The 144,179-nt window shown below is 40.7% G+C and overlaps 7 protein-coding genes and 1 long non-coding RNA gene across 14 annotated transcripts; 3 read left to right on the top strand and 5 right to left on the bottom strand.

The window, feature by feature from the left end:
* Positions 1-870: 870 nt before the first annotated feature.
* LOC148340293 (sodium channel protein type 2 subunit alpha-like) lies at positions 871-29,347 on the bottom strand. Its single transcript, XM_088290905.1, has 27 exons — positions 28,992-29,347; positions 25,981-26,297; positions 24,763-24,880; positions 24,535-24,625; positions 23,468-23,596; positions 20,928-21,019; positions 19,586-19,876; positions 17,954-18,017; positions 17,699-17,840; positions 17,394-17,600; positions 16,433-16,711; positions 15,245-15,586; positions 14,140-14,254; positions 13,697-13,935; positions 13,439-13,612; positions 13,003-13,359; positions 11,839-12,366; positions 7,695-7,830; positions 6,922-7,076; positions 6,648-6,821; positions 6,355-6,477; positions 5,436-5,711; positions 3,212-3,265; positions 2,973-3,110; positions 2,779-2,883; positions 2,418-2,688; positions 871-2,333 (listed from the first exon to the last, which is right to left on the bottom strand). Exons 2-27 carry the CDS (start codon positions 26,245-26,247, stop codon positions 1,150-1,152), a joined length of 6,051 nt encoding a protein of 2,016 aa, XP_088147031.1. The 5' UTR covers positions 26,248-26,297; positions 28,992-29,347; the 3' UTR covers positions 871-1,149.
* A 1,256-nt stretch (positions 29,348-30,603) lies between these two features.
* On the top strand, positions 30,604-36,362 carry LOC148340292 (cordon-bleu protein-like 1). Of its 2 annotated transcripts, none has more exons than XM_088290116.1 (7): positions 30,604-30,751; positions 31,608-31,761; positions 32,172-32,445; positions 33,114-33,223; positions 33,688-33,873; positions 33,945-34,044; positions 34,367-36,362. In XM_088290116.1, exons 2-7 carry the CDS (start codon positions 31,726-31,728, stop codon positions 34,384-34,386), a joined length of 726 nt encoding a protein of 241 aa, XP_088146242.1. In that variant the 5' UTR covers positions 30,604-30,751; positions 31,608-31,725; the 3' UTR covers positions 34,387-36,362. The 2 variants fall into 2 exon arrangements, with proteins under 2 accessions (XP_088146242.1, XP_088146244.1); XM_088290118.1 differs by lacking the exon at positions 30,604-30,751 and adding an exon at positions 31,868-31,965 and having other exon boundaries at positions 31,632-31,761.
* Positions 35,540-43,251, bottom strand: LOC148340291 (putative pleckstrin homology domain-containing family N member 1). Its single transcript, XM_088290115.1, has 11 exons — positions 42,470-43,251; positions 40,382-40,499; positions 39,286-39,432; positions 38,927-39,013; positions 38,777-38,858; positions 38,169-38,305; positions 37,928-38,074; positions 37,714-37,800; positions 36,024-36,099; positions 35,870-35,946; positions 35,540-35,800 (listed from the first exon to the last, which is right to left on the bottom strand). The coding sequence occupies exons 1-11, from the start codon at positions 42,673-42,675 to the stop codon at positions 35,681-35,683; spliced, it is 1,284 nt and encodes a 427-aa protein (XP_088146241.1). The 5' UTR covers positions 42,676-43,251; the 3' UTR covers positions 35,540-35,680.
* Positions 43,252-43,975: 724 nt separating this feature from the next.
* Positions 43,976-78,848, bottom strand: ttll10 (tubulin tyrosine ligase-like family, member 10). Its single transcript, XM_088290114.1, is given in 14 exon segments — positions 43,976-44,763; positions 44,765-44,945; positions 45,019-45,112; positions 45,202-45,318; positions 46,299-46,439; positions 46,554-46,725; positions 47,695-47,881; positions 48,532-48,617; positions 49,901-50,021; positions 50,113-50,231; positions 50,718-50,799; positions 50,899-51,139; positions 77,209-77,289; positions 78,809-78,848. Coding segments are annotated over 12 exon segments (1,644 nt in total). The 5' UTR covers positions 51,131-51,139; positions 77,209-77,289; positions 78,809-78,848; the 3' UTR covers positions 43,976-44,651.
* LOC148340290 (uncharacterized) lies at positions 52,031-53,886 on the top strand. The gene is made up of 4 exons (XR_015842506.1): positions 52,031-52,081; positions 52,438-52,460; positions 52,537-52,549; positions 52,660-53,886. It is a non-coding gene; the product is annotated as an uncharacterized LOC148340290 (long non-coding RNA).
* A 2,174-nt stretch (positions 78,849-81,022) lies between the features above and the next one.
* On the bottom strand, positions 81,023-128,380 carry mib2 (MIB E3 ubiquitin protein ligase 2). Of its 4 annotated transcripts, none has more exons than XM_088290607.1 (19): positions 128,234-128,380; positions 112,037-112,420; positions 110,802-110,973; positions 100,526-100,632; positions 99,475-99,669; positions 99,169-99,311; positions 97,663-97,770; positions 97,067-97,171; positions 96,746-96,908; positions 96,093-96,226; positions 93,308-93,456; positions 92,512-92,668; positions 91,546-91,700; positions 88,130-88,256; positions 87,765-88,046; positions 85,130-85,308; positions 84,846-85,039; positions 84,082-84,147; positions 81,023-83,215 (listed from the first exon to the last, which is right to left on the bottom strand). In XM_088290607.1, exons 2-19 carry the CDS (start codon positions 112,257-112,259, stop codon positions 82,974-82,976), a joined length of 2,901 nt encoding a protein of 966 aa, XP_088146733.1. In that variant the 5' UTR covers positions 112,260-112,420; positions 128,234-128,380; the 3' UTR covers positions 81,023-82,973. The 4 variants fall into 4 exon arrangements, with proteins under 4 accessions (XP_088146733.1, XP_088146732.1, XP_088146731.1 ...); XM_088290606.1 differs by lacking the exon at positions 128,234-128,380 and adding an exon at positions 118,354-118,507 and having other exon boundaries at positions 96,093-96,220; XM_088290605.1 differs by lacking the exon at positions 128,234-128,380 and adding an exon at positions 118,354-118,506.
* Positions 128,381-129,316: 936 nt separating this feature from the next.
* On the bottom strand, positions 129,317-135,736 carry ubiad1 (UbiA prenyltransferase domain containing 1). 3 transcript variants are annotated; one of them, XM_088291300.1, is made up of 4 exons: positions 135,464-135,736; positions 134,332-134,568; positions 131,278-131,904; positions 129,317-130,173 (listed from the first exon to the last, which is right to left on the bottom strand). In XM_088291300.1, the coding sequence occupies exons 3-4, from the start codon at positions 131,843-131,845 to the stop codon at positions 129,686-129,688; spliced, it is 1,056 nt and encodes a 351-aa protein (XP_088147426.1). In that variant the 5' UTR covers positions 131,846-131,904; positions 134,332-134,568; positions 135,464-135,736; the 3' UTR covers positions 129,317-129,685. The 3 variants fall into 3 exon arrangements, with proteins under 3 accessions (XP_088147426.1, XP_088147425.1, XP_088147424.1); XM_088291299.1 differs by having other exon boundaries at positions 134,332-135,736; XM_088291298.1 differs by lacking the exons at positions 134,332-134,568; positions 135,464-135,736 and adding an exon at positions 133,369-133,598.
* Positions 135,204-143,805, top strand: mmp23ba (matrix metallopeptidase 23ba). Its single transcript, XM_088291297.1, has 8 exons — positions 135,204-135,729; positions 138,407-138,543; positions 139,584-139,723; positions 140,911-141,078; positions 141,159-141,323; positions 142,423-142,533; positions 143,268-143,394; positions 143,480-143,805. Exons 1-8 carry the CDS (start codon positions 135,550-135,552, stop codon positions 143,652-143,654), a joined length of 1,203 nt encoding a protein of 400 aa, XP_088147423.1. The 5' UTR covers positions 135,204-135,549; the 3' UTR covers positions 143,655-143,805.
* The last annotated feature ends 374 nt before the right edge of the window (positions 143,806-144,179 follow it).

Below are 144,179 nucleotides of genomic sequence, written 5' to 3'. Positions count from 1 at the left end.
TTTTGAGTTTTTGGGTAGTTTTTCTCCCCCCTCAAGCGACAGCCTTTGATGATGAGATTTGAAACTTGATAAACAGGAGGGATATGTTAAAGAAATTTAAGTTTGTATGTTCATCTGTTAGTTTTGTTGTTTAGTTTGTCATCTTAGCAAGTTTCAAACTATAACTAATCTTACAGGCCCCCTTTGTTGCACATGCATTCGTATCTTTCTGGCCTCAAATTGAACTGTCCTATGGGTGCCAGGTACGGCTCCTCGCGAATGTGACTCCCCAACGCCAGAGCCCTTTTCTGTGAACACCTCCCTTGAGGTGTTGATGACCTCTTAGACCCTTAGCAGATAAAGAGAGACTCACTCGCTTCTAAGGCCGTAACTTATGACTTGGGGAGGTTCAGCACAAGGCTTGGTACCTCTAAAGCAACAATATCGTCATGGCCAGAGAGATAACTTGTATGTGTCAGGCCTTGTGAAAATACACCATACACCAAAAGATGTCTTGTAATCTGAAACCATTAGAATAGGCTGGAAGAGTGTGATGGAGTCAAATGTCAAGTTTCCCATTCTGTATTGCATATTCAAATTGCTTATGCTGATGCAAATAAAAACCATGTGTGCAGTCGAACACGCTGGCTTCGCCTCGGAGTTCGAGGGCTGCCCCGCGCGTAAATGACAGACAAACTTGGCTGGTTGATTCATTTGTTCAGGCTTGTTTTGATAGAAACATCCCTAACAGGTCTTCAGCCAGACAAGAGTGGATAAGTTATAAAGTATTTTGCTGTCTTGCGATTTACCGGTCAAAAAACTAACAAATAAAATTTTATCCTCAGCCCAACCAAAAGAAGAAAAAAGCAGAGTAGTTTTGTGTAATACAGCCATTTTTAAATGAATGATACTGTATTTATAGCAGCAGCAGCAGCACTAACTACAGACAACTTAATAGTACACTGAAGTGTGTCAGTTAAAACAACCAAACAGAAGATCACAAGTGTTTGCACGAGTCATTTCAGTCGGGTAATGTCTTCTGGATGATTTGCTCCCTTCAGATGTCCTTGTGGATTCACTTTATACACAACATACTTGCCTTCCTCTACATGTAGCCTTCGTCAACTCCTAGCAGTCAACATACAAACACACGACAATGGGAAAAAAAATCTATTTCTTTTGCTCTTTCAAGTCTTTTTTCTTCTCACAGTTTTCTTTCTCATATTTGTCTTTATCAGATTTTGTCACACTGTTATAAGAGGGAGGGGAAGCTGTGGATGGGGTCATGTCAGTTTTGTCCGAGGTGGAGTTCTCATTGAATTTACTGATGACCATCACGTCCTTGTCTGGGTCACGTAAGCCCTCTTTGAGCTGCTCTTTGTAGAGTGCTGAGGCTTTCTTCATGGCCATGCAAATCATGTAGCGGCGGAAGGCTCTCTGGATGATGACAGAGGACATGTCTTCCTGCTTGCGGCGGAGAGTGGTGGTGATTGGCTCGTATGACACCTTTGAAGGATTGGATGCCATAAAGCGATCCTCCATCTGCCCGCGCAACACATCCATCTCACCGCCTTCCCCGAGTACTCGCTTCGTGAAGGCAAACAGGATGTCAAGGCAGTGGATGCGCTCGCCACTGACCATCGGCAAGTCCATGGAGATGAGCTGAATCATGTTCGGCTTGGCCATACGCAACGGCGGGTCGAGCGCGTCGGCAAAGTCCGAGAGTTTGCTGTACTCCACGAACTGCGTGGCGTCGGGATCAAAACGCTCCCAGACTTCGTAAAACATCTCAAAGTCGTCCTCGCTCAGTGGCTCGGCACTCTCTTCCGTTGCCACGCTGAAGTTCTCCAGGATGACGGCAATGTACATGTTGACCACGATAAGGAAGCAAATGATGATGTAGCTGACGAAAAAGAAGATACCCACTGATGGGTTGCCACAGTTGCCTTTGTAGTAGTTGCCCGGGTGCTCCATTTGGCTATCGCAGTCAGGTTCCCGCTTGTTCAAGATGGGGGCCAGCAGACCATCCCACCCGGCTGAGGTAGTGATCTGGAACAAGCAGATCATACTATTCCCAAAAGTCTCGAAATTGAACATGTCGTCGATTCCAGACTCCCTTTTAACGTAGGCAAAGTTGGACATGCCGAAAATTGCGTAGATGAACATGACCAAGAACAAGAGGAGACCGATATTAAATAGGGCAGGAAGTGACATCATCAGGGCGAAGAGGAGTGTCCGAATGCCCTTGGCACCCTTGATCAGGCGGAGAATGCGGCCGATCCTGGCCAGACGGATCACTCGGAATAAAGTCGGGGACACAAAGTATTTCTCGATCACTTCTGACAAAAACATACCTGCAAAATTAAGAACATCCAATTAGCGCATTTGATTACAGGTGAATCAAAAAGAGGACAAAATAAAAATAATGATGTCCTTACCTACAATTGACAAGATCACCACCACAAAATCAAAAATATTCCAACCTATGGTGAAATAATAATGACGCAAGGAGATCATCTTTAGGACACACTCCCCTGTGAAGAGCACAATGAAGACCAAGTTGATCCGGTAAAGAATGTGGTCCATGTCTGCGGTCTGGTCGTCTGTCTCCACCATCATAGTCACCATATTTAGGCAGATGAGAATCATGATAACAATGTCGAAAGCCTGCTTCGTTATGCAGTCAAACACGCAGCCTTGAAATGCATTCTGAGAGCCAAACAGAACAAGAAACAAAAACAATGGATTCAAATCGCCAGGATCATCAATGGTCAGGATGAGAATGTCGAGAAAACTTACTGCGGGTCGAGGAATTGGTTTTTGTGGTTTCTTGGAGCCTAACTTCTTCATAGCATTGTAATATTTCTTCTGTTCCTCTGTCATGAAGATATCTTGTCCTCCAAAGTATAGAAAACACAACAAAAGATGGTTATTACCACAGAAATGACACACGTGGCAGCTCAAGTGACATTTCCCTGAAGAAGACTACTTATCTTTTTCTTCTGCTGGTTGAAGTTGTCAATGATAACACCAATAAACAGGTTGAGTGTAAAAAAGGATCCAAAGATGATGAAGATGACAAAGTACAAGTACATATACAAGTTCACTTCATATTTGGGCTGATCTTCCAGCTAGAACGATGCAGAGAGAGAGAATAAATGTCATTGGTGTTTGTAAATTAAATTGCTACATTTTTATGTCGAATTGATTTTATAATTTGGATGAAGCTTACATTGCGAGAATCCACAGCTGCATACATAATGTCCATCCAGCCCTTAAATGTTGCCTAACGACAGATAAGTCAATATTAGTGATATTCGTCCATCTACACTCCTCTACCAAATGATTGGAACAGTGAAAACAATGATGCTACTTTGAAAAAAAAAATGATGAAAATGAACCAGGATCAACATTTCAGCTTCGGATTCCAAATGTTTCCATGTTGATCTGATTAACAACTTAATATGGTCTGTTTGAAACTGTTTTTGATATATGAATGAGAGGTGTGTTTTGTTGGCCAGGTGTGTGTGTGTCCTATTACATTATTATGATTAATCAAACAACAAATAGAGAGTTGTCAGTTGGGTAAACAACAAGGTGAGAAGATGAAAGTGAAGATTTAAAAAAACAAAAACAAAACACTCAATATCGTTTTTTCAATGCACTTTAGAAGAAAGTCTGTTTCCCCAACATTGTTGCACTAAGGCACCCATTTTACTTAAAAAATGTCACCACACCACCTCAAAGCAGAAATGTCACAAAAATGCAATGACTAAAATAATGCTGACCTTGTCTTTACTCACAATACTCAGTGTGAAATCTGAGCCTGGTTAGTGGAAAACAAATCTGATATGCTCACGGGAAGTCATGACTTATTATTTGGTACTGTACATACAGATAGCTTGCCTAATTTTAATAAACATTTTGTCAGTGCATCTACAAAAGTGATAGAAAAGTGGTGGCCCGCAACTATACTCTAAGTGGCCCTTCAATCAATGTTAGAAAAATTAAATACATACAAAAAATGGGGTGGTGGGGTATTAAACATGTTCCTCCACTACTGTATAGTTTGAAGTTGTAATATCACCATTCACAACTAGATGGCAGACATTGCTTAACTGTGCTTGCACTGGGTCTCATACTGCCCTATACAACAATGTGAGTAGGCTTAATCATTTGGAACGACGTGCAGGACAAACACATTACCTGAATAATAATACAATTTTCAGTGAGTTATTTTTCATGACAAAAATGCACAAAATGAGTTCTTGCAAGCAATGTTCATTTGCTCTTCAGGAGTTTTCTGTCCCTAGATTGTAATTTTTGCACACTGGGAAAAAATACAGTATGTGGTTTTCTTTTCACTGTTGGAACTTTTTGTTGTAGAAGGCTGGTTCGTTTGTACATGCATTGAGCATGAAACATGTTAAGATACTGTGATGCACATGGGTTTAATGAAAAACAAATGCATGCATGTATTGTGTCCATGTTCAAAATTGCACTTTTGAAATGCATCTCGTTCGGAAGTGTCTGGTCCAATATAAATTTGTGCATATACTTAGTAATTAACATCCCTGATCTATGACATCAGGCTTTACACTGAACCGGTTACATGCTTTTAAGGATGAAGAGCGAGTCTATATTATTGAGCCATGGGAAATGTATTTCATGCCGCTAAAAAGCGTTGGTAAATGACTGCTTTTGCAATGTATAAACGGGTCCTATGTCGTTGGCAATGTTCAGCATGATCAACTTGGTAATCGCCTTCCACCATGCTCTTTTCTTGACATATGCAAAACAATGTGAAATGATTCACTGAAAGCGCATGTTGTCTGTGGGAGTCCGTTATGTCCGTTTAAAATACTGAAATCATTTGGTTGTGCGACTAGTCTTGGTTTCCGCAGCCTTTAAGAACACTTTGCAGTCGCTGCAATTCTAATGAATGACGAAACTGCCTCTCAAGTAAACTAGTTCCATGCTATTCGCCACCATTTCTTCAGTGTAAAACAGTTCATGTCAGCAGGCTAAGGGAAAAAATAAAAACTGTCTCAACAACACCATTTATCAATTTTAAATGATTAATTACGTAGCCCTAACCCTAAATGAAGCAAGTCAAATGGGCACTGAAAGGTGTTACAGCAAGAGGAGAAGGAAGAAAGAATGGTGATGTCAAGCTTAATGCAGTTATAGTTGTAAGCAAAGGACTAACAGCATTATTTTCATATAATGCTATCTCGCGTATCAGACCATGAGGGGAAAAAAGCTGAAATTTTGCTCTGTTTTCTAACATTTGTCTTTTGAGGTCACGCACAATTGTCTTCAGTGCAGCTGAAGTGAAGGAATTGGCTTCACTGTTTCAAACCTTTTGAATAATATCTTCCTACATTTAACTGTTACCGACCTATAATGTTGAATGAGACATAAAAATGCATGCTGGAACTCTGCGAACACCTCACCACTTGCAACAACGCCAAATAACCAGCGCCGACGTTGTCAAAATTAATTTTGACGTTCTTCCACCGGGCGCTGTCGTTGACCAGATTCAGGCAGTCGGACTTGTTGTTGACCACCTCGATGGGGAAGACCTTGTCAGTGGTGGTGTTGACGCAGTAGTAGTATTTCCCTGCGAACAGGTTGACCCCCATGATGCTGAAGATGAGCCAAAAGATGAGGCAGACCAGCAGCACATTCATGATGGAGGGGATGGCCCCCAGTAGTGCGTTCACCACAACCTGGACAGGTTCAAAATACAGACAAATTCAGCACCTTCTTGTTGCGTAAATGGAGGGGGCTCTCCTTGCCGAAATAAAGACTGCTTAATTTTGGATTAGTGGCCATTACAATCATCTGATCACTTGACTCATTTGTTTGACATAGGCTATATAAAAAGGCTACATTTATTGAGTGATGTCTGCACACAAAAGCTTTTCCTACCAAGACAGTTAAGAACATGAAGGTTGATTCAGTTAAGTTTACAATTTCATAGGAAAAAAAGCAAAACAGAAAAAAACCTTAGAGGCAGGATGAGGTCACAACATTTTGTCTGACTGTAAATGAAAAAAGACACACAACAAAGAAAAAAGATTACAGGTCACATTTACAAGGCACCAAACAAGCAGCGTCAAAAAGCAATGTCTGCAATGCATCAACACAATGTAAAAAGAAACATGCACATAGAAGAAGTACAGAGTTGAATTGGAAGGAGAACATGCAGTTAAATTCAAATTACACTTTTTAAATGTATGTAGTCTTGTATCCATTGCTACACAATGGTAAAGAAAACAACTTTTCCAAAGATGTCTAATGGAGAACTTTTTTGCGTCACAATTCCTTTGCCACTTTACAAAGTTTGGATTAAACGCGAATCTTACATACCCTCATGCCCTCGAACCGAGATAGGGCTCTCAGTGGCCGGAGGGCTCGCAGTGTCCTGAGGGATTTGATGGCGGTGAGCTCGGAGTAGCCCAGAGCATTGGCCACAAGGCTGACTAGGGACACCTAAAAGGACAAGGAGGATGACATCAGAGGTGACAACATTGGAAGTTTTATTGCAATCTAAATATAGCATGGAAGTGTCCCGAGACATTAGGTTTACTACTTTGGGCATTTTGCATTTAAAAATATCTTATATGAGTAAACCAGACTTCATCCCAAGCTATTTTACATACGTCAACAATGAGGAAGTCGAGCCAGCACCAGGCATTGGTGAAGTACTTGACAAAGCCGTAGGCCACCCACTTCAACAGCATCTCCAGAATGAAGACATACGTAAAGACCTTGTCTGCGTACTCCAACATCGTTTTGATGGTCCTCCTCTGTTCGATGTAAACGTCCTCAAAAGCCTGAGCAAAATGTAAGAAACAAGTAAAAAATGCTACGTTTAAATGGGAATGACTGGACTTTGAGCTGGGTAAGCATGAGTGAAAGTTGATTTCAACTCACCAATGCACCACTGCTGAGCAGGATCATAAAAATGATGAAGGATTCAAACCAGTTGTGCTCCACTATTACAAAACAGGTTTTCCGGAGTGTCCACCAGCTCTTAAACCCGGCTGCTTCCTCATTGACCTGGCAACACTGGAATCTGCTTACGCATCCTACATTTGAAGAGAAGAACACAAATAAAACATTGATTTTCAAACAGAAATGGATTTTCTTTCGGATTTTATTTACTCTTGCGGCAGCCACCCACCTTGGGGATTGACCGCTGCAGAGCACTAACCGCTGAGTTTCAAAAGTTCAGGCTACTATTTGGCCTTTCAACTTTATTAGAAGGTATCCAAAGTGAGTTTTCACAACAAGCTGGCATTCATTATACATAAATATTAATATTTTCATATTTGGGGTCGGGTGTTGAGGCTGTACGTACCTTTCGAAATATATGCCCACCTGTACATCAGAAGGATGCGCATGAATCTATTACAGAGTTACTGCAACTAATACACTTATACCAACTGGGGTTCACTGGTTATAAATTCCATCCTCACACACAACTGAGCAGAATATTTTGCACATTACAAATTGTAGCCACGTCGGACAAAATGCCAGGTTGAATTATTGAGCAAGAGGAACACACACACACACACACACACACGACTGTATTTTCTAACCTGATGAGCATTTGCATTCACTGTCACTCAGATGTGAGTTTAACAGACCACATGGGTAGTTCTGTCCCACTTTTCCTTGACCTAACATACTTGTAGCCACCTCACCCTCAGTAAAGCAGGCTTCTGGGTCCATCGACTCCTCTGGCTCCATTTCCACCGAATCAGCCCCATCTCCTGGAGGCCGAATATCAACAGTGCTGCCTTCTGAAGAGCTAAGATGTTGGGGCTCTGTGTCAAGTTTCTGCATGGACAAGGTAAGGTGCACCAAGTTAAAGTGCAAATGTAGAGTTGTTCCAGGACCAAATGTCCTGATTAGTGTTATTCTCTTCTCAGACTAGGCACGGTCAAAACAGAGTTGGACTCTTTTTGAATGTCGTCCTCATTGTCATCACATGCAACAGTGATCAAATGTACCTACAGGCTATGACATGGCATGTGTTGAAGGCTCAAATCAGATCATATTTCGAAACACATGACATGGGGAGTTGGACATTACTGGAATGCAACTGTGGGTACGTTTGATGTGACCTCAGTTTGAGGAAGAGTGCATGCAGTATTCCAGTGCATCATCAATCCAAGCCTGAAATTGGACCAAGCAAAATATGTGCGGCATTTTCACGTCTACTGAGAAATTAACAACCCAGATTAATTTGTATTCAATTTATCTGCTTACGTTTTCAAAAATGTACTATTTTATTGCATATATGCCTGCCCCCAAAGTACAATAACCCACCAAAAGTTCGGATTACCAATTTTCCTCAGTGACATGAAAATACATTATTTCCATTCCTTGAAAGCAGTGTTTAAGCTTTTTCTGTTATGTTTTAAGTCGATAGATGACAACATTAGCTTACCAGCAAAAACCAGCGCTGTGCACTGTTTATAAGACAGCATGTAGTCCGGTGTTTTAGTTTTTCCCACGTATATAACATGGCGTAAGGTAAAAATGTAGCAGCTAGAGCATTTGACGAATGTGAAACGTGCCAGTGTTGTTTGTCGTCTTGCAGTTTTGATGGGGAAAACCTGGTATTGCATGCAACTAGAGACTTCCGTTTTGAAACATGTCATCCTATACAGTGCAGCAGCCCTGATTGCAGTGTGACCCAGCTAATATAGTACATGGGAATGATGGAAGCATGCTTCTCATGTGTGCATCGATTTCTGAAAGGATGCTGCCTTACGCTACCTTGGTACTCGTTTTTGCCTCAATGGGTAATGGATTCTATGAGGTGATGCCTGGATATGCTTTTATCCGTAGCAGCTTAGCTTGACCACTTTGAACCTTTGGGACAGGAGGATCGCTATTCCAAGAGGGTGTTTATGCTGATTATTGATTATTGGGGTTATTTTTACTATTTAACACAAAAGATTAATGTGTTTTGATACCATACAACTGGAGTCTCCAAATCCGGTCCTTGTGAAATCCCTATCATGCATGTTTTAGATGTTGCCCCTCCTCCAACACACCTCATTCAAATGATCAACTCATCAGCAAGCTCATCTGAAGCCCGATTATGATCTTGATCATTTGAATCAGGTGTGTTGGAGGAGGGAGACATCTAAAACATGCAGGATAAGGGCCGTTGAGCACCGCAGTTGTTGACCCTGCCCTACAGAATGTGTTTTATAGCAAAAATATAAAAATAAAAATCCATTCCATTATCAAAAATATCACAGGAATGACATTATCTTATTTCATATATTGAAAAGTTATGGTAAGGAATGTGCACCTTGATTTATGACCCTCATTTCTGATCCTGAAATAAAAGAGTGAATGTGCTGAGAGACCCAGCCATCCAATATCTAAGCCGCTTCTCCTCAGGAGGGTCGCAGGCGTGCTGGAGCCTATCCCAGCAGTTTTTGGGCAAGAGGCAGGGTACACCCTGAGCTGGTCGCCAGCCAGTTGCAGGGCACAAATAAACAAACAACCATTCACACTCACATTTTCACCTAGGGACAATTTAGGGTCTTCAATTAACCTACCATGAATTTTTCTGGAATGTGAAACCAAGAGTACCCAGAGAAAACCCACACAGGCATGGGGAGAACATGCAAATTCCACATATGAAGGGCGGAGCCTGGAATCGAACCCACGGCCAATGCACCGCAGGAGGATGTTCTAACTCGTCGACCACAATGCCGCCATTTAAATAGAGAATAATGACTCACTACCGACACCATAGACATCAATGACCTTATGTAACCAAATATGGCTTATAAAGCAGCTTAAACCCTTACACCAGGACCTGACCCTATGCCCTACAAAAGTCCTTATAGTAGAAAAGCCATCTAGGTTTTGTAATTCAATTCCAGTAACAATTTAGTATTTTAAATAAATATTATTCAGGGCCGCTACAAATGATTTGGCGCCAGGAATTTGGCCACTTTGCGTCAATGCAGTAAATCTATTTTTTTAGGATTAGAATTGCCATCACTGTTGAATTCACTTCCTCCTTGGTACAAACCTCCTTGGTCCCTTGGCCCATTCATATTGGCTTTACATTGTCTTGTTAAGGTTTGGTGTTACTGTTGCAGATAAATTTGACTGATGCACAGGAAGGAAGCATGCTGGAGAAATTTCCAATAGAACAATCCATGTGTCTTCATACAAATTTTAGAAAATCAAACAAGGTTATATTATAGGGTCTCAATTCAAATGAAAACAGTATTTTCTCCCGCAATACATGTAAATGAACTGAATCATACATAAACCTTCTTGGAATTCTACAGCTGAGTTATATAAGGTCAACAATGTTTATGATGTCAAGAGACAATACAATTCATAAATTAATTAATCAGAAAATTGGTAATTAGGGTCATATATCAGAGCCATGTTAAACTACAGCAAAATTAATTCAAAGATTTTTTTGCTCACGTTTCCAATTCTTCCTGTTTTTCAACTGTTACATGTAGGTCAAAGCCAACAAATTAAGAAGGTCAAGAAAACAAAACAATTACAGTGTGTACGTGTATTGCTGAATAGGGAAAAGTTGTGAATAAAGGAAAGTGGGTTGTGGGTGGGGCGGAGGGCAAGACCAGGCAAAGAACAAAAATGGGCAGTCATTAAAAGTATGAGGAAAAAAATGCCTGTTCGTAAATGACATTGGCAGTCCTCATGGGTAGTGCTATTATACAATAAAGTGGTCTTACAGTTCTTCTCTCACTGAAAACCTTGAGAGCATCTGTGAAATGGCTGCAATAACAAACGGTGGGAGTAAAACAGTAAGTCACGCACACCACAAGCCAGCATTCAACCTCATGTCTGTGTTCAGAATTGTGTGAGGACTTTCTTGCATAAGAGAGATTGTACATAAACAGCGCACATCAACTATTAATATTCTCTTCTCGGTGTTTTGCAGAGTGCAAAGACCTGTACCTATAAAATTATGGTTAAAGAGGCAGGTGACATCCTCAAGGCCTGTTAGCACCAAGTGCAAGATAGTAATGAGGTGCCAGATGTTGGTTGCCATCATGTCAAAATGCGCTACGGACAAAGCCACGGTTCAAGTGAGACACAGAGCCACCAGATCCAACAGAAGACGCTGCAGTGGAAAATACATATCACTGCCACCTACAGGACACAATGTTTCTCAACTGAGAGCCATTATAGGTTGCTCCGTACGACTTAAGAATGAGATCTGGGAAATAACGTGGCAAGAATAGCTTATTTAATTTTACTTGGAGTTTAAATTGAATTTCTTCTCGCCAGCAGAGGGAGGAAGTTGAGATCACCGTTCAGGCATTCCTCAATTAAATTTGCATCATCTGTGATTTTTCACAATGACCTGCTTTTGCTGGTTTGTTTTTACAATAAATGGTCAAGGTGAATTCAAGTCATCAGCTGGAAAGGCAGGAGCTCATCCATAAAGTTACAGTTCAAGTCCCGCTGTGGACAACGCTTGTCGGCATCCTGACTACTGTTGCTGCCCCCTCCAGGATGCTATCGAACCCTTCCACCCATCACCCTGCCCTATCATGGTCAAGCTTGCATTTCATCTGAAGTCTGTATACTACAGCTGTAGCAACATATATCATCTGACATTGTGGCAACCTGGAAACAAGAAACACAACGATAGCACCGTACGATACCATACCACATTGCGTGACTGGGGCTACACTATTTCGGTACGTCAGAACTACAAACAAAAATCTTGAGGAATACTCGTAAAATGTAGCCTTCGCCAAAGTCAACATTATTGAACTGTACAGATCAAAACATCAAGACATAAAGACAGTAGTCTAATCTTACCTCTTTGCTGCCCTCCACATCTGAGGAATCGCTGCTTAAGTCCTCTGTGTTAAGGTTCTCGAAGTCTGACTCACCCACAGCAATTGGTACTGTGACTGTCAGGCTCGGGTTGTGAATAAATGACATGTAGTGACAGTCATCTATGGGGTACTTTTCGGTGCTATCCCCGTCAATGCTCCCCACAACCAGGCCGCCTCCTGGACGCCCGTTGCCCTCAGCTGTGATGTACACCCCACCAGGGTCTTTGGTCATTTCCACTGTTGTGTGATTGGTGATGCAGTTGCCTTTGCCATTGCTGTGTAGTTCTTCGAGGGGTTTGCTCTCTTCATGCAGGCTGGAGCCCTTCCCGTCCCCACCGAAGATCAGCCTCTGGAGGAACTGTCGGACAGTGGATTTTAAAAAGGCAATGCCGCGCTGGATACGGCCTACAGCAATTTGCAAGTTGTTCATCTCGCTGTCGTCGTCAGTTGCTGCCAAGTTGTCAGCGCTGAATGAGCTCAGGAGCAGAGCCAAGAACAGGTTTAGAACCTAATAAGAACATGAAAAAAACAACAACATGAAAGACTGATATTGATTGGGCTGGATTAGATTACAAATATATAGTCTACAGTATAAACTAATTATATGATATAAATTAGAGTTCCTCTTTTGTAAATGAGAGGTTCTCTTTTGGTAGACACCGGTCTGTATTCCAACCCTGGCACATTTCTACAAGGACCAAGACGCTAATAGATTACTTTGATAAATACTTGATAAGTAGTCCTTTTAAAACCTGCATTATAATGATAAAATAGAAACACTAAGACCAATCGTAGACTCTGAAACTCTCGTGTGTGACGATGCACCCAATCAGACTACGTATTCACAGCAGGTTTGCAAGTGGGTGTGCAAGGCAGCCCAGCAATGAGGTGTTGAAACAATAAAGCAACGAAGAAAAAAGGGTGTTAAAGCTGTTTGCTGTTAATATTGTTTCAGATTGGTTGTTTACAAGATATATTTGCAAATACTGTATATCAACAACTTGAAATGCTTAACCACACTTTTTGTATTTCAAGATGCCCAGCTGAAAAGCTCTGGCTTGCACTAATTACTCAGGACGCATTTGTGACCGCTGACTTAATGTGATGTTTGAAAAAAAAAAAAAGTAACAAAGGAGATGCATACCACCAAGTTTCCGATGACCATAACCATCATGAAGACAATTAGACACATTGTTGGTCCAGCTACCTCCATACAGTCCCACATGGTCTCTATCCACTCTCCACACAGCACTCGGAACACGATGAGAAAGGAGTGGAAGAAATCATGCATGTGCCAGCGTGGTAGCTGACAATCATCATTTATGTTACAGACGAACTCCTTGTAGCTCTTGCCAAAAAGCTGCATGCCCACCACAGCAAAGATAAAGACAATGATGGCGAGCACCAGAGTCAAGTTCCCCAGAGCCCCCACTGAGTTACCAATGATCTTGATCAACATGTTCAGAGTTGGCCAGGATTTAGCCAGCTTGAATACCCTTAGCTGAAACAAGAGCACAGAAAAAAATCTGCATTATATTTTGGATTTGGATTGTGAAGACTTTTTTTTTAATGTCACTTACCAGTCGGAAGGATCTGAGCACAGACAGACCCTCTACATTGGCCAAACCCAGCTCCATCAGACTCAGACTAACAATAATGCCATCAAAAATGTTCCAGCCCTCTTGGAAGTAATAGTAAGGGTCAAGGGCGATGACCTTGAGACACATCTCTGCTGTGAAAATGCCAGTAAATACCTATTTGGAAAAAGGGGTAGAAAACAATTTTATATATCAGTAGGCAGTAAGGGGAAGGGTGGTTGTTCAAAAGTTACCAGATACCTGGTTTCCAACAGAAAGGACATTGTTGAATTCTTTCGTCATCGGGTAATGCTCCATGGCCATAAAAAGTGTGTTGAGAACGATGCAAATTGTGATGGTCAGATCTACAAATGGGTCCATGACCACCATGTTGACAAACTCCTTGATTTTAAGCCATCCAGGGCAACAATCCCAGATCAAACAAGTGTTGGCAAATCGATACCAGCAGGGGGGAAATTTCTGTCTCGACTCTTCAAGCTCTGGAAGAGAGACATTGAAATGAAATGCAAAATCACAAAGGGTGCAGTAGGAATGAAATAGATCAGTTGATATTATTTGTGATTTATTATTCTATAGCTCATTAAGTGTCCCTTGACAATGCTTTAACATTTGAAATGTGAAGAGTAAGCGAAGTTCGGGGCTTGGCCCTCAATTTGAAACCTGTTAAGGGTAAGACTTCTGACCTTCCATGGTGTTGGTGAGGATGCTGGCCACACTCATGGCTCTTTGCCTGCCTCCTGGTTCATCTAAATAATCAACAGAGCGTTGCTTTCTCACCTCAGTGTCTGTAGTGGTACCCTAGAGAAAAATGCACAGTCCAAGATACTGATGTAATACTTGACCGAGTTGACTACAGAGTCATAAGAGAACAACAATGTAGAGTCCCATCAAGATGGTTACCAATTTCCCCCCCAAGTAGTGTCTTACCAGGTTCACCCAAAGGTAAGGCCGTGCAAGGCAGAGAGAAATAGACTTGAAAGTGCCAGTTAGCATGTGTATGGTCAAAGTTCATGACAGTGCAAAAATACCACACAAATATTGCTCCACCTCTCGATAAAAAGTAAGAGGCAACATGCCTAGTTTGTCAGAAGGCAATGGATTCAAAAAAATAAAAATGATGTTTAGCCTAACCCTCACTCCCAACAATACATTTGTGTACACCACTTCTTAAAATAGCTGAAAAAAATTCAAACGCAAACAGGCAAGACTTGTCAAGTCATGTGGTTTAAGTCTAATGCCGACGTCTGACTCCACAAATGTAGACCAATATTGTAGTAATAAAGTAGTTTCTCGCAGCCGATTTTGAGTTTACGCATCGTAGACCGTGAAGTGCGTCATACTTGACCATTGGTCACTTGGTGTCTGGGACGCTTCACAACCACCGCAACGAAAGTCTGGCATGTCAGAAATGTTGTACGTCTTGCTGCATAGTGTGACATGTCCTACGTCATCCTTAGATGGACAGAATCTTGACGGAAAGATGTGACAATCGGGCGGGGTCCGGTGGAAGACGGACTGGTAGTGTGACATCTTGCCCGGTCCAAGACACAAAGCAATATTATCGTGTAGTTTGACATTGTGACCATTGTGAACGACAAAAAAAAGTTGTGTTTTGAGAAGGCCATAAGACAAGTCTGATGAATACCGAGTCAACGCAAAGTCAGTCTACATTTTAACCGAGCAAATTCATAGCACTAAAATTGTCGACTTCGGTCCAACCATGTGACTCAAGTCCCCAACTCGGCCAATTAATGCATAAATGGGTAAATAAAAGATTAACTGAGTCACCTCAGGCAGCAGGAGACCAACAGGAGAGTTAGTTACAGATGTTCCTCCAACGAGCGAAACAACACCGTTGCAGTCCACCGCGCAATGCATTTTGCCATTGGCAGGAAGCATTACACGAGGTACTCTGAGGCTCGTCTGGCTGATGGCGCTGCAACGACGCTCGAGGCGACGTGGCAAGAACAAGGAGCCTCGGCGGCTGTCACTCTCCTCAAAGGTGCTGTGCTCGTCATCCGCAAAGTCGTTTTCGGAGCCCATGTCGCGTACTCGTCCACGGAAGCTAAAGAGGCTGGCTTGGCTGTTCCTTCGTGGTGAGAGGAGTGATCCACGGACACTGAGCAGAGACTATGAAAGAAAGTTTCTGTGAGCTTTTTCAAGAAGTTATTTCTCACAGATTGTACAGAATAGATCCTGCTAACAGATGTGGCTAAGTGGCATCTACGTTGGCAGGGGTGATGTTCCAGTCAAAGGCATTGGAAAATAACTCAAGAGGGCCGAAACCACCTCTTCATTGTTCAGTAACATTGGCAAAGCAAGATGGCTACCAATTGTGAGTCCACCATATATAAGTCTGTATTGACTCTTTGCATCTGGCCTGTTTTGGTAGAAGATTCCTCCCAGCCTCCCACTAAATTATGCAAATGTCAAACTCGGAGAATATTACTGGTCCAATGTGAAGTGTCCAGCAATTTTACTGGTGAGAGGTCAGACGATGAAGCTTGTTCGTAAAAATCTATACATTAACCGCGTCTCATTTAAAGCCAAAAGTAACGTTTTATAATCGGGAAATTATAGTAATTGCCAATGTTAATAGTTTAACCGGTAGCTGTAACACAAACTATGATCACAAAAAGCTTATATAACGTGAGCCACTACAATATCCTTCAAAAGTAAATGTCTTACTGATTTTTTTTTTTTACTTAAAAAAAAGGAATGCGATGAAGACTCCATAATTCACACCAACCTGAGCTCCCCTCTGTGAAATTTAATTCTCAGTTAAGGTCTTCTGTACAAATGTCTTGCAGCTATCTGATGCCGATAAACTAGTGCATGCTTTTGCAACTTATGTAGGCTGAGTACTGACCAGAATGAAGAGATTATTTAGACTCTGAAATTAAAAATGCAACGACAATTCTTTCCTCACTACACGCTATACAACTGAGAGTGAAAGTGTGTAAGAGTAAATTGTACCTGATTGGGTGAGGAGCATCTCTTCTCATAGGAAAGTCGGTTAGCATCCATGGAGAAGTGGAAGGATCTGTTGATGCTGTCCACTGTTACAGACTTATGGAACTTGTTGCATGCACCCCTCTCCTCCTCCTCTTCCTCTTTCTGTTTCCTTTTCTTCCGCCTGTTGCGTCGCTCTTTTGCACTTTTCGAACTGAGCTTGGATGTCACAGAGGAGGACTCTGAGGTGGGGCCCCCCCTTCCGCTGAACTCGCCGCTCTCCAAGGCTGCTGCCGCGGCAACCTGTTAGCCAATCGGAAAACAAGACACAGTTGTCATGGCAACCCGGTGGTTGTCTAAAAGGCTTGGGCAAATGAGTATGAAGAGAACGCCCGGTAGCTGAAAGCAGACATGGCAGCGCTGACAAATCAGCCGCTGGTCTCTGAATCTTTGTGTTATTTATTGGTTGACATTCACATTTACTTGGGTGGTACTGTATCTCCGACAGACTTATTTATCGTCTTTGTCACTGCCCTGTTGAGGTTTTAAGGCTTTCACGTTTGTCTTCAAATTTTAAGGGTCACTTGGAGATGCTGGCATGGGAAGATGTTTTTGGTGACATTTCCTTTAGCTGTGTGTTGCCGCTGGCTGGTGTTTGCTCTTTTTCACAGATGCTTACGCAGCTGACAAATAGTACTGTACGATTCAGAATACATTGTCCAACTAAATTTAAATATTCTCATTTTTCTTCTTTTCAATTTTTTCAATACTAATTAAAATTAGATGGGGATCAAATATTTAGTATTTTTTTCCTCAATGATTTATAAACAATAGTCCAGTAATCCAGTCACTCAAACTGGAAATTCACCATCATCCAACTTCTCTATTCCTTTATATGTTTTTCTCAGACAGAAAAATGCAATAATCCTGATAGATGCCCAACAGAAAATACTGAAGATTGTGTCAAAGTAAAAATGTTCTGTGCCTGTGCTTCCTCCTGCTGCCTCTTCAGCTGCTCCAACATGGCCTGGAACTCCTCCTCTTTTTGTTGAGCCTCTTCTATGGTGGCCTGGTTCTGTTCATCATAGGCCATGGCCACAACAGCCAAGATCAGATTGACAAGGTAGAAGGAACCCAGGAAGATCACCAAAACGAAGAAGACCATGTAGGGCTTTCCTGCCGCACGCAAAGTCTAATGGATCCCAGATCAGATATATCACAAGAACAAAATGTTTTTGGAAATAACAGCAACAATACATCACGACGGTGTGAGCCACAGATCATACAAACCTGCTGATAGAGGTTTTCCCAGAAGTCCTGGGTCATGAGTCGGAACAGAGACAGGAAAGCCCAACTGAAGGTGTCAAAACTTGTGTATCCATAGTCCGGATTAAGGCCCGCTTTGATGCAAACGAAGCCTTCTGGACAAAGCCTGTCACACAATGATGATTTAACTTCATTTGATAAAAAAACAAGAGGTTTGTCTACCATATGTTAGCAAACTGGCTTCTCTTAGAGCATGTTTATCAAAAATAAAATCCTTACCCAGCTCCGGTGCCATTTCCACAAAGTAGCGCATCCCTGCGACCGGGGAGGTAATAGTAATTGTCTAAAAGAGAAGACACCGGAAATGTTAATCGATTTCTCCACTTTTACATTGGCCATCGGTTACAGGAAAGTAACGCAAAGGGGGATTTGTCTGTGGTTTCTTTGAGCGCCAAATGACTGGCTCTGGCCCTGCGCTGAGCCATGCAGTGACGTCACAAGCTGGCCAACATTCCCACAGAGTAAGTCGTATATTGATACAGAAGGCAGCTTGTAGTACCCGAGAATACGAAAGAACTGCCTCACCGAGGTACTGCTTGGAGATATTTTTCCTTTTCCTTTCCCAATCTCAGATCTTTCTTTTGAGAATGCTAGACAGGTTCAATAGAGTTGATGTAAAAAAAAGGATGACGATGGCAATGAGTATTTCTCCTTTTGTACCCACAGCAAGCCAAAGCCTCAATTTTTTTTTTTTTTTTTTGCAGCGTGGGATGGTGCGTTGTCTAGCATGATAATTACTTTACTGCAAATGGCACATTTATTCTTTTTATACCATGGCAAGAACGGAGCAATTAGAATCTTCCCATAGAGGTCATTTTGACATGTTCAGACTCTAAAAAGAGGTCTATCATGTCACACCTCATTCTTTTAGTAAAAACATCGCTACGAGTATTCTTGTCTATTGTGCATAAAAACTGACTCGCTAAATAATGTGGGACAACATCCTTGAGTAATTTTCCTTTAATTAAACTGATACCGGGGACATAATGATGACATTTGAGAATTGGGTCAGTGCCCTAAATAACAGGAGGAAAAAATAAAACAAAAACAAAACTCAAATGTTGTATTTATAACTCTAGTTGTGCAACAATTAATCAACAACTAATCGATTATCAAATTAATAGAAAACTTTTTGGTCGATTTTTATTATTATTATTATCGATTCATCATCTACATACATTTTCTTAAATTTTAAATCGTCCAAATCCTCAAAATTTCTGCCTCTCGTCAGTAAATATTGCCCGATCTTTGTGCTGACTCAAATTAGAACACACAAACATCTGAATTTACTTTGTCGGTATTCTGACATGTCACGAGCCGAACCAGGAACTGAATCATTATCAATTTGTGAGTTTACTGCACTGGAATTTTTTTTTTGTCTGAATCATTGAATAATTGCCAAAATAATCAACTAATTAATTGATTGTTAAATTAATTGTTAGTTGCAATCCAACATAAGTCATGTATGCATAATAATTTGGGACCCAATGTATTTTGGAAAATGTACTTTTTCATTGCTCACTTTGGTAATTGGTCTGGAAGTTTTCATTTATTTGCCACACTTGCCACAGAATTTTTGTATATAAAGACTTTTACATCAGCACTTTCAGCTCCTGGATATTTTCGGTGACATTTCGTTTGGATGGTGTGATGTCAGATTTTTCTAATGTAAAATCTGTGCCTTAATCTCCTGGGAGAGGTTTTGAAAGACTGTTTCACACAGTATCAGACTTTAAAGTTGGCATATTATCTTTCAGTAATGATTATCTGACTCAGTATGACTGTAGTAGAAGCTAATTTGAATCCCAATAACCCACATGCAGCACATTTGTCCCTCATTACTTGGCTTACTCTTATCACTGATGTACTCGGTCCAGTTGAAGCTGCTCTCGGTGTTGTTCAGCAAAGTGTCGTTGAGTTCTTCTAGGCTGCTATCGAAAAGAAACATGTCGGTGGCAACTGTGCTGCTGCTATTGGTACCGTTGCCAGCGGGGGGCAAGCGCACACATTTCTGCCTCAGATTGCCCATGAAGAGCTGCAAGCCAATGAGAGCAAACACGCTGAGGCAGAACACCGTCAGGATCATAACGTCCGACAGCTTTTTAACTGACTGGATCAATGCACCGACGATTGTCTTCAAGCCTGAGTGGGAGACATGGTAAAGGGTTTTGGGACATGGCCCAAGGAAACATTATTAGTAACTGTCACACAGAAGATTGTAAAGAGAGTAGTCCTGCAAAAGCTTTTCAAATAACAAGCAGCGAGATTGAGGTTTATACTGTACGTATGAACGCTTGGACTGTCATATCAGAAAAAGCTGATATACGTCACTGTTTATCACGGATAAACAAGAATCCATGTGAGATGATGGTTTATACTGTGAAGTGAATTCTGGCGTGAGAAGGACACATCCATCCTGTGGATACAGCTCTTATTCACAACCAGATTGAAAAATATATTTAAAATACCGAGTAATACAGTAAAGTCCATTAAAGTAGGGATTGGCACGAAACATCTGACGTTTAAAGAAAAAGCATAAAGTTGAGGAAAAGAAGCTTGGATCTGGTGAGATCAGACAACAGGGCAATAGGTTGTGTTCTTCAAAAATGTATTGTGAGAGCAAAATTATCTTAACATTGCCAAAGCTTACCAAGAAATTCTGTTGAAATTTGCAAACTAATATAGTACTTCATTTTTGAGCGTGTGTGTTGTGCAGTGGCATGGCAGAGGATGTAATAATACATAATTAGCTGTACTTTTTGATTAGTGCAATGAAAAGTGCTTTGGACGACAACTCACAAAAGAACATGACATGCCTCAAACAGGAATTATGCACATGACACACAAACGCACACATTAGTTTGCCACCAGAATATCTTCCTTTGCAATGTGTCATGCATAAAGGAAAAAGCACAAAATCCACAGGTGGCTCCCAAGGCAAGAATAGATTTCAAAGAAAGCGTTCTGCCTTTCTACACGTCTAAAAGCTAGGAATCCTTTCAATCTATGCAGATTGGAGCCAGATTCCAGCTTTTTTTTGTTTTGTTTTTTAAAGGCTACATGAAGGATGGCAAAACGGTGCTGTCAGGCTTGGCTGCAGTGAAGATGAGCTCAGAAGTGAGTAGATGTTGCCAAAAACGCCACTTAGCAGTGAGCATTTCATTTGCCCTTTTGGCCTTAATGGTGTGCTCACCTGGGATGACTGATATAGTTTTCAGGGCTCGCAAAACCCTGAAGGTTCGCAGTGCCGATACATTGCCCAGGTCCACAAACTCTGTGACATATCTGTAAGGGAGGAGGTAGCGAGGCAGGGGAGGGGTTTGGGGAGTTGCAGGGTGTTTTTGGGATGCACACGTTCACACACACACACACACACGCACACAACACAGACACCCACACCCAAAGCATAACAAAACAAAAGGGGAGGGGTCATGGAAAAGGGAAGGGAGCGGCAAATGGTCACACACAGGAGGATAAACTAGGGCAGCCTTACCTGGTATCACTGAGATAGTTTTCAAAGCTCTCAATACTCTGAATGTGCGCAGAGCTGAAACATTGCCTAGGTTTACAAACTCTGTTATATACCTGCAGAATTAAATGCACAGTTATCACTCAGCACAATCACTCAAGAATGAGCACAATCATGTACAGGCATTTCAGAAAGTAAAACACCACTGTCTCAAATAAGCATACTTGACAACTTGCTCAATTGACGTGGGAGACTCCCAAAATTTAACCTGCATGGAACATTTCTCCCATTAATCTTATGATTTTACATTGAATTAAACTGTCTCCATTGTGGGGAATATTTGTCACAGTATCTGGCAATCCTGGCCTGCTTGGATGGTAAGCGACCAGTTACGAGACTCTTGCTGGAGGCAGTGATAGCCAAGAAGCTTGCCTTCTACTCATAATGCATCAGTTTTACTACTGGAAAAGCAGTTGGAAGCTGGAAGAGAGGGGACTGCAACATGCAGTGTTCATACATGGGAGAGGTGTATCTTGAAAAAGACGACCAGACACACTATAATTTGATGTGCAATAAATAGTGCATAGTGAGTGCATTGCAGTGTAACCTCATTATTGGGCCTTTTCTAGTACTGTTTAATAACATAAAAAACTGCTCATTTATCCATGACTGAAACATCTCTGGACAGAAAATTTTCTTCGTGTGGTAAATAAAACTTTGGACCAATACACAGATGAAAACAATCTCCCTATTTTTCACAACCCAAAGTTGGAAAAGTATGAAAAAGAAGCCCTACACCGATAGAAGCAAACAAATTTAATACTTGAGGCATTATTTAGCACTTTGAAGATGAGTGGCCACAGTAAAAAAAAAAAGAAAATCCCCCCCACACCTTAAATCCCCTTAAGTCCTTCTTGTCTAATTGTAGCTTCTCTTTAACTCAACAAACGAGTTGAGAAAATCTGCTCTGTACAAGTGCTCATCATGCCCAAAATGTTATGCGATGCCTATGACGCAGCCTCAGAGTTGAAGGTACTCCACCGGCCATTGAAAAAGGGCCTTCAAGGTCCAGAGCTTGGAGTAAATGAATTAATGACTATCCAAAGATTCTGCACTTTAGGGCACAAGCAGAATTTTGCTTCTATTACTTTATGCTGTTTCCTCTTGTGTTGAGTTCCTACATGCAATGAGTTTTAGTAAGGGGACATTACCAGATACTTAACATATCTGGGAATTAAATCCTTCCCAAGAAATATCTTGACCTTTGTGTTAGTGAAGGCATTTAATTGCATGGTTTAATTTCTCATGGTATTGAATCAATCGCAATTGGACCAACAGAGCAGTCCAGTTGTGATTGATCGATTTAATACCTTGAGAGAGAAATGACCTGGATGAATGAGAATATCCACAGGCATCCGTGGACTAATGTGTTGAAATGCAACTCACTTGGCAAAAAAGTGCACCTACTTGATTTTCAAATCTATTTTTCTTTTTAATCTGGCCTTCACAATCAACTTGTGAGGGGTACGATTAGGGGCTTTTTGGAATGCTGTGTAGATTGTGGGCATTGCTGTTCGACCAAAACCACTCCTATGGAGAAAAATGACCCGTCTCTCTGATGACAACGGCAATATGTGACATGGGATCTTCCCATTTGGCTCGAGGCTGTGGACATTCTGTGTGACTTCCTGACGGGAGGATGTTTTAATGAAGCCGTCTTTGCTTCACATCTATCAGCACATCATGACACATGTCTTCAATCGGGGAAAACTCGGTGGTATCAGGACCATCATGCAGAACATGGCAGCTGGGGAAATGGGAGCCATGCATGTAGACTTAGTCATTTGTACTTGCTGTGTTTGAAGTGAGGTTTAATTAGAAGATTTGCTAGAGAAGAAAGAAAGCTGGCACTGTGGATGCAGTACCACTACATGGACACAGCTCTACTGTCAACTCATGAACCACTTCCCAGACGCTTTCCTGAAAACCATATGAAGCAAGATGTTGAAGTAATTGAATTTGACCTCAAATGGTTTGAATCCCAAATGTGTTCGGTATACAACAAAAACAAAGGAATTGACCTTGCTGTTCCAATACATCTGGAGGGGACCGTATAGGCTGCGCTCGTGTCAATTAGGGCAGAATAAAGATGACGTCTTTGGTTTCGGTGGTTTGTGATAAATACACCAATATAATCCAGACTATCCTCTTTCTCACTTAGTGACGAGCAGTGAAAGAGTTCAGGGTGCCAAAAAAATACTTACGCCATGAGGATCACGCTAAAGTCTAGCCAGTTCCAAGGGTCGCGCAGAAAAGTGAACTTCCCCATGCAGAAACCTCGGGCCAGGATCTTTATGAGGGACTCAAAAGTGTAAATTCCTGTGAATGTGTATCTGGCGAATAAGGAACAATGACAAATCACATATTTGAGACAGATTGCAATAGTAGTCAAATGATTTAGCATTGGTTCATCTGTCATGTCATATTGATATTGATTTGTAATCAAACATGTTTCAGCTTTTGTTACCATGACAACCGAAGACAAAGCTAGAGAGTAGGGCAAGAATTACTACTCAAGTGTTCAAAAGAAGTGAGCACTTACATTGACCGCAAAATGCTTCGATTGCACAGTATTTTCAATTGTGGAAGTCGACTTCACCAAGCCGCTGCATCAGACTTGTCAATTTGTGAAGCGGATTTGTGGAAGTTACTTATGCCGCTAACACTGCAGCTCTACTTTGCTTTGGCCCATGACACAATACAGTTTATTTATAGTCCAGTGACTAGAAACTGTGTTTTGTTAAAAAAGATGCTAACTTGGAAAGTGCCTTGAGATTAAGATGTAAATTCCAGGAAGTAAAATCTCTTGTCCCATATTCATCTTTTCACCCAATGTTTTCAGTGTATGGCAGACAATATAATGGAATTGTTACGTTTATAAGAACACATACCAGTGGAGCGCAGAATCTGCCTGCGCCTGAATGAAATCCACCAAAGTTTGCATTACACCACCAGCGGCACAACTTAGACTTGGTTTCCCCTCTGTTCAAGTGTTGTCTACTTGGTGTCACCAAACAGGCAGTGTTGTTGGTGCGCCAGCGCCGTGGTTTAATAGAAAACGCTCATGGGCTGCCGGAATGTCCAGCTAGGTAGTGTGGTCAGCCAAATTCCCAAACACATTAAACTACATGTGTCTGGGCACAAAAATGAAGATGTGTCAATTTTTATGTTGCATGTGCACCTCGCTATGAAAATACGGTCCATTCTCTTTATTTTATTTATGACAACAGAGAAGAAATGACTCAATTGGAAAGAGAGAAAAGGGACTTACTCTACATTCTTGGCCCATTCCGGAGGGTTACTTAGGGTCATGAAAGCACAGTTGGTTAAGATGGTGAACATGATCAACATGCTGAACATCGTTGAAACACAAGTCAAGGAATATAATGGAAAACTGATGTTCACATGCAAATTAAAAAAAAAATCATCTTAATCTCATTTTGTCTGATAAATACTCCAATCCATACAAAGCTCTGTCAACGCACTTGAAAAGGATATGAGTGTACTAAAACTCTAATAGCTATCCTCCTAAGCGGGTTGAAGGGACTTAAGATGTACAAGGCAGGAGTGGCGTTGAAACGGAAGATTGCCTTCCCACGATTCAATACTATGAAAGTCTGAAAAGGTGACAAAAAGTAATAATGTAGCCGACTGGATGTGAATGTGTGTGTAGTCAGACTAAACAGTACTCTGAGGGCCTGATTAACTAAAGGTTTGTGCATTAAAAAAGTGGCTTAAACTTGACTGGCCACACAAACAGAAGCTGATCCAGTAATAAGGGGCACCAAGGAAATTAAAATTACCATTTGCGTGTTCATATGCAAATATATTCATTTAGAAAGCACAATATGATTTAGCAAACCTTAAGCAAAGGCAAATTTGGGATCTTAAGATAATGCAACTGAGAGATAGACGCAAAATGAGAGGATAAGGGAAGAACAAATCTTTTAACCTTGAGTAAAAAAAATAATGCCAGGAAAAATAATATCACAATGTATCTCCACTTCAGCCACGCAATTTTGGAGGGCAGACTTAACGCCTTTTCACACTGCACGGACGTCTTGGAGTTCGGCGCAGTGAAACGCACAAGAACGATGACACCCGAGTGCAAGTTTGCCCAAATTTGGAAGCGCTGGCTTTTCCTGGTGGTTCAGATGAAAAGTAGACCCCACCTCGATATTATGTATTTGTCATTTTAAGGAGGGGGGCAGGATCTTTGCATTGATACATTCCTTGCGCCCCTTGCATTGATGGAATAAGAAATTAAGCAGATTAATCAAAAGATTCTCATCTATCTCAGGCAGACATTTTATCCTGCTATATATTGAAAGTGATGTCAATGTGCCCTATTGTATATGTGTTTGTGTGTTTTAATTTGTGTTCTAATTACCCACTAATTATATTACACCATATGGAAAGCGCTTTGTTACAGGTCCAGCTGTTGTGAAATGCGCTGTATAACTAAAGTTGTCTTGCCCTCTGGCTCACATTGCAAGCATCACATGACCAAACTCAAAAAAACAGGTGAGCCGTCAGAATACCATGGTTAGAAAAGTGGGGGCACACTTGAGCACTTACATAATTTCCCTATTTCGCAGAACCCTGGGACACCACATTTATTAAAATCTCGTTGCACCAAATCTCAACTACATCCATCCTCCAGCCCGCTCAACAGAAATTGACTGGTCAGATCATTTAGTGGTGAATTCAAACAGACCTTCTGATTGCTGTAATAGCTGTCCAAATCCTCCAGAGGAGTGGACACCAGTCCTGGAGGGATGTCACCATAGATGAAAGGAAGTGATTTTCCAGCCTCCAAGTCACTGTTGGGCTTGGGCCCATTTTCATCGTCACAGTCGCTGCGACGATCTGCCCGTGGTCTCCGGGCCTCCTCTTCAGCGATGCACCTTTCAATGGCAGCCAAAGATTCCGGGACAAAGGGGCGGAAGCTGTCAGGACCAGGCGGTACCAGCAATTGGGCCATTTTGTCATCCTGCTCCTTTAAGTCGAGAGTGGCTCAGTTGGATTAGGGAGCTGCAACACAAAAGGAAATGTGTTGTTATTAGTTGGATTGTACAACGTATGATAATGCGGATTTTTTTTTACCAACATGTCCATTAAAATCTGCACTCACCAGCAAACACACACACTTTCTCTCTCTCTCTGTCTCTCTCTCACTCACTCTATCACGGATGGTCTAAATTACTTTGTCTCGCGCCTTCCAGAATTTCTCTCTCTTCTACTTCACATCCTACCAGACTTTCTTATTAAGACGCGATAGGCACGGCATGATAGTCCCTTGTTCGGTGCAGTGCTACTCAATGAAAGAACTGACGTCATGCATGTACTGTTATAGCTCAAAAAATTTCAGTCCTTTGTGGAGATCATTGATGTACTGACTGTGCCGTGAGAGCTGTGTTAAACTGTGAGTAAACATAGGCAACACCATAATTTCAGTCCATAACTACAGCTACAATTTTGTGATTTTAAAATATCCCGTATCCCTTTAGGAAACTTTCATTAGATACTGTTTAGTTTCCTTCAGGTCATATGTCCCTTAACCCTACAGATCAATTCAAGCAAAAAGCATAATGAATGCTCTAATCTCTGAATGTGGTCGGAGTCTCCTGGTTAGTAGTAAAACTGTGCCATATTTTATGGTCTATACTTGCTCTCTCTCTTGGTAATGTTTTGTGTTTTGTTTTTTTTTTACTTTTTCCTACATTCTGTTAGTTGCCCTTGGATGGTGCAGGGAGGAGTTGGGCAGGGAGGTGCACACCTGGCAGGAATTGCAATTAACTCTTTCTTTTTGAAGGCTTCCCACCAGCACACCAGCATGTTGTTTTTCTTTTAATAAATGGAATGGATATACTGTAAATGAATCCATATATTCAATGTCAGTTTATACAATGGAATTAACGAGAATAATAACAGCTTTGAAATTAATTGAAGTTAAATCAAGATTAAGCAATTTTTGGGTCAATTTATACAATAGAATTAGTGGGAATAATAACTGCTCTGAAATTGATTAAAAAAGTGAAACCACTCAAATCTGTTATATGTACTGACTGTGTTAATCACCTTTGAAACTGGAAATTCACTAAAGGATGACTATCTTATGAGATAGTACTCGACGTACAGCATTTTGTTTGGACACGTTCTAGTCTCCTTGCAACTGATAGTAAATTTAATTTTATTCTGTTAATAATCCTTGGTTTACTTCTTTTTGGTGTAGTCACTATTTGTTTGTACTTTGTAGTTAATCTTGCATTTTGTATCGCTTATGTGAATTATTCTGTAATTTAGGCCCTTTGGAGATAACCATTTGTTGTTCATATCTGTTTTGATCGGCTTAGTTTTACACTTTTTCATACCTGTTTGACAGCACTTTTGGTTTTCCCGTTTTTGCTTTTTAGTATTTTACAGCTTTATTTCTTAATGCTGCCACAGTATTTGACAACCTCCAAGTTATTCATTTGTGATATGTCTCTCATCAGCGGGAAAAGAATCTGTCAGCTGCCGACAACCATCCTTTCAGCGCCCGGGCAATGATGTAATGGGTAAAAAAATCTAATCTAGCATGATAGAAATGTATACAAAATATAAATATGCATATTGTATAAATAACAGGAAGTGCTGCAATTTCCTGATTCGAAGACTATTACTGTCTTAAATGTCTACTTTTCAAATGACCACCTCAAAGTTCCTAGGAAATCACAATGTGCTAACATGTAAGCAATTTTTTTTATAACTGACCCTCAGGCATGCGGTTCTAACTGGTACCCATGGGCACGATGTTGTTGACCACTAACTTTATTGCCATAATCTCTCTCTTTCCCATTTAACCTTTTCATTAGCAACAAGCCATAATAAGCAACTGAGGCTGTGAAGCCAACAATTAGTGGGAAACACACAGATTCAAATCCAGGCCCAGAAACCACATGTCGTTCAACACTGTGAAATGACACGTAGCCTAAACCACGGAGTGGTATTCCAAGCCATTATCAATCCAAAACAGGTAAACATAAAACCACTGCATGTACAATAAGAGCGGCACATTTGACAATTCCATTTTTAAATCTTATGCGAGTGGACCTCCGAAAGGAGTCTGGGCGTGTCCTTGCCAGATGTGTGCCTATTTGCTCACAACCCATCTCTAAAAGGGAGCGGCCACTTGTCTGAAAATAGACAAATATCTTTTATTTCCGATGAATAACAGTATATAACAGTCAGACCCTAGTTCATTAAAAAGGTTAACGTTTTATCTTGGCCTGACGCAATGATGGCTGACAGGAGGGCAAATATAGGAAGCCCGATGTTATTTATTTCGTCCATTTTGTGTTCGCCAAATGATCCAATATTATCTTATATTTGTTTGCGCCTCGCCAAGAGGAGACAGAATGAATGAGTCATGATGCGTTCATTATAGAACCTTGCTTTGAAATGGATTTTTGTGTTTGTTTGACTTGGGGATTCATCTTGCTGTTTGTCAAACGCCCAACAGGTTGACTATAGATTTCACACGATTCAGGCACTTTCATGAAATAACAATAATAATGGAGAACTTTGAAAGGCTTAAATATTAAATGACAATTTTAATGGCTGGCATCCATAATTCCTGATTTCTTATGTTATTTACACCTGGCGACTATAAGCGACGTTTTCTAGAGTGTTCTACTTGATAAATCGAAGGTGTCACACGTCAAGGAGAAGATGACAGGTACTCACCATCATTACTACGACGTTCCGCAAGTGGCCCCTAAGGTAAAATCCCATCTCATATTTCGCTTTTTCTTAAAACCGGATTGACGGGCAGGACAAATAGGACAAATGATCAAACACATCTCGAAATGTTAAACCAAAAAAAGAGACGAATGTCTTGTCTCTTATGATAAGCACACGTCGGTGTCTTTCAAGCCCCTCTCTATCAATTTTCCTCGCTTCTACTCGGTTCCAATTGAGCACAATGGACGTGCAATGGAGGCATTAGACGAACCCTTCGAGGACGTCAACAACGTACCCGCGAGGACGAAAAGTCCACCTGCTGTCAGATGGAAGAAAAACACATACCGACGATAATAATCAACTGTATTCGCCCTTGTAATTTTGAATTTGTTGCATTTATTGTAGATTATTTTATTTTCTTCTTCTGATAAGGGGTATCGATTAGTGTATTATCACTGAGAGCATAAAAAAATAAAGATTTGTCTCCTCGCTTTGCCTTAGGAAATGTTGCCACCTGTTGGCTAGCTGTTCATATTGCGTCATAGAGCTGCTGCAAAAATGAAGCTCGCAATGTCCCGCCAGTTAATCACAAGGTTCATTTGTGCATGTTCAGTACATCCATCACAGGTGTCAAACTCATTCGCACTGTGTCTTAAGTAGAAACGCACAGGCATTCGTATTATTAAAAAAAAAAGAAAAAGGAAAAAAAAATACTGATTGAACTTATCTGGTAAGAGTACAAACCCTGAAATCCTTACGGTACTGGAGTCACCACAGAATCATTTGCACATCATCTTGTAGCAAAGCACAACAGCTCCTGTTCTATAAATCACTAAATTGTTTTAAAGAAATTCTGACTGAAAAAAAAACAATAAATAAAGAAATGCTGATTGAATATAAAACCCAATTGGGGTTGGAGGTCTGCAGTCAATTGGTGAATCCCAGAGTTCAATGCAAACACGGTGAAAGCTGCTGAAAGCAAATTGATTAACATGCAATCAGAAGGGAAGCCAGCCGAGTGTGTAAATGCTTTTAAATCCTGTTTAAAAACTTTTCTTTCCCCCCATACTCCTGATTAAGATCTATTAAACAATTTCAAATATTTGTTCTTTTAGTAATTTTATCTACCCACTTTTTTTAAAAATAAAGTCTTCTGTTAATGTGTTTAAATGTTTTCAGTGTACTTTCTTTTAGTCATTTTGTTGTTGTGGTTTTATGATTTTAGTTACTGCAATTTGCATGTGTAAAGCACATTGAGTTGGCTTGTGAATAAAAATGTGCTCCATTATATATTACATACAGAAAGGAAGAAAGCAGACTCAAGAGTACCAGTGGTATAAATTCAACGAAAATAAAATTGTGTAAAAAAATGGAAGTCACCAACAGGCTGCAAAATGAAATCATCTCTGTGCTTAAAACTTGTTTGATGGCTTTTTGTCAGAATTTATGTTGTGCGTATTGTCACAGTATTTCATTTGAAACTGACACGAGCCGCAGTAAAAGTGACAATCAGTTCCACAAACAGGGAGTGACGCAACAGGCCAAAACTGCTGAGGAGAAAATTTGAAGCTGTCCAGTAGCACGGTCCTGCTGTAATTGAGTTGTGCTCAGACATGCAAAAGAGAGAGGCGTGGTTTAAGATTTATGGTAAACGGGGATTACCCGAGAGACAACCCTTGTGCTCGCTCATCTTGCTCATCTCATCCTATACACACGGACATCTTACTACGAAGTAGAAAAACGAGAAGGACCCATGCATGCAGGTAAAATATGTATATTGATTGAATGTAGGGATTCTAAATGGGCAGACGTTCATTTAAAGGCACTAATCCTCCTTTGGAGGGAGTGTAATCTGATTTGGAACGGAGATTTACTGTACTGCTAAACCAGGATGTTTGAATGGACTTTCTATACTACCCTCTGGTAGACGACATTCACTTCCAACTACAGCATTCAGATAATTACCTGAGCATTTTATCAATAAAGAAGATTTTTTTTTAGTTTGTTTTGGTTTGCAGCAATAAACCTAATTGCACATTTATACAAGTATTACATTGTGTTCTTTTTAAATATGTACAATGTGTTGTTTATGTAAATCAAATTGTAAATTGAATTTCTTTTTTAATTTCTCACTTGCTGGTGAATCTAATTGAAAAAAAAAAGTTCCAGAAAAAATAGCAAAGACAGTATTTATGTGATAAAAGTACTAAAAAAAACAGTAGAATAAAATTAAGAGTTAAAAGGGAGTTTGCCAAAACACGAGATATGAAAATACATTTTTGTTAAATTAATTTTATCATTCAGAAATTTCTCAGATGATGTCAATTTTTCTTCTGTTATCTGAAGATAAAAAGCATGTGTGTGTGTGTGTGTGCGTGGGTGTGTGTAGGGGTGTGCGGGGGTGTGTGTGTGTGTGTATGTATATTGTCCAAAAGTCCTAGACAGGAATACTGTAATACTGTACATAGTTTCAACCTTGAACTTAGTTTCGTTCAAGATTATGGAAAAATACCGCATTATTTTTTTTTGTTCCTATTAGATGGCAAAATTATTGAGACCCCAGCTTCCTTTCCTTATGTTTTGTTTTTATTCATTTCACAAATACATCTTTCTCTTTAGAATACCAGTAATGGGATAAGTAGGAGCAGGTTTTTGCACGATACTACCTGAAACTGTCTGACTTTATGGAAAAATATCTGACTCCAAACGTTTGACAAATGTGCTGAAACCTGGAGGTATGGAGGACATAATCAAGAGGCCTTACGTGCCAGAGGTAAACTTTTTATGTTACTACAATCGTGTCGATGAGCTGAAATAACAGTGCATACAATCACTGGGCTTCATTCACTAAAATGCATGGAAATGTTTTTACTCCGCAGACAAGTTGAGCATAAATGCAAAATTACCATCCGTTTCATGACGTGCGTTCTTCTCACTACTGTGTATATTACTGAGTCAGGATTTCAATCAGGTCGATGTAAGCACAATTTTCTGTTCACACATTGTTCGTGAATGAGGCCCATTATAAACTGTGTGTCAATGTTTTTGTCTTACTGCCACTTGACCTTAGGAACAGACTTTTACCTTTTTGTCATTGAACAATTACATTGGAGGTCAATAATTTCATGTACAACAGGAGCTAAAACTCTACATCACATTTCTCACACTTTGACTAAATTGCAGGCCACAGTACGTCTGCTGATCAATTACAATAAGTCCCACAAGACTGTGCTGAGGGTGAACCCCCAGTTGCCCCTTGAGATGCTTCTTCCAATGGTGTGTGACAAATGCGAGCTGAGAGTTGAAACAACTGTCCTTCTGAGGGACTATCAGTCCAAAGAGTCACTGGACACGGCCAAGACTTTAAATGAGCATGGACTAAGGGAAGTGTTTGCTCTGGATACAGCTGACAAAGATCCCTTGGTCAATCATTATCAAACCTGTACGCATGAAATAGGTAAGGCAGAACAGTCTTCAAAAGTTACTACTTTTACCCATTCACTTCATGGCAAGACTCATTCCAAATTAGTTTATATGTATTAGAATTTAATAATTTAGAAAATTTGATAGAAATATGAACATGTCTGTGAAGGCTCTTAGCAGAGGTGGGCATCCCGTCAGACTGTTGGACGCCCGTTTTGCTGACAACGAATGACTTTTTAGAAATGACAGACTGATTAAATATCAGAAATTGTTTTTCATCCATCAGTGTAATGGTAACATACTGCGTCTGTCGTCAGTGACAGTTCATCAGTCTGTCACTAATGGGTGCATGTTTTGTTGACCTTTTTAGGATAGGTTGCAGGGGGACAGATTGACGGACTTCTGGCGGAATAGCTGATGGATTTAACTGACTGACTGACTGATGGACTGGCAATTACAATTTGGTTCGTCACAAAAAAAAAAAAAAAAGACGCATGATGAATGATGGCCCAGCAAAATTAACTAAAATGCCCACCTCTGCTTTTTAGTCATCCAGCACATGGTTATTTGAAAAAACGTTGAATCAAGAAATTTGAACATATTTATTTGTGAATGTGAGGAAATTGCACCATCTACACGACAGGTTTTTTAGGATATACTGTCGTATGTGCTAAACCATTTTCTTGTTTTGTGTGTCAATAGCCACTCGTAGTGCTGTACATCATATGGATCTGCCCACAGAGAAAAGGAAACAGAAGGAGAACAGAGTGTTTCTCAGCTTGTGCCGAAGATTGAAGATAAAAGCGGAAATAGTATGTTTTAAAATTGTATGCATTCTGAGACAGAGAATCACAGTAAATCCATCCATCCATTATTCGTATCGCTTGTCCTCACGAGTGTCGCGGGGGGTGCTGGAGCCTATCCCAGCTATCTTCGGGCAGTAGGCGGGGACACACCCTGAACTGGTTGCCAGCCAATTGCAGGGCACACAGAGACGAACAACCATTCACGCTCACACTCATACCTAGGGCCAATTTAGAGTGTTCACTCAACATTCCTTGCATGTTTTTGGAATGTGGGAGGAGACTGGAGTACCCAGAGGAAACCCACTCAGGCACGGGGAGAACATGAAAACTCCACACAGGAAGGCAGGAGCCACAACCTCGGCACTGTGAAGCCATCGTGCTAACCAGTTGACCACACTGGAATGGTTGCATAAAATGTCTTTAAAACGGATGTGAGATTTTTGTTATATATATATTTTTTTTTCCTCCAGAAAGAAGTAATAGAGAGTTCCTCTTCTGATCTTCTGAAACAAAAGCCTGCTGAAGTGAACAAGCAAGATATTTCCTATTCAAACACCTTACCGGGACTTACACGGCAAAAGAGACGAGCTCCACTTCCCCCGATGGGTGTATCCCAGAGTGTCCCCAACAACCTCAGCAATCTCAGAGGCTCACAGGTCTGTGGTAGGCTGGAGTAACCACACCAAGAAATGAATTGTCTTTGGGTTCAAACATTGTTCCTGTGCAGAGATCCACTGCATCAGACTTGAGAAGAGCAAAGAGGAAGGCCCCACCTCCTCCCTGTGTTAACAAGCAGCAGGAGGTGCAATCAGATGCAGCTGCTGAAGGTAAAATGACACCAAGTATTGCACTCACATTTTAGCAATAGTGATATTGAGTATTATGTTTTGATGGATGGAGAAGATAAGATATTCCAGAATCCAGGTTCCAGGCACATATTTAGGATGCAGTTAAAAATAAAACACTGGTAAGGTAGAACTACTAATTCAGCTCCTTATGTAAAAGTAGAAGACTGAAATGCACTTACATTTTTTTTTGCTTTCAATTATATAATTCACATTTTAATTTGGCAAAATATTGTGCTGACATCGACAACTGACAAACAAAAACAAAAAAAAACTTATCTGTATGTGATTTTTATTTCTTCAGATTCAACTGAAACATTTTGAACACCAGAAGCTGAAGGGTTTTGGACTGGCACAAGGCAACGCATTGGCCACAAATTATTCTTGGAGCCGACACATTTAAAAGAAGTTGCATCTCTCATAAATTGTGTATTACTGGTATTTCATTTTTTTTTATCATCCAAGAGCTTGTGAACAATCTGCAAAGAAGGAGGGATGCGTTGTCTGTCCTCGCTTATGCCAAAGGATTTGCCTCTTCAGTGATTTCATTCATTCGCTGATCAAAGGTGAAATCAGAGGAACTTTGCACAAAATGCACAGGAAATAGGGGGAAAGGTGGGAGCTATTCATTTCAGACCTTGCATGCTCACATACCGCCTCTAATCAGCCTCACCAATTTCCGGTCTCTCTGAAATCATTTCTGATGAACTACAAGCCAATGCATGCTTTCAACAACCATAGCCAAAATAAACTTGGCGTTCGCATAGAGACAGTGATAGGCTACTGCTCCTTGACGGTTTGAGTGCCCTTTTACCCACGTCAGGATGCCCACGTGACTTTCCAAGAAGGGGTGTGTCTTCAACAACGAATGGTGCAAAACCGCAATAGTCAAGAGAAAGCTTCTGCATACAAGAAACAAATCTATTAACTTTCTCTGTGCCTTCTCTATCGGCCCGGAGATTTTCCTCAACATTTGTCAATTTCACAGATTTGTCCATCTGGTTGCGTATTTGTGAATGTCTCTGACCAGTGTGACAAAGAGAGCTTGAAGCAACGTCAAGCTGACTGAGCACATAAAGACGAAGCTCTACAGAGTATTTGTCTTGGGTGCTTCGGTGGCATCCATTGCAGCGCGGTCATTCTGGAATAGGAACCTTCTGAAGGTTTTGTCTTTTCCCAAATGGGTTTTCTCTACTTTGTGGTTAAGCCATCTAAACTTCACTTAACCATGACTTAAATTAAATTTAGTAATTGCAACTGTGGCAAGCGTTGGCTGGTGCTCAAATAAATGATTTTAAGCACTATAAATGGCTCCCTGTGTAACAGATCTCAATGATTCTATGCATTCATTCAAATTTTTGTAAACATAAATAAATAGCCTCGGTCATCTTGTTGTAACATTACAGTCATCTTATCACAAATACTGAATTTGGCCAGATGGAACCATAATATTCATGGTGTCAAGCAATTGCAAAGCTTGACAAAGATATTTGAAAAACTTTATTGTGTGACAAAAACAATGAATTATCATTCTTCCAACCATTATCCCCTTTTTGTGACACATCCATCTGTACACAATGTCTATACATATTTTAGCCAAAGCAAAACTATCCGGCAGTCAAGTGTGTCCATTGCTATGATTTTGGTCAGTCGTGATCGGCTCCTTGCGGCTCTTCTGCATCTTTGGCATGAGTGTTGGCAGAGTGGAAGTCACAGCTGTGCTGATGCTTCTGTCTGGCTGCAGTGGAAGCGGAAATTTAGGGAGTGAATGGAAGTATGCTGGTGAACATTTTATGTTCAGTCACACCTGCTGTAAATTAAAGATCCAGTTCTGATAATCTTCCAGGCAGGTACATGAGACGTGCAGAGTCTCCAATAGCTCTCCTGAAACAACAATCATATTGAATACAGTTCAAGTAGCTTTGTGCATTTAACAAATTATAGTTCAATTTACTACATACCTCGCAGCTCAAATTCAAGTCGTCCGGGAAGAGCTGATTTCTCTGTAGCTATGACACCATGACGGGGCAGCCTGCCCTGTTTTTTTTTGTTGTTTTTTTTAAATAAAGAACCGGTATGTATTCATTACAAATTTTATTGTGGTTGCACTGACAATATTAACACCCTTTAAGGTTTATGTAAGATTCAAATCAGGTTCCAAACTCACATTATTTTTTTGGGGTATCAAACTACTTTGAGAATGTCTGCATACATGACATGTTTCTCCAGAATTGATGACCACTAACTTTGCAACTGTGCATCTATGTTCAATTAATTTTGAATGCGTTGAAACAATTCAACACAGGGCATAATGTGTTTTTGACACATTTTCATTTCAAGAAAAGTCATGTGCTTTACCTTCAGAATTTCCCATTTTTTTCCTCGCCCCTCACAACTCACTACTTGTCGGCTCGTCAGCTCATTGTGTGTGCGTCTGTACAACCATACCTGCTTTCGTTTGTGTCAACATTCGCTTAACACGACCTCTGATTGCCTTCATTGTCAAACAAATTGGACTCAACCTCAACATCAATCCTAATCACTATAATGTGGTTCTCTTGTGATCCCTCACTAGGATTGACAGTACCTGTATTAGCATTCTTGAAAAAGTCATTTTATTACGCATTACTGACCAAACTAACGTCATTACTACGCCTCACAACCGCAGACAACATGTAACCACAGCAGATCAGGGCCTCCGCATCGTCACCTCCGAGATTGCCTGACACCAGCTGCTGCAACAATCACTTGGCACAACTGAAGAATTTGGTGGTGATAAGCAACTTGTGTGGGCAAACGCTCACAATCTATAGAGTCTAGCACTTTGAAGAGGTCTTCTCTTCACAGATGAAATGTGTTTTTTACAGTACGCTGATGGTGGGGTTATGGTATCGGCGGGTTTATGTAATGAACAATGAACAAAAGCTTTTATTAATGACATTTTGAATGCATAAAGACAATGAGGCCCATTGTTGCTCACTCATCCGCGACTATCACCTCATGTTGCAGCATGATAAGTCACCGCCCCATGTCGTGACGATCTGTACATAATTCCTTTAACACATAAGCATCACAATTCTTGCATGGCCAACAGACCCACCAGGGATGATCTGGATTGGCGCATAAAACAGCATCGTCAAGTTCCTGTCAATAATTTGCAACATCACAAAGCCATTGAAGAGGAATGGACGTACATTCCACAGGCCACAAACAAGATTATGATCGACTCTATGCGAAGGAGGTGTTGCGCCGCGTAACACCAGATACAGACTTGTTCTCTGAACCGCACCACTTCAGTAAAACTGCATTTTAGGGTGGCCTTTTTTTAATGGGCAGCCTAAGGCACACATGTGCAAAAATCATGCAGCATCTTGAGATCTCAAACCTGTGAGATGGATGATTGATCGCAGCAAAGCAGAAGGCCTCACTGACAAAAATGTAAACAGTTTTTATGCGCACATCATCATTGAGACACAGTGTTTGTCATTTTCGGTAGATGATTGTTGTGAGGCAGCAGTGAATTTTGAAATTTTCTCATTTTTATTGTAATAAAAGTATCTTGGAGTGATCTTACAGTTTTGCAGAGCTGTCTATTAAGTACCACACAAAACATAATGGCTGGAACAACACACTGGAGTCAACTTTCATTACCTGATATGTGATATTGAGTTGCTTATTGTCCACTGACAGCAGCAGGATGTCTTGAGGGAAGAGAATCATGAGTCGTTCTTGGAGGCCCTGGAACAACAGACCCAACTTTAAGAAAACTAAGCTACAGCTAGTCATATTTTATGTCTTAATTACAGCAGTGCCTTGAAGTTACAACATTCAAATTTGGAGTATGACACACAGATAAAGTTGATACCTGTCTGTGGGTGTTGATGATGTGGACCACTGAGATGTATCCTGGCGGGCCCATGTGTTGTATCGGCGAACCCTCCCACTCCCATATTGGAGCATGCATCAAGTATTTCTTCAGCTCCTCTCTTTTCCAGTGTTCATCACAAGGTAGCTGCAGACACGACGAAAAAAGAATTTAGGACCTAAAGCTTCTTTGTCATGCGCAGATATTTGTAATAAGCTGGTCACTACTCGATCGCCATTACGAGATAGGAGAGGGCGCAGTTGGAAGGACTCATTGGTTGAGTCCTGGACTTATATCTCCTGTCTTCTATATGTTCCATCCATGCCTGTAGCTCTGCAGCATTAGGACATATGAAGACTTTAGGGTCCAGCATTGAACCTGTACAACAGAAGGAACAGTACACGTTCATGAGCTACCTGATGTGCCCCAAGCATAATTTGTACACTTTTTGTAAACCACTGCACTATTAATGCCAACGGCAATTGTAAATTAATTTTTAGAATGCACTTACAATTTTATAGGAAGCAATATCAACATTTTTTAATTAAATCCTTTACCATGTGGAAATAGTCGTGGTAGGTTGAAAATTTTCAACGTTTAAGTTTATGGTTTGGCTCATTGAGAGTTTTGGGTAGCGTTTGTGGGGAGCGCATGTTAGGTTGCACAATCCTGTGTTAGTTTCTTACTTGGATATGAGCTTGTGAAGCTTTTACAAACATTTTTATATGGAGCTGGTGTTGAATGTGTGTCATCCAAGTCAGCATGACAACTGTCAAACTAAAATTCTCCAACTTTTACCAGAACCAGAAGACAATGAAGAATCGGACCGTAACATGTTGCACAACTTACTGCTGATCTCAAACACGTGAGATGAGTGAGAGCTGTCACTGTCCGTTGGGATGGCCTGAAGACCGGAGAGTGGAAGCATTCCCTGCAAAAAATTAACAGGTTAAGCTTAAATTGCAACAAATGTAAGGACAAAAAAGAATGCTCCACTACCTCATAAATAAAGTCTTGCTTTGTGTGATCCAAAGAGAGGAGCAGCAGGTGGAATGAAAATAAAACTAGGAAATGCTCCCGGTTTTCCTGTGTGGAAGAATGAATGCGCAAAAGCAAGCAAACTCAATATTCAGTATGCATATATAAACAAATACATTGCAAACACTGAGATGTGTTGTCCCTGAGGGGTTCGGTCGGTTCATGATAATGCCTTTGAAAGGTCTACTTTTTCTGAAACATTGCATATCTTATCTGAGAAATGGCATCACTATAAAAATAAAACGTTCAGAATTATGTACTTAGAACAAAAATACAAAATGTGTCATGGTCAAGAGTCTTGAGTGTGCAATATATCTGACCTGAGGACATTTTCTGCGCAGGCACACGAGGGAGGAGTGGATGATCTCGCCATACATGTGAGCAGGTCGACCCTCCCAGCCTCTGATTGGCTGCTGGGAGTAGATCCTCTGGTGCAGCTCCTCTCTGCTCTTGCCCCACAGCACCCCCTACAAACACAAACACTGAATCACACCACATCTCTTTTGGATCCCGGTTCCGGCCTTACTGCCTTCTTGAGTGGAGTAAGCATGGCCACTTGATGGGCTTCCCAAGCATCACATGTTAGGTTCTTGGAAGAGCAAACTTAAAATTGTCAATAAGTGTGATTGAATGTCAGATGGATGGATGATTGATGGATGAGGCTCTCAAACGTTTGCCTCGAGGGACCCCTTGAGGACCACCGCATAATATTACTGCCAAACAAACCTAACTACTCCCAAAAAGACATATTTTAATGTTTCAATTGAAGTATTTATGAACCGTTGACAAGAATTGTTGTGAAATGACCAATTACGTAAAAATATTTACCCATCATCTGTTGCACACATGCAGGGATGTCAGATTTCTCTCAATCATATCTGAGCATTTGGCCCAAAGCTAAAGCTGGAAGGAGCAGTTAATTGGTTTAATACGTTTTATTGCGGGGCCAGTACTATATGTCGGCACGCACGTTTTTAAAATTACATGACGAAATGTATTGTAAATAAAATTGAGTGAACCCCAAACAAGAAATCCCAGTTTGAGAATCACTTAGTTTGATGACTAAATAAACATTGCTGTATTTCTTTTAAAATGTAAACATTTTTGGATTACTTTGTCTTTAATGTAAACTTTATATTTGCAGAAATGACCAAAGTAGTTGTGTACAGCTGTGGTGTCACATTACTAAAGGCGCTTAAATGAATTCCTCCGTCCTTGGTCAATTTTAGTCCCAGTATTTCAATGACTTTTTCCACTTCCTGTAAACTTTGAATTACAAAGAAGGAGTGTAGAGGGAGTCATCAACCACTTTGGAAAACACTAAATGTATTTGGAACCTGACCTTGTGGAAGTCATCTTAAATAACACCAGTCATGTGAGCTGCAAGTCTTTGTCACCGTAAACACACTGACGTACAGCATGGTTGGGACGTTGCTCCGGTTGTGGCTGCGAAGTGTAGCGTGATGGCGGCTGCTTGTCGTCTCTGCTGCTCCTCACTGACAGTTGAAGCCTGGTCTGGTCCAAACTCCACACGCTAACAACACAACAACATTCAGACTTGTGAACAAGCACACACCGTGTACTGTGTGGCTGTACGCAGAGTGCTTATTAAAGCTCAGTTGGGAGAGTGACTGTGATGTTTTGTCAATGGGTGCGTCTTGCGCTCTCAAAACACGACAACTGACTGTCGTGAGCCTCCTGCAGGCAGACATAATCAGATTTTAACCAGATCAGACACACACACACACACACACACAGAGCTACATACACACATAGACACAAATTAAAGACACACTTCTTATCTGTTGAAATGTTAAACTGTGCCCCAATTCTGAATCATAAGGTGTGTCTGGTTAGCTCAAAGGCACAACGGCAGTTTTCTTTAGTTTGATGATGACCTATATTTCTTGATGATCACTCAGAAATAAAAGAAAATGTCAATTGCTGAAGAAATCCTGCCTTTATCCGGATCAACCTCCAATTATAATTCTCAGGCCCCTGCTGCTGCACCTCCACAAAGTCAAATTAAAATCAGTTAAGTAGTTTTTTGTCAACCCTGCTAGCACACAAACTTGTAAACTGTTATTAAAAACATTTCACAATCCTTGGTGGAGGTGACAAACTGTGGACTACAAAAAACATAATCCTTGGCTAAAGATGTATTATTATTATTATTATTATTTATTATTATTATTATTGTAAATAAATAAAATATTTTTGCTACTGAAATGATTGAAATGTTATAATTACCAGATTTTTTTTTAAATTACATCATCTATCACATGTACAGTAAATTATCATTTTCATGAACAAGACCACAATACTCATTATGCATAAAATATTTGTCAAAGTGAATACCTGACAGTGTCAATCAATATCAGTTTTTATTTAATAATTTCAATATGTTATTATTAGTAGTATGAGGACCAGTATTAGTCACAGTAAAGGTTGAGAAATCAGGCAATTTTTTTTATTTAGTATATTTTTTTTATAAATTCTTTAATTTCTTACAATTATTATTAGGTATATTTGATGTTGTGGGCTGTTATTGTATTTTATATTTATTTTATTCTATTTGATTTATTGTGTTTTATTCCCTATGAGTCGTTCCACAATAATGATCAAAATTCTGCAATGATGCAACACTTGTATATAATATCTAGGATGAGCTTCATGATAAATAAAGTAGTGACAATTAAACACACGCACACACACACACTGGCGGCCGCCATTGTAGATCAGCCTGTAGTAATCTTCTAGTCTTGGAATGAGCAGGGATTTGTCCCATCATTGTCAGTCTTGTATTAGCACGCTCCATGCTTGGACCATTGTATTGTTCTAATCTCGTAATCACATGAGTGCTGCATCACTGAGCTCCCAAGTTTATGTTGCGTAAATACGAGATAATTAGTTCACGTTAAGTGCTGAACGCTGCAAAGGTTGTGAGTTTTTGCCCGGCACATGGTTGGCAGGAATGGGGATGTAATGAATAGAAAAATAGAATTAGGGGATGAATGCAGCCTCTTTGTTTGAAAAGTAAGGTTTTCTACTCCCTTTCCTTTTATGTAAATTTCATTTTGTTACACATTCAGTGGCGCAAACAAACTCACATTTGCAACGTGAAATGGATTTGTTTGAAAAATGAAAATTTTGGTGTGTTGGTAAATCTCATTTAGGATCAATGGCCAACAATGTATTCGGTCTGCCACTGCAAAAGACTGCTTCTGAAAGGAAAGCTAATGTTTTCTAAAAAAATCTGTGTGTGGCTTAGCATTTTAATAAATATAGGAGGAGAAATGGGACTTGATGGAACAAGTGAGGAGTAACTTGGACATCTGTTCTCATGAGAAGACGTACAGAAGAGAGCAATGAAAACCGCAAAGGTTAACAGACGCATCACTAAGATGGAAAACTTGCTCGATTCCTCCTGCACAAAGTTACAGCCCAAACCACCAAACTTTATTACATTTCTTTCCATGGATTATTCAAGTGTGTGCATCTTACCCTAAATGGTCTCCAGAGAGTTCCAGGAGCTCGATCTCATCAGGACCCACCTCGTCCACGCCGGTGTGCCTCTGGGTCACACTGCAGCATCCCATCATGAACAAGGTTGTCTCCTTCTTTTCTGCCCTCAGCCGATCAGATCCGCCACAAAACCGCGAGCACCATCTCCCCACTGTGTTTGCCACACTCCAACCAGACGCAAACATTAAAAAGGGCCTAAAAGAGGATATTGGCTAAAGGAGAAGAGGAGGGGCAGCTGCTAATCTGTAGTTCCCCCTTTTTTTTTTTCATCAGCATGCACTCTGTTTCCATCCAGGCCGGCACATCAAAGATGTTCAGGCGTCTGAAGAGGGATTATAGAACGAAGAGAAAAATGGTGAAGCAAAGTGTGGTTGTTAGTTCCTTCCTATCAACTGCCTCATATTTTGGTTTTGCATGTCTAGAAAATGACTCTTCTGATGCAGCCAACCTGCCTTGTATCGTTGTTGAGTTTCCATGCTACTTCCCATTCTGATATCCAAATGGGATTATTGCAAGATGAGTCAGCAACCAAGCCGAGCTGGTTTGAATTACAGTAACATTGAGGACAGAACCTTTCATGTCTAACGCTCTTCTGATTGCGTGAAGTGACTCATGTCACAAGACAAGACAGATAAACATTACAGAAAGAGAATTTATGGATTGAAGACATTGTAGTGGTAAATTCATCTGACTTCAGTGTAAGCAGCATGAACAGCCACCCACTATAACCAGAATAGGACAATAAAACGGATCAACTTGTGTATAAAATTAACTGTTCTTATAATCATAATCATAATAATAATGTGCCTTCTTGTGTAATTAACAAAGTGTGTCATTCAAACAGTCAGGGTTTTGCATGGGGGTTAGGGAAGAGCCAAATGCAGGGAGGCGAGGCAGGAGTATTTATTGTAAAGAAAACAAAAAGGCAAACAAAGCACTGAGAAAAATTAAATATCAAAGTACAAAACCAGGATCAAAGTAACAAAACAAGGACTAGCAAAAAAACGACGAAAACCGAAACACGCTGAGGAACGGCCAACAGACGTGACAGGAGCCACTGACATGCACATCTGACATGGACAACGAACCAATCAGAAGCAAAAGCAAACAAGGAACTAAATACAAACAAAGTGACGAGACAACAAGGAACACCTGGACAAGACACAAACGGTTGGCGAGAGCTGATTGGTTTACACGAGTGGATGGGATGACAAGCACAGGTGAACACAATCAGCTGACAAGACAAAGGAATACAAGGAAAATCCTGAAACTAAACACTAAACCAAAATCAACAAACTTCAGTCCATGAGAGAAACAACCCCATGTATAGTGTTAAAATGCAACATCTTTTTTCTTTTAATTGGCCCATGTGGCAGTTATGTAAACGGAAAGTGTAAAATATGTGTAAACAGTATTTTTTAACAAATATGTATTGATCATCAATGATTAATAAACTCACATACATACATTTCAACTTTATTTTTTTCTTTTAAACTTAAACGTATTTAGCAACATATTAAATTTGACATTGAGCTAAAGAAAAAGATGACCTTCCCTTGATTCATATTTTTTTGTAGCATGTTTGGACAGTCGACCCACATCGTTATAGAGTATCATTCATTAGTATTTGACTGAGAAGCAAAGAGCTCTCTTAATATTCAAAACGTAAGTTGAATGTAATCGGGACAAAGTAGCCGAGCCGCTGAATGTACGCACTATGAACGTAATACAATGCCAAAGTTAGAACATTTCATGAAATAAGGAGTGCACAAGCAATTTAAGCATTTTATACAACCCTATACAGTGACATAACACGTGAGGTGTTCTGGGGGGTGCAGCAATATTAAGGAGATTTAAAAGCACCGCTACCTTCCAGGCACAAGTTTATTCCAGTAGTCAGTTTATTTAAACCTCATCTAGTATACTGATTCATTAAACACAGAGAAACGTTTTAAATATAATAATAAAATAAATATTTTGGTTGTAATGATTATGGCTTACAGTAAATAAATAATAAATAAATAAATCCATACGCTTTCATAATATATCATAATATCCTTTTGTGTTTGTTAATTTTCAAATCAAACAACATTTATTTTTTTTTAAATGTGGCTAATGAGAAAAACACAAGGCTCTTTTCTTGTTGATTTCCTGGATGCTTCTACACTTCCTCACCTACGAGTGATGGTGCAGAGCTCCGCACGACGATGGTTTGAGGTGGTGATTCTTGAAGAGCCTTCCTAAGATGTAAAGGGTGTCCCAGTTGCACCGTGTCTCACGAACTCTCTGGCTCGAGTCTTTTGGCCTTTTTTGGAGACTTTATGGCCCTTTCCTGTGTTGCCGTTGGAATCCGAGCCATGACATCCATTGTACAGAAGCACAAACTCCTTCTGACAGGCCAAAGGCAAGATCCGCTGTCTCCGACGGCACTTGTTGAAGATCTCAATAGTTAAATCTGAAGAGGAGCATAAAAAAAAAATGACACGACGAAAGGGGCATTCATGTGTGTTAACTTTAAATGAACATACCAAGTGTCTCCGCTATGGTGCTGGGTATCACCTCTTTTAGCACCTCACAGTTGACATGGAGAGCTGGATTACAGTTCATCTCCAAAAGCCACACCTTTGGAAAACAACAAAACAAAACAAAACATCTGACGCTTCCAATTCACAGTCACAAACATGCTTATTCTCATTGGACACCTCACCCACCTTGAAGTCTTCATCCACCAAGAAGTCACAGCCAATGAGGTCGAAGAAACCCAGTCGGCGGTCCAGCTTGGGTTTGACAGCAAGGAAACATTGCGTCATCATCTGCTGCATGCACCTCTGAAGCACACAGGTGGGAAACGACCACTTTATCGCGTTATAGCTTCACTGTGGAATACTAAATTGTACATACGTCATTTGAGTTACAATGAGTCATTGACATGAGTGTATCACGAGCTTGAAATACTGCGATGACATTGATTGAGACATGCCATGATTCAATATTTACAGTGAAGTTTACAGTTCATGCATGTGTCAATAAACGTGAATGTGTATTTTAAACAGGGCTTCACAGACTATAGGGAATCGCCCTCCCCACAAAACATACAGTGTTTTCCGGAATATAACGCACATCAGCAACTCTTTAAAAAAAAAAATTAAAAAATTAAAAAAGCACCATGCTATAAGCCGCAATTTTCTATGTTGAAAAAAATTGGTTTGTACTGTGAATGCACATAAAGGTACATAAACAGATTGTAAAAACAGTGCCTTTTAACACGGCAACAACTTTGCTAATTAAAACAGAACAAACCCAAGAGAAGAAAAACCATAACGATTTAATTAGCATATTTTCTGAACTATAGAGCACCCCTAACGGTAAAAGAAAAATGCACAGAAAAGCCGCACCGTTGTAGTAGCCGCATGGTTCAAAATCGGAGAAAAAAGTAACGTTTTATAATCCGGAAAATACGGTAAAGCTAAAGCCTAAAGCCTCCACAGGTCTCGGCCCTGATTTTCAAAATTGGCGGCGGAAGCCAGTAATTTTTTCAGTTTTTTTTAGATTTACGATCAAATGTATGGATTCGTACAAACAGCAAAAAAAAATCAATTAAATGAATTTTTAAAAAAAAGAAAAAATCAAGGTGTTAACCGCTGCGAACATGCAAAATATTGTATAGATAATACGATGATGCATCCCCAGACAGAAATGAGATCAGCCAACCTTACCCTCACCTCAATTAAGAGCAAGTTGAGTCTGCATCAATCTATAACTTCTAATTGGTCCCTGTGAGCTACCAGACAACAACAGCCACACTCACCGTGAAGGCGCCGAGCACCCAATCCCTTGCTAGATCCTTGGCAACCTGAAAGTGATCATTCACATGGGCATTGAAGCTCTCCATGGACCACACAGTCTCCTCCTTCATGTGCCTGTACATGGGGTTCTTCTTCTGCATGTACTGCAGGTAGACAGCAGGGGGCGCACGCACACAGACACACGCACACACACATGCACGTCTTGTCGCCACTTCAAAGACCTTTTTTAGCTTGAAGCTCACACTATTAGGTTGTACCTGATTGGTGAGGTGGGCTGAGAGATTATTGGAGCGAGGGTCATAGTGGTCACAGGTCAGCCGGACATATCCGTGGCGAAAGAAGACCATGTAAGGTGAAGTGCAGGCGATTAGGAGATAAGAGCGCACGTCAAACTTCTTCCCTTGTAACAGCAGCGGCCTCTGGATGTAACTGCACAATTACGTGTGGCACAGATCACAAAACATTTGAATGATTTTGGTGAAGAAAGTACTGAGACAAATACAGTCTACAGTTAGGGAGGGGGTTGTTATTTATTCAAGTGTATTTTGGGAGTAACTGGTCAATCACAATCTATGTCAAGTGAAAGCAGAGTTAAGTTATGTAAAAAGGGACTGCAGTGAAACCGCTGTTATTCGCTGAAAAACTCTCTTCTGGAATGCCCTAAATCAGGAGTGTCAAACTCCGATTCCCGAGGGCCAGTGTCCTGTATGTTTTCCATCTCTCCCGGCTGCAACACGCCTGATTTAAATGAGCAGGATACTGCTGATGATCTGATCATTTGAATCGGGTGGGTCTGAGCCAGTAGAGATTGAAAGCATGCAGGAAAGCGAGCCAAGATTGGTTGATAGCTGAGCCCTGAGCAACTGTAACGTCATTTTCAGCCGGCAGCAAATGGCAAAATGTACAAAACGGGTGGATTTTACTGCTTAACTTGTTGGGCTGCATAGAACATAATATTGTGAAGAAAATGTCAGCTGACTTCCCTTTTAACATAAATTATATGTAAAAATAACACCCGTGAAGACTGACCAATAGTGTAAATTTGTGAGAAACATTTAACTGACCGAATTCGACATAGGAGGTTATGATAATATCACAGTTCATATCAGATATGAACTTAAGCATGAATACACACAGACTAGTATGAAGCAATCACAGCTACTGGAAAGCTCGGTGTTAATAAAACGGCAACTGCACAAAACGTAGACTCCTTTTTAATCGAAATTAAGACATTTAAAACACTATTTGAGACTGCTCATGTCAGGTGTGCCCACACTTCATCAGTGTGCACCCCCAGAGTAATCAGGGGTGCAAAAACATATGATAAATGAAAACTTGGATCTCAAGGCACCCTAACATACTAACCGGTATATTCAGGATCTCCATGTGTGTACTCACTGTTGGACGATGTAAGCCTGAGGCTGACGGCGAAGCATCTGAGTGTTGGTCCGCAGGTCGTCCATGTGTTGCAGCTTCAGCTTCAAGGCGGCAACGTCCTCCATGCTCTTCAGAAGAAAGATCCCTCTTCCTTGGTTCAGACCCGTGGGCTTGCATATCCACATTTGGCTGGAACTGTTGTTTGCGCCTGTTGAGTCCCAACAATAGACTCTGAGAAATGTTTTATGTAAAGCACTTCACATTTACTGCGAAAGTTGAACATATTTGTGTCGTAAACCCAATGGATGTTTGTTCAACCCCCGGGACGTTTTGCCTTACTTGAGAACTCAAAATTTGGTGAATACACCAGAGCACATTGTAGCAATCCCCCAGATGGCTTGCAAATATGTGAGCGGGGGATGACGTCGGAGATCTAATTTGACGTTTGTTACCAAATTTGAGGCAAGCCCATGGCAGAGAGTTTTTTTTTTTTAACATCCCATCATACAAAACTATGATTGATGTATTCTTAAGTGCATGACTCTTGCCTTCGTTTTGTCCCACATATTGAGTCGTTCTCCTTGTGTTTGCACCTCAGCCCTGCCCTTTGCTGACTCGTCACTATGGCAACAGCATGTTCCTCGGGTGATTTTATCAGGGCCTCATGGGAGGTGAAGTGCATTATTTTTTCCACTGTACATGAAACCATCACCAAGGCACCTGTTGCGTTAACACTGCCATGAACAAACGATTCAGTGTTTTACTGTTTGATTTTGAAGCCTGCTAACTAAACACAAAGCCTGTTCAACCAGTGTCACGCGCGTGTAGGAGAGGATAATAGATAGATTGAATTTGTACCCAGCTGCTGAGCGAAGAAAGCCTCTCGCTCTTCCTTCACATCCATACGGAAAGTTGTAGGAATAAACTCCTTCATTTGCAGCTTCCTGTGTAGCACAAGACAGTTAGCGGTTAGCAACTTAGCATGCAGCAATAACCGCCTTTGAGACTACATTGCACATCAAAAGAAATACATCTCAACAAAATATTTCAAATTAGAAAGTGTTTTTAAGAATAAAGATCTGAAATTGATGTCCAATAATGAATGCAAATGAATCCTGTATAATTATGCATGTTTTTGGAAATAGTTATATAACCTTCTAACAGCTTTGGTTAGCATTAATCTCGCTTCTTTTTTGGGTTCTCCTGTCGTGTACTAGTAATTGTGTGTGTTTTACTTAGTTCATGTGTCCAATTTCTAAGTATTTCAAACACATGGCGTGATTCATATTAATTAGATACACTCATTCTGAAATATTTTAAACACACTGCCTTTACGAATGCTGAATACATAAATTTATCATTGTTTTTTTTTTTTTTCAAAACACAGTGGCTCTATGAGATAGTCTACATAACTCTCAATCTTTGTTTCATTTACATTTGACTGGCATATATAGACCATATATAGACCACGTAGTTTGTTGTCCTGTTTATGTTAAATTTTAAGTAAGTCAAATGTATTGAAATTTTATATACAATTTAAATACATAAATCTTGTGATTTAAACCTAAACATTTTTGTGTGTGTATTGACTTTTTTGTAGCTGTTGAACTGTCACTAGCATTTAGCAGCACAAACACTGGTCACCAGATTGACTCGTGAACATCAAACTTTTTTTGGAATTACTTTTTGATTTCATTCCTTGCACTTTTTGTTGTAAAAAGAATGTACTGGTTGTATAATTTATACTTTATTAATTGTAAAATGTTCTGCCATTATATTTACTCCCTCTGTGTTGGTAATTTTGCCTTGTATTCATGATTTTGTTTTTCTTATTTGTCTAAGTTTATACATTGAAAAATGTTCATTTGAGTCCAGGGTTTGAAACCATGTGCTCCCCCGTGCCTGTGTGATTTTCCTCCGGGTACTCCGGTTTCCTCCCATGTTCCAAAAACATTCATGGTAGGTTAATAACACTCTAATTTGTTCCAAGGTGTGATTGTGAGTGTGAATGGCGGTTTGTTTTTGCGCGCTCTGCAACTGGTTGGCCACCAGTTCAGGGTGTACCCAGTCTACGGCCTGAAGAAAGCTGGGATAGGCTGAAACGTCCCTCGTGAGGAGAAGTGGTGCTGATAATGGATGGATGAATGTTTAATGTATTCTTAGATTTTATTGTTAGATAAATTAGCATTTATTATCACAAATATTAATTCACAGCAAATCAGCTGACCTGAGCGCTCGGCCATGGTTGACTTTGCAGCTGACTCGCTCGTACTCCCTCAGACTGCTGAGCAAGCCAATCTTGGTGGTGAGCACCTTGTTGTTGGGGATCTGATACACCAATTGTTCTCCTGAGACCGACATGGGCAATGGCCACTTCATGAACCCCACAAAAAAAGAACTGTGTGCTGTATTATCCTCACAATGAGCCCGTCCCAATACCTTCTCTGAAGTTGAGGTAAGTGCATGGTGATTTGGTCTCACACCACTTGAGTTTGAAGTCCGCCCTCTGCCTGTTGTATGTCCTCTTCCATCCTCTTCTCTCACAGTAAGCGCTCACTCTAAAGGACAGAGGAACGCGATGACACTCAACCATGCAAAGGGTCATGGTGAAGAATGTTGGATTTAGGCGAGTTATTCACATTCAGAAAACTATTTTTGGACAACGGAACCAATCCATCAGTCAGTTAAGTACCTTTGTGAATGGTGAACCGTACATTAGCAGGGACACATACACTTTTTGCTGTTAGGGAATATGGAGTTGATTATATAATATATTTAATACATAATATATTAATATAATTCTTTTTGGCATCTGTTTGGGCAAGATCGTTTTCTGCTCCCAGTGCACAAAAACAAGTGCAATCAAATCATATTTAAAGGCAAGCCCACCAAAAATTTCTGGGAAGAACCAACGTGGGAAAAACTCTCCCCAGAATAGTAGAAACCACTTCACATTTTTGTCGTTCGAACTTGCTGTACGTATAATAACCATGTGACTCAATTTTTCTGTCCACATGGCATTCAAAGCAGGTGGTCTGACTTACATCTCAGCACCATTGCCTCCTCCAAAAAAGAAGAAAGGGCCAGAACCTCTGTCCTCCTCCACATGCCTCACTCTTTCCCTAACTGGATGGAAGCACATCAACAAGCACTTGAGGAAGAAGCTATGGAGCCATACAACTGACATGTTTGCTAATACAATATAAAGATTGGTTTTGCACACACTTGAGCTTCTGTCCCGTCTCTTCTTGCGCAAAGCCATCTGGATGCATCCCCTTTTTTCTTCACCAGATTGCTTCTCCTTCACCCTGACCTTCATCAGTCCGTCTATGACATCACGAGCAGAAGATAATGGTACCCCATCCTGGTCGTCCTCCTCCACTTCGCCTCGTTTGTCCATTTTGTCATCATAATTCCGGGCCTCACTGCACGGCTCCACCAAGCTCTTAGATGACATGATCTCCAGCTCAAGAACAAGAAGAAAATGAAGCGAGTCATTCAGAAATAGCAGTGCTTATAATGAGGAGGTAAAAAAGGAACACCATTTTTTCAATGGAAGAAATCAGAATCAGAATGCCCTTTATTGTCATTGTATTCAATGTGCAACGAGATTTTCCCTGTAAAAAAAATAAAATAAAAAAATTTTGTAACATGCATGCCAGGCCAGGAGTTGATTCACTTCAGATCTAAACTATTCAAATGCATGCCACGTAAATGTCTATCCACCTGAGTCTCATCTGAAGACGTCCCTTTTCTTTGTTTTGGTCTGTAATGTTTTCTTGGCTATGACATTCAATGGTGCCTTGAGATTCTAATGGCTGAATTAGATCTAATAACTCATAACTCATAACTCAAAACGTTTGTATCTCAAAACATCATTCTGCTGTAATATCAAAAGAAATGCAATTAATTTGTTCCAGCTGCCCATAAAAAAACTAAGAAAATCTTGTAATTGTTTTATTAATAAATATAAAATTCTATAATATTATGTTTTTTTTAAAAAACACATTTGAATGACATAATTAATTAGTTGTAAAAAGAAAAATCGTTTGATTCAATTCAGTGACCATTACACTGAAAAGTCGTAAGATATGATATAATGAAATTCCGGAGATATTTTTAACTTTTGGCTTGGATAATGGATGAATAGAAATAAAATATGGAAAAACGTTTTATATTATTTGTCCACTTTACTGTTAGTGCAACCAACTCACTCCAGAGGATGATTTCATAATGATCCAATGCTGACCTAAACGACTGATGATGATAAATAGAGTGCACCTGTGTGTAATCTATTCCCAGTATAAATGGCTGCTCTGTGCTCTGTGATGGTCCCAGAGTGCGGCTAAAAGAATATTGAGGAGCAAACACCCTTTTCTAACGGCACCTGTCAACGAAAATACCAAAAGTAAGCAAACCGCATGCATGCGCATAGTTAGACTCGGGGCAGACAATTTTTATGAATAAGGCCGGAACATCGAGGCCACAAAAGTACCTAGGTCTCGGTCAGAGGGTGGGGGACTGATTGGCAAAAAATGGTCACTTGCCCAGCTCTGTTAGTTTGACAGCAAACCGAAACTAGTTGTGGAATTTAGCAGTTAGAATGAAGCCTCTTTGAGGAGGAATCGAGTTTGTCTCACGCTCATAGCTCAAATATTTGCTCTTAAGTCAATGTAAAAACTTGTATCATTCGTATCTCAAGGCAACAATGTGCTTTTACTTATACGTCCTTCATTTTTATTGTTTCCATGGGAACGGTAACAGAGAAGCTTTACTTGGACTTTGAGGTATGTTTCCAATATTTTAGCATTTTCATGACAACGAATGGGATTGATTCTATCCTTACCTTCACACTGCAACTAGGAAACAGCAAAATGTGAGCTTATTGTTGCTATATATCCACCCAACGCACTCGCCTCCGGTAGGTCTCAAACCTCTCAACTACTCTGCATGCTCTTCTTCCACTATGTGCCTTCAACACTCCAGCTTGGCAGGGCCTAAACAACCAGCGAAGCCATAGACAGAATCTTCTTGCCTGCCACACTGACGGTCATCAAACCTCCCTCCACAACCACCCCACTCTACTCCACTCCACTGAGCTACACTCCACCCACGTAAACAATCGGTAGATTGGCCAGTAGTGCGAGCCATGGCAACAGTTGCCACTAGGACAGTCTTTCCACGGCAACTCCACAAGAGTGCGTCCTGGGCAGATTCATCCAATATTAACTACCTTGAGGCCTCCTCTGTTGTGTCAACGCGATGTTTTTGTTTTTGGGGCCTCCTCTGTTGTGTCAACGCGATGTTTTTGTTTTTTTCTGAACGCAGCAGTACATCCGTTAAGAGCAGTGTTTTGTGTTTTTTTTAATTTATTTATTTATTTATTTTTATACCAAGTACCACCTAAAAAAAAACCATATAATGGCCAACATCAAACTACTGTTACAGTGTTGCATACAATGTTGATCATAAATGAGTTTTTTTCCTTAAAAGAATTCTTGTAAACAACTCTAACATTTTTCACTGCTTATATATAAGGAAACAATCTATATTTAAATATTAGTCAGACAAATTGTTTGAAAACAACAAGTCCTGAAATAGTACATGGAGAAACATTCCACTTAAAAGTTAAAAACAACGTTTCTTATCTTTAATTAAAAAAGAAAATCCACTTTCACAAGATGCCATTTTGATTCAGTGATTCTTCGTTTTACCACTAGAGGGAGTCTGCATACAAACTGTTGTTACATGCACCACACTTAGAGAATCACAGGTCTAGAGAACATGGAAAAAGCTTCAATTGTGTGAGGCATTAAACACATTAACATGGTGTTCAAATTATATTTTTTGTCCACTGCTACTGGCGGGTGACCAGTCCAGGGTGTGAGACGCCTCCTGCTCAAATTCAGCGAGGATAGTCATTCTCCATCTCGCCTGCAACCCTGATGACGACAAATACTGTAGAAAACAGATGGATTGATTTTGTTCCTGTTTCCTAAATGGTCACTGTAATTTACAAAGGTTTTTTTTTGTTTTGTTTTGTTTTACTTTGTGTTCTTACTTGCAATTACTCACAATACAGGTTTACAAAAACCAGAGCAGGTTATAAAGTACTATTTTTGAAATGTGTCCTTTGTTTTGCATTACAGCAACATTTTTTCAACCCAAAAGAATCTTGCTTGACTGGGATACTAATTATCACCATTGTTGTGAACAAACAACAACTTGAAAACTTTACCCAACAAACTAGTATATGTTCTTAAATTATATCCATGGTAAAGGACACCATAAACAGTTGAACAATCAATTGTCTAACAATTGTGTCACTTGTGTGGAACCATTCATAGATTGAAAAAATTTGGAGGGAAATGAGTTGCAGTACTCAGCTAAAACCAACAGAGGTGCTGTTGAGCCATCCAAACTAGTTTGAGTCCATTCTTTTGTAAAAAAGTGTATATTGTTCATTGGTAACATTATTATAGAAATATGTTTTTTCTGCATAAAAACACATTTTCTGATATTAATATTAAAAAAAAACATTTTCAATGTAATTTTTTTTCTGGAAAAAATTACAATAGAAAATATAATAATGTAATACAAAAATACAATGTTTAGACAAATAACTGAATTTTCAAAGTTAAATAATAAAAAGGTAATCTAATAAATTGGGTTGCGATCTGGTGGTGAAGATCACAAACAATAAACGGATTTGACAATAGACTACAGATTTAAATAGTGAGATGAAACAAGAAATGGAATGAAAGTGTTAATAGTCTGCAACCTTTCAACTATTTTATATTTTATCTCCACCGCAAAAATATTTTAAAGAAAGCTGTCATTATATCTTCAATCCATTCCATAATAGCCATTCTTTCCGTGACAATTAGCACATATCGTAATGTCTCAGGAAATACGGCACCAGGAATGCAGTTGAGCAAGATGCTTGCTCCGGTCTGTTTGCATGTTCAGTCCGTTTATCACCTCGTGTCTCACACGGCTCTCAAGCTCTGTAAAATGATTTTTTCGCCCTCCTTTTCAGTATGAAAACTATACAAAGTAGTAATTAAGAGGTTGCGTTATCAAAACAGGTACTGTATATAACAGTAAGAATTCAGCTTTACTTGTCTACTATTTTTCAGAATTTTGACCTTTTTTTTTAACTTTTACTGAAGGTAATGACTCTGTACTTCTACTTTTAGCAGAGGCTTATACACAAGTGTCTTAACTTCTACACAGACACAGTGAGAGTACATTTGCCACCTCTGGAAATCAAAAATGTTCCAATGCCGTAAGCAGTGAGAAGCTTGGCCCTTGAAGTGGGCCTCCCGGCCTTGGCCCCACGTTGGAGGCAGCGTCAGCCACGCCTTGATAAAGAGCCGCCATTTGATAGAGACGCTGTTAAAGGCTGCTGCAGGTGGACAAAGAGAGCAGGCTTGTTTTACAACCCTGTTCACTTTGTGCTACGCCATCTGCCAAGAAGATGAGTGCGTGTGTGTGCACGTAGGTGTGTGCGTGGGGGTGTGCGGGGGTGTGTGTGTGGGGGTGTGTGTGTGTGTGCCTGTGTCTGTCTGTCTTCGGGCAGTAGGCGGTTTACACCCTGAACTGGTTGCCAGTCAATTAGAATAGTTATTTTTGTATGGTGAAATATGAAAGTTGAGTTGCTTATCACGACGACACTAAGAGTATAGAGAAACAATAGTGTGATTTTTGTTTGATAACCGCGGTACTAAGGGAAGTTTCATTGCCAGATTATGATGTCCAATAATGAGCAGACGACAATTAACGACAACTTTATTGAATTTTAAAAATAGAAAAAATTCTGATAAATTGTCCAGAAATATAAGAGGAAAAGGAAGAAAATAAGACATATCTTTACTCTTGTTATTTCAGACTGCAACGTATTGTATGTCGTGTATGTGCTTTGTTAATATTTGTTCGAGGTGTAGTTAACAGAAGTTGGAGTTAACACAGCTTGAGTCTTTTTTATTAAATTTCTATCTATTTATCCAAGATATGTTATTGAGCCCCATTTCAATGCAAATGTTTCATATCCTTGAGAATTGAGAGATAATTGCACTGTTTTTTTCTAACAATATCAGTATCAGTGGCATTAAAAAAAAAAAAAAAAAAAAACATAGCATCAGTTATTGACACATTGATAGTTTCTGGGTGACTATATCGTCTGGAAAAATTGGTTATCGTGACAGGCCTACATAAATATAATGCAACTACAGCACACGGACTCAAATGAAATATCGATTTTGAAGCCGGTTAGCTTCTCGACCACCAATTTTAGCAAGTTTTCTTCACAAAAGCCTATACTGGTATGATGAACTAAAAGCTTCATGAAAACAACAATACACTTGAAAAACACAATAAAACAAAACAATATTTGTTTAAGAGCCTCGTGTGTATCTCTGGGAATCGGCCCATTCCCACATTATGTCAATTTGATCAGGAAGTGCCGAGCAATTACAGCCTGCAGCAATGGTGTCCCTCCACAACCTATTATTATTGCTATTTGGAGGGTTCTCCTTGTGAGTGTGTTATGTCGTGGCGGCAATGGAGTTAAGTTTCCGAGTAAAGAGAGGCGTGCCTCAATAGGCTCGCTCTCTCATTTCCGATTACAATGGGTAGGGGTTGTACGACAATGTGTTCCCAGGCTCTGTCAGTGCTCACTCCCACTGGTGACATGATGCGGAAGATGACAGCGCTTGGAAGTAACCAAGTACCAATACTTACAGTACATAAGTAGTTGTTTCAAGTACTACCTTGAGTGTTTTTCTGGTTTTTACCATTTGGAAACATGAGTTTCTGGTTCTTATTTTGTCAAAACAGGCTTGCTACTTTTTCAACAAAAAAACATGACTACTGAAAGGGGAAGCCAACCACACTTGGCATCTTGATTTCATGAGATTTTGGTCCAGTTCTTTCTGAGAGGGCCATCGAGTGCAAAAGAGAATGATTGACACCTCGTCAGTCACACCTTATATCTCTGATTGGCTGTTTTTCCTCAGGCACGGGATTTATTACGACGTTCCCTTTCATCTGCCAGACGCAGGTAAAATAGCTGTGTGTACTGCGAAACTAAGCTAGCTCGGTTAACTTGAAAGGTAGGCTCACCAATAGCTGGTCAAATATAACAAAATTGATGTGGGTTATTATTGCATTGAGAAGACACATTAGACACCAGTGAGAGCATAAATCTTGAAACTATACCATAAAAAAAATATATATAAACGTATAGAGTCACCCTGGACGAGTCGCCAATCAATCGTAGGCCACATATTGACAATTTAGTTCATAAAAAAACAAACAAAAAAAAGGATAAAAGGTTGCTGTGATGGCTAACATGAGTCCAAAAAATACTAATTTGCCTGAAACAAAAAAAAACACTGTTTTTAGATTCTGTCACCCATGCCCATGTTTTAGTAATCTACAAAGGAAAGGTTGAGTTGAAGCAACTGGACTTGTCTTGTTTAGAGATTCAAAAATTAAATAAGTTCAAAAAAATGTTCAAGAATGAATGAAATTATGCTAACAGGCTAACTCAAATGTTTTTGTTTCTGTGCTCCCAGAGTGTGTTCCTCTCCATCCTCATGCAGCCAGTAAGGGTCGGAGCAAGAGTCTGATTCGACTGCACCAAGCGTGCACAGACCAGCTCAGGAATCCTGTACAGGCTTTCCTCCTGTCTGGAATGTCATCCAGTCGCGTGACGTTAAGGCGGGAAACGACGCATTTAAAACTGCCTTCCTCGGCTGTTTTTGAATGGGATTGTTTTTGCAAATGAAATTTAAAGAGCAAATAAACTCAGTAACACCCCTAACAAGGCTTCAAATATGCTGTCACTCGTGAAAATCCCGGAAGGTCTTGTCATTAGGTATAGAACATAATAAATAACGCTGATTAGATAAGAGAAGCAAACAATGGGTACTTTCTTTACAAATGCAACTTTATTTATAATGATACTGTAGATATAGCAACTGAACTGTGGCAAATTGATGGGAAAAGTAAATAATTACTGAATGGATGATGACGACACATCAGATCAGCGGTGGTGATCACAATATGAATGACTTATTATAATTTATTTATTTCATATTTTTGTGTATCATCCTTTATTCGAGTCTCTATTATTAATTTTGTATTACTTTTATGAAAATGGTTTCTTTTATTCCTGCCATTATGTATCAGACTGGTCAATGGTAAATTTTAATCAGAGACGGCTTTATGTGTCCTGAAATGTATTTTTGAAGCTGATTTAAAGAATGTATTTTATTTTTCCCGGCATGACGTTTTTGAGGTATTTTCAGGACTTGTTTCTCAGTTTGACCTAGAGTGTAAAAGCTTGATCAATACATATTTCAGCATGCGTTGTAATTTGTTGCTATGACATTTCAGAAAAAAAAAATTACTCCTCTTGCTGAACCTAATGCCAAAATATCTTATTACATAATATATTATTCTGATTCTGAAAACTTGATATGCTACAGAAAAGGGCAGATCTGAAATCAAATCAGGCCAAACAGAAAATCTGGCAACGATTACTTGCATCTCTGATTAAAATATTTGATAAAATCAGTTTTGTTATTTTTATGTAGAGTATTTGCTTGTGTGTATTATTAATATTTGCCATATTTTGTATCATTAACATTTTTAATTGGGTTTTATTTATTAATGTAGTTTTTTATTTTGTTATCCTAGAAGGTGACAATATAATTGTATGTCTGTATTTGTATTAACACTGAGATTATACTTTTTTTAGTTTTGTTATTTTTGGTACTGTCATTATTATTATCAACATAAAGACGTAGCCGGCAGCGGGACACAACGAGAGCCGAGCTTTTGGAGTGGCAGTTGGGGGTGGGGTGGAAGCTTTAAATAGAGGCTCTGTTCTGCGTAACCTGATCCACACCTGACTGGAGCTCAGCATTCCGCTCTCACCGACAAAAGCGTCAGCACTGTTGCAAAGGGTGCGACAACGAAGCAAGTCGATTCAGAAAATGGGGAAAAAAATCAAAAGACACAAAGTCAATTCTTATTTCATTTACTTTATTTCATTCAAATACATTTTACATAACTTGCGGTACCAGAAGATAACGCATCGGCGCACACAGTGTTCAATTATCTACTGTACATGGAGAAAAGCCAAGTTCCTGCAAGGTATTCTGTTACAGTACAGAGGGGCAGAGGACACGGACAGAATTCACCCTGATACGGCTGTCACAATAATATTCCCAAGTCTTAAAAACATTCTAAGTTGAGAAAAGTTAAACTTTGACTCGAGTCACATGGAAGAATCCTAGTGACATTCATGACTCTTCCAGTGCAAGGATCACAGTTCCAGTCAAGTTTGTGAAGGCGAACACGTCAAGACATATGAGAGCGAGAGAGCAGAAGGGAGACAGCGGAAGGCAATGCCATTTAATGGACGGCATTACCAGACAGTATTAGACACCAGTAATTACATCTAACCATGTCTGGTAAGACGCCTATCAACAGGCTGGCAGGGTGACCTCTGAGGAAGCAGCAGCAGTGCAGAAGAAACGGCCTGAAATCCTGACAAGTTCCTCTTTCTGGTGCACTTTCGCACACTAGTACCAAAAGCAATCAAATCTCCCTTCTTTCTACAGCCGTCACAAATCGGTGACGAGTGGGGTGTTTCTGGTGACTTGCGTCATGGAGCTGAGTGGGTACATAAAGGCGCAGCGCAGAGTTAAGTATGGGGGGTAATTGTCCCTCCTTAAATACACAACACAAGCTTTCTGTTCACTCCAACTCTTTTGTTTGGGGATGTTCAATTCCCAGTTTACACGTTCGCATGCCAGTTATTATAGCATGTTTAGGTTCCACGTTGGGCAGCTAAAATAACAAGAGGCTTTCACGCTCAGGTGAGCTCAGTTTCATGATGCAGCCCAGGCCAGTTGGACCAATGGCTGCCACGCGACACAAAGGCCGTCGCTGTTCATGGTAGGCAACCAGTAAAAGGAAAAAAAAAAAAGAAAGAAAAAAAACGGCCTTGCACGACCGGTGGAACAATCAACGTACTGCTATTCTTTTATGCAGGTGGGGTGGGGTTGACATAGAAGCCATGAGAAAAAAAAGGGCAGGAAGGGAAGTAAAGAAGTAGTAAAAGACTGATGCTGTCCTATCAAGCCTTTTATACAAACATTTGATTTTTTTTTTAAATGTTACTATTGTGTTACTACTATACTATTACTATTTCTAAAAAATGAGGACATGCATGTGTGTTGGATACGAGCCTACTTCCATGTTATGTCACAAAAGTAACACGCTGCTGCCGTCATGGTTGTTCTTATCAGGTTTGCACATTCATTGCATTTTTGCTACTGGCAGAATCGTATTTCATTCACCGATGACATGTCGATGGCCTGCCATTCAAAACACGGCAGACAAACGGCTTTTTCTAAATTCCACATGCGCGTTCCATCTCCCTCTGCCGTCTTGCTAACAATTACCCCGCCCCACGCCAATACTCATAAGTATATTTCAAGACGAGCGACTGCAGGTTTGTGGTCCCCCAGAAAACATCGTTACCAGACAGTGTTAGAACAACAGTAGTACAATCCAGCACTGCCGGGTAAGATGGATCCTGAGAGCCTCCTTCTCCGGCCTGCTCAACACTCGGCTGCTGCTAACACTATCAACGCTGTTAATTATCCTTTGTGCGCTTGCTGCAAGCAGATGACAATCATCATCATTACCAGGCAGTATTAGAAAAAGAGATGTAGTCCAATGCTGCCTCGTAAGATGGAGATGATCACCCATGAAGACACTCCTAAAGGCCTACAGAGGATGGACAAATAAGCGACATCAGGCATACTAGATTATATTTTTGCTTCATTCTTCATAATGTGTTTTTTTTTCTGCCAAAAGCTAGTGCCAGAGACCTGTCTAATAGGAAAGTAGTACATTGGTGCTAAGGAACGAAACATAAAAGTGACATCTTGACTGAGACAAGCTTCGTACGTTGAGGGGCTTAGTTTAGTCTGGGTTGTTCGCAGAAGAAGAGAGTCTTTAGAGCATGTAAATGTACACATACTCTTTGGTACATGTTTTTTTTTTAAATCAAATAATCTGTAAACCATTTTTTACATCTAATGTAAAATTAGGAATATTTACAGTATTAACTATTAATATTGACAGTTCTAAACTTTTTTTATGCTGTAGTTACACACCCCCTTTTTTAACTATTCTGCTACTAAAGTGAATGACCGTTAAAGGAAAATTTGAAAGGCAGCCCAGAGGCACGACACACTTCTGCTAATTCGAACAATGGACACGACAACGTGAGTGGCAAACGCAGTTAGCGAAATGCAACCACTTGTTGAGCGTTATATATCGTAGCTGTGGGACATCCACTTGGCGTGTGTTGTGCTCTCCAGCCCACACGGTCTGTCACACAACACTGGGCCACAAAAGTTGTTAATGATTGCCCAAACCTGTTCTGACTAGTCTAAAGCTATGGCACGGCACCGACGGGAGGAAGGGCTGCTTTTTCACACGATACACAGCAGTTACTAATTTCACACGAAATACAAGTGACTTAAAAGTGAGTCAAACCATTGGGCGTTGTTGCTCAATCGCACTCTCAGGTTAATTTGATTCTTACGATCATAAGTTTTATAGTTTGTTAACTGACATTAAATAACAACATAAAATATGAGGGGTTGTGTTCTTTTTTTTTTCCCACATCGCTGGACCTCTGATGATGTCGTCTTTGTGTTAGTAGAGTGATGAAAGGCTGATGGAATGCTGCTCAGCTCGACCTGAGCGGCTAGCCTGTATGCAGAAGGTCACTGAAACGGCGCACTTTTACTGAATAATGTGGCTGCTTCACAGGTGCACATGTACTGACGACACAGTTACTCTCTTAATCAAATATGTCTGTCTTAAATGACATGAAATTGAATTAAAATTGTTTTTTCCAATAAAACTGAAAAAGAAATCTCATTGAAGAAAGCTTTGCTAAAAACTATCTCCAAATTAGAAAGCATCCCCTTAATTCCAAAAAAAAAAGGTGTGCTAATGAAGCATTGGAAAATTGTCCGTCATCCCCCAAGCAAAGCAAAAGTTGAGCCCAGGCTTGAGAAGGGGGAAGGGAAAAAGAGGGAAGCAAAATGGAGAATACACCTGTAATCTTACCGTCCTGAAAGGTACCTCAAGCAAAGAATGCCACGAAACCAAAGAAAGTGTTTGGAAGGCAGGGGCTGAAAAAGAAAGAAGAAAAGTCTTGAATTTCCAGCCAGCCTGCCGCCTGAGAGCACTCACGTCTTCCTCGCGGTCAGTCAGGCCCCATGAAATGAGAAAGCCGAGCAGACCTGCTCTCCCAGACTCTATTTAGTTAATCATCAGCATTATAAACCAGTGCCGCGGGCCCTCTGAGGACGACAAGAAGGGAGAGGGAGAAAAGAAAGGGTGTGAAAAGATTAGACAAAGCTTACAGTACCTGGTCAAAGAAACGAGCCCGCCCTCACGTCCACTAAACTTCCGCTTATTGGCAAAAGTTTGCTTTTGTACAACATAGCCGGCGCGTCGCGATGGGAGTTGTACGGCTGCCCACGCTTTTTGCGTGCTGGAAGTGAGGCGTGATCAGGTAACTCTGCCCTCTCTGCTGGAATGTGACTCCACTGTGAGGTGAACAACCCGATAGGTAAACTGGCCTGGCCCTTAATCAATAGTCGTCGTCTTTGTGGCATAAACAATGGTAAGGAAACCCAAAACTTTACTTAAGTGCGGACCTTATCTAGTCCTCCCCACACGCTGGAGTAACCTAGTAACCGAGTTGTTTAAACACTGAGAGTGCCTTGCATCCCGAATGGGAAAAAGTAAAATTCTAATTGCTGTTTTAATTGTTAAAAATAAATTAATAATAAATAAATAAGAATAAATAAGAATTTATTGGCATTAGCAATTGTGGAATGTTTGTGTTCCATGAAATTTTCGTTAAAAATTTGATAAAAAAAATTGTGAAAATTGAAATAAGAGTAAATATAATATACAATATAATAATAGTAAAAATAATGTGATGGAAGCAATCATTTAAAATGGTGAAAGTGAAAGCCCCCTCCCTCCTCCTATCGGGTAAATCAAACTGCACTTTGATGGTAATAACTGAAAAAATTGAAAAGCTCAAAAATTCCACTTCATATTCAAGCCCGAACAAGGCTCAGCCTTGAAATGATTCAACTTTTGAAACATGTTAACCCCCCCCCAAAAAAAGAGGCTCCCTTGTGACCTCCAGCTTTTCAGGTGTATGAAAGAAATGAACCATCCACCAATCACAATCTTCCACCTCAGTCCACAGCCTCTGCTGTACAGTGGACGAGATCGACATTTTCCCTCCATTTTGCCGTCTGCTTGCTCGACTTGTGCGGCACCCGCCTGGATAAATCAATCTTCCGAGCACACGGGAGGAACTCCATAATATATAAGCTCTGTGGTGGAAATTCCCCACTTGAATAAGAATGACAATTCTGTTTGTCTCAAGCTCGCAACGAACCTCAGAGGCAAAGCGAACGGAGGAGCAGACATTTTACGCCTGGCACACATCCACTTCCTCTTTTAAAACCGCTAAAACTTCTAAAAACTGAGATGGAAGGCAATAAGATGACCACAGAAAAAAACTAGAGTCAGTTCAACAGGTTGGAGAGAAAAAGTTGTGTAATGAGTTAGATAATCTACTTGCGTATCGGCGCATGCTAAGGCTAAGTGTGAGTTGCAGGAAGGTTACGAGTGAAATAATTTCATACCGTCATTCGGCGGGTTGCTTCCTTGTGACGAAGGTTGTAGAATCTAAGGGAAATAGTCAGCGTCTGTCTTCATGTCCTTTGACAAGTCTGGCAGTTTGCCTTTACCTGCCCCAACTGGTCTATCCAGTTTAGGAATGAACGTTGGCTTCTATTGTTTCGTAGTCATTCTTTCTGCTTCAATGGAGCCGGAATTTGATACGCGTAATTTTCGCTTCTCGTCGAAAACACCCCTGAAGCTAACGCTTTATCCGCACACAATCGCTAACGCGTCTCCTGATCTTAGCTGACTAACAAACATCCCAAAAGTTTGAACAACAGAGTCGCTGAGCAACAAGTTCTGAGCTAGCGCAACTGGCGTCTTAAGAAACAATGAAGACAAAGAAGGGATCACATTCGTGAATTTACCGAGCCTTTCCCAGGTGTGGTCACCGAGCCAGAAAGCCAACACAAGAGGCAGCATTGTGTCGCGGCTCATGACGCCTCGCTGGCTAGTCCTCCTCTTTCGTGCTCTCGCTGAAGGACACTGACATGGCGGTTAGAAGGAGTAAGACGTCCCTCCTCTCAGGTAGATCGTAGCCCGCATGATGTCACAGGAAAAGCCAAGCCCCGGAAGAAAAGCGCATCGGTTATCTTCCTGGTGCCGAAGCGAAAGTTCGTTCTTTCCCGTTGTTCTCTTCTCCTCGCCGTTGTTCGACTGTTTAGCTCCTCAAGAAGACAGAGGCAGAATTTGTAAAGAGCTTGGTTTACATGTAGCCCGACTCCCCCTCCTCCCCTTTCCCCCCGCAGGTGTAATTTTCAGGTTGCAGCCAATCTCTTAGGCCCTTGGCGCTTACAGGTGTGTCCGATGCAGTGTCTCAGCAAATGGCAACCAAGAACAGACCCCCCTCCCCCTCTTCCCCCCTCACACCGCCGCCCTCTGACTCTCACCTCACCGGTTCGCTTACCTACCCCTCTACCCCCAGGTACCATCTTGTGTTTTTTATGATGTCAGCTCAGGCTTTGTGGGAACTACTTCCTCTGTTCTACGCAAACACGACTGGTTGACCAACAAACCGTCCACCGCATGGCCCTTCTTTTTTTCTTTACTGTAAAAGTCGGCCACAACCTGAAATACCTGCCCTTTGCTCTCATGAACTGCCTTTCTTTGCGTCCACACACCTTCTTTTATCCCAACAATAACCAAAGCGGGAAGAACAGGTGAACAAAGTGCAGGTGAGTAAAACTTGAATAAGAGACACCAGAGGTTTGAGGTCAGTTGGAGCGTTTAGAGGTGGGGGGAGCTCAGGCTAACAAAAGGATCGGGGGGGGCTCTTGGCCCCGGGGGCAAACAGAGGCCGAATCCAAAACCTGACCAGGGCTTGGCTGGATGCGGGGCAAGGCAGCCACTTTCGGTCTGGAGGTAAAATTGTCAGGATTAGTCTCTGAACAATGAGCACAATAGCAGAACCATATCCTGTTTCAGCGCGGGGTGTGGCACGGCTTGCAGCAGAACTCCGCCAACAAATGTGGAAGAAGTTGATTGCCTGTATGCAGTTAAACAAACACAACCAACACTGGCGCAAACAACAATAAAATATGCACCAATGACTCTTGACAGCAGATGTGATTCTGTGGGCTAGGTTGCCATAAAGAAATGTGACAATGAAGACTTCTTTGTACTTATTTCAAGTCGACAAGAGGCAGATTTAATGAAGGTGAAATGGACTGCAGGAAAAGTACTTGAACAAACCACTCACAAACTAGACAATTATAAGTAACCGATTAACACGTATTTCCCCGCAGCCGACTCAATCCTGTGAGGAGTCGGGCATTTTTAAAGAGGGTGGATTACTAAATTGCTGTGCTCCAAAAGGTTTTGCTTTGTTTGGGATTTCATTTGTGTTGCAAATGAGGAGAGGGGTGACGCATGGGAGACTGACCTCAACTTATTTGGCTACTGATGGTTATCTAGCCCGCCGGTCACGCAAGGCAGGATGCACGCACATCAGTCAGCAAGTCAGAAGCATCACTTGCAAATGGAACACAAACAAAAAAGGCCGCATTTGCTTGCATGAAATTGTTTGTGGAAGCTCAAATAAAACTTGGTGAGCTCTCTATCACAAGAAAAACATTTTTTAGCTTTTAAACACAACGCACCGCGCATATAGAAGTTTTAATAAGCTACTGAAGGACAGCTATTTGGTTTGTCAAATACACTTTTTGTGTTGTATTATCCCCCCCGTCTCCCTCCTGGCCTTCTGCTCAGAAACGGGCAAGATAATTACAGGGATTCACATTGTCTTTGAGGAAATTGGAGGACTTTGCCCAGGTGTGACGTTTAAAAGAGCCTTCATTACACCGATCGGCTTGCTAGTCGTCAGACAATTAGCTCGCTGTCTGCATCACAACCAGGCCAGCAACATTTGTGCAGGCAGTGTACAGAAGACGTAGGGAAGTCAATATACATTTTTATTCTGATATTTATGTTTCAGGTACGAATAACACAAAATAATGTCAAACTCAAAATAAATACAATTTGAGGTGTTCATTGGGAGTACAAAAATGATTCAAGCATGATTTCATGTAAGTGATTCGATTTTGTGATGGTTGGATTTCTTTGGGGATCAGAAGAGCACTTGAACTAATTGCTCTTCTATCGTGGGGTTGGTGGATGTCCAATTTCATCTCGAATGTTGCCCATGTACGTCTTGAATAGTTCCATTTGCTTTAAACTTATCTCTGAAGGGAGCAAGCGTACATCGTGTTGGTGAAACCCTGTGAAAATTGTCTGCCGGGGGGTTTTTGGGATTCCAGTAGCACTTCAAAAATTCCTCTTAAATTTGACATTATTTAGGGTTTTTGGCGCCTGAATGAAAAACACTCATTATTCACGACTTTTTGCAACAAACTCTTCACTAACAAGGAGCTGAAAGCTAAATTTACAAAAGATCCACGAAAAAACATTTACATTTACTTGTATTCATATTCTCATCATGCTGTTCACATTTTGACATCGTGAGATCAAACTGACAGCCAGAAATTGATCAACAGTATTCAAACAGGATGTTCTCAGAGGGAAGTGGGCATTGTTGAAGTGGGCTAATGCTGTCACAGGTGTCCATCAACAGGTTGCAAACGTGATATAGAGAGACTGGAAGCCTCACAGAATGGCATACAAGACGTCCTCAGGAATAAAAAAGAAACACACCTTGTCGTGAGATTTGCTGATAGGTAAAAGCAAGTTGCAAAAAGTGCCGAAACATTAAATGGTTGAACATGTGCATTTAATTTCATCCTACAAACAAGTACATTTTTTGGACAATTTCTGAATAACAAAAAAAGTCACTTTTGAGCTTTGAGATGCGAGCATCCTGTCTGTTCCCAGTGACAGAGAATCACCAAGGGAACAGAGTGAGCACAAGCGGTCCAGCCGACTCGGCCCTGCCCTGACTTGCCTCCTGCCACCAGCATTGTCTAATTGGCCCCTGAGGATTCAGCCTCTCTCTGTGTGTGCGCGCGCGAGTGTGTAAATGGCGCGGTCCTCTGCTATAATCTCGAGTGGGGCAGTTGCCATGGAAAAGCAGACTGAAGCATACCAATTATTGCTGCTTCCTATTCCAAAACACACCTGTTGGACTCAATGGCTGTTTTCAGGTCAAACTGAGCAAATTGATGTCAGAGACAAAGAGTAATATCCATATTCAAGATTTTTTAAATAAAATACCACATCTTAAAAGAACGAGAATTCATTGAATGGTGAATAAATTGATACGGTAGTTTGGGTCCTAAACTAAATTCCAAGACGCTGGTCACGGACCAAAAATGTTTTCTCATTTAAGCGAATGGAAAACGAGGGGTGGCTGCTCCCGCAATAGATTTATTTTGTCAAACTACACTGCTCAGCGAGATTTGTCCACAACATTTTGGTGCCGGTGACTATCACGGGAAAGAAAAATGGCACATACGTTAATTAAAGATCGTACCAGAACTCTTTGCTCATTGAATAAGTGCCCTGAATAAGCGCTGCTGTTTTGGTTAGCAGAAGTTTAAATGGCATCAATAGTTGACTCGTTCACGTCCGGTTTGAGTAATAGCGTATAATTTAAATGAATACTGGTGAGAAACACTGCCAGAGAGTTATGAATTGGACAAATTAATGAATGGCTGGCGACCAGTTCAGCTTGTAGTCCGCCTTTTGTTCAAAGACTTCTGGCTCCAACACACTCCAACGTATTGCATCATCCTAAGTGCGAGTTTTACAATGTTTGATTTCCTTATTTATCTATAGTCACAATATAAGATCTCAGTATGATGCAAGGACTCTGATTTCTTCTTGATTTTTAGATATTCATTAAAAATGATTCAACTGTATTTTCTGCAGTGGGTTACGAGTCATTGTATATTCTAAATGTTGTACTTCTATGTCATATTTCTTTTATAACAAATTTTAAATATTCCTGATTTTTCACACAATACAATCAAAGAGATTTAATTGCTTGGCATGATTCATTCAAACAGAAAAAAAAAGATGTTTTCTTGCACCTCTCCAAGCACAGACACGCACACAAACTGTCCCAAGCAGCGACTCGAGTTTCACACATTCACAAGCGAGACGCGGCAGTTTGTTAGGAAAATGTGTGTAAATACTGTCCAAAGTTCATCATTCATTGTGCCCAAATCTAAACAGCAAGCCAAGTCCCACTGCCTCTCGTGCGTATTTAGTATTGTCATGCTTTAAATGGTTTGTGTGTGTTCAGTTCAAGGCATTGTCAAGTACTCCGACCCTGCGTACCATCTCCAAACACACCTGCCCACCTGGCTCCTCAAAAGAGCGTAATTAGCTCACAGCTAAATGTGTTTACTGAAGCGCTAGCATGAGGTCCTAGTAACAATGACTTCCACAGCGGGTGCAAATATATGTTCATTTACATGGGCAAAAATTTGTGATGAGTTCCCATTATGTGAGGTTAGTCTATGCTAAAGGAAAACTCCAAACGGGCAAAGAGGCAAGGAGAAAGCTACATTTTGTCCTGAGAGCACTGTCAAGTAAACGCCGCTTATTCTTGAGTCACCATTTGCAAACTTGCCACCCTGCAACATTTTTCTGTGGAAAAAAAACGGAACTCTTTGCCACACTGATTTTTGTGCTCTTTCTTTGACGCCCTCAGGTGCAGCCGAAACAGGTTGAGGGCTTACAAGGATAAGCGGTCTAGAAAATGGTTGGATAATTTGCAGTTTATATTTGTTCGTTATGTCACCTTTTCATGATCATCCTACCAATGTTGAAATATTAGACCGCAGTCTGATAGACTTAACATGTCGTGTGCGTGTACAGTACATCCAGTGCATCATGAGGTCTGTCTACAAGGTAACAGCAGGTCCCACTAATGACACAAGATGTGTTTGTGAGATAAAGGCTCCCTGGGGGTGGGAATGGGGGGTTTCGAGTGAACACACAGCCAGGAGGTGTCCTACTGGGACCAGTTACCAAGGTTGAGCATCACCTGTTCATTACATCCTGTGTGTGCAGCAGTACAAAGACCTGAAGCTATGGCCCAATTATGTGCTTTTTCAAAACCCTATGTGTGCACTCTCATTACTGGAGTACATGCAAGCCGGGTTTATTCACAAACCTGTTGCACCATACTCATTACTGTAGTTTGCCATGCTATTTTTAACATGTGAGTGACCTCTGGCCAATATAAAGAAGTTGCAATATGTTATAATGCTATTAACATCACAATGTTCTGAAAAAAAAGGCTATTGTGCCTAATGCACACACACACACATATACACACACACCCACACAAAATTCCGTGATTAATTGCGATTCACAAAAAATTCCGTGATTAATTGCGATTAATCACATTTTTCAACTACTATTTTTTGCGAAGCTTATAACTGATATTTACTTGAATAATATCTTGGAATTGATGCAAAATCACCAAATATGAGGTATATTAAATTCAAAGACAGTTCTAATAGCTTTCTTGGATTCTTGAATACGATCTAAATGGAGACATCTTTGCAGACGTTTATTTTCAAAACATTTCTCAAAGGGATTTCTGATTTCTGATTCTGATTTCCTCTGAAGAGCAGTATGTTTAAAACTGCCCACAAGCGCCACACTCCAGCAGTGTTGGTTTGCAAGGCCCAGTGGTAACTTAGACACAATGTTTTATTCTGAGACGTGCTAAAGACAGCTAATATGGCACAATATTTGCAAAGTATGCAAATTATTTTTTAAGTAAATCAAACTGAGTTAACTCAGTTAAAATTTTTGGGATTAATCACCTGAGTTAATGCTTTACCCGAGTGCATCGCTGGCAGAGGAGCTTAACTGCTTCTTCGCTCGCTTTGACTCGCCCCAACCGTCACACCCCTGCACTTCATGCCTCAACTCCCCCCCACTCACCGTAGAGGAACACGATGTGAGGCGCGCGCTCCTGGCTGTTAACCCCAGGAAAGCTACTGGACCCGACGGAATACCAGGCAAGGTCCTCAGAGCATGTGCCCACCAACTGTCACATGTTTTCTGCAGGATCTTCAACCGCTCCCTGGCTCAAGCAGTCATCCCCTCCTGCTTGAAAACTTCCACCATTATTCCTGTCCCCAAAAAGTCACCCGCCGTCCACCTGAATGACTACCGTCCTGTTGCTCTCACACCAGTCATCATGAAGTGCTTCGAGAGGCTGGTTCTCCAGCACATCAGGGACTGCCTTCCTCCCACTCTGGACCCCTACCAGTTTGCATACCGGGCTAACAGATCCACTGAGGACGCCATCGACACTGCTCTGCATGTTGTGCTGGGCCACTTGGAACAAAAGCAGAACTATGCAAGAATGCTCTTTGTGGACTACAGCTCGGCATTCAACACGATCATCCCAGACATCCTCGTCGCCAAACTGGACATTCTCGGCCTCCCTGCCCTCACACGCATCTGGATGAAGGACTTTCTGACCAACAGACCCCAGACCGTGTTGCTCGGCCCCTACACGTCCTCCACCCGCATGCTGAGCACCGGTTCCCCTCAAGGATGCGTGCTGAGCCCTCTCCTGTACGCCCTCTACACCTACGACTGCAGCCCGGCCCACGGCAACAACACCATCGTCAAGTTTGCTGACGACACGACAGTGGTCGGTCTGATCTCGGAAGGTGACGAGACAGCCTACAGAGAGGAGGTAAAGAGACTGACAGCTTGGTGCAAGGACAACAGACTGCAACTCAACATTGCAAAAACAAAGGAGATCGTCGTCGACTTCAGGAGGAACAAGACGGTACCGCCCCCCCTCTGCATCGAAGGCGTGTGTGTGGAGAGGGTCCACACGTGCAAGTTCCTGGGAGTACAGATCTCCGATGACCTTTCTTGGACTCACAACACCACAGCAGTGGTAAAGAAGATCCATCAGCGTCTGCACTTCCTGAGAGTCCTCAGGAAATTCAACTTGAAATCCTACCACTCGTCCATCGAGAGCTTGCTGACGTACTGTGTCTCCACCTGGTACGGCGGCTGCACTGAGTCGGACAGAGTGAGGCTCCAGAGGACGGTCAAAACAGCGCAAAGGATTATTGGCTGCCCTCTCCCCTCACTGTCGGACATCTACACCGCCCGGTGCCTCAGCAGGGCTCTCAACATCGTCAAAGACAATACCCACCCAAACTCCCACCGGTTCGACCTGTTGCCCTCTGGCAGGCGCTACAGATGCATCAAATCGAGGACCGATAGACTGAGAAACAGTTTCTTTCCGAGAGCCATCTCTATTCTGAACTCTCACACACACACACGAGACCACACATACCTTGCAGAACAGCATTGTGATGTGTTTTTATATACCCTATTCAGTATTATTTTCCATTGCACTCTCTTATTTATCTAATTTATATATTTGTCTGTATTTGTTGTATTGCACTGGAGAGGGGAGCCCTCTAATCTCGTTGCACTCTTGAGTACAATGACAATAAAGGGATTTCTAATCTTCTAATCTAATATAGATATACACACACAAACTTATATAGGGAGGGAGGTTGCCGTGGCACGGCGATGTACTTCTCGGCAAGGAACTGTCAGATGCTCAGGGCATTGTGAGCCCGCAAACAAAGCAAACGGCGAAGGAACTTTTCTGACACACGTCACCGTGTTTCCTTTTACTCTCATGGAAAAAACTTTGTTCTGTACATCACAGCTAAAATATACAATATCTGAGTTCAGCAGTTTGGAAACTTGGATAATTTGAGTGTTTGCTGAGTTGTTTTTAGGGTACAATAAACTGACGCTGTTATACAAACTGCATCGATTACATTGTAGCCAATGACACGGGCGTACTTGTTTTCCTGCGATACTGTACGTCTGAACTCTGAACTATACGGTGAGAATATTCTGCTATGATTGCGTTCTAATTTCTATTGTCTTATAAAAAAGCATCTTATGTTTGCGTTTTAAACAAAACTGCACACATGACACAATTAACAAACTCTAAGACATATATGCAGTGATTGGTACCCTGGTGACCAATAACTTAAAGGCACAATTTAATTTTTATCCCCCAAATGCAGTACTATACAATACAATAAAACTTTATTTGTATAGCGCATTTCATAACATTTGCAGCAAGTGCATTGTAATGATGACATGGAGAGAATCCATCTGAATTGATACACGTCAATGGTAAATGATCAGCGGGAGAGATTTTTTTTTTCTTTTTTTTTTTGCATGATTCAGGAAGAAATCAAAGTCCATAGCAGGAACAATGTCTGAGCTTCTGTGCTTTACAAAGGTGCTTCTGTCAGAGAGCTACACATTAACACGGGCAGATGACAGACTTCTCCGAGCTTGGCCTCACTTTTTTACAATCCCACACACCCTTTTGGATTTGTCCGAGCTCAGTCAACACTGCAGTCTCCAGACGGCCGTCTGGTATAATCTAAGCCAATTGCAAGGACGCAGTTAATGTGCCGCTAGCCCACACGGGCCTATGACAGACAGGGTACCATGGATACCGGCTGTTGCTCGGCTGGTGCAAAAGGAAGTGTTGAGGGAGCAGGTAACACTTGGCATCATGGGACCGAGTGTACACACCAGGCTGGTCCGATGCTGATGGTTTATGACCAGGGCATTGCAAATAGCAGCTTGTTTGCCGAGCCTAATCTTTGATCATTGAGGAAGAGAGTTGCCGTTAAATAGGCTCTGAATCAACATCCTGGAAGTTAGCCATGCAGGAAGGTGCAGTTAAAGCAGCTCAGGTTCAGCAAACTCACTCTCGTGAGGTCCCTTTAGGGCCATTCCAGATGCAACCATCTATAAATACTGTACATCCATTTTATATCCGCACAAAGCTTGTCGGTGAGCTAGAGAATATCTTTGGGCTTTGACTTTGGCCAAGAGGCATCCTGGACTGGTTGCCAGTCAATTGCAGGGCACATAGAGACACTTTCACATTCACACCGATGGACAATTTAGAGCAGCGGTGGAAAAAAGAATTTCAATTGTTGCAAAATTGGAGTGGTCAAAGGCCATGCTAATATGCCAATTAATTAAGTTTCACATTTGTTTCATGTATTTCACATGGCATTAAATTGTTTTAATAAGTGTCTATTTGCACAGTATATGTCGTTTCTGCTTGGGGGGAAAAATGCTCATGAAAATTACTCACTGCATCAATCATTGCATCTCAACTTAATCATTCACCCCCAAAAAAAGGCCTTTAATGTGCACATTTTTTCTATATTTTAATGATTATTGACATTATGAGCATAAACTATAAGTACTCATCGGACGAATACGGATCAGGTTGCTGCATAGTACGTCAGATGACGGGATCTCTTTCAAATGCGGCTCAAACTGTCGCCACGTCACTCATGAATGCCGGAACTAGCATTGGCATTTCTAGGAGATGTCCGGCTGTTTGTCGCATCTCCATCTCTCCGTCATCTTTCTTGTCACCATTTTTCAGTCTACCACAACAAATACTTTGCTGAATTGTGAGCTGCTTGTAGTTGACCAATCGCTTGGATTTTGCAATTCTCTCGTCCTCTCTCCATAATAGTATACACAGTTCTTCTTTCAAGTAATGGCGGATCTCTACACAGTACATTTCAAATGCTTCCTGGGTTCAATATTAAGAGGGGAGGTGCCCAAGAGTCTCATCCACCCATTCTATAAAATAAATAACTTAGTTGACGAGAAAACGCGTCATCGGGACTCAACGTCATTATTCTGTGTTGACGGGTTTTCTTGTCGGTGGCAAAGAAAGAGTTAAAGGGGAAGTCAACCCAAAGGTTTTCTGGCATTAATATGTTCCATGTGCTTCCACTAGTATAAACATGGCATTCTTATTAATATTGTGATTGTGGAATATATGTTAAGCAGCAAAATCCACCAATTCTTATCCATCTGAGGGGGCAGCCATTTTGTCATTTTCTGTCGTCTGAAAATGTCATCACAGTTGCTCGGGGCTCATCTTACAATCAATCACGGCTCACCAGTTATCTGAAGCTGAGCAATGATTATTTGTTACCCAAGCCCTGAGCACCTGTGATGTCATTTTCAGTTGACAGAAAGTGGTAAAATGGCCACCCCGTCAGATGGATGAAAATGACTTTACGGCTTTATTCATATTCCACAAATGGACTATGAATCATAATACCCTGTTTAGACCAGTGCAACTATATATATTATTGTGAAGAAAAAATTGGGTTGATTTCCCCTTTAAAAGTGATATGGACAATACGGAGACTGGAAACTGGATTCTCTCATGTACATAGATGCCACCTTGTATGTCAGTCTTATGACCACATATATTTACTCTCATATACTGTACAGTAGAATGTTTTGTCATCAGAATAACAAAGGATGGATGCTAGATGGAAACACTCATGGAAGAGAGAGTACCCAGAAAGAGAACATGACGAGAACACACAAGACTACACACAGGAAGACCAAAGCAAGGATTTGAACTGTGTACCTCATAAATGTGAGACAGATGTGCTAACCACTCATAAACCATGTAGCCCCACAAGCGACTCGTATTGTACCATTCAATTCAACATAATATACCAAACATTTGCCACAAGCGAATGATGTCCATGTTCCATTTGCACAATGACTTCCTCTTCATATCTGGTTAAAGCTCAGCGTTCACCCTCGCTGACCTACCTCGTGATGAATCTTCCGCCTTTGAAAAGCACCCAAAACGGGGAGGCATCCCTTCAAACATTTTATTTCCTTTCACGTCTTTAAGTCCATTATGGACGCGCATGCAGTGAGATCTAAGATAGACTGTATTTCAATATAAGCTTTGAGGGGAAAAAAAACAAAAAAAACAGCTAAGATGTTGGCAGCTGTGATGTGTGTTGAGAGGAATGCGCCGGTGTTATCACTCGCTGAGTTATGCAAGAAGAGTTTGGTTCAAACCTTTGCCTGGTACAGCTCAGGGCCTCAGCCTCCTTACACACGCAGGTTAAACACACACTCAGAAGCAACACACACGAGAAGCCAAAGACAAGCAGGCCTTGGATCTTTCTAATTACCCTCGGTGAATGGGAGGCAATTGGACACTCCGCCGGGGTTATCGCACCACCGACACTCCCCATTCGTCTTCCGATTTGACTATTTATAGCTTTCATCTACAGTATGGACTCCAACGGAGGGCAGTAGGTGCACGGGAGGCTGAGTGAGGACAGGATGTGGTTAAGTGCAACTTTATAGCTTGAGCCAAAAGTCAAGCATTTTTATTTCAGGGCCTTTCTTAGCGTCCCAGTGAAGCTGAACTGAACTAATATCGCAACGCTTTCGACCAAATAAGAACCGGATTTTGCTGGTCTAAATCGAAACCAGACACACACTCCCTGTGACAATCCATCAAGAGGCAATCCGAGAAGTGCACTGAATGAAATCTCCATTTACAAAGACATTAATGCTCACCAATCCAACGGATCATTCTGTGGGGCCTAAAAATGAATCCAAAGAAAAAGCTCATCTGTCTGTCTAGCGAAAATAAATATGACATTATAAAATCAAAATAATGTTAATGGGGCAATTAACGCCAAAGTGAATTGTTCATCTGCTTTATACAAACATTCGTCAGCATTGAGAGGTCGAAGGCAGCATGGTAAGATCCTCGCAGCAGCCTCAGGGCCACAGCACTGAATGGAGCGAGATGAGGAAGAGTTGTATCAGGTGAACACATGAAAGTAGGAGGTCACCACTTTTAAGGCATTTTTGTCTTCAAAGGAGACAGCTGTCCAATGCACAAGGAGTTTTTTTTTTACGTTTTTGCGTGAGGAGGTGGGCAATGCAGACAGAGACGTGTGTATGTCTACAAACAGATTGTTGCATTGCTTGAATGATTCAGTGCGCGAGAAGACGCAAAAGTTGTGCCAAGAGAACTCGTGGCAGCTTCAACATGGCGCTCCTGTGTTCATTGTGTTTCGGTTTTACAGTTCTCAAAAAATGGCTGAACAGTGCCTTGGTTGTCGCGGTAAGTTTTTGTCTTTTTCTAGGTGGATTCTAGGTGGACTAAAGAATTGTACCTCAACTCACACAAGGGATGCGGTTGTATTGTGATTCGCAAAAAAAAATGAAAAAAAGATTGGAGCTAAAATATAATAATAGTCCATCGCTTAAGTGAGTACAATGACAATGATCATTATATTTGATATTTAAGACTGACTGCAATTGGCTGGTAGCCAGTTCAGGGTGTAAGCCGCCAACTGCTCAAATGCAGCTGGGATAGGCTCTGGCACGTCCGCGATTCTCGTGAGGAGAATGGGTGGATTTTTGACTTATTCAGTCTCGCAATATAGTTTGATTTTCTATTTTTTTCACATCATTCAATGCAGCTAAAGCACAAGGGTCGGCTTTGTCAGTCTAATTGAATTGAAGCAACAATTGAACAACAATCAGAGTTTTGAGGCAGTTATCCTCACAAACACCATTTGATTGTTTCTGGATGTTTGCTTTGAATTGTTTGTTTTTTTTAACAGTGAAATGTACAGGAGTTGTCACATTCTCCTACTGTATGTTTATTGTCTTGCTGGCAATGGCCGCATTGCCCCTGACGGTTAAAGCTTTCACCTTTGCCCGAGGCAACACTCTTGGTCCTATCAGAACTGAGTCACCCGTACTGCATAGTCAGTTGCTATTTGCATGAGAGGCAAATGAGAGCGCCGCAAACACAGCATCGAACGCAGGTCTTTCTGCGCCTTGTGTTTGACGTGACGAGAAAGTTATGAAGGACAGGTTGTTCTGTGAGGGGGGGGGGGCGTGAATTGTCTGGTGAGGACAAACCAAAGACCACACTCGGATTTGATTATGCAAATAACGGCAGCATGCTGCGTAGCAGCAGTGCACCGGGTGTCTTCCGTTCAATGAAATGACAAGAAAAGACCATCACATTGCCGGAGAAGAACACGTACAAGAGGCCTTTTTGATAACGCCCCTTCAACAACTGTCCCCTGGGTGTCATCAAGCTCTAATTAAGAAGCGTCCCTGCTCAAGTTTGCCCATCTGCTTGAGTGGGTTTTTGTATTCTCCAACGGGAAACCTAATGACCACTTTCTTAACAAATCCAGCAGCTTGACTACAATGAGGGCAGGACGGAGGACAACCAGGCTGCAGAGTTAAGCAGGGTGGGGTTCGCCTTGAGGGAGTCAAAACAACACCTTCCATCGCTCCCAAAGGAGCAGTGCGAGCTAGCTACGTCAAAATCAAAGCATTTTGGAACGCGATAAGCACACAGACGAGCTTCCTCGGCAGCAACAACAAAATGAGAGCATGGTGACATACCCCGAGAGTTGAGCCAAGGTTGGCTGATATTGCATCAGTGGGAATCCCATCATAGCAACCATCTGCCTGGGAGGATGATGCCTACAGGGAGGAAAAAAACAACATGATTAGATGGCACGTTTTTGCTCCAAGGCGCCCTCAGCATTATACACAGCATCTTACATGAGCCGTATTCCAAACATGGCAGACATTGGCTTTATTATGACATTAGTACAAAGCTGTAAGGGCAAAGCGATTAGAGTTCATTATTTGTATGAAAAAAAAAATATTGTAAAGCCATTTTATCTTTGATGCATGATTTCATGCACCAACACACTGGTGAGGGATGGCCCGATTAAAAAGCGCCTTTGGTTGGGATGAGGTTGGAAGGCGGAGTGATAGTAATGAAACAGCATATCGTCAAGTCAAGTCACATTTTATTTACGTAGCACTTAATCACAGATAAGTCTCAAAGGACTTCACTTGCCCGCAGTTGACAAATATTCCAATTTACATAACAGCATAAAGGACCATAATGCTTTGATTACGTCGCTGTTTTCTGTTAATGACACATCTAGTTTGGGGCATCACAGTATTCAGTCTGATTGAGGTGCTGAATGGATCGGCGTATTTGTTCCATTTTTAACTTACAAGCCAAAGCTAAAAAAGATGGAAAAGGTTTCTGATTAGTTTGGATACAAATGAGTTGGCAAGCATGTTAAATATGTACGCTAATTTTCTACTTAATTTGTACTTTTCCACCTTTTTTTTCCTTTATGTTTGTTGTCAATCAGAAAATAAAACCCGGTGAAACTAAGTTTTTTTTTCAAGGGGGGGGCTGGCAAAGAAGCTGAAGAACAGTTTATTTAATAACAATACAATATATACAATGAAAACAACATTTTTCTTCCATTTTTGATGGCCAATTAAAAATGGAAAGAACGAGTGACGGACAAATTATTTTTGACATGATGATTATTGTTTAGTTATTTTTCTTGTCTAGTCATCATATCAAATCACTTCAAAGGATGAATTGGCATAATCAATTACTCCATCAAATGTCTCCAACTTATTCAGTCATTTGTGGTTAATAGATTATTGATTAGTCACATACCGATGCACACGATATATGTATTATATCAGCATGCAAAGGAAGGTTTATGCGACAGATGCCCTTAAAAACAACATTGGACATTATTAGAATCCTTTTGGAATGTTTCTCTCATTGTGTATCCACATGTATGTTGAACCTCTTTAACTCATTCAATACCATTGACGGATAAATACGTCAAAATCCATTTTTTTTTCACTGGGCTGGTCGTGAATGAGTTAAGCTGATAGCAGAATAGCCTCAAGATGGCATGATAAGTATCGGTGGCTGGTATCGACAGCCTTCGCGAATGGTTGGTTATTTGTCTCTATGTGTCCTGAGTTTAACTGGCAACCAGTTCAGGGAGTTCAAATTCAGCTGGGATAGGCTCCAGCGCACCCTAAGAGGCTAAGCTCTTAAGAAAATTCAACCAAATGTTCAAACATCAGTCCTTGAAACTTTTTCCTGCCATGACCCTGTTAAAAGCACTATAAAAAATGGATGGATGGATATTTATGAAAACATACTTGCCTCCTCATCAAGTTTCTCGTACAAACTCCATGTGCAGATTCTCAGAAGGTGTGGAACCAGATGAGGATTTTGCGGGAGGCAAGGCAAGAAAAGCGGCAAAACTTGTTGATGGAAAAACAGTGGTTGGTGATAGTATACACAAAGCCTCATCATCATGACTTACTGGTTCGTAGCGACTTCACGAGGGAGTCCATGCATCAGTATTGTCCCTACAATGATGTCATCAAGCAACGTCATTTGTCAGTTATGCTTGATGTTTGTGCTGTGTAATGATGACAACACAAAACTGGCTGCCACATCATTGACATCTGAGTGCTTAATTGAGATGAAGCTAACATGATGGTTTATTAGACATTGAGGCCCAGCTGCAGATTTGATTTGATTTGATTTTATTCATGAAATTTGACGGAATAGAGGCAAGACCGAACTTTGTGTTGCACACCTTCAGTGTGGGACCATGTTGTGCTGCAACACGCCAGGCAGCACTGACATCTACTGGAATACATAGTATAAGAAGTAGAAGTGGCAGAGAGAGCCGGTTCATTGCACTTGGCCCGTAAAAGTTGGCCTTATCTCAATTGTCTCACATGCACTAAAGAGTCTGAATCGAAACAGGGACTCAAATAAGACGAATGAATGAGATGTACTGCAGGATTGTCTCACTATTTAAGGACTGGATGAATAGCAACTCTCTTCAGTTTATTCTTGCCCCTGAATGTTAGCTCCTAAAGTGGCCAGCTGCTTAGGGTCCCGCAACTCGCTCCTGCGTCTACCTAAAAACATTTCCATAGTATCTCATTCCGAGCAAGAAATCATCGTCCATGTTTTTGTTTCCTCACGTCTTGACTACTGTAATTATTTCTTCATCTGTCTAAACGTCGCAATGGCCTTCAAGTGGGTGACGAGGCAATGGCGCCCCCTGTTGGGCACATACGCACGCACACACTGGAACACAAGAACGTGTATGTAAATAACTAAACTATTGTGTTATTGGACTACAATTTCCAGCAGCAGCACCAATCTACAGCGTAGATATGAATAATGCTGAAAAAATAAACTTTATTCAATCGTGTATTTTACTATCACCACCACAAGATGTCGCTGTTTCCTATTAAGCAAAATGCTCTGGCACGGTGACCCTCAATGCATTTTCGTAATCATTTTGAGCCATTTCGGATTTGAAATTACGTCTAATTTGAGTACATCTTTATTTGACTTTGTTTTTATTCTATATTCTTATTAAAACTTTTTTTTATCGCTATACATGATCTGAACGTTTTCCCCCTAATGAAAACAGTGATGTAAAGCATATTAATTTCTTTAAAAAATCCTAAAATAATGGTTTTGTCTTTCTTTATTGATATGAGCATCAATACATTTACTCAGCACTGGATATATTGTATATGTATAAAAATATTGAAACAGTCATTAATATTATTTTCATTATTATAAGTACTATCGCCATAAATCGTTATCTTTTATAAATGAAAATATCGTACCAAACGTGTTTTATTGCAGCAATACAATCCCAAAAGTGAAACATTTTTTATAGATTAATTAGACAGTGAAATATCTCGTGATTTATTTGTAATAATTTTTAATTCCCTACCATATTCTGATTTATTAAAATGCACCTATTTGTCTTTTAACACACTGGTCAGCCAAGGAATTACAGACAAGTGAGTTAGAGCAATGCTACTAAGAAAGCACGGTGGAGCCTTTTTACTGATCCAAGCTTCCTGTCCCTGGAGACGTCACTGCTTAAAATGCTGAGTCATATGTCAAAGCCGTTTGAGCCTTAAGACAATTAGGCCTCCGAAGTGGCCGGCGATAAAGTGGAGATGTTGCACAGACAGCAACAGCCTAGAGTTATTTGGTCCAGCCAGCATCTACCAATGATTCATAATCATTAATCAGACTTGGTCTAACTTTTACTCCTTCATTCAATCTATTGCATAATGAAAAGATCATACACACTGGTGCGGATGCATTGTGGAAACTTTAAAAATGTTTGTATGAAAATCGTTGCGACTCTGAGAAAAGCAGAATATGAGATTAATGTTCCAGACTGAGACGTTTCCCTTGGGCGTTAGCATTCAAAAGCAGTTGCATTACAAATAGAAAGCGCTAGAGTGGAACTCATTTGTTTTTTTAATTATACAATCTAACATATCTTTATCTTCACATAAAATAAAGGGATCCTGAGAAAGGATGTCCTTAGAAAAGTGTTCCATATTTATTGCAAAATATCTTTGTACAGAAACTGAGAAAACATGAACAGAGGAGGAGACAGTAAGGCCAACATTAGAACTGCGAGAGCTGAACTGTACAAACACCAAAAGTAACATTTGCTGCTTTAATATTATTCTTTTATACACCAACTGATTACCGCTTATCACAGCTACCTCTGTCGAGGTGGTTAGAAAAAAAAACAAACAAAAAAAAAAAAAACACCAAGATAATCACATCTTTTCCTTCTTAACATTATTGCAATTGCCTGCAAACCCTTCAACCAACAACCAGAAATGAAAGCCCATCTAATGATAATTTATGATCTTGGAAAATGCTGCAAACAATATTGGACTGACTACCATCTGGAAGAAAGTGTCGAATCACTCCACACTGTGAGCTTCTTGTGTACTCTTGTAACACAGCATGCTCGTAATACTTCTGATTTTGGACTTCAAAATAACATGAGCGCAAGATTTGACTTTTTGTTGCCACAGCTTTAAAACGTCAATTTGTGCGCAATGCCCATGCATGCCCTCATGCGATTTGGCACTGATGTTGTTCAAAGTAAACCTTAGTCTTGACACACCTCAAACCCTGCGGCATTCTCTCTAATTTCTTCTTCCTTGCACATAAAAAAAAAGGTAGTGTGAGACGGGAGTCATCCCTACCTCGACATTCAAAATGTACAAATTTAAACACTGGCTCTCCCAAAATGGGGGGGGTCGAATAAAGCCAAACATATCAAATTATTGTCACCTTTGTCGTCCATAGACGGTAATTACACAAAAATGAAAATTAAATAAAAGCTTAAAATGTGTCAGTTTTTTTTTTCTCATAGAAGCCCTTCAAGAAACACACCAAGACAAGCTGGAGAATACAATCCAGAGCGCCAAAGGAGAAAATGAGCATTTCTTGTTAAATGACTCCAGCAGGAAGGTAAATGGTGTAACAACCTCAGTCTTCTTTTGGCTCTTCTATTTTACAAAATATCGGGTGAATCAAAAAGCTAAACACAAATACCCACCTGCTTGGTGGCGATACACATAGTAAACACAGTGGATGCTCCCTGTTGGGCGGTAAATACACTGACAGTGTGGACGGGTGCTTGTCGGTAGCTTCTTTCTTTCTTTCTTGCTGACACATTTATTTCACTCATGTCATTTTTTTTTTCAGGTCGATGACATCTGACGTTCTGAGGAAGCTCCCGACAACAACGCTATATGAAGCGGCCACTTTGAACCTTTTATGGATATCACAAGTGCTTTTTGAAAGAATTGATACCCTGAGTAAGAGGAAATAGGCTTTGGGTGTATTTCAGCAAAATCAAAAACACCGCCCTTCGAAGCAAACACCAACTAAAAAAAATGATAAAAAAAAAAAAGGGGGAAAAAAACCAAGACGTTACGAAGTAATACCACCTTTCACACATAAATAAAAATCTGTACATTACAAAGAATTAAAAACCACAACAATAACAAATCACCCATTAGTGTTACAATATGCATATACTCATGCATATATTGTATACGGTGTATTTCTCCCCTTGCATACAGGCGAGTGTTTGGGGAACTATATAGCGCGCCCACTGCGGAGACTAATACTGATTACTATTCCCAGATCCAAATGAGAGCAAAGGTAATTCACAGGACAGGCTGTAGGGGGAGGACTCATTCTGTGCAGCCGTGTAAACAGAACAGAGGCCAAGCCAGCCAGCCAGGATGATGGGTAACAGACGTCCAAATAAAAGCAGCAACTTTCAGACAAATGATTGGGGCTGAGCGGCTTGGGTTGGAGTGGGTTGTACTTCCACAGTGCCAAATCTAAGTCCTTGTGCCGTAGTAACAAGGTTGACGATGACGGTGGGATGTAAGATGAATGAGCCGCTCTCTGCGAGCTGCACCACCTCTTCAGCACCATCTTCTCGCTTTGTGGCTCACACGAACAACTGGATGCGTTCGCGGATGGTCTGCCGGCAGATGGGGCAGGCTTTGAGCACGGCGCTGCAGTCGATGCAGGAAGCGTGTCCGCACTGGAAGACCAGTTTGATTTGGTTGTCGATGCAAATGGGGCAGGTGATCCGCTCCTCCATCTGCCGGTAGCGAGACTGGAGTTGCTCCAGCAGGTTGTGCTGCTCCGAGTTCTCCGTACCGGGGCTGCAGTCCACCTCGGTTTGGTCTGACGACAGAGTATGGAAAACACAGCATTGCAGCGTATTGTGGACGTTTTAATAACAATGAAAAACCACAGAATTGGAGGGTGATTCCAACTTGATTTCTGACTGTTACTGTATGTGCCTTGGTGGGGTGGCATGTGATATTTGCTTGAGAGAGTCTGAACGCGGGCCGTGATCAACAGTAGTTCCTGCATGCATTTTCTCATTGTGTTTCTACGTTTCACTGTTCGCTCAGTATTCAACAAAGGTTTATTTACTCTTACAACATTTTTGCCCATTTCCTGGATGTTACGGACCAAACCTGCAACTGAATCATATTTCATGAACATTCATGCATTTCCTGCATGGCCCGTTTGAAATAAAGCATATTTAAACATCAATAAAATCAACAAAATAATCAACATATTAATTATAAAAATAATCTGTGGTTGCAGCCCTAGACGGGTTCTATTTTTGTCATTTCTTGAATGTTACAATGATGTGGCTCAACCAATTAGCAAACAACATTCGGCAAAGATCACTTTTGGTGAGGCAACTGTAGGTACTGGATTTTGACAATGGAAGAAGTATAAAAAAAAAAATGACCACGTCGGCACAGAGCAGTGGAAAAGAGAGAGTTTATAAAAGATGCAGGAATCTTAATTGATTAAAAAAAAACAAAAAAAACCGATCCAAATTAGGATAGTTTGGCGCAGTTAAAGGTCTGCTCGACAAAATGGAAATAGTAAATGTATGTATGGTGAAAATTTAAGATTAGAAATATGGTCCTTCTTAACTCAGACTGTTTTATATGGCACGATTGCAGCCTTCAGCAGTGGATTTCAAAACCTAGACAGAAAAAAAAAAACAGGGAAGAATTTTGTCTTACCTTGTCGAATTTTCTTGGTGATTGTGACTTGGCATTTAATGCATTTCTTCATCCGATGGGCACACTCTGTTGAAGCGCGGAGACAGTCAATGAGATAAAACACACAAAACATCGAGATCGCGGCCAGGGGGCGAGGGACTGACCGGCAAAAAAGGGTCAAGTGCAGCTCTTTCTTTTGTATACATTTGTAAGTCACGCCACGACCGTCACTAAACATTGGAATGCGCTCCACCTCCGTGACGCTCCACCACGGTGGTACGTCACATTTGTGCCGAGAGATCATCAGATGCATCGCGGGAAATGATAAAATTCCACTTAAATGTTCCAAAAATGATTTCATAATGTCTGTGTTCATTTATCTGTGCCATCAACGTATAATGATGGGCAAAACAATGAAATGCTCCCTCACAGATTTCACAAAGTACATTTGTGACTAAATTGCGCTAAGAACATTAATATTTCAGTACTCTAATTTTTTCTGACATTTTTATTCGATGCTGTGCCCTGAGATTTGTCTAATGTAAACTGTGTGCCCTGGCTCAATAAAAGTGGCACACACTGATCTATCTGACTAGCTTCCTTTTCTCCCCATTTATCCCCGGAAGATGGTCCTGTGTGACTTAATCATCCTGATTTAATTAAGCAGGGGAATAAAAAAATCCCCTCCAACCACAACCATAATCAACGGTCTAATCAGTCATTAATCAATGCCAAGCAAGCCATTCATCTATGAAATTTCCCATTGACAAGATCCGTGAACTTGCCTTCACAGGCCACACTGTGCTGGCAGGGGGAGAAGTGAACCAGCAGAGCCAGTTCGGAGCAGATGAGGCATTCACTGGGACCCGGCAGCGTAGGAAGAACCAGATTGGTCATGGTGTTGGGCGTAGTGTGAACGCGCCGCAGGTTAGCAGCACTTGGGCCCTGGCCACTTGTTATAGCTTGCAGGCGTTGCAATCTGAGATACAACGACATACACAGTTTATGATGCCGGAACATTTTAAGTATCTACATGATACGCGGATTGCCTCATTTTGAAGACAAGCACCTGTACTTCTCCGAGAAGCTTTTGATGAGTTGCAGCATTGTGCTGTCTGCCACCAGGTCCAGGGGGCTCTTCCCCTTGTGGTTGGCATAGCTGATGTCAGCCCCCTCCTGCGCCAGGAAGCAAGCGATCGCCACTCCAACACTGAGCTCAGTATTCCCGAGAAGGCCCGAAGCATTGAGCTGTGAGGACACGTGATGAAGGGAAGAGAGTGTGGGAAAGTTAAGGAGCAGACAAGACACCCTTGTGAGAAAATGGTGGATGACAAACGCACCAAATGACATGGGTGAAACACTCCGAGGCTTATTGCCCAACTATTTGGTCTTTTTTTTATACTGAAAATAGAAGAAAGTCAAAACAAGTGACTCCGCCACAAAATCTCTAAAATGCCCCACTAGATCAATGCAGGCTTTTCCACGTTGTAACAACGAGTTACTTTAAAGCAACCACGCCGGTGTGAAGCCACTTCCCACAAATAGGCTGACACATCGGCCTTTTCTTAATTTTATCACAGTCTTCGGCCTTCTCTCCATGATGTGCGTGCACTCATGGATGACAACGAGGCGCTCTAAAAGCGGCCACGCCACCAGGCTATCCGAAGGGAAAATGCTTTTTCAGGGTGTAGGCAATCTATCTAGCATGTCACAAATGGGGCCAGATAACCACTGATTAAAAAAAAAGACACTTATGTTCTTATACAGAAGGAGAAGAGTGGACTCTTAGTGCACTAGCCACTGATTTAGCCACAAAACAGGTTTAACACTATCTGCTCAATTGAGTACTACATTTTTCTCAGATGTTGCACTTTTTCAGCAATTATCTTCAAACATACATAATGCATTTGGAAATAAATCACTTCATAAGACGTGCAGATTAATGAGAAAATTGATACGAGCAGCACTTAGTATGTGGTGTGTGAGTAGTTTTGGCAGGTGCCCAGAATGTTGAGCTGTGCTTGCAGTGTTTGCGGTCCTGTGGGCTGGAAAGGGCATTCTTCATTGCAACAATGCCATCCACACTAACTCATGTGGATGCATCTGTAGTTTAGGATGTGCCAGTAAGGTTATCTTAATTACCGGCCTGCTGTCAAAGCATCCATCCATCTGTTTTCTATAGCGTCGTCATTAAGGTCGTGGGTAACTGGAACCTATGTCAGCTGACTTTGAGCAAGAGGCGCAGTAGAGCTTTGACGGGACGCCATCCAGTTGCAGTGCGCAAGCACATATATTGACAAACAACAATTTATGCTCAAGGACAATTCAGAGTCCTTCAATAATTATTCTTCCGCCATTTTCTTCTGGGGACATCTTCACCTGAGCTACCGCACACCTCCTGGGGGTTAAGATCCGGAGATGTCGATTGTGGTTATGAAAAGCCCTTTGAGACTGTCTGTGATTAAGGGCTATACAAATAAAATTGACTTGACTCAACCTCATTTTGCTACAGGAGAGCACAAGAGTAAAACAATAATTAAGAAAATGACAATTCTTCCCAAGCAAAATTATTCATTTTTAGCCCACCCCCCCTCAAAAAAAAATGTAAAATAGTAACATTGTATAGAACCCAAGTGACTAAAATTGCCTTAGAGGATAGAAAAAAATCACAAGACTTCTTTCAAATATCACGGATTGATTTGAGTGTGGTTACTGTCCAAGTTTTTTTTTTCTACATGAGGAATCAAGACAACCCCCAGAAAGACACAATGTGATGTTTTTCTTGCTGCGCTCAACCACAGGCAATCTTTAGAGCGCCATTTTGGTTAAATATAGTTACATAACCACATTCAATTTTCACGCATGTGGCTCCTCAATTTCACTTAATCCCACCCATGCACGCTTTTTAATTAAATCTGGTAATTTAGAGACAATGTCATTTTATTTTCTAACATACTGAATGCAGAACATAAACTGATTGGGGGTTTCAAAGGTTTTACTGCCTCTCTCAAGAATAAAACACCTTGAAACAAAAATATCATGCTCTCTTGACAAAATAAAACAAAATCCTTCGCTTTGAGAATGCCTCAGACTCCCTTGTCCCGTTCCTTCCATTTTTTACTCACAAGACTCTTTAAGCAAATGCCGCAACATTCCATTAATGGCTTTCTTTTGCTTTTGTTTAGCTTTAAGTAACCTCCCTATGACCAAACTGGTCTTATATGTCTGGATTTGCAGCACCGCCTTTTGTCTATATGGCAATTTTTGTAACAATGCCCCAAACTAGCTAAAAAAGTAGGGTTGCAAAATTCTGGGAAATTTTGGATTTGGAACATTTCTATGAAATCAATTGTAATAAATCAGAATTTTACAAAATTGAAGGTTGCTCTTTCAAGGGGGAGTTTGCATATTTTTCTTTTTGCTCGTTTAACAAAACTTCCAACCTAGCAGATACAGAAGGCTTGACAGACAAGGTGTCAATAATTTGCCCTGCCCTCGCAAACATTTTCTTAGCCGATCACCGGCACATACCCTTGCGTTTTTGCGCTGAAATTTGAGCTTATTTCAAAATTCGCTATTTCAACTTCCAATATAAAAATTCACCATAAATTTTAAACCTATTTGAACTCAAAAGTATTAAATTGCCTTTGTTGTAGACATACTGCTTTTTTCAAATAACGCCCAGATGACCTCTTCACTCTTACCCTGCAGTAGAGCGATGTGGAGGCACAACTCTCGCCGCTCTCCTCTGTGCTGCTGCCGCTGCCGTTGCTACTGCTGCTTCCCACAACGGGGCCAAGCATCACATTGGCCAGCTGTGGTCGCAGCAGGGCCACATGCATGGCGGTGTCGCCATCCTCATCCTCCATGTTCACGTCGGCGCCTTCGACCACCAGAAGCTGGATCAGATCGGTGTGGCCCTGCGTCACCGCCAGCTGCAGCGGCGTCTGGTTGCGGTTGTTGCGGATGTTGATGTCACAGCGGCCCTGCGCAGACAAGAAGTCTTATTAAAGTACACCTGAGGACGAAATTAATCTTCCAATGTCATTTTATGACGTGACATGCTCACCTCCTTAATGAGGAGCTCAGCGACGTCGTGGTGATTATTGAGGGAGGCCAGATGCAGGGCGGAAAAGCCGTCCTCCTTCTTAACGTCCACCAACTGTCGCGCTCGGCCGAGAATCTTCTCCGTGGCCCTGTCAAGACATCCGGTAAGCCTCACAATGTACAGAACTGATTTGGATTGTTTCACAACTGGTTATAGAGCACAGAAACATTGTTTTGGCTCATACATTTCAACTACAAAAAGCCAGTGCACTCTTAACGACTTGCGCATGGCATAAACCGGTTAACTATGCGCAATCTGAGAACAGTTAAATCAGTAAGCACTTAATTTTCATATCACATCTCTCAAAGAGAAGACTCACAAAAGGCTTTACATGGTTAAAATATAATACACAAAGAAAAAGTGACCTAACAGAACAATAAAATGAGACTACAGCAAACAAGTTTTGAGGAGCCTGAGTTTTGCAGGCTCTGTGAAAATGACCTTGAATTTTTTGACTTAATCCTAAAATGAACTGGAAGCCAGTGAAAAGGTGAACTGACAGGATCTAGAGAAAAGCCTTGCGGTGGCAATCTGAACTAAATAGAGGCAGTCCAATGAAGATAAATGAGATGGTTGAAGAGAGAATTGCAATAGTCAGGATGTGGTAAGATAAAACCGTAAATTATTATTTGTAGTTTAGAATGATAGAACATGGACCAAGGTTTAGAAATAATTGTGAGATGGAAAAAGCAAGTATGGCCTAATCCAATATGATCCCAAGGTTTCTTAAAGGGGACGTCAACCCCTAAATTGTTTTCCGCAAAAACTTTACTAATTCGAGAAAAAATAAACTAAAAGGGAATGACCGCCAGGTGGAGGTGTATCTGCAAGCTTTTTTGTGCACTCACGTAGGCATACTCTAGCATGTTGTGGCATGCTGTTGGCATGTGTGCCATTTAGAATCATTCACCAATACCCTTCCAGTGTCTTATGTGCCACGCATTACATAATTTTCGGAGGAAAAAAAATAATAAATCGCCTTTAGAGGGCAATCGCCTATAGAGTATGATATTATGCTGTGGCCTGTATGAGGTACTGCACACATTTTTGTATTTGACTGAAATAATTGCTTTGTAGAAAATGCACTTGTGGACTTATTTAGCTGTAAAAGTAAACATTCTTGGCCCATTTTAGGGACTATAAAAACTTAACAAGATACTTGTGAGCCTTGTTTCCTCTTTAAAAAGACTTGCTGAGATAATGTTGCCATTACAATGTAAATGTTTCCACAAGTATGTCTAAGAATGAGTTTGTTTTTTTTATTGTTAATGAAGGCTAAAGTTAATGCAGCTTAACTAGAGGACAATGGCTCACAAATTACAGAGTCGTTTGCGGTACAAAACGTGACATAGAGCTCGGACTCGAATAGAATGTGAAATCTCTCATATGGTCCGCATCTGGTGCATTACAATGGGCATTGGCCAGCGGGGAGATGTTTTGTTGAAGGTTGAATTTCTCATTCAATAGCAATATAAAGTGTTTCCAAACTTGTACTTTTGGTTGTGTGTATCTATGTATTTGTTATAATAGGATATAATTTAGGTAAATATATGCTCTTATTTTGTTTTGTTTTTCAGCGCGGAACAGGTAGGTAACTGAATCAGACTTATTTCACCAATGTAAAAAATAATCAGAAAAAGCTGTTGTGTTGTAACGCTGTTTTGAAACAGCCACATCAAATCCAGCATTTTTCTACTTGCAGGAAAACATTTTACTATAGAAGTCTTGGGACCTGCCTGATTTCTGTGACTTGATATTTTTCACAGTCCACCAAGTCTGCCTAACTGTGATGAGGTTTATGCTCCCAGGCTTTTATGACCTCATTTGAACTTTCCTTCCAAATTATAGCAAAACCACACAGTGGAAAATTGTCCCCGGCTCTTTTTAAAGAGCTGCCATGAAGACAAAAACAAGCCTGAAAAACACCAGCATCCACATATATTTCCTAACTCAAGCGATGCCACTTCATTTGAGGTTTCCAGCTGAGACTTTAAAAGAGTTTCTTAAGTCATTTGGTGGATGATAGCTGAGAAAACTATACCATAATGTGAGAACGCTGTTATTATCATTAGATGTATTTTGGTCATTTGTGATGCGATGCCGTTTGTCGGGGTCAGCCTCAAAAGAGTTAAAACAGTCGATCCAGCCTCTTTCTGTGTAAAAGTAATTCAATTGATTTCTGTGAAATTGATCTCGGACACAGGTTTCTTGGAATTTATCAATGACTACATTTACATTCAGTCGATATTCAGGTTTAGGTTAAAATTTGCCCCATTCAGAGGTAACTCACTCACATTTATATGACCGAGTATTTGGGTCAGAAAAACCCAGAGGTTTTATTCAGGTTTCCAGATAATATATACTTGTCCGTATTGTTTGAAAAAAATGAATAAGATCAGGTTTGAGTTTTAAAAAAAACACGATTAAGAGCATATTCTGTTTTTTTGCACGCATTTACGAGGCCTTTCAAAATTCTAATACAGCCATTATTTGGGTTTTCAAAGCGATACTGACTCCTCCGTATGATATTTGACAAAAGTGAATCTATGAACGTGGCTTTTTCGTGATGAAATGAGGCCCTGTGTGTTTTGGTTTATGAGGGTTTTTACTGCATTTCTTTTGAGGAAATGGTGGGTGGGTGTAAGTTCACAACAAGTCTGGGAAATGGCCTGAGAAAGTAGAAAAGGGGCAAATAACTGGCTTTTTTTTTTTTTTAAACCAACGATGAAAAATGTAATGTAGGAATGATTTATTCTGCTCGGACCCAGAGCAGGATACGCTGTACAGGCAAAACTTTTGAGTCTTCTGAGATTATTTTGTATTTTCTCCCGAGTCACTTATTAATTTGCCTGTTATTTTGCTGTTCAAAGTCGGTCACTCTGCAGTTTAACGCAGTTCCAGCCAGCTCTGTGTGACAAGTGTAACATATCACCAAGTCACTTTTTTAATTTTTAGGTTTCACATCTAGAGTACATGTGCGCCATGACAGTTTAGCAATTAGCATGGCTTTTTGGTCTTTCTCTCCGCCCTCGATTTGTGATAATGATATTAGTCAGAAGCAATGTTCCCTCAAGCTGTGCGTCTGCGCAATCATGCACTTTTCTCACCCCCTCAGTGCACAGCTCATGCCGACGTCAGGCTACATGAATGTAGCCTGATTTTGGGCCGACAGATGCGTCGCAGACAAATGTAGTCTCATAGTCGATTTTGTTGGATACTGGATTTTCTTCAAACACCCGGAATAATCAGCTTTACGGCCACAATGAGTTGGAATTCACAGATTTCAGTAACAAAACATGGACAATCCGGAACATTTGGAAGCTCTGTTTATAGCGTTTAAAACCCAAGCCCTCGTTGACAGAATGAACTTGACTCACAGTTTGTTTCCTTTGAGAGCAGCATGGTGCAAGAGGTTGAATCCTCTGTGATTTTGCTGAGTGAAATCAATGTTGGGCACCAGAACCAGGATTTCGATGATATTGCGGAAATCTTTAGCAATGGCATCGTGCAGAGGGGTGTCTCCATAGGAATCCTGAGCGGGGATGAGGGAAGTGTGTTTAGATAGTAGTAAAACATTGTTCCATGAAGCAAAATGCACAACGCACGTATGACTATTTAATCAGTAAAATAATAAAAGAATCATTATGTTACATTTCTAACTGTACTGTGCAGCTATTACAATACAGTTATGATTCTGTATGGTGTGGGCACATCTCACTGATACCATTGCGACAAGAATGGTGAGACTAAATTCCTGTAGACCTTTAAAGCCATCGTCACTAAAGTTTTGCCTTGGCCCATACTCCAGCCCTCAAAAATGTTTGGTCGAAATTGTGTGTAATCTGAATATTAATTCCTGTTTTACTCTTCCCGCTGACCTGTATATTGTAAATCCATAGTTCATTAAAAGGCATCTGTTTAAAGCATTCCATGTGATTTAAATTACAGTTTAAAAATAATCTTGCGATTTGGAATTCTATGAAAATAAAAAGAGGTCAGAAAACAGAAACACATGAGTGAAATTCCACATTTTTGGTCACACTAGTCAAGCAGAAGAATGCTGTTACAGAGTTCGGAGGCAGCTTCAGAAGAGACACTCCATTACTTTAATCGGGTTGAAGTAAAGGGTCACAGTCAAATACCATAAATGTTGGGGAAATTGTACGAGTGCTTTAAAAGACCATTAAGACATTTACAAGAGAGCCACCGAGGGCGAGGGAAAGAGCTCAGGAAAATTAATAGCACATGAACTGCAAATTTTTTTATTTACTTAAGAAAATACAATTGAGTGTGCTCAAGACATTATTAATGAATTATCATAGCATTATGGAAAACACTCTCACCTGGAGATTAACATCAGCTGAATGTTCAGTGAGCACACGCACGACATCTGTGAAGCCCTTGTTGACAGCGATGTGAAGTGCGGTACACATGGAGTTGTTCAAGAGGTTAACATTTGCTCCCTTGCTCAACAGTAGTCGTGCAATCTCTGCCTGATTACTAGATCAAAGAAATTAGACAAACATAAAATGAATCAACGCAACACGACGTTTGACGAACGCAACTGTCCGTTTAGATTAGGGGTGGGCAAACATTTTGATTGGCGGGCCACAATGGGTTCTAGAATTTGACAGAGGGGCTGGACCAGGAGCAGATGGACGGAGTGTTTTGGTAACCTCACCTCATTGGAGAAATAAAATTCATTTAATTTTAAATTAAAGTGAACAAAATAATTACAACAATATATATGTCTTTAAAAAAACACAGCATTCAGAAAATAATTAACAAGGTTTATTCATTTAATTTTTTTCAAGTTCGGCGGGCCGTATTAAAACATTTAACGGGCCGCATGTGGCCCCCGAGCCGTAGTTTGCCCACACCTAGTTTGGATTCTAGTTTCGGAAAAAAAAAAACAGAACTTTATATTTTATACGCTTGGCCGCAATCAACTTCACAAAGTGGTTTTTAACTATTGTGTTAATCGTAATGAGACTTTGAGATGCAGCCCAACTGAGCACATGTGTAAGGAGAGGATGTAGCTGGACGACTTAAAAATCTCATCTGAGTGGATTATGTGAAATGTGAATATCGTTACATTAGTATTGTTTTTAAAGCAACAAAGAGCAGCTGCGTCCTCACCCAAAGGCAGTGTAGTGTAATGCCGTGTCTCCGTCTTCATCCTTGACCTCAACGGCACTGTTGGCCTGGAGCAGGGCCTTCACCACCTCCATGTGGCCTTGGTGCGCAGCCACCTGCAGTGCCGTTTTGCCCTGGTTCTTGATGTCCACCTGCCAGGAACATAAGCACAGTTGGCGATTCATTGGAGGTGGACTGATCACAAGCAGAGATAAACTAACTGTGGCTGGGAATAATCTGAGTATCAATGTCAACCACGTTGCTCATACACGTGGTACGTAATCCAGCATAGTCGTCACCAGCAGATCTAAATATATATGCTCATCATAAACATATACAGGTAGACCTATGAAATACTAAATCAGATCAATGTAATTTGTTGTATTTAAAAGCAACATCCGTCCCCCTATGTATCAGTCAAGACCCCCCTCCCTTCCCCCGTTTAGACCCGGGAGAGAACAATTATGTTGGCCCTATATCAGGGGTCTCAAACTCGCGGCCTGCGGGCCATTTGCGGCCCGCCTTATTATGAAAGTTTAATGTTCGTGCGGCCCGCGAATTTGATATTACAGTGTAATTAAAGCTTTATAACTACAGAAGTAGGCCTACTCATACCAGAACTATGGTTTATGCTTAGGATCTCTGCTATTTGACAAGATTTTGATTTGATTGACAGGAGACCCATGCGTGAACAGGATGTGCAGTCTGACGGAGCTTTGCATCAGCACTAGCACAGACGAGACTAATTATAAAATGTAGGATTACCTGGTCACAGTGGATAAAATTGAACCGCGGATTATTGTTGGGCACATCTTCAGCTTTAAAACGAGGGTAGGATTGTAATTTTTTTTCGATGTTTCAGTAGGGGTTTGATTGATGAATGTTCCACTCATGTTCAGGACAATTCATGTTCAGAAGAAGATTCTTCTTCTTCTTCTGGTGCCATGGCTGAAACAGCCCTTGACGACTCATGATGAAAAAACTTTCAGTCTTCGGTTTCTTGCGGCGAAGAAGATTAAAGAACTGTTAATACAGACATTTGACTCATTATTATTATTATTATTATTATTATTATTATTTATTACTGATTAATTTTCTTATTAATTCCTTATTTATTTTCTTATTAATTCCTTATTTATTTTTAAATCTTATTTTGTGTTAAAAAATAAAAATAAAGACATTTGAGAAGATTAGATTTTTTTAATTTTTTTCTTGCGGAAAACCTGATGCGGCCCAGCCTCACCCAGAGTCTGCCTCTAGTGGCCCCCAGGTAAATTTAGTTTGAGACCCCTGGCCTATTTTAAAACATCTGATGAATTGCACAAATTACTCCCAAACAGCAAAGAGTTGGATACAGATACTGAACTGCAAAACATGATTATAAATACAGCATTTATAGACATGACAAGGTTCTGAATTAAGTTTTTTTGGGCGGTGGCCCATTTTTAATTAATATATATGATTTATCTAAGTATCCAATTGCTTTGATAATTCAGAATGATATTATTGTTGTCATAGTTCTGAGTGAAATAATCAAGTTGAAATATAGCACATGATTTTTATGAATTTGTTTTAAACCATGAGAATGACTTCATTTTTTTTGTTTTTTTAGCATTTGCCCGCACACTTCCTGTGTGGGCTTATTGTCACCTAGAGAGATATTAATGTCGCATGTGAGTCATGGCCCGCCCTCCATCTGCATCATAAGGGTGACGTGGGTCAAGGCACTACTGGATGTGGTTGGCATTGCCGGCAGTTCCACTTTGATAGAAGGCTTTTATACGTCTCTCACATAGTCCGGAATTGTATTCCGATATAGACAGAGTGGCTTTATCTTTTTGTTGATTCTGAATTCGTGGTCTGCATTTTCCAAAGATTAGGGTCTTCAGACGTCTAGCCAAAATGTCTTCAAGGCTAGAATATTACCTTATCAGCTGTCCTGTAGCCTACAGTAGTGGTCCCCAACTTTTTTTTTGTGCCACTGTATTGGATGGGCTCATCGAAGTACATTATTTGCTGATGGTAAGTGAGCAGTAGGTTTGGTAGTGTTGTGTTGTAGGGATGTGGCTTTTAGAACAAATTGAGATCATTCGCATGACTTAACATTGCTTTTAAATTGCCTGTTTTAAAGCATCGACTGAAAATTAAGATAAATAGTGAGTATTTTAACATTTTATTAACATTAACTATTTTTAAAGCAAAATTAAAACCATGATGAGAAAATTATTAAACAATTTTTCCTCAACAGTACTACAAATGTAGAACAATATAAAATAACATTAAAAAAAGGACACAACGGAAATAATGTACACGCCTTAAAATGTCCACAATTTTTAAATTATGATTCTCCATACAGCATGAAAATCATTTCTACTTGCAAATGTGCATCATCATAAGATCACACGATTAATTGCTGCTCTGGTTCAGTGGCTCAAAAAGATTGCTCATGTTACGTGGGCAGGCTGTGCAAACACCGCTTGCATTTACATGCTTTCCACATCATCACTTGGGTGGTACTTGTTCAAATGTTTCAACTAGATTTTTGTGTCGCCCGTTATTGAGGACATACTTGCACAACAGCTTCATTTACTGCACATTTGCTTTCAAGACACTGCCACACAAGTGACGGTGAGAAATTTCTCTGGCTTCATCTTCAGAAGATAACGCCAAGTTCTGTTTGCCCATCAGATGTGCGTTTGAGCTACATCGTCGCCCTGCGTGAAAACGGTTCACCTAGCATACCTAACATCCTTTGACATAAGGCAAAAAATTAAAGTGCTGCACTCACCTTATCAGGATACTTCTGCAACAACTCCCTGACTTTATTGGCACTGCCGTGCGCTGCTTCAATGACGAGCCGGCTGGGATTGTCCTGCTCAGTGGACTGAGACAGCAGTTTCTCCAACACAGAAATGACTGTACCTTACCAGAGGTAAAAAAGGAGAACAGAAGGGATGGGAAGACAAAGGAAACAGAAGGATTCATTAATTTTTTTTTTCAAGCCCACTATTGACAATATGATGAGCAATGGTGTCCAAAAGCCATTCAGAGGTCTGAAACAGTACCACAAAGAAAAAGGATGCTTTAGAATTGTCAAGTGGCGATCGCTGACAAACTTCAGGAATGAGTCAAAATGTCCCAGCCATGCCAAGTGAATCAAAGCCAAATACATGCGCAAAATATCTCTCAACCAGGACAGAGTGTTGAAAGTGGTGAGAAAGGTGATCTGTAAAAATCACTGTTGACATGCAGGATCATCGGCATGCAATGGAAAATGTATTTCAAGTCATAAACACAAGTTAAAAGGAGACAGAATGAATGTGTGCATGCACAGTAGTCATAGAGCTGGTGGGAGGAGAACATGGAAAGATGGCAAACGAAGAGGGTGAGGATAGGCTGGAGTGTTCAAGACAAGCCCCTTGGTCCTGGCAGAGGCCTTACTTCCAGATTCGTTGGGGTTCTCGGCCGTCATGAGGTTGGCGTCCACCTCCACAGTCTGGGCCGAGAGACACGCCGGGTTGAACGTCCACGTCTGACCTCCAAACGCCACACGGAGGTCACCATCTGCATATGCTTTCAGCACCTTACCAACCTGGCCGAGCACCTGGCGGAGACATTAAGTAATGCGGATGAGCAAGGCTTAAAATTCACTGATGTCATATTTTGCCCCTGTGTTCTCACAGTCTTTTAGAGAATATCAAGACATTCCAGGTCATGTGACTAGTGCTAATGAATGCTGGTGTAGCATGAGCAGGAGCGTACGGGAGCCATGCTGTCTGTCCATTCTCCATGGCCGGCCTGCAACCTCTTGACACTATCTATGTCCTCCAATACGCGCACAAGTTCGCCAACCCCAAACGTGTTCACCTGGTAAAAGACAAAGCATCATTTTTTTAGATGACAAAAAAAAAAATTATATATGCCATACATATACAGTTTTATATAAGTGTTTGAATTTAACAATTGTTAAAGAAATGAGGTTTGTCATGTTATGTTTCAAAACTATGCTTACAGGACAAAAGAAGGTTACAAAAATATGGACCTCTCAGTGTTTCAGAAGAAAGGCACAAAAACAGGTGCACGTCTTAAACCAACAGGAAACCGGTCTTGTAAACTGAATGAAACCATTAGAATAACCGGAAGCGAGTGGAAGAGTGTGATAAAGTCAAAGTGTTCATGTTTTCCATTCTGTAGGAGTTTTCATATTCAAATTGCTTTACTGTCCTTCAATTTAAAAAACGCACGGGAGGAGGAGAGCTTTTAGCTTTTCTCTGGGCCTTCTCACTGAGAGGTTCGGTGAATGACAAAGACAATCTTGGCTAGTTGATTCATTTGTGCAGGCTTGTCTAACACAGTACCTTGGTCAGGGCCCCCGGATGAAAAGTCCAGCGGATGTTGTTGCTGTACTGGACTCTGACGTCTCCCCGATCAGTGATTCTATGAACTGTCCCGATCCGGCAAATGTACTGTAAACACAAAGAGGCTGTTGTTCCCTTTGGCAGCAAGGACCTCAAACACTTGTTGAAAGTGTTTCTATCACTATGACAAACATCAAAGTCCATCGGAGCACAATCGTATTTCATCTTTTTCTGTTTTGGTTTTATTTGTGAATCTCTTAACATCCTTGACTCTGGTTTCAAAGCCAATGCCATATATAGAAAAATAATGCTGCCCGGAGGAGTTAATCCATAGTGTCATGTTGCACAACTTGGCCACATCGTTCTTAGAACAGCAATGCAGTTGGGAGTAAATCAACCTCTGCTGGTTGAAACCAAGCAGTGGATTACATTTTGCCTCAATTGCTGTCAGCCATAATGAAGCAACAATACACTTAAATGATCTTCAGAATTCTTAATCAACAACCGATTATGCAAATATGAGCAAGCTATGAAGAAACGTGAAGAGGACGTCTAAACAGCTCGTGTAGTTCAGGGTAAATCAACAAATTTTTCAACCGAGCATTGCTTGAGCATTGACGAACAGAACTCCTTCCGAGAAGAAAAAAAAAAAAAAAGCAGACGATGGCAGGATATTACTGAAGCGATTGCGCGTTATTTGGCCAAAGATATGATTATTATTTTTTTTTATGATGATTTAAATTGCCATGAGAATTGTGCAACAATTCCAGGACTTCCATTCTACACCCTTTAGTTGTCATATTTCTTGACAATTCTTTTGAAAACATTTTTATTTTCTTTCAATAAGCACGTAATGTTCTCATTTTGACTTTGGAAGGTGTGTGTGTGTTCTTTGGCTTTGTTTACAAGTTTATTTGTTTATTTATTTAATTAAGTTTTAAGCTTTAATGCAACAATTAGAACTCTTCAGCAAAACACTATATGGATTTATTTTCCATTTCAAGATATGTAATTTACAAATTTGCACTAGAGTTGCATTATGTTTGCTTTAGATTGTAAAAGAAAGGTGACTTAAATATTTTTTCTCAATAAAAATGCTGTTATTCCAAAGCAACAATTGATCACAAATTTCCTTATTATTTTGAGGTTTGATCGCCCACCCCTCATTTCAAATGCAGAAACATGATACAAATAAAACTATTCAAGCCGTGACAGTCATGACCTGCTCTCTTTTGATATTTACAACGGAGCAGCTGGTTGCTGTTTATTAAAAAAAATCTCCTTTGTTTCCTTTTCTTTCGTTGAGCTATAGCTGTAGTAACTACAATACAATACGAGTGTGCGATCAACAAAATTTCAACGTAAACGAACAATATTTATTTATCATGACCATCCCTCCTTGGTACAATGCGTTGTCAATGGCAATATATCGGACCCAAGTCTCCAGCATTGGAAAATAAAACACACCGTATAGATCATAATTCACAGAGGACAGTGCTAAAATACCTCTGCCATTTTGGGATTCCATCCCCCGTGGCCCTCTTGCATCTGTCGCAAAATGTCCACCTCCAAGAGACATTTGACCTTGTCACCCTGCTGGAAAGAGTGGCCATCGGCACTCTCTTGGCGCTGCAGCTCTGCATGCTCTCCTGGATGGACAAACAATAAAAAAAAAAAAAGAGGTTAAAAAATGAAGTTCGGGAAAAATACAAAATGAAAAATTATTTTCCTCAATTGCACAACTACCATATGGTTACGGAGTAAGCTAAAGATATTTAAGGATTGTGTGAGTAATAAAATAATCTGTTTTACCAAGTACTGGCAAGTGGTCTTTGTAGTAGAAGCCTCCTTGGCCATCCGACACATACTTGAGGTCCACCTTGCCTTTGTGCCCCATTCGGTAGACATTGGTGGTGCCATTAGTCCAGGTCACACTGGCCACACTGCGACCAGACTCTGTATCCCAGCCACGAATGTCCACTACCTTCCCAACCTTACCCTCCCCGCCTACACACATGCAAACATAAATAGGCACGAGATAATCAGAGTGTTGGTAAACAGGAGATAAAGAGAGCGGTCTTTTAAGACGGAAAAGTCACATGTTACGTGAGGCGTTAAGAAAAGGAAGAAATGTCAACAACAGATTAAAGTAGAAGTAATCATGCTGGTGAAAATAGGAGGTGAGGTAATGACAGTTTATGATGGCAGACACAAATGTGTGATGAAAATAGTTCAATATCTAAGCGCAGCATGGAAGTGACAAATTCAGGATTTTGGCACAGAAACAATATTCACTATTAGTTGGCTAATTTGTGCGATCTCTACAGCAGTCTCATCAGGCTTCGTCTGTGCCCAAACCCACCAGATGAAACCAGTGACCTGAAAGGCTACACGGCGGGCTGGAGGTTATTGCGCATGCTCACAGCGTCCTGTATGCACATACCACATATAGAATCTGTTGATCTCAAAGCCACCAAAAGGACATTTTGACTCATTCGCTTTGGCCCAGAAATGGGACGATAGCAATGTTCGGAGACAAAAGGACCAGGAATGAATACGTTGTGTTTCCCCTCAAAGTAGCACTACTAAACAGCAGCTTTATAGGTCTGAAAGAGAGGTCTCTAAACAATGGGAGAAGCTTAGGTTTGTAAAAAGCTATAGAGAAGATTGAGACAAAGATATGCACATCTGTGATGAGTGACAGGTAAAATAGACGCAAGCAGACATGTTAAGATGATGTGAGAGTTTCGGCAAATTGAGTGGTGGATGAAGAAAGACTTTGAAAGGGGTCCCACAGGCAAGACATTGCGGCAGCAATTCAAGTTCAGGGTAAAGAACTTCACCCCCGTCACCACCCACTCACCGTCTTGGTTGCCCCAATCCCAGTCAGGTCCACGAACCACCTTAACGCCCTGGAAGATTCCTTTGAGGATGAACCGTGGGAGGTTCTGCCTCGGAGCCAAGCTTACTCTGTGACAAGAACATGGAGAGACAGCTAAGCAAATTCTTGTAACTGCGCACTGTGAAATTATGAAAGCGGAGCACTATGTCATAGAACACATTCAGTGGCAACAAAACAATGTCCTCTCTTTGAAGCACGACACAAACTAAGTAATGAATATATTAATGCACAGAAGGTGTATGCAATACATAATTGTATGACACGTGCAACAGAGCAAGCACAAATCCAGTAGAGTAGAGAAGTACAGTCCTCAGAGTAGTAAAACTAATCCAATCTTTGTGATCAAACTTTGATGTCAAGTAGAATATATCCTCCGACCCCTGATCCGTGTGTTTGATACCTAAGTCCTAAGATAATGGCATTTGCATGAATTAAATTTGACAGACTATCAACTCAATATAGTTGCCTAAATGCCTAAAATGACATGCTTTCTCACCCATTAACAGCCAAATATTTCATTTACTGTAGGAATAGTGTATTCTTCTGTCAAAGTATCAATAGTGTGGTGGTTTGTGGGAGATAAAAAGGATACCAAATTGACAAAGGATCATTTCAAGGGGTGTGAAGTTCTTAACTTGATCCCAAAAAAGGGCAAAACTATCCACAGTTTCACATTCTCAACTCCAAACCTTATGTGCAGAGAAATTCAATACAGTTACACGCAAACATACCTTATGGTAAAGATTTGATCAGATCTTGGTGCAAAGGAACTGCCAATTCCCATAATTTCGTGAAAAGATCAGACGGCAACGTTCCTTTCAGCCGAATAATTCACGGAACGTGTCATATTGTTTGAAATCCAGTGAGGGCCCAAAAATAATTTAAATAATAACAAAAAAAATTAAATAAATAAAAAGACAGCAGTGAATGCAGTCAATAAATGTCACTTAAGCGTTGCTGCTCAGATAAATCCCTCAGGTTTTACCTCGCCTGGCATTAAAACGTGAATTTCATTCCATCTCTGGACAGACTTGTCCAGTTTTGCAGAATCTACAGTCGGAGAAGGCAGCAAACCACTGTGTGAGCTTGACTAGGAATGGTGCGCTTTTGAAGACAGATGCTTAGAGGATAATCCTTGAAAGCAGAGCTTTAAGAGAGCAAGCAAGCTCGGGGCAAAGCGTTGGCGCCGCCTTCAACACTAAAGTGGACCCGAGTTCACACCAGGCATCACAACGTCAAATGTCCAGTTGAGCTCCTTTCACTGTGGCTCAGGTCACGCCAATCTTCACATCTGTAAATTATTTTCCATTGGGCAGTAGCTACAAGATAGTTGCTATCATTAGTGCTTTTCCGCTGGTAAAACAAGGTGCTCCAATGCATTATTTCTTTTACCTGGTCAGGAAGTTCCAAACATGCTAAGTTGTTATCAGTGAAAAAAAAAGAAATCATGTTGCTGAATCGAACCCTAATTTATCATCACTATATTTTTAAAATACATAATTATTATATTGAAAACTAAAAAAAAAACAAGGGCAGAATTGGAATCAGCACAAAACAATAAGATAGAAAAGTTCGCTTGCATCTCTGATTTAAAAAAAAAAAAACAATGTAAATATGTGTTGATCAGTGTTATAAGTTCGAACCACCCACACCCTGCCAAAAATCCTTTTGAAATTTAGTGATGCACGTCTGTCTATGTATGTGTGAAATAATCTTTTTGCTCTCCTCTTATAAAAGGGCCTCCTTAAAAAGACCCTCATTGTTGTTGTTTGTTAGGGAGTCTCACTGACTGATTCGTTCAACGTGGCATGGTTGTCTCGGTAAATAGCAGACCACCCTAAGTTGGCCGGTCATATTTAATGGAGAAAACAACATAAGCACATGTTCAAATAATGAGTAATTGTAGTATACAACCCATCAATGTCTGTTACTAGCATTGCATGAAATCAATTTTTACTCTGCTGTAGATGATATGAGGGGTGTCACATTAGCTCAGTATGCCTTATAAAAGTGTTATTCTAATGCTCGCATTGCCAATGACAAAGAACGCAAAGAGGTCGTCATCTCTTCGTTTCATGCCACTCAAGTCTTTGGCATTATCCAAACAACCATTCTGAGAAAGACAACAGCTCTATTAAGGGATCAAGATTTCTAATCCAGAGAGACCAAATGTCACCTTTCTGACCAGACGGGATCACAGCAGTAGAGCAACAACTACTGTCCTTGTCAACAAGTCAGCCAAGGGTTATCTAAGTGAAGCGAGCAGAGGAGAATGGAAGCAACAAGACAACTGGTTGGTCGCAAAACAAAGAGTGATTGACAAATGTCAATGAATGTAAGAACATAGGGGTTCAATTCATAAAATGAATAAAAAACAACTTCTGTATGGGCGGGTGGTTAATTTGGACCTTCATCATGCCTTCCGTATTGTAGCTACATATTTACTCAGTAAGAGATTATTGCACATTGGACTAGTAGAACGGTTTAGGAACTCAACTGTCAAATATCTAAATGTCTAATTAACTAAACCTACAACATGGTGCAAAAAAGCCGAACAAAATAGGGCAAAAATAGACATGAGGCAAAGCGTGATATGAAATGATCTTGATCCCTTGACTCCTAAACAAGTTTCCTCAACCAATATTGAGCAAAAACAACTATTTTGAATTGAAAAAAAAAAAAAAAATCACAGCACAAAATCAAACACAAATGTCACAAAATGCATGAATACTCCAATATTGATCTTGTTTCATTGCGCTCACAAATTGACTTATATTGTGTGGAATTTGCGACTATTTAATTGAAGACAAAGAAGATACGCAGGAAAGATGTCAATGATAAGGATTACTACACGCAATTGTGTTTATACGTTTCTTTACAATTTATCAGAATTACAATTTTGCATATGAACTGTTACATGTTCAATTATTTAATATACTGTATTTAAAAGTTTAAAGGTGGATTCGCTTAATTTCCATTATTTTTTACTGAGAATTAATTCCGAGTAATAGATAAGTTTAAATAGGCCTCCAGACTGTTTGAATTTGAATTGTTCTGTCACAATAAAATCAATATTTCAATAACAGTGGATTCAATTTTGTTTGTTTGTCATTGTACAACATCAGTAAAAATAGAAAACACCTGTTATATGACTGAAATAATTGCTAGGAACAACGTTCAGTTAACAAAGAACTAGAACCTTCACCTGCTGCCATCTACATGTGTCTTGAATGTAACTGTGTGTGGAGCACGGAAGAGACCAGGTGGAGGTGTGCGACTTGATATACAAGACAAGGATTAAGCAGCGACATGCCCTGATAAATTCCCAGATGCTGCATGCGGGTTGTTTGAGTCTTAGAGCCGATTAACTAACTGCATAGCGACCGTCTCATAAACATATGGCACACACATATGCTGTCTTGAGCACCGTCAGCATGTGGAAGCATGAGTAAACACGCCATGCTTAGACAAAATGAGGTAAACTGACTACAATTAAAAAAAAAACAACACCTGTGCATGCACGCGCACACACACACACACCACAAGTACACTCACCGCCAACGATAAAAGATTATTTACACAACATCTTTTCACATATTAGAGCCATTCATTAATCCGAACCAAAAGACGAATAATAATTCATAACTCATTTTGCTTTAGAGTCTAACTGGTACATAATCAGCACTTAATGTGTCCTTTTATTGCTTGTTGTCAATGTCTACTTCGCAGTATTTACAATCACAGGCGGTGTTTTTCCTAAAGAAAAATTCATGCAGACAACATTAGGGTCACACAATGAAACACAATCATCACAGTATACATTTAGAATCAATTACGTATAGTTTGTTTTGTTGCCTGTGGGCAGAAATATTGTTTCTCTGTGACTGTGTACTACAATTAATGACATTTAGTTGCTTTTTCTGACACTTTGAATAATTAAACATGAGTCATACATTCGGAAAACAACCCAGCTCCAGACCAAATGTCTGAGGCCTTTTTTGATATTTAGATGGACTAAATTGATTAGTCGTACACTGGTAATAACAACTCCGTACCATTACGAATACATGAAATTAACTTTAAATTGACCCAGAGCACAGCAATAAGAGTTAAAATGAAAATAAAGCACAAGGAGCACCACTGAAGCCAGGCTAAAAGAGCCATTTCAAGAAGAAAACACTTGGTCCTGTGACTGAGCCATTAAGAAAGGCTGCAGGGAAAATACAATCTGACAATCTTATCTGGTGTGCGTGTGTGCAAAAAAATAACTTGCACACAGTACAGTACTTCCTCTCTTTCAATCATCTGATGAGAAAAAAAAGTGACTTTCATGTGATCCCCTGGCAGAACTACAACAAAAGCAGAAGCAGAGAAACAAATGTTGCATTACACACACCGCAGTACTTGGATTAAGAAAGGCCTGGTGTTGAAAATTAGAAAATATTAGACCTCCATTCCCAGGTAAAAAAAAAAAAAAAGGCAAAATTCGTGGGACACTATCATTTTGTCTTCGCAATGTGTAAGTAAAGGCCTGTACTGACTCAGTTGGGACTATTTTAAACTTAGTTGATAGTAAAAATAACACTCCACAAATACAAAAGTCATTGCTGAATGAAAAAACATTAATTTTGACCTTAGGGACAAATCAATATTCCTGTTCCATCAAAATCCAAACAATGTCAAAGTATTAGATAATAGGTCCCCGCCCCTCCCATTTCTGTCATGAGGGTAGTAGTATTTGAAAATATGCGTCACCACTTTGTTGAAACAAGGTTGTGTAAGAGAAAGCCTATACACATAGATACACAGCCAATTCCAATAAAGTTGACGCTTGTTAAACAAATAAAAACAGGATGTATCATTTGCAAACCATTTTCAACCTACCTATTTTTAATTGAATACACTACGAAGACAATATATTTAATGTTCAAACTGATACCCTTCATTGTTTTTGGTAACTGGTTCTTAAAAAAAATAAAATAAATAAAAAAAAGCTGGTACACGGTCATGTTGACCACTGTATTACATCGCATTTTCTTTTAACAACATTCAATAAATGTTTGGGAACTGAGGACACTAATTGAAGAAACTTTGTAGGTGGAATTCTTTCCGAAGCCGTTCAACAGCACAGTCTACATTGTATTATTTTACACTTCACAACACTCCACGCATTTTCAGTGGGAGACAGGTCTGGACTGCAGGCAGGCCAGTCTAGTTAATACCTGAACTCTGTTACTACCAAGCCAGTGCAGAATGAGGTTTGGCATTGCCTTGCGGAAATCAGCCGGGGCGGCCATGAAAAGGACGTTGCTTGGATGGCAGCATGTTTCCCCAAAACCTTTAAGCATTAATATTGCCTTCACAGATGTGCAAGTTACCCATACCATTTAGTAATACATAATACAGCCACGTACCATCCCAGAATCTGTCTTTTGAACTTTGTCCATAACCATATCTTCTGTTTTCTTGTCGTTTAAAATTACGAAATTCACTGACATCCAGAGTTTCATTTTTCCTCAAGACAGGACAAAAGTGGTCTTAAGATGAAAGGATATAATTTGTTCAGTGGGACATAGATAAGACTGTCATTCACAGACCAGTGTAAGGAAATTTCATGTTTTTGCAGGATGAAACCTTGGGGCAGCAAATACAGTCAAGACAGAAAGGGCCCAAAAATAGAACCCTGTGGAACACCATATGACAGAGGGGCAGAGCGGCACTCAGTACGATCAGACAAATAGAATCTCAAACCCTCTATAGCAGGTGTGGGCAAATTATGGCCCGGGGGCCACAACTGGCCCGTTAAACGTTTTAATCTGGCCCGGCGAACTTGAAAAAAATTAAATGAATAAACCTTGTTAATGTTTTATTTTCTAAATAATGTGGTTTTTCAAAGACATATATATTGTTGTAATGCTTTTGTTCACTTTCATTTAAAATTTTAATGTATATTTTTTCCTCAGATGAGGTGAGGTTACCAAAACACTACATCCATCTGCTCCTGGTCCGGGCCCACCGTCAAATTTTAGAACCCATCGTGGCCCTTCAATCAAAAAGTTTGCCGACCTCTGCTCTATAGTGACACCAATATTGTCCATCTGATGCTGTAAACGAGCCAGAAGAATGGTGCAGTTGAATAAAAAAACAAAACAACAAAAAAAAAAAACATCAACAATTTTAGAAAAGAATTTCAGCCTGGAAATGGTTCTAAAATTTGACAGCACACCTTGATCAAGGCCAGGTTTATTAAGCAGGGGTTGCACAACAGCATGTTTAAAATGTTAGGGGAATACAACAGAAGCCAGACTGCTGTTGATAATGGCCAAAGCGATTCACCAATACTCGGGAGAAAAAATATGGAATTCGAAGCGAGAGTCCTAGCTGTAGCAACCTTGGCAGTGAAATACAGCAATATGCACATTTCAGGGGACGGGCTTAAGTGCAGAATCAATAGTTTTAAATGGAGGACGTGGATTATGACGATTTGCCTCAATAAGATTTAACAAGTGTTCCCTTCTGGACACTTTAACATTGCTTCGGTAACGCCAGCAGAGTTTTAGGATTTGATAACAGACCTGCAGCCTGACTTATTTTCCACCTGCATTCAGCTTTGTGGCATTCTCCACGAGTTCTCTTATTAAACCATGACTCCGGTCTTACTCTTTAATGCAGCCACAAAATTCCAATTCATTATGGCAAGATGAGTGGAACCAAGGGCTGAGTTTCTCTGTTTGAAAAGGGAATACGAAGCTGATCAAAGGGATCGCGGTTAAAAATCCGACTGCTGCACTCACTGGTAGGTTTAACAGCAGCAGAGAAAAATTGCACTTACAGATGTAGCACCAAATTGTATTGACTGACATTGGTTTTCTGAAATGTTCCTGAGCCCACATGGTGATATGCTTTACATATTGCAGTCGTTTTTTTTTGTTGTTTTTTTTAGTGCAGTGTTGCCTGGGGGATCGAAAGGGCCCGGGGAATTCAATGTTGGTTGTCTGCCTTGCCTCTCACTTGCAGTGATTCCTCTAGATTCTCTGAACCTTTTGATGATATGTTGGACCGTAGATGATGCAATCCCTAAATTCCTAGCAAGTGTATGTTGAGGAACATTGTCCTTAAACTGTTAGACTATTTTCTCGCACAGAGAGGTGGCAAGGACGCCCATGGGAAGAGCTTGATTCCGGTGACCCATATATTATAGTTTTCAGTAAGAAAGTGTGTTTCTAAAAATGTAATTTATTGTACGGCTTTTACCACATCGTGAATAAGGGTGTCAATAATTATGGAGGGGAATGTATGGCGACAATGCACGACAGAACAGCTGGTGGCTTGTTGACAAAAGAATGATTTCACAAGAGCGACATGTTCTCAACATCTTCCACGTTCGGATAAAGCTGTCCTGCAGGTTCATCTGGTTGTGTGTAATGGGATCACAGAGAGCCCAAGATCTAAGCAATTAATTGCATTTGCAAAATGATTGTTATTTGATCAAATGCAACAACAAACAAAACTAATTGGCTAAATTGCCAGGTGTGTGATTTGACTGGTCATTCATTGGACGTGCAGAAGGTGCGAGCTTGAGGCGAGTATCTACATGTTTGGTCTTTTTCACCTTGCGGGGTCAAAAAGAAAAACACACTGTATTTTGTATTGTTTAGGCTGTTGTGGCGTGTGGCACTGTGAGAAATAGGAAGTGTGCGCTGATAGACCAGTCATGTGTGCCACAGCTGTCTGATACGTGTCAGCCATGTAACATAAAAATGGTTGACTTTGATTTATGCGTCGCTGATGTTCAAGAGCACACAAGGAGAGCTTTATTTTCAATCCAAAGTATGATATGTAGTCTATTGTTTTTTCTATCATGTTTCATTAAACATGGAGGTGGATATGTTCAAGTTGTAAAGCGGCAGATGCTTTGCATTTTTTTTTTAATCTGCACTTTAGTTTGTGTTAAGTTCTTACTGATTTATAGTATTGTGTAAGTGTATACTTATGTTTACGCCACACTTGTGTGGCAGAATTATGTTGGGAATGATTCCTTTTTTTTTTTTTACGCTTTTTATCTTAGGGTAAATGTTGGCCAGTGAGTAAGCGAGTGGTGTAGACGATAAAGACCAAGTCTCAAGCATAGTGAGGTAGTATGTATGCCACGGTTGTTTTGGGCAGGCTAGATTTAGTCTTAGTCTGTCAGACGAAAATGATGATTAGTTTTCGCCACGTTTAGTCATTCCTATTCGGGATAGTTTTAGTCGACGAAAACTCAAAAAGGTTTTAGTCTAGTTTTAGTCTACGGAAACTAATTAATTTGAGTCTGTCTGTGTTTTGAAAGATATTAAATCAATGACAAAACTTCATTAAAATACTGGATCTAAATGAAACTAATTTACTTAAAGGCCTAGAAGACAGAACTATGGATCCAATTATTGGTCCCGAACACCCGCAAATACAGAAAGTTCACCAGACTGTGTGTTCGTTGATATAATCAGACTGACCAAAATGTTTCAACTTTGATTTAAATAACAGAAAATGAAATGACACAAGACATAGTCTTATCAAGTTGGATTGATACAATATCATGATTTGTGCTATTTGTTGTTGGCAGGTTAAACCATACAGTATATACACATAAGCTGTCAGGCACAGGGGGGGAAAAATGGAAACATGGATGTAGCGCTGGACTATACCACTAACAATTATATACGATAGGAATAATCTAGGTCATATATATCACCTCATTAAAATGAGCACAGGCCATCCAGCTGACATTCAGACAGTGCCCGCAGCAGTTTGGAGTGTTGTGGTGAACTGATGCAGAAGAGTGCATTCTACAGGGAGAACTTAGTCCAGTAAATGTGGATACAGAGGACACTTGGAATCAGCTCACTAAGCGTTTATGTACCGGCAGCGGGCCTTGTTGCCTCGCCGGAGCCAAATCATCAGCACTTTTGGTAACATTGTCTTGTGATAATGGCGGCGTTTTAGCTGCGAGGGTTTCTGAACATTGTCCCCACTTGACATAATAAACCACTGGGCCGTGACTGTGCAGAATCAAATAAGAAATTAAATTAAGAAATTAAATACATTCTCCCTACTGGTTGAAATATAGAACGTTGGCTTGATTCCACTGGAAGCTGTCAGTAAATGGTTTCCTTTTTAATTAATTCAACCAGCCTCAAATGTTTTGTCTGTGCTTCCACTGTAGTTTGATTTAACATGGTTATTTTTTATTTGGATACGTTACTCCATCCATCCATCCATTATCCGCCGCTTATTTGGGGGCGGTTCGCGGAGGCAGCAGCTTCAGCAGGGAAGCCCAGACTTCCCACTCCCCAGCCACGTCTTCTAGCTCTGCCGGAGGGATGCCCAGGCGTTCCCAGGCCAGCCGGGAGACATAGTCTCTCCAGCGTGTCCTGGGTCATCCTCGGGGCCACCTGCCGGTGACACATGCCCGGAACACCTCATCAAGGAGGCGTCCAGGAGGCATCCTAATCAGATGCCATCTCATTTGGCTCCTCTCAACGTGGAGGACCAGCGGCTTGACTCCGAGTCCCTCCGGGATGGCCAAGCTTCTCACCCTATCTCTAAGGGAGAGCCCAGACACCCTGCGGAGGAAACTCATTTCGGCCGCTTGTATCCGAGATCTTGTTCCTTCGGTCGCGACCCACAGCTCGTGACCATAGGTGAGGGTAGGAACGAAGATCGACCGGTAAATCGAGAGCTTCGCCTTTTGGCTCCGCTCCCTCTTCACCACGACAGACCGGTACAGCGTCCGCATCACAGTGGACGCTGCACCGATCCGCCTGTCGCTCTCTCACTCCATCCTCCCCTCATTCGTAAACAAGACCCCAAGATACTTAAACTCCTCCACTTGGGGCAGGATCTCCTCCTCGACCTGGAGAGAGCACTCCACCCTTCTCAGATTTGGGGGTGCTGATCTTCATCCCAACCGCTTCACACTCGGCTGCGAACCGCTCCAGATACGTTACTCATTGGCACAAAATTTGTAAGAAACGGTTTGTTGAATTCTGCTGACTAACAAACGGCGATGAATAGCATGAGTGGCAGAGACAAACGGAGAACAGTCATCCATACAGAAAAGAACAAATCAGTCTGTTGGCAATCTAAGTCGTACACTTAACCCTTAACCCCTCTGAGGAGGCTTGGAGAACAGCACAATGACTACAAAGCAAATGAAAAGTGACGAATGATCTCGGAGAAGGGGGCGATTCGTACTCACGGCTGAGAATGCGCCGTCTCATAACGCTCAAACGAGTGGCTCAGGTCATGTTTGTTGTTCATGTAGCAATGTGTGCACAGGTCATAGTCAAAGCACACTTTGCACTTCCATCGCATTCCCATGATGCCATGCTTCTTGCAGCTGTCGCAGATGATATTGGAGTGACGCACCCCTGTGGGAGAAGGAGGCGTAAAACAGACATGTCACACCACTCTGCTCTACCTCATCTCGGAGTTCATTAATTGAAGGGCAACTTTCGTCACAGAAGAATGGAGCAAAATACTAATGATGTAAATAAAGTGGCAGTCGTTAAGAGAGCCATCCCATGCGCACTCAAAATGCGTTCTGTTTACACAACGATAGCCAAAAACCACTGCACAAATACGCGAGAATGGAAGATGGTTGAGAAACCTGTTCAAGGAAATATGTACAAGAATTTTAATCTCGGGAACATGATGATCTCAGTTATTGCTATATTACATGATATCATAATATCTGACAAACCTTGGATTTGTTCAGATTTTGTAACAGTGTTTCTACATAGAAAATAATGGAAACAAAAAGAATCAGATAAAAGGGGAAAAGCCAGCATCATAAAAGAAGCCATGTAGGTATAATCCTAAATGGTGTATCACCACAGATTGCATCTCTTTTTTTTTTTTTTTAATTATTTATTTTTTAGTGGGGGTGTGCTAAACATTCTTGGAGCGGGCACATTTGCCTCACAATCAACAGGGGCAGGAATTTGCATTTCTACACTGCCCTCCGTAATGACTGGCACCCTTGGTTAAAATGTCTTCATTAGCTTCTAATTCATTCATCAATTTTTGTCTAAATAACAGAAGAAAAACATTAAAAAAAAAAAAAAAGGAGGAAAATCCAACCTTAATTTTAGGTACATTTATTCCTTCAGTGGGGGAAATACTACGTTAAAAAATGATTTTACATTGTACATGTGCCATAATTATGAGCACCCCCGATATATATATATATATAAATAAATGCAACCGCTTTGGCCATCAAAACAGCACGTAATCTCCTCCTATAATGTTTCACCATTCCTCTTTGCACTCACACATCTCTCGAAATCATGATTCGACCGGCGTCCTCTCCCCTGCACTATTTACCCCCCTCCACAGGTTTTCAATGGGCTGAGGTCTGGGGACTGATTGAGTCCGTAGAATTTGCAGTTTGAAAGTATGCTTCTGCAGTGACTCAAGTCAAAAAGCTCTTACCAACTTGAGCATTGTCAAACAGCAGCAAGTCGTAGGCAGACTGGTAGCCGGTGCGGTAGTTGGTCCTTGTGCCGCTGTCCCACTGAACAACCACCGTCTTGTCTGGGGTGGTGGTGCTGCCCTGCCGGCCGATCTCCACCACAGTCCCCACGTGGCCCTCGCCATCATCCTGGTTCCCCCATTTCCAGTCCGTGCCACGAACTACCCGCATGCCCACCTCCATGCTGCCTCTAGCGGGGCCCGACCTCGGGGCTGCGCTCAAATGCTGACGCCTGGCAGCGCTGTCGCTTCCGCTGCGCCTCCGGGCCTTCCCACTGGCCCGCGCGGATGATAGTGCCGGCAGCGATGGTACCAGTGGGGGTTCCAGGAGCAGATCAGGGGTCACTAAAAGAAAAGAAACACACAGTTTAAAAGCCGTAAAGCACGATGACTTTCCAAATCCAAATGACTCCACAAGATTTCAGTTGTAAAAATTCAACAAAATTTGGATGTGTTACCCGACAGTTACTTATAGAGGAATGCTCATTCAGTCAAATTTCTTTGGGTTTGCCTTTGAAGATTGTTTTATCCAGGGATTGTTCTTGCTCACTTCTAGAGAAGGGAGGTACATGACTTCTGCATCTAGCTCATCACAACCTCACCACACGCATGCACACGCACACTGAAGATCATCAGAACAATAAACAATCCAACCAACAAAGCCCTTTGGCACACTATCCTGCATGAAATGAATTTTCTATTTTTGTGCAAAACCAGAAAAGCAAAACCAACATGAACAAACTAACAGCATACACTATTTCTAGCTGATATTTATAGATCACAAAGAACTCCCACATTCACACTCCTGACTGATGACTTCATTTATTTGGAATGATGTCAACAGGAAAGCGGTACACTTATGGGAAAGCCAAAGTTGAACTATAGAACCTTAACTGAGGTTTCTATCAGTCGCACAAGATCCAGCGATGTACATCACACTCTCTCTTAGAACTGACATATGTTCTATTGCATGAAAGAAATCAGAGTAATTTTAAAGTACTGTTAAAACAACATATTTTCTTACTTTTTTGTTTGTTTTTTTTAAACGCGAAGAAAAACTTGCCAAGGTAGTACAGTGCATACATACGCACACATTTGTTCATCCACCCCCCTTTTTTGCCATGTTGTTACCCATTAGTCGTGAAGAGTAAGGTGGGCGAAGAGAACTCTTTCCGTTCTTAGTGCATTGCAAAGATTGGTGAACGTTGACAAAAAGGCTTGAGAATACTTCTGTTGATGCACAGTCAACATTACACAACCATACTTAAAACGTTACAACATGCCAAGCAATGGAAACCAGCCAATGGCTTTAATCTTATACATTTACATGTAATAATACATTAATATACACTGTCCACTTTTAAATAAATAAAATAGTTAATAAAAAGGTTATTTAAATTGACAAATTGCTCCATCTTGCAATCGGATCGATTTAGCGTTTTGTTCATTTTTATTTTGATGGGTGATTGGCTCAAACAATCCTGATTGTGTAAAGGTTAACTTTCTTAGTTCAATATGACAATAAACACCACCACTCGTTTTAAGCATCCCATTTATCCAGATTTTTCTTGAAAAACTTACTTAGAGAATCTACACCCACCCACCCTTCAAACAGGCCACCCACTCTCCCGTTCCATCATTGTGTGCACGTGCAGAGGAAGAATACCGGCCATGCACATAAAAAGATAAACAGGCTGGGACGAGCACAGGCAAGTCAAAGTCACAATACATTCAAGCGAGGACTCCCACACAACAAGTTCTGGTCCAAAATCCAGTGATGCATCATCATCATCATCATCTCAAGAACAAATAAGCTACAAATGCTATTTTTGCTCTGCACAGCATCATAAAAAATGTTTTATTCTTTGGTGAAGAGATGCAACTGATGATCGCATTGGTCAAAAATATTTTACCACAGTACATGTTTTTAACCAGAGATTGAAGTAAACTGAATATTTTTACGCCGAATCAGAATTTGCATTTTTTCCCCCTAACACAACTATAATAATAATGTATGTAATATAGTAATATATTTATTGATTAAGTGTATGGTTCAGCAACAGTTGACTTTTTTTTAATGTCATACGTACAACGCAAGGTAAAAATCATATTGTGCAAGTTTTTATAGGTAAAACAAAAAAAAGTAATCTCTTAGAAAACTGATGAGTTAGAAATAAAGTAAAGACATTTTATTAAACCTGTGGCAAAAATTCATTTACGGACACACAAAGCCATCTTTGATTCAAATTTGCTGTTGATCAGTGCTGATGCTGTTTAAAAAAAATATAAATCAAAATAGTAAACAATAACTTCCATTCATCTCAAATAAAATTGGATATTATTTCAGATTTATAGTGCAGAAAATTGCACAAATGTAAATTATGATTGTTACTGGTTTGGTCTACAACAACAAGAACAAGTCAGAAAACATGCAACCATGTTGATCGTTACTTTCCAAAGTAAAAAGAGATGTTTTAAAATCTTTTCTTATGATTAAACACAAAGATAATTAGCCCTGTTTTAGGGAGGCCTGCAAAAATCTGAGAATTTTTACTGTTGATGCAATTCCCAAGATTTGAACAATTTTAAATTAATTAATTAATTGTTTTTTTTGTTTTTTTTTAAATTAAACAAGGTCTAAAAAATAATTGATTTTGCAATATAATTATGGATTCATTCGATAATTACTTAGTGGCCGATTAACTGTCACACTGGTAAATTAGTGCTTCTTTATTTAGAGATTCCATTTGAAACTCAGAGAGAACAGGTGGTCACTTGCATGTATGACACCATCGCCACAACTGGAAATGGCAAAAGCGACTCCTGACAGAAATAGAAAGCAATCACTTGTTTTCTGTTAGTTCAAGCATTTTTTTGGGTGTCGAAACACTGACAATAAGCTTCAAATAAAAAGCCCTCACAAGTCTACACACATGCCTTCTAAAAGCAAACAGCAGGCTCGATTTAGCTTTCAAGGTGACAGGACGACACAGACAAAAATACTTTCCTGCTGAGAAAACAGACTCAGCGAGCCCTTTTTCTCAGAACAAATATAGTAACAAGTTATCAATGTTTTGATAGTGACTTTTGAAGCATTTTCAAAACGTACTGTGGCTAGAGAATTTTGAAAAGCTGCCCATTTACAAAACTATTACAGCTTTGAAATTAGTCGAATTTAGATCAGGCAACTCCAAAGATATCTCAAATGTCTTGCAAAAAAAAAAATGTCTTGCCGTTTGGTACGTTGACAAGACATTCACATGTCCCATGAGCAACTAAAACACTAACACCACAATGTTTGGCTTTTATTTCATTTTTTGTGGTAGCAGCAGACGTTGACACACGATTCAAGTGACGTTAAAAAGTAACTCGTCTTCGGAAGACCCCCCATGAGACACTTGTTTGTTAAATGAGTCTAAAATGAGTTAATCACTAAAATAAAATTAATTACGTTTTAGTGATTAACTCATTATAGACTCATTGAAAGATCAAGTGTGACGTAATTTCAGAAAGGGCCAAATTAAATCAAAGTAATTAAACCTCATACATCAATCTTGTGATTGGCAGCTTTCCAAGAGGACGCGGCATGTGCATTGAGCAAACAAACAAAAATTCTAAGACATCACAGATCCTTGGAGTGATTGTAACAAAGAACACTTGTTGACACCGACGTGACATTGCCAGAACAAAACTGGTCCATTCACATGCCCTATTCTTATCTTTTGGCCACTCAAACAACTGTTGGACTGAATGTGAATGATGCATCGGAACAATCAGTAATGCAGTTAAATGGCTGACTGGCAACTTAGCCTTGTTTAAATAACGTCACTCGCCGACGATTACCTGAGATTGACAAACATACGCATTTTCGTTGTTAAGTGATCCAATTATGAATCTGGTTGGGTTGCATAAAAAAAAAAATAGTCAAAGTATGCTTAAAGTAGTTTTAGTTGTCAGTATTATTTAAAAGAAAAGATGGTTGGCTAAGTTTACTTCACACTTGTTTTTAACAGTATAAGAACGTTCACATTTTACAAATAGAATGATCTCTATGGAATTTTGTCCCGAAGAAGAGTAGACCTGAAATGTATTGTGTTTGACTTTGGAGGTTCTATCGTTTTTGCAAAAATCCAGCACAGCTGAAGAACAATTTGAGGTGTTCCTGAGGTGGTTGAAGACAGCCTTCACCTTGAAGGGAAAAAAAGTGGCTGCCAATGTGTGATTGCAGTTTAAGAGGTGGAGGATTAAAGGTCTCATCCCTCAACAACAGATGGAGTGGCGCCTGTCGTCCACACTGTAACCGGTAAAGACAATGTCAACCTCTTCCACACACAAACACAGGTACTTCTTCCTACTGAAAACACTACACTAGATTCAAGTAAAGGAACAGCTGGCCATTAAACACAAATCAAGGCAAATAAAGGTGGCCACACCAAAGCCATCAACGTGTCTCAAGATGACTTAATAAGCTAAATCAAAACTCTTATGACAAACATTTGAAGAGGCCACTCCTTTCTGAAGACATGACAGTGTAGCACATCGGCATCCCCCAAAACAGATTTTTTTGTCTCTTCAAGACATTGAATGTCTTAAAGGGTAACTTAAGATGGTTTAGCACTTATATAATAGATATGCATGTAAAAATGTCATGCATATGGTGCTTTTATGTCGGACGTCCTCAGTTGTTGAGCGCTGTGTCCTAACAGCATAATCTTATGTACCTCTGCTCACCTCCACAGTTCCTCATTCTCATATAAATCAGCCACATAGAGGTAAATCATTTTGATACGTTGCAGTGGACATAGGTAGGGATGTCAACATGAATTTTGGTTCCAATTTATCACCCATTTTGGATGTTATACGCAGTGAAAGTAAAATGGTTTCCAATATAGAGTTTCTAATCTGTCCCTTCAATGACTCCGAGCGAAACATGGAGAGAGCGGAGGGGGGCGCGGCCAAATTCTTTGTTAAAAGGTAGGCGTTTTTAAAGTCGTCACTCATTTCCTAATTTCTCCAAAATTAATAAAGAAAACAATACCTAATTTCAGTTTTCTGAGCAAAAAAAAAACAAACTGAGTTTGTTCTACGATCTCATCCTTCTTTAACTACCTACCACCAATAGATTTGCATCCAACCATTGATTTGAAAAGTTGAGAAACTATTAATACAAAATGAAGATACTCTTTTCACATGCGGCGAACTGTTAAAAGGATCATACACCTATTTAGAAATCACAATGAGATGAAGAGGCAAATTGAGCTAGCTGATCAATATATGCAATGATCAGTCAAAAATAAAGAGCCAAGTGGGCGCCGTAGAAGTAGGAAGAATTGACTTCTCCATTGATGAATGTTTACCTTGAAATGATTAAAACAGGGTTTGTGTGATTGCGTCAGTGCTACTGTTTAAGTCAGTCAGTGTCGTTTAAAGCCGCAAAGCGGTGCAGCACACAATGAGAAGATATAAGGCATGTTTGTCATTCTTGACACAAGTAGGCCTGGCTCAGCACGCTGATAATCATCAGTGAGCTGCTCCGAAATGGAAAATGAATCAGCCTCATGTGAGCCTGTGCGAAGCATGTGGCTTTGATCCACACATTCAGCTAGTTGTTTTTCGACGACATCACTGGCAATGACCGAGTTATTCGTCGGCCATGCCACATTTGGGGGGAAATCTGGATACCAGTGCCATTAGAATACTAGATACTCTGCTGCAATTGATTTATATTAACATAACATACATAAAATCAAAATCATAACTTCCAAATCAAATTTTATTTATATAGCACTTTTCATTCATAAAATGCCACTCAACGTGCTGTGCAATAAAAAAATATCCTGATTAGAACAAGAAAGAAGAAGAAATTTTCTTGCCACACCCCTGATCACTGGTGAAATGCTTTAAAATCTCAACACATCATCCTTAATACTATGAGAGTTAAAAAAAAAAAAAAAAAAAGCGGCTGGAACTGGTTTAGGTCAGAACCGCTTGGTGGCCAGAGGACTTTGACAAAAATCAATACAGGCCCAGAGTAAATAACACATTTGAAAGCATTTCTTCACAAGGATGACAGGGCTAAAATAAGACTACACTCCTTATTTCAAGCTACACTGAAAAATGTCCAAATACAGTACATCAACATTTTCCAGGTCAATGTGCTACAGCACAAGACTTTAAAGCAACTCCACTTTCAGTCAACGCTATCAAACTTTGAGAACAACGGAAGCAGACATAAGCATTCTTGCCGAGCACAAATTAACGGAGTTTATCATACTCACTCCCAATGATCTTTAGGCCACTTGTGAACATGTCAGGCAGTTGGATTCCAGTGTTCCGTGACAACGCCATTTATTCCAGATAGGACAGTAGAAAGGACCGCATGTGAGAGCACCGTGCAGCAGGCAGTAATTTCACTAATGGTGAAGTGAACCCTCTCTGGCGCATGCTTTGTATTTGGCTTGCTGTGACCCTTGCCCTTTGTTTTTGGAACATGCAGCTTTTCCTCTCCCTTTTTATCCCCCCCCCCTCACTGCCACTGACAGATGTTACTCAAGGACATCACAAAGCTGATGTCTTATCTATCAAAAGCCATGCTTGTTTAGTGAGGTAATGAAATTAAATAAACGTGCTGGTCACAGTCACACAGAGACTGCGTTCCAAGTAGAAGTGCTTTCTAATTGTAATCCGGTACCTTTTGATCATTTTTTTTTTTTTTTATATCCAAGTCAACATTGACTTTGTTCACATGCAGTCAATAACCATTTTCAAAACTGAATATTGGCAGTATTCAGGTTTTTGAAGGACATGTAAAGGCATGCAAAAAAACACAAACAGGCTCTATATTATGCTACCTCCTTTCTAACCTCGGACCCTATTGGGTCACAAAAACGCAACAGGGTTACATCCTATGAACTGCGCATTGGTTTGTGTTCTGTGCATGCGATATTTCGCAAGTAATCTTGCTCTTTGTAATACAGAAAGTGAAAGGAAAAAGAAAAAAATACCAATTACGGATTAATCATACAATTAATTTAAAAAACATTCATCGATCCATCCATGATTTGAACCGGTTCTCCCCACGAGGGGTCGCGAGGGTGCTGGAGCCCATCCCAGCTGTTTTCAGGCAGTAGGCGGGGTATACTCTGGACTGGATGCCAGCCAATTGCAGGGCACACATGGACAAACAACCGTTCACACGCACAATTATACCTAGGGACAACATAGAGCAGGCATCACCAAATGGCGGGACCGCGGGATGGTTCGGACCGGACCCATGACCAATCTATGATGATTTTTTTTTCAGGGCGCATTCGCAAATGTTGGCGCGGCAATTGTAGTTAATACGGAAAAGGCGTCACTGATTTGAGCCAATCAAATCTTTTGTTTACGATCCACTGCCAATTGCGCAGCAGACCGGAAGAGAGTGCTGCTGACAATATGCCTGGCTAAAAAGTTAGCGAGGTCGATGCGTCTTGTTTTCAATGAATGGACGGAGAAATTTAGTTTCGTTCTGGCTGCAGCCGATTCTAAACCAGTGTGCATCATATGCTCCGAAACCGTCGCAACATTTCGAAGCGCCACTACGAAACAAAGCACCGCCCTCTTTTGCAAAGTTATCCGCTGAAGTTTGAGGTGAGCGCACGCAAAAACATCGAACTTCGAGTGCAGTATTACAGACGTTTACAGCCCAGCGGCATGCAAACGAATGTTCACTAAAAGTATCATGGATTTTGGGGAAACATAAAAAAACGTTCAAGTGATGGGGAAGTTGTGAAGGAGTGCTTAAATGGGGTTGCACAAACATTATTTAAAGGAAAACACAAAGCCCAGATGTGTGAAATAATCTACCATATCCCAATGGCCCTGACTCCGTTCCAACCCAGATTTAAGTCACTGGCAGGGCAGTCACAAACTCATTTTTCTCATTAAGAGAAGTTAAAAAAAATATTCTAAAGAAAAGGTGGTGTCAAAGCTCATTTTGAATTAGTTTTTCATGAGGACAGCCATTTTTATTGATTGTGTACTGAACATGTTGACCTGTTTTACTTGGATAATTAGGCTTTCCGTTTTTTTTTAGGCTGATAACGCTTTGATTTGAGAAAAAAAGGCAAAAGATTTTAACTCAATGCTTAGCACTTGATATATTTCCGCAGGAGATATTTTACTATTTTTTCCGGAAGTGGCACCCTTAAGTTCCTGGAGCCACATTTTCTTGAATGTGAAATAAACGCCTTATATTTGTTTGACTGGCAAAGGTGTTTAATGGGAACATTGCTAAATATTTCGTATATGAAAGCGCTCTGTTGAAAATGACTAAATATTGAAACGATATAAAAAAGTGAACATAGGCTAGACATTAAGGGAAGTCGGACTTTGGTTCGGACCTTTTAATTGGAAGAAATTTTCATCGTGGACCTCTGTGACTTTTAATTGAATACCTCTGACATAGAGTGTTTAATTAACCTACCATGCATGTTTTTGGAATGTGGCAGTAAACCGACATAGCTGGACAAAACCCACACAGGCACGGGGAGAACATGCAAACTCCACACAGGAAGGCCAGAGCTAGAATCAAACCCTCCACTGCTTAACTGCGAGGCCATCGTACTAACCAAAATCATGGAATTTATGAAATACATTTAATCTCCCCAAATCCCATCTCAAATTCAACCTAGACATGTTTCCATAATCCATGTAAAAGCATACACCTGGGCAACAAAACGCACCTTTCAGTCAGATGTTCCAATACTTTTGGAAACAATAGGTGTTGTCGTCGATCAAGATGTAAAAATGAACACACTGAATTGTGTCGAGGTGTGAATGGTTGTTTGACTATGCATGCCCGGTGATTGGCTGGTTTTGTGTTTTTAGCTGACAATAGCACTTTTTACGAAGGCATTGTGCGCGTGTGACACCACGACAAATATGACACCGCCATTTTGCCACTTTGCTTGTTTACTCAGAAGTTGGTGTTTCTAGAGAGCGTACAGGTGTTATGCAACAGGTGCCTCTCGAGCCGCTTTAGTTGTGAAACTTAGATGTCCACTGTGAAAGCGGACAATAATAAGGTGCCATGTCACTCTCCACAAAATGTTACCGTCACTACTGAGCTGTAACATAACAACAATGCTGTAAAATGAAAAAAAAAAAGTCTGCCCCCAAAAGGCTATCAAAAAACAAAATTGGAACATTTCACTAGCATGAGTCATTCGTCAACAGGATGTTAAGTCCCTCATAGGTAGGTAAGCACCTGTCAGCTGTCCAGGTGCAAATATGGAACTTTTTTTTGTTTTACCAGGTTTCAAAATGGGGGACATGTAAGAAATTCATGGTAGCTGTGCAGCTGGCACAGCTGTGAGTTGTGCAACAAGTTTGTTTAGGCTCGCGGGAACTGACCAAACACTGCAAACTGAGACCTAAGGGTGCAGGCATTAGAGAGGGAGCAGCTGAAAGACAAGAGGGGTGGAAAGGGCAATTTAAAACCATCAAATATGACTCAAATGGGTTTCCCTCTTTACACACCAGAAACTTGACAAATGCAACCAACACCAACAATATCCTCTGGTTTGTTAAAAAAAGGAAAGTTGTAAAAGGCAGAACAGAAAGGTAACGGCACCTGCTCAAGAGCTAAACCTCAAACTTGATTGCACAGGCCAAATGTAACAATAAAAGTCACGACAGTCCTTGTCGACAAATACTGTGTAGCCATGTGACAGTTGAAGAAGCCAGCAACAGAAGGTACAAAGGTTGCGAGTATACAAACTAACTTCCCCAGTCTCTCATGGAAATTGTCCCCCATGTTGTAGCTTGGCTTGTTTTTTTTTCCCCACATCTCAGCCAGTGCAGTTGAAGCGGGCAGGCAAGCATTGTAATGTGTATCGTTTCCTGGCTTGGTTGTCATGTTCTGTTGACACCTAACGTCTGAAACTGTGACCAATAGCCACAAAAATTCAAATGCACATGTGTGTCCTAACAGTAACGCCCCGGCTGCAGCCGGGCCCTTCTCTCTTTGTTAACAACGACGTGAGAAAATAGTTGAACAGATTAAGGACAATGTTCCTTCGTGTACAATTGCAGGGAATTCGGGGATCTCATCATCTGTGGTCCATAAAAATCAACAAAAGGTTGGAATTGGGTTTGTAATATAAAACGACTTATGACAAATTCAGCCTCCGAAAAGCCTCTCGGACCGCATTGCGTTTGAGTATCTCGGTAAGTACTCAAGTAATCAATAGAATAATCAATTCTGAAAAGATTCATTTGTTACAGCCTTATAAGCAGCACAGCTTTTGTTTATGTTGCTTGCACCACCTGTGGCGCCTATCAGACCCGATAACAATCCAAGCAGGTCCCGCTAGTCTCACCCTGATGGGGTGAAAGTTGCTAGAACGTGTCAATTCGTAGTACACACAAATACATTATCCAGCAGAAAAAGTAAAAGTCCAGTTAAAAAGGAAAAGATAAGGCTGGGTCACGACCGTTGGGTCGGGTGACCGCCGAGGTGGCCTTGGCTGCGGCTCTCATTCAAGTGAATGGGAACGTACCTTGCACCTTTTTAACTCATTCACTACCAGCCGAGGAAAAAAAAAAAAGGGGGTTTGACGTCTTAAGCCGTCAATGGCAGTAAATGAGTTATGGAACCAAAAGTAATTGGGCAAATGGCGACTCAGCTCCTCCATGGACAGTTATGTTCATTCCCTCATTATTTCACTTAAATGAAGCAGATAAAAAGCCAAGAGTTCATTTCAAGTGTATTTTGTTGATGTGGAATCTGGTGAGCTCATCTCTCAATATGAATTCCAAAGAGCCAGAGCAACCGTTTGGTGAATTCTTAAAAAGAGAAAGCACTGGTGAGCTCGGCAACAGCAAAAGACCTGGAAGACCACAGAAAAGAAGTGTGGTGGATGATAGACAAATCCTTTCCCTCGGCAAGAAAAACCTCTTCACAAGAGTTGGTCAGATCAAGAATGCTCTCCAGGAGGTCGGTGCATCTGTTTTCAAGTCAACAATTAAAAGATGACTGACAAAAGATTCACCGGAGGAAATGGAGGTTTCACTACAGGGTGTAAATTCATTGGTGAGCCTCAAAAACAGGAAGGCCATATTAGAGGTTGCCAAGAAACATCTAAAAGAGTGTGTGCCGTTCTGGAACAACATCTTATGGGCAGATGCGAAAGATCAACATGTACCAAAATGACGGAAAGAGACAAGCATGGAGAAGGAAAGGAAGTGCTCGAGATCCAAAGGACACCACCTCATCAGTCAAGCAAGGTGGTGGTGGTGTCATGGCGTGGGCATGAATGGCTGCCAGCGGAACTGTACCTCTGATATTTATTGATATGACTGCTGACAAAAGCAGCAGAATGAATTCTGAAGTGTTTCTTATCCGCTCATATTCAGCTAAATGCTTCAAAATGCAGAACTTGACAATGCAGATGGACAATGACTGGATTTTTTTTTTTTTGAAGGCAAAGAAGTGGATTGTTCTCCAAGTCACCTGACCTGAATCCGATTGAACATGCATTTCACTTATTGAAGTAAAGCTTAAATGAAAATAACCATAGAACAAGCAGGAACTGAAGACAGCTGCAGCAGAGGCCCGGTAGAGCATCGCCAGAGACGAAACACGGCGTCTTGTGACGTCAACGGGCTCGAGATTCTAGGCTGTCAGAGATTACACACGATTTGGAACAAAGTGTTGGAATCTGACTCATGATTATGTAAGTTAGTCCAATTACTTTTAAAAAAGGTAAAGGAACATATCAAATGTGTTGAAATTCCTTCACCATTCACCTGAGTTGGATGCAAATTATAGCTCAAAGTCAGCACTTAAATACAGATGCACTGTAAACACGCTCAGCATTTGCACGTGAACCACATCTTGATTGTTTCATTTTAAATCCATTGTGGTGTTATACAGAGCTGGAATCCTGGAAATTATGTCAATGTGCAAATATTTATGGACCTGACATTTTTAAAGTATGGCATATTATTGGGTCTGTGCACTAATGTAGTGTCTGAGATGATAACAAGAGCAGCCGCCTTTTTGTTACGTCATCGTTGTGCCTCCAGCCATGACTTAATAGATTTAGGCTTCATAAACAGGGAAGGTTTTTTTGGCCCTTAAAACATTTCAATCTACGAATTTAAATATTTGCACTTTATTTTCTTCTTTGAAAACTGGTTGTGCCACCAGATATTTTGAATTATCTTTAATTCATATTGTGATTTTCATATAAAAAAAAAAGTGCTTCATTAAAAATTTGAAAAAAGGATTAAGAGAAAACCAGGTACAGTTGCTGCGCGTCCATGACACGCACGTGCATTCAGGTCGACGACGCTCGTTTTCTCCTGCGTACGACCAAACTGCGGGACTGATGTTGTATTCCATCACATGAGGACGCAGCCTGCGGTCACTGACACATTACTGTGTTTACTGATCAGCATGCAGACGCCATCCGCTGCCCTACCAATGGGCAGACACTGAGGGGGAGGGGTAATGCAATTTTGGTAGGGGGCGGTGGGTGTTGTTATCTTGAATTGGGCGGTGTGCACAGGGAGAAGAAAACGGATGGGCTGACACAAGACTTTTAATGAACGAAGGAATACCAGGCATGTTCCATCTTTTTAGTGTCTAAAACAATATTTTATTTGCAGGACACTACAGAGGCATTTGCCAACCTTAATCAAGCCAAGGCACATATTTTACATGAGAAAATTCTTACAGCAGACCACCAAAAATAGTGCCTTGTGATACGAGCAGGAAAGCAGATATATGACTTCTTCTGTACAAACAGCAAGAGGCGGATACAAGGGCTGAACATTTAATAAAATTCAAAATCGATGTTGCAGTATGGTGGAATGCAATTTTCAAATTGCTTGCAATATTTTTTAATAAGACTTGTGACTCACTCATATTTGTGCCACACTTGTTTGGGCCGCTGTCAAAGTGAACGCTTACAAGAAAACATGTCAAAGGGCTGTGACTGTCTTTACTATTGAAATCGTGATTCACTTGCCTTTACTTTTGCATAAGCCTTACTGTAATTCAGATGAATTCATTACTTAGGTTTGTTAAAAATAATTCATATCGACCCTAGCGGACAAGCAGGTTAAATGTACCGTCTGCTATATAAAGAAAGAGCATTGAATTGTTCTGCCTGTCATATGTCACTAACATAGATATATGACTAAAGATTGCTTATTTGTAGTAAATATACAATTATTGTCGGAACAAAATTACATTTATGAAATTGGATCATTTATTTCCACAATTATCTCTAACAGGACGCTAATGTGCTCCAGTGCATTGGCTGGGAATCACTAATGTACAATTTATGGGTCCGCCCATGTATAATCAACTGCTAATGGAAGGATAAGGAAAGCTAACAAGTGAGTGGAAAAAGCAGTGACATACGCTTGACGTTCACCATCCCTGTCAAGCTGCTTCTGTCCGTGTAATAGACTCGTTGGTCTCATAGATCCTAAACCATACATGAGTGCCACTGCTGGTTGGATACAATGTTACTCTACGTCCTCCAAACACCAATCCGGCTTCACACTGGCTGAAAGCCAACCCAGAGCTACGTCATTTCTTCACCAATGTATCTGGATGCTACCATCAGCCTAACCCAAAGTGTGTAGAGGTTCTCCCACTCCGAGGAGGACACAATGCAACGCAAATAAGCTGAAATTCTCATCTTTGGCTGATGGCCAAGCGTCTGTTGGTCTGACTTGCTAGTACAGCTGGACGCCTCATGGTAGATAGTAAACACATTATGGGCCAAAATGAGCTAAACCGGGGTTGTGCTTCGAAGCATGAATTACAGCAGGGTGCATTGGCCGCTTCTAAAATTAGCTCATTAGTGGGACATTGTGATTTCCTGTAGTTGTAGTGATCATTTGTTGTTGATGCTGCCGTTGTTTCGTTTTGTTTTCGTTTTGTTCCCTCGGCCCTTCTTCAGTCACTTAACCCGTCTCACCTGTTTTCTGTCTCTTTCTACCCTCTGTCACTCTATTGTCTTTCCATTTCAACCCAACCGGTCAAAGCACAGGGGATCTAGTTTGTTTTCACAAAATGGATGACTAGCATGTGGTTCTTCTCGACCTTCTCAATGTGTATAGTGCGTTGAGATAACTTCTGTTGAGAATTGGTACTCAATACATTAGGGTGGTAGCAAAAAACAGTTTGAATTAAAAAAAATAAAATCAGTTTTGAGTTAAAAGATGTAAGTGCATGAAATTTAATAGGTCTGTATATAATACAGCAAAATATGTATTGAATGGTCTTTTACTGGAGAGCTACATCTTTGAAGGAAATGTCACATTTACAGTAAGCTTACGTCATTCATATTATGAAATAACAACAAGAACTGATTGCATCATACCATCGCAAACTCAAGCGTACCATATCGAATTGAGGCGTAACTCTTGCAACAGCTGACCAAACCGAAACATTGAGTCAGATCGCATTTGGGTATGCACATCCCCAATATGCAAACAACTTGACTTAAAAATGTGTTTCCTACCATGTTAAATCTTTTTTAATGATCAGTGTAAGAAAGCAATAACATAATCAATGTCGTCACCCAGATGAGCAGCATTAATCATTAATAATAACAGAATTAAAAGTTATTGGATCAAATTTTATTTTAGAGCCATGTGCAACAAACTGGCTAGCCCTTTGCATTAATTAGTACCCAAGCGGCAGCTCTCATTTTCAAAAAGGTTGGTGGCACCAGGGTTATAGTATTCACCACACCATGCAGGTCATCATTGTAAAGACAAACTGGTTCTTCATTGACCAAACTCATTATATAAAGATACAATTGTAAAAAAATGAAAAAACATTGAGGTGTTAACTTATGGCCTGTGCTCCATTCACCCATTTATAGCTCTCTATTTATAAGTTAATGTTCCCATCAGCTTGGAATAATGGCCCCTTTCACCCTGACCAGTTAAATCAATCTGCATATTCGCCAACGAGAAGCAAAAGATCTAAACAGATTCCAACATTATTCAGTTCCATTATTGCATGCAAATGCCATTTTCTAAAATATACATCAATCCATTTCATTTAATCAATATTCTTGATGTCCATGATTAATATGCACTGTCGTCACTAGTAAGAAAGTTGAGTGCACTAGTCTAGTAGAATGACTGTCTTACTAGTGACATTTGTTCCACGAGTGTGTGACATTTCTGCATGCTAGTAGGACAACTCATTGTAGTAGGACAACCACACATTACAACTTCAGCGGCGACAGTGCACTTGTTGTAATCTGCACAACTAGTCCCACTAAAAAAACACTAGATGTCGACCAGTATAATTTGAAGTCAGTTGTCAACTAGTTGACAATAAATGTATCAGTTCGTGGCTCAATATCAGCTATATTGAAGAAATTGCTCGAGCAATTGGCTGTCTCAACGTTTTTGTCCACTATTGTATGGCTTTACTGCACACGGGACAGCTTTGACATACTCGTACAACTACTAGTTACTAGTGAGGCAAAACAACTAGTGGTCATTTTAGTGCTATTAGTAGGGTCAACGAGAATGATTTAGTATTTGTCAGATAACTACTGCTTGGATTTAGTGGTGTAATAATTGCAGCAGCAGACTGATTTCCTAGTAAAGTTTAATTGCATACTCGTTGGCCAAATATGGTACTAGCAGTGGAAATTACTAATAGACGTTTGTGTCTAGTGGTTTACTAGTACTACTACGGCTGAAGACAAAGCGTATTCGTACACGGACATTACGATGGATATCAAGGGTTGCGAATAAATGCTCGAATGCCTGCAAATAAACACAATTCGAAACAAAGGGTAACGTCACAGGCGAAATGACCCCCATAGGCGGCTGTCAAGTGAAAATCACCTGCCAGCCACAGACACTGCGTGGAAACGATCACAGACGCACTTCCTTCACACAAAGTGCTACGCGATTAATTGAGAGAACATGCTGCCCATATTTTTCTTAACAAAACGTTCCGAACCAAACGGACTAAGAGTGATCGACATATTTCGTGTGTCTGGAGATGACTGATAGCTTGGTGCGTGTTATTAGCTTGTCAAACGCTGACGCTAGCAAGCTAATCCATGTTTGGCAACGTTTATTGGCGTGGAAACCAATTTCTTTTACAGTGCAGTTACTCACCGGGTCTTTGTCAAAAATGTCTACTTTGTGGCAAGCAATAATTCCATGTTCCGACCTCCGACCAACGACGACATGGGTGCTTTTAAAGGAATTAAACGTGTACTAAACTGGGGGGCTTCGCAGAGCACAGCCATGACAACACGCCCATGCATGACGTCATGCGAGATGATGCGTTCGGGTGCTCCCGTTAACATGGTAATGGTGTTCTGCTCCTAATGTCACGTTATTGTCCTTTTGTACCGTCTTGGTCAAGTGGAGATCCTGCTGACTTTATTCCATTGTATAATTAGAGCAATTATTATGTATAATTTATCATTATTATTAGTGCTAGTAGTAGTTGCAGTACCCGTTTTGTAGTAAAATAACACCAATCAGATGACCTCGGTTACACTGAAGTCATCAAGAAATCATGGACTCGATACTGTAAATCAGATAATAACATTCGACGTATTAATTAAACAATTAAATTACTTTGAAAAGCCGCAGCATCCGAATTCATTGGATACAAAAAAAATCCAGACATGGGTGAGGCAATTAGTGCTTGATCGCCCTCACGCCCGGGGGGAGAAGCGCACAGAAATACAAAGGGAGGGATAGAAATTATTTCTATGGAGCCTGGAAGTGGCAGGGACAAGTTCCTGAATTAAATACAGTGAACCGATTGAGCTGCAGCAACCTTTTTAAGCATTGCGAATGCAAAGAAGGGACACCGTTTCACTTATACAATGATAGTGGTGCTCAAATATAATAGCGCATTAAATGAAAATTTAACAGTGAGTGAAAACGACTCAAAAGCAAACTTCCTTTTCCATGACGTTGCAGTCATTGTCCAATTGCACTCCCTGCTGGTCAATGCAAATTTGGAACGAGCCGCCTGGTTTACGACCGGCTAGAAAATACTGAAAGCATTTTTTCCCCATTTTTACAGCCAAATACAAATTCCCGACCAAAAAAACAAATCAAATGAAACATGTATGCACGCATTTGGAATGATCGTTTTCTGGTATATAAAGAGAAAGAAAATGGCTCCCGCTGGTTTTGTTAAGATGTTCCTGCAAAATGCAATGTGCTAATGACGCCAAATTGATCCACCCAACAGTTCATTTATTTGTAGGCAGAAAAAAAATGAAAGTATGAAAGCGTCAGCATCTTTTATTACAATGCAAAGAAACATTTGGCTGGCAAACGCAAAGGGGGAATATCACACTGTACAAATTAACAGTATGATCGATGAAAGAGTACAGTCAATATTTTATTTTTGTTTTCAAGCATCTGCATTTGACGAAAAATGGCAACTAGGCGTTTACCTTAATACTGATTAAACAATCACCTGTATTTGGTGTCAGAGAGAAAAGCCAAAACTTCTATTTCTACAATACACGTAAATTAGACAATAAATTAAAGCATGTGAAGTTCACAAAGTAGTCTGTAGTTAAAAAAAAAAAAAAGAAATCAAAGCAAGGGTAGGCTGCCCCGGGGTGCTAGAATGATGCCAAAGACATAGAACAGTCCCATGAGCAGGTTGAGCTTGGCTGTCTTCTGGGGGATTTTGGTGTAGCACCGGCTGCGGAACTGCTTCTCCAGTGGGAAGGCCATGGGCAGCGAGAGCAAGGGCAGCGCCATGCTGATGGTGTAACGTGTCGCCAGGATGCAGAAGAGCACGTAGGGGATGAAGAGAAGCAGGTTGTAGAGCACATAGGAGAGCGTAGGGCCTATGAGGATGGCCAGCGTAACGATGCCTGCCTGCCTGTCCGAGTCCATGTCTCGGGTGTTGTTGCTGTGGAGGATGGCCTCGGTGTTGAGAGCCAGCGGGACGGCATAGACCAGCGGCAGGACCGACAGGTAGCCCACCTGCACGGCGTGAGCGAACATGACAGCCAGCGGGCCGAAAGTGATGAGAATGACCACGTCTCCCAGGGCCACATACTTTAAACCAATCCCTGAGGATTAAAAAGAGATGCCATTAGTCCAACCACGCACTGAGCAATGCAGCAAGTCATTTAAAATTTGCTGCGACTCACAATGTCAAAAATTCTAAATTCTTGTAACTTAGCGGTGCTCCTGATTCCCAAACAAGGAGCCAGTGCAACCAAGCAGGACATGAAATCATCTGGGGTGCGTCAGGAAATGATCACATTTATTTGTATTTGTCCATATCACTGCTCATTATGCATATACCAGGTACAGTGAAAAGGCACCATTTAAAGCGTGTTGTAATGCATCTTTTTTTTAAATGACATATTTGTTAAAACTGTCAGTATAAACTGACAGCCGCGGACAACTAAAATGATCTGTTGGGGGCGGGGATAAAGGAGTGCCCCCACCTTGTGCCTTTAATTTGATTGATAAGAAATCACCACGTCTGATTTAAAACTATTGCACGTCTCAGAACAAAACACTGTGTTCAAGTTACCACTGGGCCTTGCAAATCAACACTGCTGGAGTGTGGCGCTTGTGGGCAGTTGTGAGAAATTTCCATTTAGATCGTATTCAAGAATCAAAGAAAGCTATAGCTAAAGCTAAAGCGACAGTCTTTGAATTAAATATACTTCATATTGGGTGATTTTGCATTAATTCCAAGATATTATTCAAGTAAATGTCTGTTACAAGCTTTGCAAAAAATAGTAGTTGAAAAATGTGATTAATCACAATTAACCATGACATTTTTTGTGATTAATTAGTTAAAAAAATTAATCACTTGACAGCACTAATAATATTATATATTAATATAAATACACACACATTTTTTTTCAAAAATTCTTTTTTTCTAGTAACTTATCTTCCCATTACCTGTAAAACACTTATTATTATTATTACTATTATTATTTGATTATTATTTCCATGTGGACTGCAGCTATTGAATATTGACCAGTGGGATAAAAATAGAATTTGTTAAACACATTCACACCTGTATGTGTCATACAAGTATCAAGTGGACTCACCATGCTTACATTCTACTGTAGCATCTGTGACTTCATGAATACTGCAGCTTAAAATATGAGTGACAAAATGTACAGTGATGGATAGATTAAGGATGCACTTACCGCCAGTGTACAAAAAAGAGCTGGAGAGTCCCCCGAAGTAAATCAGGGCAAGGTGTTCCAGTCTGAGTGTAGACAGGAAGAAGAGCAATGTGGCACACAAGCACCCTAAAGAGTATAACAAGGCTCCAAACATGACAACGTCCTGCGGCGCCAGGATCTCATCCACCAGAGTCCTGTCGTCACTTTTCTTGTGGTCGATGCCTTTGGAGAAGTCGTAGTAGGTGTTGACCAGGTTGCCGGCGCCATGTACTACCAGCACGGCCACCGCACACACCATGAGGATGACCAAGTCCACCGATCCTTCCAGCTTGTATGCAAGCGCGCTCCCAAGGGCCACCGGGGTGAGTGAGGCGCTGAAGCTCCACGGCCTGAGTGCCAGCACATAAGCAGCACACGTGTGCTTGACGTCAGAGGCCACACGGGCCATCCCAGAGAAGTGGTTGGCACTGGAGGCGTGATTTTCTGGTACCGAGTTGCTGGTCGCCGTGTGCCACATTTGCCCATTGTGGCCATTCGACCCGGCTAGTACAAATGTTTCTGTCATGCCATATCGGTGCTCTTTAGCCATTTCCTCAGCCAGCTATTAATAGAAGCGGTGATGATGCCTGATGTCAAAGTCAGGTGTTCCTGCAGAAGAACAAACACATTTGTGACACACTCTTCTATTTCATCAACACACATTATGGTTGCCAAATGTAGCTACATTTTGGGCTTCAAGCAAGTCAATGCGTTTAATGAGCAGCATACAGAAGAACCGCTTAATTGCAACACGTAACATTAATTGCGTATGAACTTCATAGTTTGGTCATGATTTATTTGTGGGTTTATGCTGACATCACTAATACAGTTCCTTGACTGAGTGTAAACTAGGAATCAGTACTGTAGTCGGTACATTATTTGTTGTACCGACTGACTTGGGTCGGTACTACGGAGCATGGTACCGTGTTTGTTTCGATGCTCGTCTTTCTAAGTTATGACTGTGCGGCAGAAGAATAGTTTGAGATTTTCCATACATTTGAACGCAGCAGTGCACACACAAGCGTAATGACATCACCCACTCGCATAGGTGCACTAAAAGTACATTTCCAGGTTTGAAGCCAGCGAGATTCGACCAGATGTTCACACACCCGCCGCCAAGCTACATACATACAGTATCTGAAGTATATTGCAACAATGGTAAAGTCACACACTTTCCAACATGGGGAGAAGTCCATCTTATCCTGCTGAATCAAATCATGCACGAAAATGTATGTGACCTTGCTGTGTGTTCTGCATTAAATTGGGGTACAATAAGGTGTGGGGATGTGCGTGAGAAGTAAATACAGTGGTAATGAACGCATCATATCAAAATTGTATGTACCGTAGGTTCACAAAAGCATATATTTTGTAACATGAGTTCCATGAGCCATTATTAAATGTCCTTTCGCTTGAAAGGTGCTATAAAAAACTAGAAATAAGCACATCAAAATTATATTTGCATTTTAAGCCCACATTACCAAAACACATTGAATAGCAAAACTAAGAATAAAAGGGATATTCTCGCCAAATGACTTGCCCACATCATCTCTCATGACACTTGCCGCGGATAGTCAGAGGTAAAGGATTGAGTCGCTACTTACGACACACAAGCTAGCTAATAGAGCCTCTTGTGGCTAAATGGTATGTTTTCACAACGTTTAAATGTTTTTTTTTACATTTTAAAACGTAATATTCCATGAGGTCTAAATAACCCATAAATAAAGCTTTTGTCTTATTTCCGTTTGAATTGGTTGCGTAATGCCAGTATTATTACACGTCTTTGTATAAAAATTAAAAGCACTAGGTTTATAAGAAGACAGGGCAATATTTTGGTCGCATATTAGCATTAACGTGAAAGACTATATTTCACCAAAAAAAATCATCTAATTTCATCAGAACTCCAACGTCCCCACAAACACCAAAATAAGTGGTAACGTTCAACTTCATGTCTAGTTTGGAGGCCAACTGTGAGATTATAGGATTAAAGCTAACTGGCTAGCCTCTAAAAGAAGCTAACGTTCATCTTGTCGAGACAGCGTGGAGGAGGAAATGTCACACGGCGCTTGCTCTTACGTGTTATGGCCTCCCCGGAAAAAGCGAAGAGTCCATTGCGTCAAAGGGAAAGCATCGCAAGCCACATTCGAAGCCGAGAAGGACCAGAAGCACGGTCAAATGCTACGTGTCAACTTGGAGTGGACTCGTCTGGGTGGCCATTCACCCCTGATACGTCTGACCGGCACCATTTCCTCCGTGGCACGTCCAACCGTCTAAAGGGCTCGACGAGACCCCACGGAAAACTATTGTTCCGGCCTTTTACAACGTACCCTTGTCTGTAATTCAAGAAAATTAACTTGACTAAAATAAAATAATTATTTTTATCAATTAGTTTTTAATGTATCACAGCTTACATTTTTGCACTGGCACTCTACAGTGGATCTGATTTTATATCACAGATTTTTCCACTACCGGTACTGCAGACACACATAGCAGTCAGCGAGTCCCAGAAAAAAAGAGTGCATAAAAGATAGAGAATGTCCAAAGTTCGACATCATTTAACCCTTGAAAAAGATTAAGTGCAATGTGACTACTATGAAGCAGTAGGCTGACAAAATTACACATTTACGAAACTCAAACATCCATCAATCCATCCATCCATCATCTGTTACAATTCTCCGCACAACGGTGCTGGAGTCTATCCCAGCTCTCTTAGGGTAGTAGGCGGGGGACACCAAGAGGAACATCTATCCGCTCTCACAAACACACATAAGGGACAATTTAGAGTGTTCAATCAACATACCATGCATGTTTTTGGAATGTGGGAGGAAACCGGAGTACCCGGAAAAAACCCACGCAGACATGGTAAGAAGATGCAAACTCCACACAGGAAGGCCGTAACCAATCCCACGACTTCTGCACTGTGAGGCCATCGTGCTAACCAGTCGGCCAACATGGCGACAACTCAAACATCATCAGCTAACTATATATTTTGACTGATTCATTTATAGTAGACAATTTCGTTTTGGGTAAATATTTTACCTGACATGTTTCGGCGAGTCTTTCACCTTCTTCAGAGTGTCACATGATGGTGTCTTGTGACTCGTCTTTATCAGCTGATGTTCCATGAGGGCGTGACTTGCATGTCAAAAAATGACAGGCTCCTTCGTCCCTGTTAATGGTTTTCGTGCCTCGCTTGCGGATCTCAATGGCCTCCCTGATCCAGCGCTGATGTTTGCTCTCTTCGGTGCGGATGACCCTGGCCTTCTCCCTGGTACACTCAAAAGACAAAATACACCCGGAAAACAAATGCAACTCCATTCACGAAATTCCATGCAAATCATGCAATAAAACATACATTGGAGAGACAGCAAGGAGTTTAAACACAAGAAAGTAAGAACACAAGACAGAGTGCGAGAGGGAGACTGCAATAAGACAAACAAGAGCAATAAAAGAACAAGCACAACAGGAACATTACAAATCAGCCATCAACGACCACTGCAAAAGAGAAAACCCCATCATGGACTGGGATTATGTGGTGTGAAATTTTGAGGGGACCGAAAATTTGCAGTTAGTTTTTACCACCTGACTTCTACACTGACCTCTTGAAATTCTAGCTAGGGGTCATTTCTTCACAAAAATGTGAGTGGTGTATACTAACCGACATTAACCCTTACTGGATAGACCACAGTGACCCAACAATTTATATATGAACAAACAAAAGGTAAATTGTCCTTATGTCCCATTTAACAATGTTTATTCATGTGATTGCAGTTTGCAGTGGTGTAATTGAGTTGAAGAAATACTGCTTCTTTTAACTGTGTGCGTGCGCGCATGCGCGTGCTTTAAGTTTCTATATCTCTACTTATGGCAGAATCTGAGTATAGGCCTACTTATGCCGCCTCTGGTGAAAGGCAGCAGAGCTGCGCATAAATGTGTGTGTGTGCGTGTGTTTGGGGGGACCAAAAGCCAAGTTTGAAGTTTGGGGCCACGTGCTAATGTTGCAGCCAGCCAGGCAGCCAGACTCGAGAAGTGCGCTGTGGCTCCAGGATGGACAAAGCGCGTTTGGTTCCAATTAGAGCGTCTCGACGCTGACCTGCTGCCCCGTGTGCAGTAATGTGAAACCAAGCCTGTGGCGCGGCGCGACGAGCGGAGCTGCACAGTGCGCACTTACATACACTTACTTCCCTTCCCACTCGGGACCTGCAGAGGCTCCGACGCACGACGGAGCGCGCGCTATGGCCGAGGAGTAGCCGATCGATGGACCGTTTTCCGACGCCGTTCTCCCGGAGGTGCCACCGCACCGCCCCCGCGGCCATGGGGGGGAGCTGTCCGAGGAGGAGGAGGTGGGGGTGGGCGACTCTGCTGGCGGCCGCGCTGCTCAGCCTCCTGCTCGGAGGGATGCCCCGGAGCGCCGCGTTTCCCGCGTGGAGGACCGAGGTATGCTGGGGAACACACTTGCGCCACTGGCTCCTCTGGTGTCATTTTGTTGTCCTGTTTGTTAGGTACAACATGTCGACTGCCCTTTACTTACTGGCCCTCATACAAGATTCAAAACCAAAGGTGCTAGAATATGTTGTCCATCATCATGTTGAATGAAATGGATTTCCTTTTGTATGGAAAGCAATTTGAGCATTTGGTCCTTGATATCCACTGTAAGGTGCATGTAGTATGCTCTTTGTTCTCACTACTATGATTATAGCAGGCTATCTAGAGTGCCTATGTTCTACTATAATGGGTCTGCAATTTTCGACTCATTCAACCCTCTGTCGTGACTCTCTGTCATTTTCAAAAGTACATATTTTATTTTAAATTAGGACTCAAACAAACATCGATTTGAAAGTAAGGTTCAATGAAGAATCCTTTATCAGCGTTCCAGATGTTTTATTACATGCAGAAATACAATTTTGGGTTCCCTGTAGCAGTTAATAGATTTCATAAATCCAACCCACTTTCGTTAACGTACAGGTTAAAACAATATATATGATACAAAATATGCACTGTTATCTTCCCTTTAGAACTTCTATGTCATGCACTGATTACCTAGCAGCAAGCGGAATGACCAAAACCTGGTCTTACCTGCCACTGCACACATTTAGACCACACCTCGCACGAGAGTTGCGCTGGTCACAACAGTTGTGTTTGTGTTGTTGTAGCTGCATAAAATTAGAAATTGTGTTCTTTATGTCATGTCTCACTATTTTAAGGATAGTAATGAAAAATGAAATGGCTTCACTTCATTTCCTTCGCTACGCGCGCTCATTATGTGTCCATCAATGCTGCTCCTGCAGGGTTACATAACATCCTGAGATAAACATCTGCAGCAGGAGGGCCAGCCAGACAAACGAGATTAGTGCCTAATGAGTCTTTTCATTTCCTTCTAAATATTAAAAGAAAAAAAAAGGTAATATCGGGAAGGATTAAGGCGATTCAAGGTCGTAGGAGCTTGATCACTCCTCAAGGTTCTTCGTGAGTGTTTGTCTAAAATGTTTACCCTTCAAGTCTGCTGTGTTTAGTCTAGAGTGCCTCATAGTTTAGGGTACATGTTCACTTAGCACATATAATTTGAAATGAGCAACACGTGTCAGAAATATCTTCGTTGGCTTCACCACACGAAACATGGCAGAGAATCCATTCAGATTTATTAACTCATTTACTGCCATTGACGGCTAAAGATGTCAAAGATCTTTTTTTTTTTTTTTTTTTTTTTACTCGGCAGGTAGTGAAGGAGTTAATGAGCATTTGATTCCCATACGTCAACCGGGAAAGAAAGCACGCTTGCAGAGTATAATGGAGCAGTGAAAGTACAGTGTGGGACTGTGCGCCCTCTGGGTTCACTATTTTGGAAAGGAAGCGAAGGAAGCGTTGCATCTATTTATCTTGATTGGGTGAGGCAGAAACAGGAAGTAGAGGGTTGGGTGCGAAATACAACACGGAATAAAGGCTCTTTGCTAGTTTTACACAATGCCAAAGGCCGTTTTAAATGATAACGCTCCTCACAATGTAGAAACCTACAAAATAGAGTATTTGTCTCATCTCTGCAGTATCGAGCTTCCACTCTTGTAGGATGACTTTCGGGTTCCTCTACCCCAAATTCATCCTAGCAGGAGCTCTTTACAAAATTGTTCCCACAATGGCATGCAGTGTCTTGACAAGATAAAGTAAAAGCAAACTCCCTAAATAAGTTTGCAAGATGGTGGCAAGCCAAAAGTAAAGAGTGCATAAAAGACAAAGCATAAAAAATATGGCTGTGAGTATTTATTATATCGTCTGTCTACAAGTGTTGCTCCTCCATTTGGATTCAAATCTCCTCTGCTTCAAGGGTCATATCACTGCGACAGACACCAATGCTAATCCTTACCCCATTTATGTAATTTGGCATTCTTTGTTAGCATTGTGCAAAATGGACCCGATTAAGGCAAAGTCATCTGGATGTTTTAAATGCACATATAATTCTAGTTGTTTTATGTTTAGTTTGAAACCTCAACTGGGCACAGCCATAAAAACCGTGAAGTCTCTTTCAAGTCTGTGGTATTTTGAGACGCTTCTTTAGTGTAATTAATGGCCTATCAAGAAGAGGGAGAAGTATTCACACTCATAGTTTGGAAAAGTTGATCCCATCTTGTGAAAGTGCACAATAATGTGAAATATGGCTGCCAAGACAAAGTAAAGCCTGTGTCGGTTATTTACGAGAGTACTGAACCGTCAGGGCACCCAGCGATGACCTGTGAAAGCTTTACAAAAACGTCTCTAATCCAGGTGTTATTACCTGGAATTTGTACTCCAAAGCCTCATCATGCTTCATGTTTGGAAAGCACTTTCACTGCTGACCTCTTCATTTTCCGTGAGGTGGAATTCCAGTACATGAAAACATAGTAAGTGTCTCACTTGCAAGGCAATGAAATAGTAGCAGGCTCGCATCGTTGTTACCGTTATATGACAAATGGAATTTATGCTTGCATGCCTTTTAACGCTATATTCTGCCAAAAAACAGTCATCCATCTCCCTCAATTTCCTCACAAGCTTCCTCAAAACTTTTTCAGGCCGCCGCTAAAGACCTAAATTCTCTTTGAGGGGCCGCGTAAGGTGATTAATCAAAGGTTTTTCTTTGTCCAAGGAAGAAGCTTACACCACTGTGTTGCTCATCGGAATGCGCAAAGAGGCCCACTCGCAAGTGCTGCACCTCTCCAGGAACAAGCGCTACACCCTCACCCCGGAGAAGCTCAAATGGGACAAGTTCAAGCTCACATACAAGTATTCTTATTCAGATTTCATGCAAACCACAGCTGTAAATGGAGTGGAATCGATGAACTCAAAATGTAGACATATATTTGCTTGTTTGTCCAAAGAACACATTTTTTGCCATTTACTGTACAAGCTAATCACTGTTCAAATAATTAAATAAACAATAAATAAATAAATAAATAAATAAATAAATAAATTAAATTAAATTAAATTAAATTAAATTAAATTAAATTAAATTAAATTAAATTAAATTAAATTAAATTAAATTAAATTAAATTAAATTAATAAAGTGGTGTCTTGAGATATGAGTGAATATGTGCCGCAACTACACTGGTAACACAAAAATGCACGTCAAAGCAGCTTTCCGCATTGAAATGAATGGAAATGCCAAAAATCCATTCCAGACTCGGACCAAAAAAAGAACAAAATCTGTTTGTAATGTGTTTTCTAATAAAAATAATAGCAGCCCATAATATTACTTTTTAAAATGTAGAGTAATAATGCAATTGAATAGAATGTAAAGAATTAAACAATTTGATGAATGAAAAAAAAGTCTTTCAAGGAAACTGAAGGTCACATTTTTTTGAAAAAGATAACTTGGACTCACCCTTTGATGACGCAACATTACTGTTAGGTGAGTCTCCTCATAGAAATGCAGCGGTGTGCATTTCGTTGTTCTTCCGTTATGACTAATAATGCTTTAGCCATATTGCCGAAGCAGGAAGTTTCATTACTGGTCACCATCACATTTTTTCCCTGCTTTGTCACCACTCGTACCCTTTTGTGGTGGTATTGGAGAGCACACCGGTTAATCATTTGGCAAGTAGTTGGACCACTGAAATTGTGTGCACTGTTGAAGGTGTAATTTACCTGAATATCTACGCCTGAAAGTAATCCTGACTTTGGGGTTTCAAACGTTGGCTCCGGCCTTCCTGTGGAGAATTTGCATGTTCTCCGTGTGTCCACTTCAGCTTCATTTAAGACAATGAGAATACTTGCTTGTGTCCTGTAACTGATCAACCCAATATGCATGTTTTGTTTTAAATCAGGTTGCTGTCCTACCCTACAAACCTGATCAATGCCACCGACACGCGACGAGGCATTGCCAAGGCTTTCACAATGTGGAGCGACGTCTCGCCCTTCAGCTTCCGGGAGGTGCCAGCGGACCAGGAGGCGGACATTAAGATCGGTGGGTTGAGGACCTCCAACACGACGGCGACTGCTGCAATGTTTTGTGGGGTCGTGCCTGAAGCCTCCAGACTGCTTAAATCATAAAACCACAAGTCGTATAGTCAAGGCGAGACATCATTTTTAAATGAAAAACACAGGCTTAACAACTTCCATGCGTGTCAGCCCATGTTGAGGCCTTCAAAGTAAAGCCTGATCTGTCTCGTCATCCCTTTGGCTCTGTCATAAGTTCTCCAGAAAGATCACTTTGCTATGCACTTTGTCATCCCCCACCGTGGTACAAGCAGAGCTGAAATAATGGGGAGCTTGTCCCTGCACGGTAGTGGTGGGAAGTAGCCCAGCGGAGACAATTTGCTCCTCTTACTTAAGAAGATTTTTTCGGTATCTTTACTTGAGTAGCGTTGATTTGATTTCATAAAAAAGGAGCACTCTAAATCAAAATGTGACGTGAGATTTTTTTTTTTCTTCTTCTCAATATAAGCAGTTTCCATTGTGCTAAATTACAGCATTAAAAAAAATATATATATAATTGATAGTAGAAATAAATTTTTACTTCTTACTTCTACTTAACACATTTTCCCACATGTATTTAGGAGATTTTGTTTGGTCCAATAAAACATGGGGTGAACTTTTCGGCCAAAATTTCCAAAAAGTATGCTTTTTTTCTTTCTTTTTTTTTTTTGCAAACACAAGGCTCATCACTAATATAACATCACACCTACAGTGACATATGGTGGTAGAACAATCATGCTTTGTGGTTTTCTCTAGCCGAACCGTTCCAAATAGCAGGCAGTGTTTGCTCAGAATTTCAGGGGGAAAAAACTGCAAGAACAGCTGAACTTCATTTGGCGTTAATCAGATGGACTTTAAATGATGGCAGGTGTGCTTACTCACATTTAGCATGAATTCTAATGTGTTGGTTAATCCTGAACACAGCCATATCTCCAGTTAAAAGAGGGTGTGCACACTTTTGCAACCATATTACATCACACTTGAAAATACAAGATAGGGGTTTTACAGTTTATATGTCCCATTAATTGTGGAAAACGTTTTCAAATACTTTATCGTGGCCTCATTGTTTTTAAATCATGACAACCTGGCATTTGAAAAGGGGTGTGTAGACTTTTATCAAGTTTTGTCACCTCTGCTGCTGGGCTTTGAGCTGCAGTGCGTTTGTGTCTTTGGCAGGCTTCTACCCCGTCAACCACACAGATTGCCTGCAGTCCTACTTGCACCACTGTTTCGACGGCATCACGGGAGAATTGGCTCACGCCTTTTTCCCGCCGACGGGCGAGATCCACTTCGACGATCACGAATACTGGATTCTGGGGAACATGCGCTTCAGCTGGAAGAAAGGCACGCCGTCCTCATGGTGGTTTACGCTTAGCCGGGTTTTGCCGTGAATACATGTTCACCGGCCGTGTGCTTTGTTGCAGGGGTTTGGCTCACAGACCTGGTCCATGTGGCAACACACGAGATAGGCCACGTGCTGGGACTGATGCACTCGAGGGATCCAAAAGCGATCATGCACCTGAATGCAACGCTGACCGGTCGCAAGCTCATCACGCAGGATGAGGTGTGGGGTTTGCACCGTCTCTACGGTACGATCCTGATCCTCCCTCTCCCGGTTCAGACTGTCATTGACACAATAATAGAAAGTGTGTCGCAATAACTTTTTGGAACGCTGCACTGACATGTGGCTTACGTTACTCACAAAATGTGCCAACAAAGGACAAAAATGGAGGTTATCCAACATTTTGTCTTCTTTCTTCTCAGCATGCTGTTTATTATGAGTGAAAGGCGCGTTTTGTCTTCTTCCTCTGCAGTGGTTCCAGCTCAATACTTTAGGGATCATACCACTGTATTTGAATTCCCCACTGGAGATGACAAAGTCCCACCAAAAATAAAATAAACATGGTGGCCAACCACAATGGAGTGCACTGATTTGTTGATGGCGGTCGTGACAACAAGTTTCCAGGTTTCTGAAACGAAAGATTTCTTACTTAGAACAGAAGGCTTCTTTTAAATTTGCCAGCATTAACACAATGTTCAGGCGGCAAAGGCAACACTATTTTCATGAAATGTAGCGCGACATTTGATTTTGAGCATTTTTCCCCGATATCCTTAAGACTAGCTTGAGTTCTCTCATGGTCTATCACGTTATTCAGGAGAGGCTGCTTAACTTAGTCAACTATGGGTTGGCCTGTGGTTTGCTACATGTGCCATTACGTTCCCCGCTGTTAATTTTAGTTTTCTGGTAACATTAACAATAATTAACTTTTGCATTTCTTGTAACAATAGATTAAAAACGAGCCTGTTATTTATATACACCCACACACTGTCTATCTTTCTGAAGCACACGTTCAACATGAAGCATTATGACCAAATATGCCACAGTTAGTTAAATTAAACACGTCTTAGCTTTAGAAGAGTTGCAGGTGGTGAGGAATATACCTGCTATCTCCTGTTGTGCACAGTCAGATTTCTTTAGATCTTACTACGGCCAACTAGCTTTCTCACCTTGACACCGGTCAGGAAAGGATTGAAGGAGTTCAAGACATGGTGAAGCTGTCATATCATGAATTGCAAGAAATGACTTCCTCCATGCACGAGGATTCTGGCATGACATGACACTTGGCACGTATTGATATGAGCGTATTTGCTCAGTGATCCACATCGTGTCTCCTCTGTCTCCTCCAGGATGTTTGGACCGATTCTTCATCTGTCCGGCGTGGGCTCGTAAAGGCTATTGTGAAAGCAAGCGCAAGCTGATGCAGAAGCATTGCCCTTCCAGCTGTGATTTCTGTTACGGTAAGATAGAGGCAGTCCAAGTGGAGGGGAGGAAGAGTTTTATCTGTTGAACGCTTTGAGGAGCTTTTTGAGATCCATTTGCTAATGCAGTAGTCAACGGTGCCAAACTAAAAAAAAACTGTGTCCTGCATTCATGGTCCACACCAATGACAGCAGATGATCTTAAATGAGCTTTTTGCGTGTATTTGCTACATACTAGTGTCAGAGGGACCCCCCCTGCACAACACAAAATGTCTCCTCACGCTTTGTTGTTGTTTTGCGAGGTTTCGGCCTGCACCAAGGGACAGAGCGAGGAGGCAGGAGGATACGATTCCTTGGCTCGCTCTAATCTGTTCCTCATTGTTGATTGGGAGACGTCGTACGGCTGTGGAAAATTCCTGAGCCCCTCCAAACCGCTGGAATTTCAGACTGGCTCCAGGGTTAGAGACACACTAGGTCAATTTGGATTTCTGCTTCATTAGAGAGAGCGACTGTTCCTTAAGCGGACTTTCAAATCATAGCGAGGGTGGCCACAGCTCAGAGGGAAGATTCGATGAAGAAATAAATGGTCATTATGATAAGTAGGGGTGTGCATCTCTTCAATAAATGAAAATTCAATGTGCATATATATATATATATATATAGCATATTTATATATTATTATTATATATTATTATATATTAGACAGGTTTTATATTAAGAGATAATAGTAAAAAACGAATGCATGAATCCACATTGATCTTGATTTTCTTCAGAATTCCCTTTCCCAACTGTGGCTCCCACCCCGAAACCTCCGAGGACCAAACACAAGCTCGTGGTCGAGGGCAAAAAATTGACGTTCCGCTGCGGAAAGAAAATAGCATCGAAGAAAGGCAAAGTATTGTGAGTATAATCACCATTTGTTCACTTCATATCATACCATTTGCCGTGCCTCCTCACTGAGCTCCATCTTCCTCACAACTTTCAGCTGGTACAAAGACGGCGAGCTTCTCGAGTTCTCACACCCAAATTACATCTCTTTGAAGGATGACCACATCACTATCGTGGCCAATGCCATCAACGAGGGTACATACACCTGCATTGTGAAGAAGAAAGACAAAGTTCTCACCAACTACTCATGGAGAGTGCGTGTGCGATTCTGATGGCCTCGCTGGCTCTGAACTGAATATGCACACATTTCATTCACTTGGGCACATATTTCTTTCTTTTGTAGTTTCTGTTCCATGTACTGTTGACAGTCATTGCGCAAATGTCATTTGAGGAGATGAGCAAAATAAAATGAACATTCCATGACCTGAAGCATTTTTGTAAACTACAATTGCAGAGGTGGAGATCCCAGTGCATCCTCAAACAATTTTTGATACTGACACACTAATCGGCCACAACATTACGACTACATACTTGCAAAAATATATTCAATAGAAAAGCTGTGCCAAAAATTATGCATAATTGAGGTGTTTTTGATATCTTTGACATAACAGACATATATACAGAAACATATATTTGTGCAAATACTGCTAGTGCAATAAGCAGATTATTAATAAAATGGTGCCTTGAGTAAAAGTTAAAAGGCAAACTATTGTTTTGTATTGAAAACTTTCCCTGAAGAATACCCCCAGAAGTATCTTAATGCTAACACGTAATGCTATAGGTGGATTACTGATTAT

Source organism: Idiotropiscis lumnitzeri, chromosome 3 (assembly GCF_059441095.1).
Source record: "Idiotropiscis lumnitzeri isolate Australia: NSW breed Sydney's pygmy pipehorse chromosome 3, RoL_Ilum_1.0, whole genome shotgun sequence".
NCBI classification, from domain to species: Eukaryota; Metazoa; Chordata; class Actinopteri; order Syngnathiformes; family Syngnathidae; genus Idiotropiscis; species Idiotropiscis lumnitzeri.
This window is presented reverse-complemented; position numbering and strand designations above follow the sequence as displayed.

Excerpts from the sequence above, each read along its gene's own strand:
- LOC148340293 (XM_088290905.1), bottom strand. The coding sequence starts at position 26,247 with ATGGCCCAATTGCTGGTACCGCCTGGTCCTGACAGCTTCCGCCCCTTT. Across the intron at positions 17,601-17,698 it reads GGGAAAACCTCTATCAGCAG|ACTTTGCGTGCGGCAGGAAA; the intron begins GTTTGTATGATC and ends GGGATCCATTAG. Across the intron at positions 6,478-6,647 it reads TCGACTTCCTCATTGTTGAC|GTGTCCCTAGTCAGCCTTGT; the intron begins GTATGTAAAATA and ends TTGTCCTTTTAG.
- LOC148340292 (XM_088290116.1), top strand. The coding sequence starts at position 31,726 with ATGGAGGACATAATCAAGAGGCCTTACGTGCCAGAG. Across the intron at positions 32,446-33,113 it reads AACCTGTACGCATGAAATAG|CCACTCGTAGTGCTGTACAT; the intron begins GTAAGGCAGAAC and ends GTGTGTCAATAG. Across the intron at positions 34,045-34,366 it reads ATCAGATGCAGCTGCTGAAG|ATTCAACTGAAACATTTTGA; the intron begins GTAAAATGACAC and ends TTATTTCTTCAG.
- LOC148340291 (XM_088290115.1), bottom strand. The coding sequence starts at position 42,675 with ATGTTTGCGTCTGGTTGGAGTGTGGCAAACACAGTGGGGAGATGGTGC. Across the intron at positions 40,500-42,469 it reads CTCTCTGGAGACCATTTAGG|CGTGTGGAGTTTGGACCAGA; the intron begins GTAAGATGCACA and ends TTGTGTTGTTAG. Across the intron at positions 37,801-37,927 it reads TCATCAACACCCACAGACAG|GGCCTCCAAGAACGACTCAT; the intron begins GTATCAACTTTA and ends CTGTTGTTCCAG.
- mib2 (XM_088290605.1), bottom strand. The coding sequence starts at position 118,423 with ATGGCGTTGTCACGGAACACTGGAATCCAACTGCCTGACATGTTCACA. Across the intron at positions 99,670-100,525 it reads GGATTGGGGCAACCAAGACG|GCGGGGAGGGTAAGGTTGGG; the intron begins GTGAGTGGGTGG and ends GCATGTGTGTAG. Across the intron at positions 83,216-84,081 it reads CACCAAGAAAATTCGACAAG|ACCAAACCGAGGTGGACTGC; the intron begins GTAAGACAAAAT and ends CTCTGTCGTCAG.
- ubiad1 (XM_088291299.1), bottom strand. The coding sequence starts at position 131,845 with ATGGCTAAAGAGCACCGATATGGCATGACAGAAACATTTGTACTAGCC. Across the intron at positions 130,174-131,277 it reads CTCTTTTTTGTACACTGGCG|GGATTGGTTTAAAGTATGTG; the intron begins GTAAGTGCATCC and ends TTTAATCCTCAG.
- mmp23ba (XM_088291297.1), top strand. The coding sequence starts at position 135,550 with ATGGACCGTTTTCCGACGCCGTTCTCCCGGAGGTGCCACCGCACCGCC. Across the intron at positions 135,730-138,406 it reads TTCCCGCGTGGAGGACCGAG|GAAGAAGCTTACACCACTGT; the intron begins GTATGCTGGGGA and ends TCTTTGTCCAAG. Across the intron at positions 139,724-140,910 it reads GGAGGCGGACATTAAGATCG|GCTTCTACCCCGTCAACCAC; the intron begins GTGGGTTGAGGA and ends TGTCTTTGGCAG.